General features: G+C 47.7%; 7 protein-coding genes and 2 long non-coding RNA genes across 10 annotated transcripts; 3 read left to right on the forward strand and 6 right to left on the reverse strand.

Moving 5' to 3' along the window:
• Nucleotides 1-3,295: 3,295 nt before the first annotated feature.
• On the reverse strand, nt 3,296-5,061 carry LOC117200100 (uncharacterized). Its single transcript, XR_004481530.2, has 3 exons — nt 4,817-5,061; nt 4,210-4,242; nt 3,296-3,670 (listed from the first exon to the last, which is right to left on the reverse strand). It is a non-coding gene; the product is annotated as an uncharacterized LOC117200100 (long non-coding RNA).
• Nucleotides 5,062-19,084: 14,023 nt separating this feature from the next.
• Nucleotides 19,085-34,778, reverse strand: CATSPER4 (cation channel sperm associated 4). Its single transcript, XM_004266649.3, has 11 exons — nt 34,083-34,778; nt 33,881-33,955; nt 33,259-33,402; nt 29,980-30,081; nt 23,925-24,022; nt 23,635-23,755; nt 23,308-23,441; nt 21,852-22,026; nt 20,881-21,092; nt 20,170-20,335; nt 19,085-19,548 (listed from the first exon to the last, which is right to left on the reverse strand). The coding sequence occupies exons 1-11, from the start codon at nt 34,152-34,154 to the stop codon at nt 19,495-19,497; spliced, it is 1,353 nt and encodes a 450-aa protein (XP_004266697.2). The 5' UTR covers nt 34,155-34,778; the 3' UTR covers nt 19,085-19,494.
• A 116-nt stretch (nt 34,779-34,894) lies between these two features.
• On the reverse strand, nt 34,895-45,331 carry CNKSR1 (connector enhancer of kinase suppressor of Ras 1). Its single transcript, XM_004266742.4, has 21 exons — nt 45,173-45,331; nt 42,219-42,376; nt 41,934-42,115; nt 41,271-41,355; nt 40,806-40,847; nt 40,622-40,726; nt 39,832-39,891; nt 39,651-39,719; nt 39,267-39,368; nt 39,110-39,180; nt 38,942-39,018; nt 38,692-38,798; nt 38,583-38,613; nt 37,998-38,170; nt 37,070-37,143; nt 36,835-36,906; nt 36,494-36,567; nt 36,284-36,345; nt 36,103-36,202; nt 35,830-36,011; nt 34,895-35,543 (listed from the first exon to the last, which is right to left on the reverse strand). The coding sequence occupies exons 1-21, from the start codon at nt 45,222-45,224 to the stop codon at nt 35,289-35,291; spliced, it is 2,133 nt and encodes a 710-aa protein (XP_004266790.2). The 5' UTR covers nt 45,225-45,331; the 3' UTR covers nt 34,895-35,288.
• Nucleotides 45,332-49,573: 4,242 nt separating this feature from the next.
• Nucleotides 49,574-50,050, forward strand: ZNF593OS (ZNF593 opposite strand). The gene is made up of 2 exons (XM_049696884.1): nt 49,574-49,618; nt 49,904-50,050. Exons 1-2 carry the CDS (start codon nt 49,574-49,576, stop codon nt 50,048-50,050), a joined length of 192 nt encoding a protein of 63 aa, XP_049552841.1.
• Nucleotides 50,051-50,391: 341 nt separating this feature from the next.
• Nucleotides 50,392-51,457, reverse strand: ZNF593 (zinc finger protein 593). Its single transcript, XM_004266650.3, has 3 exons — nt 51,071-51,457; nt 50,773-50,835; nt 50,392-50,681 (listed from the first exon to the last, which is right to left on the reverse strand). The coding sequence occupies exons 1-3, from the start codon at nt 51,268-51,270 to the stop codon at nt 50,540-50,542; spliced, it is 405 nt and encodes a 134-aa protein (XP_004266698.1). The 5' UTR covers nt 51,271-51,457; the 3' UTR covers nt 50,392-50,539.
• Nucleotides 51,458-52,663: 1,206 nt separating this feature from the next.
• C1H1orf232 (chromosome 1 C1orf232 homolog) lies at nt 52,664-56,204 on the forward strand. The gene is made up of 4 exons (XM_033421742.2): nt 52,664-52,747; nt 54,070-54,153; nt 54,265-54,362; nt 55,784-56,204. Exons 1-4 carry the CDS (start codon nt 52,664-52,666, stop codon nt 56,079-56,081), a joined length of 564 nt encoding a protein of 187 aa, XP_033277633.1. The 3' UTR covers nt 56,082-56,204.
• A 779-nt stretch (nt 56,205-56,983) lies between these two features.
• On the reverse strand, nt 56,984-60,330 carry FAM110D (family with sequence similarity 110 member D). Its single transcript, XM_004266652.3, has 2 exons — nt 60,224-60,330; nt 56,984-58,429 (listed from the first exon to the last, which is right to left on the reverse strand). The coding sequence occupies exons 1-2, from the start codon at nt 60,229-60,231 to the stop codon at nt 57,523-57,525; spliced, it is 915 nt and encodes a 304-aa protein (XP_004266700.1). The 5' UTR covers nt 60,232-60,330; the 3' UTR covers nt 56,984-57,522.
• Nucleotides 60,331-84,845: 24,515 nt separating this feature from the next.
• PDIK1L (PDLIM1 interacting kinase 1 like) lies at nt 84,846-96,011 on the reverse strand. 2 transcript variants are annotated; one of them, XM_004266653.3, is made up of 3 exons: nt 95,381-96,011; nt 92,561-92,862; nt 84,846-88,597 (listed from the first exon to the last, which is right to left on the reverse strand). In XM_004266653.3, exons 1-3 carry the CDS (start codon nt 95,634-95,636, stop codon nt 87,857-87,859), a joined length of 1,299 nt encoding a protein of 432 aa, XP_004266701.2. In that variant the 5' UTR covers nt 95,637-96,011; the 3' UTR covers nt 84,846-87,856. The 2 variants fall into 2 exon arrangements, with proteins under 2 accessions (XP_004266701.2, XP_004266702.1); XM_004266654.3 differs by lacking the exon at nt 95,381-96,011 and adding an exon at nt 94,850-95,009.
• A 23,735-nt stretch (nt 96,012-119,746) lies between these two features.
• Nucleotides 119,747-124,900, forward strand: LOC125962743 (uncharacterized). Its single transcript, XR_007474413.1, has 2 exons — nt 119,747-124,480; nt 124,574-124,900. It is a non-coding gene; the product is annotated as an uncharacterized LOC125962743 (long non-coding RNA).
• Nucleotides 124,901-131,111: the final 6,211 nt, after the last annotated feature.

Genomic DNA, 131,111 nt, shown 5'->3' on the forward strand with positions numbered 1-131,111 from the left:
CGGGATCCCTCCTAACCTGCCCACCCTCCTCCCATTCCTCACCATCTATAGTACTCCCACTTGAAGCAGGGGGTGACGTTGTGACCAGGAGTTAGGGTGTGGCCAGAGTCACTGTCTTATCAGGGTCAGGGCTTGGTCTGGATTAGAGTCAGTGGTCAATCTGTGATCAGGACACAGGTTGAAGGGTAAGGGATCAATCTTGCCTCCCTACTCAAACTCGCTCCCTAGGAAAAGGAACTAAGTTTATTTGCATTAATACATACTTGAAAAATCAGACTGAAATTATTTAAAAGGAGGAACAAAGCCATCAGCCAAAGTACAGTAAAATTCCAGGTATCTGGAAACTCGACTTGGGAGGGAGAGAGGCATTAAAAAGTTGTGTGATACAACATGATAAATATAATTAACGGTGCTGTATTTTATATATGAAAGAGTAAATTCTGAGTTATCACAAGGAAAATATATTCTTTTTTATTTCTTTACTTTTGCATCTGTATGAGATGATGGATGTTCACTAAACTTAATGTGATAATCATTTCATGATGTATAAGTCGTCATTATGCTGTACACTTTAAGCTTATACAGTGCTGTATGCCAATTATAACTCAACAAAAGAAAAATAAAAGTTGTGTGATTTCTTAACTTTGAAGAACCAGACATAAAGAGTTAATTACCGGACCAAATTCACTCTAAAGGAAGGGCTCTGGGGTTCTATCACTTGCCCTCTCTTATAGTGTTTTAAGGTAAGAATACAGATGGCAGAAAATAAGATTTAATTGATAATGAATCTGGGTATGATATGATAGATGAATTTAGGGAGTATTCTCTGAAATTAAGACCAGAAGTCTTTTATTAAAATATAAATGGTAAGGATAGGTATGTAAATGAGTAAATTTGTGGGCTGGTGGGTGGTGGGAACACCCACTTGATGGCTTCTATTTCTTTGGTGAAAAGCAACTGTAAGGAGGGAGGGAACAGAGGCATGTAGAGGGCTGAGAAGAATGGGGAAGATTTGAAAAGCTGATGTGGAGAATGGAAGAGAAACCAGACTGGGAAGAGTGGAACTGCTGAGATTTAAATTTACAATTGCCAAACAGTACATTTGTACAGTTTTCTCCAATGGGTATCTATATTTTAAAAGTAACTCCAGGGCTTCCCTGGTGGCGCAGTGGTGGAGAGTCTGCCTGCCGATACAGGGGACACAGGTTCGTGCCCCGGTCCGGGAAGATCCCACATGCCACGGAGTGGCTAGGCCCGTGAGCCATGGCCGCTGAGCCTGTGCGTCCGGAGCCTGTGCGTCCGGAGCCTGTGCTCCCCAACGGGAGGCCTCAACGGTGAGAGGCCCACGTACCACAAAAAAAAAAAAAAAAGTAACTCCATTATTATAATACCAATTTTCAAATGTGAATGACTCCTCATTTATATTTTAACGAAAAATTTTGGCACTAATTTCAGAGAACATTCACAATTTTTAGTTATGACATAGTAAATCTTCAGTTATTTTATTATTTTAAAACACTTGCTGCACACTATTTACAGTAGCCAGGTCATGAAAGCAACCTAAATGCCCATCGACAGACGAATGGATAAAGAAGATGTGGTACATATATACAATGGAATATTAGCCATAAAAAGGAACGAAAATGGGTCATTTGTAGAGACATGCATGGATCTAGAGACTGTCATACAGAGTGAAGTAAGTCAGAAAGAGAAAAACAAATATCGTATATTAAAACATATATGTGGAACCTAGAAAAATGGTACAGATGAACCAGTTTGCAGGGCAGAAATAGAGACACAGATGTAGAGAACAAACATATGGACACCAAGGGGGGAAAGTGGCAGCAGGGGGTGGGGGGTGATGAATTGGGAGATTGGGATTGACATATACACACTAATATGTATAAAATGGATAACTAATAAGAACCTGCTGTATAAAAAATAAATAAAATAAAATTCAAAAAAGAAAAAACACTTGCATATTTCAGTAAGATATATGAATGGAACTATCACCTGACATAACTGAAAAAAGACTAGAGTTGGCCAGTTATGTCCCACCCTAATTTAACCAAGAAAAGTGAGAAAATTAACTGCATCTTCGTAATCATGTAATTAGAGCTACTTTCACATGCATTAAGTGTTGTCTGGTGGATTATTTTATAAGCATCTATTGTTACACAGCACAGAGGCTTCTTTAACATGATCAACTAAATATAATTTAAGTTCAATAGCTTCCTTGTTAACTTCATTTTGTTTCATTCTATTTTCTTTTTGAGATATTTAAGCATAATATAGTAAATGATATTTTTCCCTTATCCTTTAGGATCTATTTTAAATACAGGCAAGGGTTAATGCCTTTGTCAAGAGGGATATTTAAACAGTTTCTACTCCAGACTTATAAAGTGAATATGAATTCCCAATGAAATGTAATTAATTGTACTGATTTAATAAGTGTGTGATTTTTATGTACATGAAAAAATAATATGGATTAATCATTTGACTTAATTTTTTCTGGAGCTATTAAACCATTAAATGACAAGAAGAGATTTTGTAAATTAAATGTTGAGACTGTTGAATTTAATATTTATTTTGTTGCTTGGAACAACATATTTTCCCAAGAAATTAATTTCTAAATGATCATAGATATCAATAAAAGTAGTATTTCAAAAATGAAACAACAAAAAGAGGCACAGGGCCTTCTTGTGATTTTGTGAAAGTCCCACCTCTGTCAACTTCTAAAGCCCGTCCTGCTTCCCAATCCACACCACCTGCTTCCTGAACTCAACTGTCCTCTCTGTAAGGTCCAAGCCTGTGTCTTGTGTAATATTGAATCTCCAGGGCCTAACATAGTAGATTCCAACCTGTTTCTGAATGAATAAATGATAGCATACTGTTGCCTGTATCCACCCTTTATTAGGAAACAGGAGTTAATGAAGTTGGAAACAATTAATGGTCAGAACAATATTATATGGACACATTTAATCCTAATTCTGAAATTAAATAGCTCTTGCCCATTCTGCAGAAGAAAGGAGATTTGGAACCAGTTGGCCAAGGCCCAACAACTTACCCTAAAATGAGAGTCATGGAGTCCCCATGTTGAAGCAGAGATCATCTGGTCAAATTATTTTGTTTTACAAATGGGGGAACTGAGACCCATAGAGAAGAAAGCAACTTCTCACATGCACACATGCACACACACACACACACACACACACACACACACACACACACCATTTCTCATAAAGCCTTGAAGCTTTGTGGTCTGATAACACAGAAAAGGAGTCAGACAAAGTAGGAAAGTTCCCTGCTGTTTATTGGCCATACCCTCTGCCCTGCCCCTTATCATATTGAGCTGCCCAATCCCACCATTGGAAGAGTTCCAGAGATGGGAAGGGAAGGTGGGATGAGGAAGCACTGCCCAAGGCTCAGTGGTCCCACTCCTAACCAGACAGTAGTTGGGTCACACATGGATTCCATCTTCACCCTCAACCTCTCTGGTCCCTAACAAGAGGACAGACTACTTGTCTCTCCCTAAATCTTCCTCCACCCTACCTTTGCCTCAGGCAACTAAACTAAAGGCTAAGGACTAGAGTTGGGGGAGGTATCTGGGCAGGATTTTATCCTAGCATCCAGCCTATTGCCATCAGAAGAAAGATGGGCATCCAGGATCCTGCAGGAAAGAAAGAAATGATTATAAAGCAGAATTAGGTGGCTTTGAGAGCCTGGGAAACTTTTTAGGCTTAGATACTCCACTTCGGGGATTGTTTTGTAAGTCATTCATGCATTTTTTCAACAAAGCCTTCCTGGGACTCACCATGTGCCAGTTCCTCTGTCAGACTGGGGGGGAGGTGGTTGGAGACACAGAGATGAACTCTCTATCTCGGTGTGGACCCCACTCAACCCCTCTCACTTGTTGTTATCTTCATGGCCCTCTATCTTGAAATTTCAACCCCTACCCTAAATCATTTCTGGAAAGCCTCAGGTTCTGATGAGGGATAAAAGTCTAACTATGACTACCAACAACCTCACAATGACAACTCTACCATGTACAGCTGAGGAAGCTGAGACTTAGGGTAACTGACCTCTCCCAAGTCACATACTGTTAAGCAGGGACGAGATCCAAGACCAGCACCCTCCAGAAGCCAGTGTGCACCCCCAGACCCTGGCGCAGTCATCAGAACTTTATCACAGCAATCGCTGTGTACCAACCTGCCAAACTCCTGCTACTGGAGGCACTGGGCTCTGAAACCACAAAGGAAGAAAGATTAAGCTTAAGGAGGCATCCTGATAGTACCAGGTCAGCACACTCCCATCATTGAAAGATTGGGCAAAAAGAACCCTTTGTTGAAGCAGGGACTCAGAAAGGTGTGATGATGAACCTTCTGCCTCTAAAGAATGGAATTACTAAGAAGATAGGCTTTCCCACAAGGGTCAGAGCTTTAGAAGGTTGTCAGGGAATAGAGAGAAAGGAGAGATGGTTTCAGACCAGCAAGGAGGATTTACAAGGAGCATACTGGCACAAGGGACAAACAGACTGGTAGAAGATTGGTCTGGTGTGGCAGGAAAGATGAGAATGGGAGGAGAGAAGCTTAATGAGTGAGAATGGAACCGGGACCGGGTGAGGGGAGGAGACCTCTCCAGAGCAAAGGAGGAGCCGAGGAGGATATGGGCTTGGGGAGGACATGGACTAGAATTGAGGGAGGAGTCTGAGGACACACAGGTAGAAGGAGGCTCAGTGAAGGGTCGGGGTCTCAGAGCAGTTCAGTGGGAAAATCTGGAAGAGGAGTCAAGGAGGTCCCCCATATGATCCAGTTACCACTTGATCTAATGGGTCCGAACACCATCCAGCCAGCGCCGCTCTCCAGACCCTCCCGAGCTGAGATCTCCCAGGCTCGATTCCTCCCAGGCGGACTCTTCTGACTACAGGTCTGCAGGGACACAACAGAAGGGTAGCGAGGTCTCTTCCCGCCCCAGCCTGGTCGGGCCTTTGTCCGAGACCCCCAGGTAGCCCCAGTGAGGTCTCCAAAATCTTGCCCTTTATGTCAATCCACAGGCCCCTCGCCCTCGGCCCCGCCTTCAGCCCCGCCTCCGGAGGGATAGGCCAATCCCCAGCACCGCCGCCCTACAGGCCCCTCCTTAGTCAGGCCCTTATTGGTCCCCCTCTCCTTAGTCCCTGCAGGCCCCTCCTTAGTCCCTACCCGACTGCATTGCTTGCAGTCCGGCTCCTCAGCTAGCCACCCGGAGCTGCGGCCGGCGGAGGCTGCAGCGACTGCCCGGAGCCTCTAGGGCTGCCTGTCTGCTCACCGGCGGACACGGGCGTCCCGCCCGCTTGTCACACAGGGTCACTTGGCTCTGCAGGTAGAGCGTATCGCTAGTCGAGAAGCGGAACAGGTTGAAGGCCAGCGTCACCTCCAGGGAGGCCCCGTTGGCCCGCAGGCCCCATGAGCAGCCTGTTGCTGACTGGGCAGCTGTGGGGAGAGGCAGCGTCACCCACTGCTAGGAGCCCCGGCAAACACTGATTTCCCATTTTTTGCTTGTCCTGTGGGTGTAGATGCTGGGTCTCATAATGAAAATTTGCATGCATTATTTCATTTCATCCTCACATCGGTGCTAGCAGGAAGACAGTTTTGCCCCCGTCCTCTTTCTTCCTTTCTTCCTCCCTCCCTCCCTCTCTCTCCCTTCCTTCCTTCCTTCCTTTCTTTCTCTCCCTTCTTTCCCTCTTTCCCTCTTTCCTTCCCTCTCTCTCCCTCCCTCCCTTTTTTCTTTCTTTCTCTTTCCTTCCTTCCTTTTCTTTTCCCTAACACATTTTCTCTCCCTCTGTCTTTTCCTTTCTTCTCCTTCCCCTCTTCTATTATTATTTTGATGGTGTGGTGGTAGTAAATCATGACAAGATGACCTTTAATTTTCTTGTTTGTTTGTTTTTCTAAGGCTCTCCCCTTCGATAAAGTTTGCTTCTTGACTGGGCATAGCTTATCAGTGATCACTTATTAGCAGTAACTTCTCCACATTAGAAAAGGAAACTTTAGTTACTGGTGGCAAACTCTGGTAGACATAGAAAATTCTGAGCTAAGAGATTCGGAGGTAGGCTTGAACTGTTCACGTTATTGTCATGGTGACTTTTTTTGAGGTAACAATAACCTAGATGTAACCCTTTCACTATAACTGGTAGTATTTGGATAGACCTGTGGTGTAGAGTCCATGGGCAGAAAGAAAGTCTTATTATACATAGGCCCTGTTCTAGGTGCTTGGGAGAATTAGAAAACTGAGTGAACAAAACAGACCAAACCTCCTATTCTCTTGTGGGTGAGGGGAGACAGACAATAAATAACTTAATAAAAAAAATAAATGATCTCATGTAATGTAGTATGAAAGAAGGTGATAAGTAGATAGAAGAAAGAAATAGGGATCTAGACTGGATGAGTGCAGGGTAGTTGCAATTTTACATAGCATGGACAGGGTAGGTTTCATTGAAATGGTACCATTTTAGCAAAGACTAAGAAGATGAGAATTTGCCATATGGGTATCAGGGAGTTGAGGGTTCCAGGAAGAGAAAACATCCAATGCAAAAGCCTAAGGGACAGCAAATTATCTTCCCACTGAGTTACCAGCCACACAGACGCTACCTCCTGGGGGCATTAGGGAGTCACGTCTGAACTCTGTCTCTTGTGCTTCCTGAAGCCCATTTAGTCTTTTTTACCCTGTGATCTTTATTCCAGGAATCAAACTCACCATCAATAAGTCCATTCTAGTTTCCCCCCTTGATGGTCTTTTTATTTTTTAAAGATGAGGAAACTGAGGCTCAGAGAAGTTAAGTAGGTTGTCCAAGTTTCTTCAGGTAGCAACCTGGCTGCAGTGCCCTCCCATACCCTTAATCACTAGGTTCTCTTTCCTCCTGACAAAGGAAGAATTGCACGCTAGGACTGTTTTTGAGGTATTTCGGAACCAGGACTCTGGAGCATGAGTAGACCAGCATTATGTCCTTGGTCTAGTCATTAAACTCTGTACCCTCTCTAATCCCCTCATCGTTAAAGTGGGGGAAATAATACTTCACAGTGTTGTTTTCAGGTATAAATGAGGTAATGAATGATTCACTGTGTTCTGTGAAGACTTGTTAATATTAATGAAATACAACCAGAAGACAGGAGGCACAGCTCCTTCCCTAGACCATGAGCTGTTGAGGGTAAGGACTTGGCCCAGAACTTAGCAAGATCTCCTACTTCGAGTTGTGTGAACTGAGCCTAAGTTTCTCTATCTATAAAATGGGAACAAAAATATACCTATCTCGTAGAGTGTGTTGTGAGGCTTAAGTGGGTTAATATATGTGAAGTGATTTGAACAGGGTCAGGCATGGAGTAAATGTCAAATATATTACATAGTGTATAGCACCCTGAAATGTTAGTTTTGTTTTTGTTTTTTTACTTTTATCACTGTAGGTCCTCAGTAATTGTTTGAGGAAAGAATACAAGGAATGAGTGTCATTAATTGGCTGTAATGTTGGACAGACCTTAATCTCCCAACGCCTTAATTTACTCATCTGAAAAATGGGAATGGTAATAATACTTGAATATTTTTCAACAAACATTCACCCAGCACTTACTTTCTCCCACTGTCTATGTACCAGTGATACAGAGAAGAGTGACAGGATCTGTGCTCATAGGTACAAAACCATCCAGCACAAGCTACAGTCCAAGAGCTAGTGTGGCACTGAAAAGAGGTTACCAGAGTCCAACAGGTACTTACCTCTCCTTCACAAAGTAGTAGGTGGCCTTAACAGCACCTGTCCTGGAGATGCTGGTGCTGGTAAAGACCTCATTGGCCACCAGGGCAAATCTGTCTGGGCCACTACTTGTGGCTCTGAGGACCATGTAGAGAGGCTTGCCAAGGGAAACTGGTCTGTTCTCAAGTGGAGATGAGAGCTGAGGGTCTGTGAAGATGCCCAGGATGACAATGGTGTTCCCAGTGCCCATAATACGGATAGTGATATATCTGGAGAGGGACGGGAATGAGACCCTCACCACAAAACCCTAGAGGTAGGGGCATCACTCGCATTCTGCCTTGCACCCTAGGTCACTGAGCACTGGTAGCCATAGAGAACTAGGGGAGGGAAGGAGCAAAACTTCTAACTTTCCTCCTGGACCTCCTAAAAAGTGAGGGGCCACATCACAGATCCCCAGACCCCAGGACCCTTGAAGCCATCTGAGCCATCCTACCTCAAGGTAATTTACATAAACAACCCATAATGCATTACTTCACAGAACATCTTTTTCTTCCAGTAATACTCCGAGTCTCAATCTAAGAGGTACCTATGATGGGTGGGCATGGCGGGGCAACATCCTGAGGGTGTTGACTCCTTTTGCCTGGATTATAGGTAGCAGTGGGAACTCGAGAGCCTCCACAGGGCCCAGCCCAAGAGGCAGCTGACAGAAAAGAACTCACAGGAAAAAGACCACCGGGTAGGGGTGGGTCTGGCTGACATTTACCACCAGAGGGTACGTGCAGCTGAAGTTGAGCATTGTGGAACCAGTATTGGTATAGTCAGGGTGAACCTGCAGAAGCTGCGCCTCCAGAGAATAAAGGGCATGGCTGTTGTTGGTCTAGAAGACACAGGGAGGTAGCCATTACTCTCAGATCTCCAGGGGAAGCACTTTCTTCCATCATCATTTGCTTCAAGTTGTTGATTTAAATAAGAGTAATGACTAAAGTTTACTGAGCGTGGGTTGTATTCCAGGCACTGTGGCCTGACCACTACTCTCTGAGGAGGGTTCTGTTATTAGTCCCATTTTACAGAAGAGTAAACTAAGTTTGTTTGTTTTTTTTTGGCCGTGCCATGCGGCTTGCGGGATCTTAGTTCCCCGACCAGGGATTGAACCCGGGCCCTCAGCAGTGAAAGCGCAGAGTCCTAACCACTGGACCGCCATGGAATTCCCCGAACAGTAAACTGAGGCTTAGAAAGTTAAAAGATTTGCCCAAAGCAACTAACAAAGCCAGAATTCAACATCTCTCTGATCCCAGAGCCCATGTTCTTAAACTCCATGCCAGTGGTTCTCAAATTTCAATGTGCATTTTAGAATCTCTTGGAAAAAAATAAAAGAATCACTGTGGGGCTTGTTAAAATTGCCAAGTCCTGGTCCTTATCCCAAGTTTCAGATATCTTTTTGGTATTTCATTGTTTCCATAGGATTTTAAAAAAGGAATCAAAATGATTTGTTTTATTGCTATAAATCAAGCAGTTTATTAAAAAAAGAACACTGATAGAGAATTCTAGGGGCAGAGCCAAAGACTTAGCTATTACATGTTGAAACTACCGATTCTGTTCTATGACTTAGGCAAGAGAAACCATGACTCTGTGGGTGGCAGAACAAGACACTGGAGGAACTAAATCACCCACCCCACCCTGCCGTTAGAATGAACTCTAGTTTTCAAAGTGAGCCTGGGGAGCTCCAGAGCCTCTTTGAAGGGGCATTAAAGCCCACCTATGTGCTAGGGGGAAGCTGACCCAGCAGGGCACTCTTCCTCCCACTCCATTCAATCAGACCTGCCCTGCTTTTATATATTTATTTTTATATTTGGCTTTTATGTAAGATCCCTTCCAAGGAAAGGAAGTGACAGCACAGTGAGCAGTTAGGAGCACAAACCTGCTCTGTTAATAACTAGCTGTGCGACTTGGGAAAATCCTTCAACTTCTCTGAGCCTTAGATTGCTCATCTGTAAAATGGGAACCTCACAGGATTATTGTGAAGATTTAGTGAGATAGTGCACGTAAAAAAGAATTTGACCCACAGCACATGGTACACGGTAAGAAATTTATAAATATTGGTTGTGGTTGCGGTAGTTATTATTTTAAAGGATTCTGTGGCTGACAAGTTTGGAAACCGATTTCCCAGTCCATCAATCATGGCACCATTTATAAAGGCATTCCCAATCTGATGGGGGACAACGTGGTCTCTTCCCCAAAAAGACTGGTCTGACTGCCAAGACTGGACTCCATTCCAGATAATTATTCTTCGGTTAAATGGAAATAAAGTCACAACTGGTGCCCAATCATTCATTTCCCAGTCCCTCCCCCAAAACACACATACAGCCCAACTTCCTATCAGAGGGCCCCTCCCAGATTGCTCACAGAAAGGCGGAGTCCACAGGTACCCTCCTTCTTCTCCATTGTGAAGACCTGGACACTAAGACCCTCCTCTGTCTTACTGACACTGGAGCATCCTGAAAAGGCACCTTCTTCCAGGATCCAGTGGCGAGTCTTCAGGAAGCAGCTGCTCAGGACCACCTCAATTTCCTGCAGCTGGCAGCGCAGGGCCACCAACACCCTGGATAGTTCTGCAGGAGGACAAGAGCCAGGGCAGAGGCCTCCTGAGGCTCCTGGGATGACGCCATGGGCAAGGGTACGCATTCTAATCTGGGTGGAGGAAACACTGTGGGGATATTAGCCCAACCCATAACAACTTGCTTAAACGAAGACTCTCCCCAGCGGGAGGTGAGACCCCTCTGCCATGACTGCACTGGGGGACCCTGATTCCTGGACTTAGCTGATCCACTCAGAACCACTTTCCCAGGAACTGAGCCTGAAAGGAGGCGGTATAAAGCTTGAGAGTTGTGAGGCAGCCCTTTTCTGCCACGTGGGCTGAGAGGCAGGACAAGCCAGTGTGTGGAGAAGGGAACAAAGCAGGTACAGGTGCAGAAGGGGAGAAGCAAGATTGAGAGAAGAGAGAGGCAACGCCCTGGGTTCCACCACATGCATGGTTCCAAGTCCCTGGAGACCCTGGTTGGAGGCTACCCTTGGGCTCCATGAGATGCCCTTGTAATAAGTTCTCCTGTTTCCCCTTCTCCAGCCCCGCTGGTTTCTGTTACTTGCCTGGCAGATTATTTTTGGAGATATTAATTTGTTTTGTTCTTTGATTTCCTTCTCATTCCAGCAGGTAACCTGGGCCTTAGGGGTTTTTGAGGGACCTAAACTGTCTGAAATCAATGGCTCTTTCTGTCTTATAAAAGCCTGAACTCCCAAAGAGACATTACTGAGGGAGGAGAGAGAGGGAGTGCCTTTGAGAGCCATGAGGGAGAGTCTTCAAGTCCTTTTTAGGATTTCTTAGTTTCATGAGGCAACAAATTTTGTTTTATTTTGTTTAATGTTTTCAATTTTTATAATTAATTAATTTTCCTCAGGCCAGTTAGTGTTGATTTTCTGCCCCTGGCACCACATGGTGCCCTGATACATGTCAGGCACCAGTGGTTTCGGGTGATGAAGGAGAAGCTAATATCAATATTTAACCCTTCCCTCTTTCTATGTCTGCTCTTTCCACACTTGCTGTTGAATTTGGGATGAACTGCTTATAGTTAGTCATTAAAAAGTAAAATGTTATGGAAATACTAAATATTTCTGGACTTGTTTTATTACTTTGAATTTAAAGATTTTGTTTTCCTTTCCTTTTTTTTAAAAGCTCACTGATTCTATCTTGGAAGGCATGTTTGGTCAGAGGGATGGGCTGCAATATAAGAGCAGGTGCTTTGGGAGTTCCCTGGTGGCCTAGTGGTTAGGATTCCAGGCTTTCACTGCTGTGGCCCGGGTTCAATCCCTGGTGGGGGAAGTTTCCCCACCCAAAAAAAAAAGAGCCGATGTTTTGTACCAACCTGAGTTGGTGGAAGGGGAGCAGTATAAGTCAGTCACATAACTTTCTGCTATTGCAATCAATAGTATATTATGATATGGAATGCCAAATAATAATATCAGTAATAGCTAACACTCAAAAACTGATGCCCGGAAGTTAATGTGATCATATTATCTCCAGCAGAAGAAAATGAGTCATGATTCAAACCCAGACAGTGTATCTTGCAGAGTCCATGTTCTTACTCACAGGGAAGAAAGTTAACACGAAAAGAAAAGGTGTCTCATTCTCAATGTGTGAAAACACAATGATATACTTCCTATATTCTGTGGAGGGACACATGTTGCATTGTACAAGTGGGTACATAACCCTGGTCTCCCCAGGAGAGTTTGTTGAGATGGGGACAAACCTCTAATGAGCCAGAGTTTGACTAAAGCCCCCCTGGGTCAGACTTGTCATCCTGGTCACTTCTACCTTGCCCAGCCTGCTCAACTTCATCTGAACTCCCTCGTTGGCAACAGGGTATATTCCAAGGTACTGCTTAAATGTTCCTAAGAATGAGGTTTCTGGGGACACTCTTGGAAAATGCATGCCATAATCTGTTTTAAAAATCTGACTTTGAAAGGAGTCACAGTGAACAGTGGAATACTAAATATTAAAGGCTCTGAAAAGTCCTGCAGTCAAAAAACAGTTTTGTTTAATCCAGTATTTCCAAAATATAGTTGACAATACAACCCTTTTATTTTAGTGTAATGTCTATTGAAATCCCATAGCATTGGTGTCCCACAAAATACATTTTGGAAAATACTGGCCCATAAGTTAAGCACTGCCTTGTTTTAAATGTAATAGGAGCTTCATCCTAAGGCTGGATTATCCAATAGACCAAAGCAGGAATGCCAAGGAAATATTTTTTGAAGAAATTTGATATTTTAAAAAGCAGGGTAGGACTTCCCTAGTGGTGCAGTGGTTAAGAATCCGCCTGCCAACGCGGGGGAGACAGGTTCGATCCCTGGTCCAGGAAGATCCCACATGCCACAGAGCAACTAAGCCCATGCGCCGCAACTACTGAGCCTGTGCTCTAGAGCCCACCAGCCACAAGTAGTGAAGCCTGTGCTCCGCAACAAGAGAAGCTACTGCATTGAGAAGCCTGCACACAGCAACGAAGAGTAGCCCCCGCTTGCTGCAACTAGAGAAAGCCCATGCAGCAACAAAGACCCAACACAGCCAAAGGAAGAAAAAAAAAAAAAAACAGGCTAGTCATTTTAGGAAAATCAGAATTTTGCTAACTTGAAATTTTTGGGGAGTTAGATTTATTTCAACTGTAGGAGGCATATGTTTGGGGGACACCATCATCTTTTTTGGTTCCCAGGACCCAGCTTCTGCCCTGCCAGAGGGTGAGCCTGGGAGTTAGTTGTACTGCTACTAACACAGGGAGACCCTGTGAACCCAGCCACACTGGTCTTGCCTCAGCAAGATTTTTGCCTCCGTTTCCCTGTCTAGCCCTCCAGGCCTGTGTTGGGGCTACAGCCTTTTTCTTTGGTGGATCATCATCTACTCCCCCCAGGAAGGCTTAATCTCTAGTCAGTAATTAGAATCCTGGGGGCTGGGGGTTGATGAATTGTCCATTCTACCTCTGCTATATACTGAATATTTGCGCACACCCCCACCCCAAATCCATATGTTAAATCCTAATGTCCAATGTGACAGTATTAGGAGGTGGGGCCTTTGGGAGGTGATTAGGTCATGAGGGTGGAGCCCTTATGAATGGGATTAGTGCCCTTATAAAAGAGACCCCAGAGAGCTCCCTTGGCCCTTCCATCATGTGAGGACACAGCAAGAGGACAGCTCTCTATGAACCAGGACGTGGGCCCTCACCTAATAGCAAACCTACCGGTGCCTTGATCTTGAACTTCCAGCCTCCAGAAATGTGAGAAATGTTTCTGCTGTTCATAAGCCACCCAGTGCATGGTATTTTGTTATAGCAGCCTGAATTGACTAAGACAAATTCACATGCTCAGCTACCTTTCCTCTCACTAGAAATCACCTCTGCCCAGATGGACTCTTTAGATGTCAATGTCTGACCAAACCTCACTGGCCCTCACACACCCTTTGGACATGTGTTCATCTGGGCCTTCAGATGTGAAGAGAGTTGTGAAGAGTTCTTCGCCGTACTGACATGAGTTCCTCAGACTTAACTGAGTGGGCATAGTAGCTGTTATTGCACATACAAACTCTCCTGTCCGCCGGGTATTCATCTGAAGTACAGACTCCTGCTCCAGGACTACTGTTCTTGGTGTGTTTAGGGGAGGCTTGACTGGCTCCAGTGCTGGCAGCAGATTTTGTCATCCCCGAGGAGCTGGGAATAAGGGTTGTTGAATGAGCAGCTGTTGTCTCAGGTGACTGGGCCATTGCAGTGCCAGCACTGGGGGCTGATTCCACTGGATGGGAAGGTGCTTGTGTGATGGTGTTGTGATGTCTTCTGGACAGCATGCTCATCGTGGGGGCTGTTATTGGGGTTGGGGGTGCAGCGGTAGTTACCCCTGCCTGAGTGCCAGGCATGTCTGTCCCCAGGTGGTCATGGTTAGCGAAGCAGTATAACTGCACTGCTTGTCACAGGTAAAGATTCTTTCACATCAGGGATTTCGTCCAATGTTGCGGGGGATAGCGTTGTAGCTGACTTCTCAGAGACAGTGGTTCTCATGGACCCCGATGATGTGACGTCATTGCCTGGTGTGCTTAAGGCCGTTGGAGCTGTGATCGTGGCTGACCTTTGGAGAGTCAGCGACCACTGGTGACTCCAATCCATTGGCTCCAGAGCTTGATGCGAATGGGGATGCAGCTGGAGCAACTGGTTCTGTTTTGAGGGGTTTGCTGAGGTGGCCATGCTGGATGAGGCTGTGCTTCTGGTTGTCCCTCCCTGGTCCTTCAATGTAGAAGTCACCATGGAATTTGGCAGCATTGTGCCCTCAGAGGTTGTGGTGATAACTGTATTTAATCTCTCCTCTTGAGTCTCATGTGCTGGGGTTGTCTGCTCAGTGGACTCAGCAGAGCTGCTGGCTGGTAGTGAAACTGGAGGAGCAGCTGATGTGTATGCTGCTGGGACTCAGACGGTTCTGTCCTGCCAGTTGTTGGTGAGGTGTTAGGTGGAACTGCAGGGCCATTGTCTCTCCCATTGTTGGATGGAGATGAAATTGTGGAGGAACACTCTATAGTTCCCACAGTTCCAGAGTCTTTAGTGGAAGATGTTGTAGCTGACCCCAGGTTGTCATAATGCCTGTAAAACAAACAAAAAGAAACCTATATACCCATTCCCTCCACCAATCCAGAGTTCTTCTCAGATGTTCTCACTTTATCAAATATCCTTATTGGAAGATTAAAAAAAAATGATATCAACACCAACTACATGGGACTTCCCTGGTGACGCAGAGGTTAAGAAACCACCTGCCAATGCAGGGGATACGGGTTTGAGCCCTGGTCTGGGAAGATCCCACATGATGTGGAGCAACTAAGCCTGTGAGCCACAACTACTGAGCCTGCGCTCTAGAGCCTGCGAGCCACAACTACTGAACCCACGTGCCACAACTGCTGAAGCCTGTGCGTCTAGAGCCCGTGCTCCACAAGAGAAGCCACTGCAATGAGAAGCCCGTGTGCCGCAATGAAGAGTAGCCCCCATTCACTGCAATTAGAGACAGCCTGCGTACAGCAACAAAGACCCAACGCAGCCAAAAACAAAAACAAAAAACAAAACACCAACTACATTATTACTGGCGCGCATTCACTTATGTGCCAGCTCTGTGCTAATAGATCTCAGCTGATGCATGCCAGGGAGAGCGAGTTTAACTAATTCAGGCAACTATGTCTCATTCCACTCAAGAATTATTACAGAGACAGAGTCAGAAAAAGATGGAAATCTATTATCACATTTGATCTTTGATTTCTCGATGGCTTTTTTGATGTGTTTCCTACTGCATTGAATATGATTCTAATATTTAAAGATACACAATTTTTTTTTTACAACGTGACCCCTCATCAAAAGCCAAGTGCTTCATTTAGTGCAATAGCAGTCAAAGATAATTTTGACAACCTTTGGTTTTTCACCTTGTCTGAGTAAGGTGCTGTTCCAATGTGCAAGTGTTGGTGCACTGAATCCTCACATCCACCCTGAAGTAAGGAAAATTATTTCTATTTATCAGATGAAGAAACTGAGGCTCAGACAGGTGAAGGCATCTGTTCAAGGTCACACAGCCAGGAAGTGGTGGCACTGGATTTGAAATCAGATCCATCAGATCCCAGAGCCCAATGTCTTCCCTACCACGCTGCACTGCCTCACAAAGACATTGCTTCATTCTCATGTCCAAGCCAGCCACTCTCTCTAGAGAAAAAGGCCCAAATCAGCTACACTGAGCTGGATCCCTTGAAAACCTTCCTCTTCCTCCTGGGCAATGGGCAGAAATAGGCGCATCACCTGATGCCCTGTCATTGCAACCTTGGTCTTTGTAAAAGGACTAATTCAGAAAACTGGAGGTGATGGGCTTGTCCTTCCTACAACCTAGCTCCAAAGAGGCACTGATCCTTCTCCCTGACCCCGCCCCCATCTGGCATCTGCTCCTTCCGCCTCCCACTTTCTTCTAGCCCTGAATAGAGCTAAGGGGTCACAATAGAGCAGGAGTGCTGGCCAGGATGCACGGAAAGAGTGGGGGATCTAGGCTCTAGACCTGGCTCTATTACTGACTTGCTGTGTAGTCTTGGGGAAGACCCCCACCACTCTCAGTGCTTCTACATCCCCCTCAGCGCAGTGAGGGACTTGGGCTTAATATCGCAAGAGTCCTCTAAACTCTAGTGATCCGTGGGTCTGTTTGCAACAAAATTCCAGGCTGAAATGAACAGATGTCTTGCTACGGGAGTCTCGAGTTTTTATGTGCGGGAAGAGATGTTTCCACTGGACCTGATTTTATGTTTTTTCCATGTGGTTAACCAGTTGTCCCTGCCCCCTTATGGAAAAATCCATCCTTTTCCCACTGATCAATTTGTGATGCTACCTGTTATTACGCATCCAGACTGATTTCCCTGCTCTTTTATTCCATTGGTTTGCTTGTCTATTGTTGCAACACCACCACATGATCTTACTTTAATGTAAGTCTTAGTATCTGGTAGAGTGAGTCTCCCATCTTGCTCTTCAAAGTTATCTTGGCTATTGCTGGTCTTTTGTTCTCCCTTATGTGTATTAGAATCCGCGTATCAACTTCTACAAAAAACCCTGTTAGGATTTTGTTTGGAAGTGTGTCACAATTAAAGATTTGGTAAGAACTGACATTTATATGATATTGAAGTTTCCTACCGACAGCAGCTCCTTTGAGAAGCAATGGAATGTGGCCTGAACTCTAAAGTCAGACCTGGGACAGACTCCCAGCTCTGATGAGGGGACAAATCACTTTATGTCTCTGAGTCTCGGTTTCCTTAACTGTAAGACAGCAGTGAAAACAATACCTACCTCACTGGTGGTCATGAGGATTAAATGAGATAATGCATGGGAAGCACTTAGCACAGTGCTTAGCATACAGTAGGTGCTCAATAAGTAGAAACTGCTATTGATAATAATTATCCCCTTCTGTGCCTCTCACCAAAACTGCTATCTGCTTCCTGGGTGTTTTGCCAAGGATACTCCTGGCCTTGGAAAAAGTCATGACTCACGGGATTGCTAAGACATGCAATTTCCTGCCACCTCCCAATATCTTCCCTATATTGTCCTAGGAGCTCAGGATCCAGGGCTGCACTCCTCCATCGGGCTCAGTGAGGCATTGGGGGTGGCGGCTGACCTTTGATGGAGTAGGGCAGGGGAGGGCAGCAGGGGTCCAAGCCCCTGGGCCCTCAGTTCTGGGCCAGATTGAGAGGGAACTAGCCTACTGAAACCCCAAGCTATTGGCCCAGCCCAATGGAAAGGACAGACAGAAAAGGGGAGACAGCTGAGATGACAGACAGAATGGAGGGAATAGACAGACAAATACAGCATCCTGGATGAGGATGGATGGGCAAAGCCAGAAGCTCTTTGGAGGTCATCCCATCATGTTCCTTCCCCCGAGCTCATTGGTGCCCCAAGCCTTTCAGACAATTTAGGGGTGGGCTGGGGAATGGCTGTGCTCACATGAGATCTTCCTGGGGATACTACTTGATCTTCCACCACCTTCTTCCCCTCCCTGGTGAGCCAGAAGAAGGCTTTGAGAGCCCCCAGAGGAGGATGGATGGAAAGGGTGTATGTGGCTACTCACCAGGCAGATTGAGGGCTCCATTCCCAATGAATAGCAGCAGAAGCAGCAAAAGCCACTGGCTGCCCATCGTTCTGCTGGTTGATGGTCCTGGAGTCTTGGCCCAAACAGGGGAACAGAAAGCACTCCAAGACAGTGAAGCACTGCTGGGGTGCCACCTCTCACCTGCCTGCTGAGTGCACCACCCCTGCCCCAGTTGTCCAGACTTCTTCCCAGCAGGCCCCAGGGGGCTCTTCAGGGCTGGAAGCAATGCCAGTGGGAGGGGATGAAGGGTGGAGTTTCCCGTCACCTGCAATCAGTGGGCCTCTGGGGATTCCCATTCCAACTGGTGAATATCCCCAAGGCCCCTAGTTGTCAGTCTTTGCTGAACAGCTGGGCAGAACTCTCACACAACATCTCTTCCAGCCTTCCCTTCGCACAACATCAGGGAACCTGAGTCTCAGCCGTACAGCTGATCTCATCAGTCTCCCAGCTCTGGGGCTGAGTGCTGGCCGTTTGATTTTAGAGCTGGTGCTCAATCTTATCCTCTCCCGATTGCACAGATGGGGAAAATGAGGCCCAGTGATTTGCCCAAGGATGAGAATCCACCGAGGCAGCTCTTCATAGTGCCCACGACTGCCACAGCTTTCTCAGACTCTGCATTGCCTAGCTCAGGACCTGCTGTGGCTCTCCATGGTCTTTGTATGAAGCTCCCAAAGAGGTCTCACAGGTCCCAAGTTCTCCACTGGACTTCATCCACCTGACCCTCAAATTCCTCCTGATGCCTTCCCGGAAGCTTCAGTGCTCTCCTTCCCCAGAGAGCCTGCCAGGACCCACACTTCGCCCAGCCATTCTCCATTGATCCAGGATAGAGCTTCCTGTACCTGCATGACTTGGTCGATGGTGACCCCATCAGACTAGAACTCCCCAGAATGAGGACCAGTCTCCTACACCTTCAGACACAGAGAGAGGGTAGGGCGTCTCCTTCATAAGAGAGGCACTCCCAACTGTGAGGAACTGTGAGGACCAGATTTTCACCCCCAGAATTTAGGACCCTAAGGGCAGGGATTACATCTCTACCATTAAATCAAAAATTTTCAGGGTGTGGATTTTCTCTCCCATTAGACTGGAAGCTCTGGAGGACAGCCAGTGACTCTCCCATTGGACAAACAGGCTTTTGAGGGGCAAGGCTGCCTCAAGGGTTTGGAGATCCACCAGTCAGACACACTGGTCCCAACACAAAAGTTTATTGCTGATACAGATACCTGGCCCCACTGGCCTCACCTTTCTTCTCTTGGTGCTTGGGCCCACTTAGACCCCATCTAGTTCTGGTCTAGCAGGATACCAGGGATGCCCATCCTTAGGGCAAATCCTGGCTGCCTTGGCCAGCACCCCCTTCTGTGCTCATCCTTGTGGTAGGGCTCCCACTCTCATCCAGCATCCTTCTCCATCCCGGCTCCTCTGGACCTGGGGCTCACAGGCACAAGCCCTAGAGATGCTGCCCCCTTCCATCCCCAGGCATCTGCCCGGGGGGTAAGGGAGAGGATGGGTTCAGGCCAGGATGTGCCAAGTCATGCTAGTGATGCAGAAGATGCAGTGGCTGGGTGTGTGTGCTCATGCCCGTTGGCTCCCGTCCTGCCCTCTCAGCGGCTCAATTTGTGTTTGTTAAGGAGTACATTTGTGTTGGATTCCTGAACCTGCAAACCAAGAGGTCTTCTTGTCAATGCCCCCACCCTGACATGGCAGATGCCCCCTTACTCCCCTCCTTCAGCTCAACAGCTGTTCATCCAGGCCTGGCAGGAAGTCCTTCACGTCTAACTCTAGCCTGCGGAGTCTGCTCTCCGACTGTGGGAGCTCAGGCCGTGGACATTCACAAGGTTCCCAGTCTGATGGTGTGGGAAGCAGAAAGAAACTAAATAATGTGGGAGTGTGACTTTTTCTCCATAGAATCTTCCTCCCTCAGGAGGCTGCTCCTCTTATGCACCCTAGACAGGACCTGGGGGTCCTATGCCCCCAGTGGGCCTGAGTATCTGCCACTAAGCAGGGACTGAACCGCTCAAGTCTCACTAAGAAAGGGTAGGTTTGACGGTGCTGAAGACCAAGATGGCTCAGTGGTTGGAGCCCTATGGGAGGGGCGGGGCCTCCCGAAGAAGGAAAAGTTGGAACCTAACCAGATTGGCGGTGACTGCTGGGGTGCTTGGGAGTCTAGGGGGCGGACCAGATCTTGGAATAGACAGAGGCCTTGACTAATGGGGTTGAGGCTGAGCTGGGTGGCGTGGCGAGCTGAGTACCCATTGGGTAGGGGAAGGAAGCTGCACCTTTTCCCTGTTGACGAGCGCAGTGATCAAGTCTTGCTGGCAAGTCATCTCACGGGTGGCTATGGAGGACCCGCTTGCCCTCGACGGGCTCCACGATAAGTGCCTGTGCATCAGCTCCTCCTCCTGTTCCTGGTTGAAGCGGATGGAGCGTACTTCGTCCACTATCCTGAGGGCGGAGAGGTGAGTGCGTTCCGAGGGTGAGGGTTGGAAGGCTGCCCTCCCATCTTTTCCCTGGTGTCCAGCCCCCTTCGCCCTCTCCCTTTACTCTGAGAGAGACCCAGGCCGAGGCTTAAGGCTCTTGTGAGATGCGAGGAACCGGGAGGTCTGGATTCCAGTTCCCTCACCGACAGGCTGGGGAAACCTGGACAATTCACTTAACCTCTCTGGGCCCCAGGGTCCGCATGATAAAATGGTGAGGGCGTGGGCTTCCCTGGTGGCGCAGTGATTGAGAGTCCGCCTGCCGATGCAGGGGACGCGGGTTCGTGCCCCGGTCCGGGAAGATCCCACATGCCGCGGAGCGGCTAGGCCTGTGAGCCATGGCCGCTGAACCTGCGCGTCCGGAGCCTGTGCTCCGCAACGGGAGGCCGCAACAGTGAGAGGCCCGCGTACCGCAAAAGAAAAAAAATGGTGAGGGCGTGAGGCCAGAAGAATCTGAGGCTCCACTCAGCCCTGACTCACGAGACTCGAGGGTACCCCCAGTACCCGCCCTACGTGTTGAGCTCATCTCGGATCTCCTTGTACTGCATCAGGTTCTCCTGTATTGCCTCGAGCACCAAGCAGAAGTTGTCGAATGTGTTTTCTGAGAGGTTCGTCGGGAGGCCCCCCATAAACGGCTCCTGGGGGACGCCAGATGTCTCCAAACGGGCGACCACACAGTGCACCAGCGGCAGCTCGTTATTCCCATTTCCCTCCTCGCTGCCTGTCTGGGGAGGGGGAAATGGAGAGGGAAGGACAGCTCAGCCGGCACCCCCTCCCCTTGCCCCTTCCTGCTTGGCTTCAGGGAGGATGAGTCTCAGGTCACCAGGGTTCTAACGCCCCTTGTTTCAGCTCTAACCAATCTTAGGCTCTCTCCTTTGCTGTGGGAGCTTAACTTGAAATGCGCGAGCCCATCCCTCACCTTTTTGGAAATTCTCACCCCTTTTCAAAACCTAGTGCTTCCCCCACCATTTCACTCCTGATAAATCCTACCCAGCAAACTTCTGAAACCCTATCTACTCTCAAGTCACAGCCCACAGCCCTCAACACTTTAGGCAATACTCCACCCTACACTCTCCAGCCTTTCGGAAGCTCTACCCCTGAATGAATAACACTATAGCTAATATTTATTGAGTTCTTAGTATGTGCCAAGTACTGTTCGTTTACCATGAAATTATCATAATAGCCCTATGAAATACTATAATTATTTTCATTTTACAGGAGAAGAAATTGAGGCTTAGATTGGTTAAATGCCCTAAGGTCACTCAGCTGCTTAGATTTTAGTTGCCATAGAACAAGACACCTAGGAACTCCACACTCCTCAGAAGCCCCCGTTGGTGAGTTGGCCGTGGGCAATGCTGCCTCCGTATCTCAGGCTTGGCTTTCTTCAGGCCCTCGAGTGTGCGTGCGCGCACAAACACACATGCTCAATTCAGCACTCATATACACTCTGCCTCACCCCCCTCTGCCCTCCCCATCTCACTCACCTCACTGAAGACTATTTGATGCTGTTGCCCCTGTTCGCCTGGCTTTATCATTTGCTCCAGATTGGTGGTGACCACGACGACCAACAGGTTGATGCCAATGAAGGCACTGATGGTGATGAAGATGGCAAAGTAGATGGCGCCCCCAATCTCCACTGCGTACTCCCTTGTCTCCATCCTGGAGATGGCAGTCAGGGGCCCTATCACCTCCCTGGCCCTTTGGGCCTCAGTTTCCTCATCTATGAGATGGGGAAATTATCTCAAGGCCCGCTGGGACTTCTGCTGCCTCACTGCTGTTGTGGAGCTCTAATGCCTTACTCCTAATTGTTCCCGCAGCTGCTCTTTACTGAGCGCCAGCTGTACTGCCAGACAGTGGGCGGTCCTCAAGCCAGCCCTGCAAGGTGGGGATTTGTACGTCAGCATTACCGAGTTTAATCTATTGGTTATATTCTTTAGTCGTGTCGTTCTTATTATAAAAAGTAAAAAGTAATTCAAGCTCATTGTAGAAAGATCAGAAGGAAAATATACAGGAAAAAAATCCCACCCACTGTTAATACCTATTATAAATCTCCCATAAAATATTTTCCCAAATAATAGTTTTCTCTCTCTTGCTATGCGTGTGTGTGCATGTGCGTGCACACAGTGCCAGTCTCTACTAATTCTCACAGCAATCCATGACATGGTTAATAATGTATTTTAATCTCCAGTTGACAGATGAGGAAACGGAGGCTCAGACGGCTGCACGGCTAGTGCAGTGGAGCAGACTCAGAACCCCAGGCCACCTTTATTGCACACTCCATGATTTTTCTACTGCCTACATCATAATGGGTAATGAGTGCAGAAGCCCCTTTACCAACTGGGCTTCTACTCTCACACGAAGGAGATAAAAAGAAAATCAGTCAGGGGGACCCACTCCCTGGAGGGGACTGGAAACAAATAGAGTTTAGGCTTAATGGGAAAGAGGTAAAGAACAGAACCCAGGCAGCCATCTGTGGCCAATAATGACCCTGGGCAGTGGGTCTCAGAATGAATAAATGAGACCCTAAGTTCTCAGGAGTGCAGGCAGTTTGGTGGGCTCCAGTGGGGGCTGGGAGGCTGCCTTGGAGCGCTAGATGCAACCACAGACCTGCTCCCTTGCCCAAGGCCTAGCTGCCCAGCTGCTGAGCATAATGGGAGAAATCTCCCTGAATAGCCTGCAGTGGGACCTTGAATGGGTGGAGTTTCATTGGGATGACTCTTCAAGTAGACTGCAAACCCAGAGCCCTCAGCTCCAGGGAGTCTGCTTTTCTCCAGTTTAAAGCCCCAGGCATCCCCCTCCTGCTGTGCCATCCTCATCCCAAGCCCTGGAGCAGCACATCTCCCTCCCCAGTTTTTTGCCCCTGGGAGCCCAGCCCCTCCCTGGCTAGCTTGCCTGGACTGGGCCCCACCCCCCTCCCCTGGAAGCCCCATGGGCACTCACTGAAAGTTACTGTAGATGTCCACCCAGCCATCCTGGGTGATGCAGATGAAGAGGGTATACAGGGCAACCTGCATGTTCTGGAAATGCATGGGCACGAATGCACCAAAGAGAGTGACCCCGAATACTGAGAACACCTGCCAGAGAGACCAGAGACCCGCCCGGACTTCACCAGAGGGCCTTAGGGACAGGCCATGCAAATGAGCTGCCAGGGGAGTCACAGGGCTTCAGGCCCATAGCCTCTCCTCTTCTCCAGACACCCTGCATCCCCAGGGACCTAGGGGCCTGTTCAGGGAAGGGGAGTAGCCGGGGGCAGGGGAGGGCACTGACCAGCATGAAGAAGAGGATGAGCGCCATGATGTAGGCCATGTCGGGCACTGACTGCAGGATGACACGGATGATCCGGGCCAGGGGCTCCACTGCCATGCACACGTGCACCAGACGAAGTGCCCTGTGGCAGAGCCTCTCAGGGGTGCCCCTCGGCCCTTCCCAGACCCCTCCTCCTCACCATCCCCCCACCTGCCCAGAAAGGCAGAGCTGATCCCCACCTGGTAAAAACCCCTTCCTCTCTTTCCCAGGGTCCAGACAGGTGCCTCCTTTTCTCAGAGTTCCCAGCTTACCTGAGGGTGTAGGTGATAGAGATGGCACTGAGTTCATTAACGAAGAACCCCAGGAGCAAGATAAAGATGATAAGGAAGTTGAGGATGTTCCAGCCGTCCTGGGGGGTGGGCCAGCCCCAGCAGGGTCTGTCAGGCCCAGCCCATGGGTTCATCCTGGGTCTGCCCTCCGTACACCCCAAGGATGGGGGACTCAGTGGTCCTCTCGAAGCAGGGCCAGTCATCTGCCATCCACTGCTGTTACTCATCCTGCTGTCGCCCCAAACACGCCACAAAACATGCATGCGCTCGCTGTCTCATACATGTGTCAATAGCCAAGTGCAGTGTCTGAAGCACACAGTGGAGTCTCTCATATATACACAGCCAGTTCCTAAGCTGAGCGCCCACCTTGGCTACTGCGCTGCTGACAATGGCCTTGCCCTGCAGTTAGGTGACCTGAGAGTGTTTGGATGCTCCAGCTTTGTGTGACACACACTACAATTAACAATAAAATGAAAATAAATACTGATTAAAACATTAAGGAACAGTGCTTCAATAGCCAGGTCAGAGGTGAACTAACTCTCACTGCAGAAGAAAGGCACATTTTGCAAGCCCTTTGTCCAATATGGCACAAACTCTTTTAGAATGGGGATGGAGGAAGGAAGCTCATGTGTATGACAAATTTGAGCACAACCACTACAGAGGAGAATTTGCTCTAATAAACAATCCGCATTTACCTTTGACCAGTGATCCCCGTTCTCAAAATCCGACCCACACAAACTCTAGTACACGTACAAAATGGCATTTGTAGAAGGCTGAAAATAACCAAAGTGTTCAGCAATTGGGACACTGGTTGAATAAACTACTGCACATTCAGTGGAGTATAGGATAATAAGAAAGGTCTCCATGTACTGATACAGAAAGATCCATTAAGTGACAAAAAGGAAAGTGCAGAACAGTGTTTACAGTATGCTACTGTTAGGAAAGGGAAGACTAAAAATATGTACATATTTGCTTATGATTGCAAAATAAACACTAGGAGGATAAACAAGAGATTATAAATAACGAAGATTATCTGAAGAGGGTGGGGGTGAGGGAAAGGGAAGAAAGGTCAGGAGTGGGAATAAGAATTCTGTGTGTGCCTTTCAGTACAGTCTTTTTTTTTTTTTAATTGTAGTATAGTCGCTTTACAGTATTGTGTTGGTTTCTGCTGTACAGCAAAGTGAATCAGCCACACGTACACATATATCCCCTCTTCCTTGGATTTCCTTCACATTTAGGTCACCACAGAGCACCGAGTAGAGTTCCCTGTGCCATACAGTCTGTTCTCATTAGTTATCTGTTTTATACATAGTAGTGTATATATGTCAATCCCAATCTCCCAATCCATCCCACCCCCGCTTCCCCCCTTGGTATCCATTCGTTTGTTCTCTACGTCCGTGACTCTATTTCTGCTTTGCAAATAAGTTCATTTATACCATTTTTCTAGATTCCACATATATGTGTTAATATATGATATTTGTTTTTTTCTTTCTGACTTACTTCATTCTATATGACAGTCTCTCAATACAGTTTTGACCAATATGTAGCTGCATTAAGAGAACTTTTTTTTGTTTTTAATTTTATTTATTTATTTATTTATGGCTGTGTTGGGTCTTTGTTTCTGTGTGAGGGATTTCTCTAGTTGTGGCAAGCCAGGGCCACTCTTCATCGCGGTGCGCGGGCCTCTCACTATCACGGGCTCTCTTGTTGCGGAGCACAAGCTCCAGACGCGCAGGCTCAGTAGTTGTGGCTCACGGGCCTAGTTGCTCCGCGGCATGTGGGATCTTCCCAGACCAGGGCTCGAACCCATGTCCCCTGTATTGGCAGGCAGATTCTCAACCACTGCGCCACCAGGGAAGCCCTATGTAGCTGCATTAAATATTCAAAAAGAAAATGATTTTTAATGGAGAAAAAGTTCTTAAATTTATTAGGCAGTCCAATAAACACAAGCCCTCCTTGTGTTTCACATTCAAAGTGTTGGTGCCTAAACATACACAAGGAGACACAAGTCTGCCTGTCTACAGATCCATCCCTCTATCCATTCAGTATTAAGCTCCTACTATATGCCACACCTCTTATCAGATCCTGAAGATATAGGATTTCGCCCTGCTTGGCTCACAGACTATTTTGAGGGAGGTGGATAGACAGTAATTTTTTTTTTTTTTTTTTTTTTTGCGGTACGCGGGCCTCTCACTGTTGTGCCCCTCCCGTTGCGGAGCACAGGCTCTGGACACGCAGGCCCAGCGGCCATGGCTCACGGGCTCAGCCGCTCCGCGGCATGTGGGATCTTCCCAGACTGGGGCACGAACCCCTGTCCCCTGCATCGGCAGGTGGACTCTCAACCACTGCGCCACCAGGGAAGCCCCAGACAGTAAGTTTTAACTCCAGGTGAGAGGTGAGTACAAAGCATTAGGGAGACAGAGCAACAACTAACCTAGCCTGGGAGAGACAGGAAGACTTCCTGGAAGAGAAAACATCTGCAAGAGTCTTAAGCTGTAAGTAGGAGGAAAGCAAGTGAGTAAGTGGCAAAGAGATTTTATAGACTAGGGGTCAGCATGGGCATGAGGTGAGAAACAGCAGTGTGTATGTGTGTGTGTGTGCATGCACTTGAAAGTGTGTGTTGGGGAATGCCACTACAAGCAGCTTGATGTAGCTGGAATACCCAAGGGTAAAGCCAGGAGTGATGAGGCTGCAAAAGCAAGCAAGAGCCACATCATGGAAGGCCTTAAGCACAGTGAGGCATTTAGCCCTGATCCTAGAAACAATAGGGAGCCACTGGAGTAGTTTAAGTTACTTTGTTTTGGGCCTTCAGAAAATTACTTTGATGGCAGGTGGGGTACACAGGAAGCCATAGCAACATCCTGGTGAGAGAAGACAAGGTAAGAGCTAGAACAGGGATAGCAGAGATGCAGAGGCAGCAAGAAATCTGAGAAATATTTAGGTGGTGAAATAGTAATTAATAGGCTATGGAGGTAAGGAGAGGGAGGAGCCACACAAGGGCCACGGAAAAGGGGGCACTAGGGGCAAAACTCTGGGGAGCCCCACGTGCCTGGGTAATATTTGAGATATTAACTTGCAGACTTTCCTCCCTCCCCTGCATTCTCCCTTTCCATCTACCCATTCAACAGGGAGCAGTCCTTGTACACTGGGACCAGGGGAGGGGTTGGGGGTGGGGAAGGAGACAGCAGAGGGCCTCTAACAAGCCCTGGCTTTTGGCCCTGGGAGACTATAGCCCCAGAGGAAGGTTAGGGTTTGGGACATTAGTTCTCAGCCATTAGTTCTGGAGGGTGGTTTTGCCTTCCAGAGGACATCTGGCAATGTCTGGGGACATCCTTGATTGTCACAGGTAGGAGGGTGCTAATGGCATCTAATGGGTAGAGGCCAGGAATGCTGCTAAACAATGCACAGGACAGTCCCCCGACAACAAAGAATTATCCAGGCCAACATGTCAACTGTGCCGAGGCTGAGAAATCTTGCCCTTGAGAGGACAAGCAGAGTGGCTTGGAAGAACAGAAGATTCTCAGGCTTGCTCCAGTTCTCTTGTGTTAATGAAACGGAGCTTAGCTTTGAAAGTGCAGGCCCCTTGAAAGTGCAGGCCTTCCTAACTGCTGCTAAAAGTGAGACAGGCTGGGGCCTGGGACCCTTGGCTGCAGTGCCTGCACCTGATACAAGACTCCTGGAGCAACAAAATACAAAGAAACTATAAGGGACTAAAAATAACTGCATGCATGAGCAGCTGGGGCAAATTATGGACAAAAAGATACAAAAGGTCCAAATGCCACTTCTGAAGAGCAGGGAGCAAAGGCAGGGGGTTGGGATCAAAAGCAGGGTACTGTGCATGCCCCTTGCACACATCACCAAAGGGGTGGGCAAACCACCCAAGCCACAAGCTCATCCCCCCTCTGAAGAGAGTGGGCAAGGGAACTTGTTAATTGTTCTCTCTCCCCCCTGCTGCAGCAGGGGCCCCAATAAAGCCTTCCCTGAATTTCTTGTCTGGCCTCTGATCAGTTTCTATTAATTAAGGAGGCCAAGAACCCTGGCCGGTAGCAAAAGAAATCTCACGTCTACAGGAAGGAAGAAATGTTCTCTCTCATGCAACAGATGTCTGCCTGTAACCTAGAGCTAGTTCTGAAAAAGTGGTGCATTGAAATGTTCACAAAAAGCATGGTACCTATTCTCCTCTCCAGTGTGGAGACATGTAAATATGAGACATGTAAATATGCACCATCCTATTCTATTTTCTGTTAATAAACATCCTCCCAAGTGTTGTTTTCACAAAGCATTCTTTAAGACATCTGGGGCTTCCCTGGTGGCACAGTAGTTAAGAATCCACCTGCCAATGCAGGGGACACGGGTTCGAGCCCTGGTCCGGGAAGATCCCACATGCTGCGGAGCAACGAAGCCTGTTCACCACAACTACTGAGCCTGTGCTCTAGAGCCCGTGCTCTGCAACAAGAGGAGCCACCGCAATGAGAAGCCTGTGCACCGCAACGAAGAGTAGGCCCTGCTCGCCGCAACTAGAGAAAGCCCGTGTGCAGCAACGAAGACCCAACACAGCCAATAAATAAATAAATAAATGTATTAAAAAATATATATCTGGACTTCAGAAATATTGTTCTAGGTTCTACATTCTGTGTTCTATGAAGTGACACCTCTAACCCCTGGAAAGCTTGTAATTCTAATTGGTTTTCCTGGTAAAGGTATTTAAATGATGATTCCTTTTTATGAAAGGTATAAAAATCTGATAGGTGTTTCTTTTCAAAGCCTCTTCTTGCACATGCCCAAAGGCAAGATAAATCCCTTGACTCCAGAAATCCCTTAACTCTATAAGTCCTATTGAAACAAAGAATTTGAGTCTTTGTCTCATTTTATGTAATGTTAAGATCTGTTCCCACCCAGACAGCTTTTTGATACCCTCCAGAAGAGGGGTAGGCAAACTATAGCCCAAGGGCCAAATTGACCAGCAGCCCCTCTTTTTAAAGACCCTTAGGTTTAGAATGGTTTATATATATATATATTTTTTTGGTTTTATGTTTTGTGACATGTGAAAATTACATAAAGTTCAAATTTTAGTATTCACAAATAAAACTGATTTGGAACCTAGCCATGCTCATTTGTCTATGTACTGTCTATGGCTGCTTTTGTGCTCTCACAGCAGAAGTGAGTGTTTGCAACAGAGACTGTATGGTCCACAAAGCTTAAAATATTTATCTGGCCCTTGTGAAAATTAATAAAGGGAAACCTCACTACAATGGAATTGGGAGGCCAAAAGGGGGAGCTCTCACGCAGTATCACTAGATGTCAATTACAGGAAGAATTGTCAATTACAGACGTGAACAGAAAAATCCCAAAGGGGAAAGAATCATCAATTACAGGCCCCAACAGGAAAAGATGTACATTGCATCTCCTGCAAGAAATCAACTATTCCAGCAACTCAGCCAGTGAGAGACCATCATCACCCTGAACTCTCACTTTTCGCCAGTAGATTTTGGTTCAAAACAACCCTTCCCAACTTCCTCCTTTTTCTCTATAAAATAACGTTCCTCTCAATGGTTTGTTGGACTAGTCTATGGCTTATGCTGTCGTTTGCTAGTCCTGATTTGCGATTCCTCTGCTATTCCCAGGTAAACCCTTTTTTGCTGGTAAAATAACTGTTTTATTCTTAAGGTCAACACCCTTTACAGAAAATCTTTACTGACCCCTGTTCTTGAACCCTGTAAATTAAGGTGGATACTCTCAACTGTATTTCTCTGATAAGGAAATCAAGGTTTGCCCAGGATTGCAGAACTAGGGAAGGCTGGGTCAGGAACTGGAACCCCGGGAGGCTGCACTTCTAGTACAAATTACTTTCTGCCACATCACAGACATCTCAGAAGTAGTTAGTTTCTCCTTCTGCATGAGCACACATGCACACACATGCACACACACCCCTCCCCCTGTGCACCTTGCAGGGCCAGGTGGATGGGGATGGGGATGGGGTGGGGTGCTGTCCCTAAGGAGGAATAGATGTGATGGCAGGGAGGGCCCAGGATCTCACCTTCCAGAAAATCCAGAAGCCATTTAACCAGCCGAGGAGAAGTTCACAGATAAGGATAGTCAGCACAATGTCATCTATGGTAGAGAACAACTCATAGTGTTTCTACATGGAAGATAGAGAAAAGGAAGGGCAGAGAGGTGAGTAGGGGGTGGCAAGACCAGGGAGAGAGCATGTCTTCAGGGGAGGGGAAGCCCAGATTCTTACTGCTCTTCATCAGCATCTTTGTAGCTCCCTTTAGAGCACCCCTTCCATGTATGTGCTAGGCACCGTGCTAAGACCACAAATGTATTATTTCATGTTACCATCACCATCGTCCTATGAAGTAGGTTTAATTTCCATCTTGCACTTGATGGGAACCTCAGAGAGGTGCCCAAGGTCAGACAGTTAATGATAAAGACTGTTGTCTGACTACAAACCCTTGTTCTTAACCTCTAGAGTAGGAAAAGGGAGGTGGAGAAAGGCAGAACAGACTCCAGGATTGGGAGGAAAAGACCTGGCCCTTGAGATGGAGGACACCAAGCCCCATCCTTGCTTCTCTGATTGTCCCAACCACTCCTGCTGCTCCAGCTCCCAAATCCCCCCAGCCAGGCCTGACCAAGCTCCTGGGTATCCCCCTACTCACGGGTCCAAGACATGTTCCTGGGTGGACGGATTGATGGATGGATCCATGACTTTGAGTTCTGTTTAAAACCCAACTCATGTTCACGCAATCTCCTGTTAAGCTGTGACTCTGATATAGTTTGGGACATGAACAGCTCCCAGCCCCCAACTCCACCCTGGCAGTTACCAAAGTCACCTGGACTCCTCCCTTTCCTCACCTCCATGACCCACAGACTCAGTGCTTCAAGCCTCTTGCTCCCCACACCTTGCCACCAACCCCATCCACCAGCCAGTGCGAGGCTGGGCAGAGTTTCTTTTTTTTTTGGCCACACCACGCAGCATGCGGGATCTTAGTTCCCTGACCAGGGATCGAACCCAGGCCCCCTGCAGTGGAAGCACGGAGTCCTAACCACTGGACCACCAGGAAATTCTCTGGGCAGAGCTTCTGAAACTCAGATGGGAGCTAAAGTTTATGGGCTTCCAGCCTGTTCCAAATTCCCAAAGGGCATCATGGGCCAGGGACATCTGCCTACAAAAAGGAAGGGCTTTCTTTCCCTTCATCTTTCCCTTCAGCTCTACCCCACTGGCCACTGGTGGCAATAGGCTCTCCTTACTATTTATTCAAAGAGCTTCCTCAACAGTCCCCCTGCCTTCTCCAAGTCATGCACATCTGTGGCTAAATCAGAGTTGCCTTCTCCACCCACAAAGCTTCCATGGCCCCCTATGGCCTGCAGGGTGAGGTTCAAAACCAGTCTGGCATTCACAAGTCTCTAGGATTTGACCTTCATGGGCACATATCCTATATCAGGGATTTTAGCATTTTTGACTGGGACTCAAAGAAATATATTTTACATTTTACACCATGATGCTTTCTCTCCCTCTCCCCTCCTCCCCTCCCTCCCTCTCCCCTCCTCCCCTCCCTCCCTCTCCCCCACTACAATTTCTACTTCATTCTTTTTCATTTTATTTCATTCTACTTCAAAATGCTGCTATCTACACTCTGAACTCGTTTCATGAGCCATTGATGGGTTTTGATCTGCCCTGTAGTCTACACATTCTACAAACCTTGGCAATTGGGTTTCTGCCTCCACCACATCACAGGCAGCTTGTGTCAAGGTCACAAGAGCTAAACAAGGGATGCTTCATAGTCCTTTCCTTGCCTTGTCTCCTAGCCACATCTGACCCTGTGCCTGCTCCCTTGGTAATGCGCTCTCCTGGGGTTCCTCCCACTCCTCTGGCCACTCCCCCTCAGCATCCTTTGGCATCTCCTCCTCTATTTTCTGCCCTCTACTTGGAGGCTCTCCTCAGAGCTCTGTCTTGGTCCTCTTCTCACTCAAAACTCTCTCCAGGCAACCTCATCCATTCCTTGAGCTTCGGCAACCATCCACCTAGATGCCAGTCACTCTCATGTTGCCATACTTTAAACCCTGGCTTTCCTGGATAAACAACAAGTCCTACTGTATAGCACAGGGAACTATACAATATCCTATGATAAACCACAGTCAATATCCTATGATAAACCACAATGGAAAAGAATATAAAAAAAGAATGTATAGGGCTTCCCTGGTGGCGCAGTGGTTGGGAGTCCGCCTGCCGATGCAGGGGACGTGGGTTCGTGCCCCAGTCCGGGAAGATCCCACATGCCGCGGAGTGGCTGGGTCCGTGAGCCATGGCCGCTGGGCCTGCGCGTCCGAAGCCTGTGCTCCGCAGCGGGAAAGGCCACAGCAGTGAGACGCCCGCGTACCGCAAAAAAAAATGTATATATATACATATATATATATATATATATAACTGAATCACTTTGCTGTACAGCAGAAATTAACTCAACATTGTTAATCAACTATACTTCAATTAAAAAAATAAAAGTAAAGTAAAATAAAATAAACTTTGGCTTTCCAATGACATAGGATAAAACCCATCCTCTTTAACGAGACCCTGTGTGATCTGGCTGCTGACCACCCCTCTGAACTCATCAGTCACCACACTGGACATTTTAAAGATATTGATTTTCAATAGCACAATCCACGTATGTGGTAGACTCCTTGTAAGAAATTAAAACATCAAGGGTAAGACCCAAGCCATAGCAGACTTCAAGCTGGACACACAGAACTCACTTCCATGCTGTTTGTTCTGCCCAAGACACTCTTCTCCACCTCTCTCTGCCTGGCCAACTCCTATTCATTCTTTGCTCTCTGCTTAAATGTCCTTTTCTCCAGGAAGCCTTCCCTGACCCCCAGATTAGGGTCAATGCCTCCTCTGAGCTTCCACATACTCTGTGACACCCAGGCATCTGGAATGATATGTCTGTCTATCTGAGACAGAACTGGGTCTGTTGTGTCCGTACCTGGCACTGAGTGCAGTATCCGGTACAGAGTGATTCTCACTTAGTGGCTATTGATTAAAATGGGATACCCTTCCCCACAAGGCACCCATTTGCCTGCCTCTGCTCACACCATTTTTCTGTTGTCCTTCCTCTGTAAATCCAATGCCTTTCTCAAAGCTGGGTCCCCCCTACCACGAAGTCTTCCTTGATCTTTAAGAAAGTCAGCACTGACAGGCCCTTGAAGAGCATTCAATCCAACCATCATGAACAGATGAGGAGCCTGAGGCCCCGAGAGGGAAGTGACTTGCCCAGGCCCCTGTTAGATCAGTGGGTCAGAGGTCAGGCTGGAGTCCCACCTGGTCAAGAACGGAGTTGGTGCGGAGAGCAATGGTGATGGCATTGACCACCAGCAGCACGGCCAGCAGCAGGTGGAAGGCCGGGTGTCGGAGCAGCTCCTTGACATACATGCGAGTGATGAACTCCTGCATGTCCCAGGCATCCTGGGAGAGGGTGGGGGACCTTCCTTCAGGCAGGTGTCACCGTAGGAGGCCTCTGCCTGGAAGTTTGCTCTCAGTGAATAGGGACCCTTGGGGGCCACTCTTGGGAAAGAAGTTGCCTGAGAAGGGATCATGGAACGGGGGCCTCAATGTAGAGGTCACTACCTAAATGGCCACTAAAAGCGGGTCACTGCTGGCTGGTCTTTGTAGGGGTCATTGTAAGGGAGACTCTTTTGGGGTCTCTGCTGGGGAGTGGCTGTCATTATATAGGGGCTCCTGTAGGGGCACTGCCGGGTGGTTACTAACATACCATGGCAGGGGCGGTCACTGCAGGGATCACAGCTGGGACATTTAGAAGGCAGAAGGGGCAGAGGTATTCTGAGGGCCGGTTGCCCCATAGACACAGCTGCACAAGGGTCACTGTGGGGGTGAGGATTGCTGCAGACCCCCCAACAGGCTGCAGGCCCGGCCTCGGCCTTACCTTACTGCTAGTGATATCTCGGCGGTTGACGAGCACTTGCTCCTCTGGCCGGAGGTAGGGCTCGTGAGCGGCCCTCTGCAAGGGCGAGGAGAGGGCCCATCAGTGCAGCCACTGCCCCTCCGGACTCAGTATGGTCCTCCAGTGCCCCGTCCCACCCCAGGATGCCCAGCTTGGGCAGTGCAGCCAGGCAGGTACCACCTACCATGCGGTTCAAAGGATTGATATAGGTGGTGTCAGTCCAGTGCTGCCACCAGGTCCTCTGGTTATGCGCCATAGTTGCTCAGTGTCCCTCCCACTCCTCAAAGAAACTTCATTCCAAGCTGTCCTGCCCCCCTTCGGTGATATCATAGAGGCTTCTGTGACCTCCACCTGTCCGCATTCCACCAAGGAATTCTCACACCAAGAGAAGCTCTTCCCACTGACTCCCCTCAGTATGCCACAGAGGAGGCCACGGACACCAAGGGGCTGGGTGGGGTCAGAGGTCAGAGGCTGATAAGAGCAGGTCAGGTCTCCTGTGCAGCCTGGATGGAGACACAGGGGCGGGTCCCTGCTCTGTATCTAGGAGCTAGAGGTGGGACTGGGCTAAGGAGAGAAGAGGAGAAAGGTGTTTCGTTCTGTGGTCCTCCTCCTAGCAGACCTCCGCCTGCAACCCTGCCCACCAGCTACCCCATCCCACCACTCCAGTCTCCAGGGCTGCAGCCCTGGCTGCCTTTCCAGGGAAGGTACGTTTCCCCAGCTGTAGAGTGAAAGGCTGGTCTCTTATTTTTCACCTTTCGCCCCTGGAGATGGGGCAGGAGAGCACTCCGGCCTCTGAAGGGCTGGGGAGAGATGGGCATGGGTAGAAGTCCCCACCACCCTGGAAGGCATGGGGCTTCAGGTACAGAGCCCAGGCTGGTGGGCCACACAGTGGGCTAGTTACCAAAAGCACTCACCCCCCCTCTGACAGCTTTCATCCCAGTCCCCTCCGGGAAACAGATTCCAGATTCTAATACAGAAGTCAAAGGCACATGTAGATTTCTGTTAAAGAAACTGACTTTATTTAGTTGAAAAGCATCTCCTGGGTAAAGTGAAGAACGCCCATACAGAATGGCGTGGCAAACGAAGTGCTGCGGGGCGGAGGGGGCAGGTCTGTGACCCCACAGAGCACAGGGTAGGAGAGAGTTCTTTCGGCCCGCCTCTTGCTCCTTCCTTGGCACAAAGCTCACTTCACTTCACCCCACTCCAGGGGAGGGAGGAGCAGAAATGGCAGCAGCTCAGGCAGAGGCAGTCAGCTTGGGACAGAACCATGGACAAGCACTACTTCCAAACTGGAACAGAATGCAGGGATGCTCTGTCCTAGATGTGTCAGAGGTGGTCCTCAAGGCCAGAGGTCAGAAACTAGGGTACTGGCCAGTTAGAAGTCAGGAGGTCAGAGGTCACTCTCTGGGGTCAGGGGGCAGAGGCAGGAGTGCTCCTCAGGCTGAGAGGGTGGGGGGTGGGAAGACGGTTCCCTGGAGTCAGAGTTCGGGACTTGGGAGCTGCCCTCAGCCCGCTCCACTCCGCAGGCCCCCAGGCCCTCTGAGTAGAGCTCCTGGTTCTGCTCCTTCCACCTGCGGAATTTCTCCCCAGTGAGCTCGGGGTCGCCTAGCACCTCCTCCAGGGCCTGCAGCTCCTGCAGCTTTGCCTGGAAGAGGTGTAGGGGTTAGGGCCATGATCACCCGGGGAGCGAGCAGAGCCCGAGTCCAGAGCTAGCTCTGGAGTCCAGTGGCCTAGAACCCAGCACCTGGCCCGGTCCGGCCCCCATCCTCAAATCGAGAGCCTGGTTCCAGGAACCTAGAACTCAGCCCAGTCCACAGCAGAGCCCAGGGCTGAGGGCCAGGAACCGAGCCGAAAGCCCCGAGCCCAGCCCTTAATGGTGCCCTGTGCCCGCCCCCGAGCCCAGCCCCTAATGGTGCCCTGCGCCCGCCGACCTTGAGCGTGCTCTGCAGCGCCCGCACGCGGTGCGCTCGCTCATTCAGCTGGGGGTCTCGGTTGCGCCGCATGAAAGAGCTCCGCCATTGCTCGTGAGTGAGGGGCTGCGGCCTGCCCAGGAAGGACACGCCACCCAGCCTCAGCCCCCGTACCATTCCTTCCAGGGCCCCTTCGCTGCTGTCTGTGGGAGGGGAAGCAGGGTGAGCGTGTGCCTGCCCCCAGCCCTCCATCTCGGCTCCCAGCACCCGCGCCCCCCCGGCTTGGCTTGGCACCTGTCGGAGAGCCGAAGGAGGTCCGTGGGCTGCCCTGCGTGAGGGCGGCCACAGGTGATGTGTCTCCGTGGAGGGAACTCCCAGCTTGGGCCGGGCTGGGCTGGGGGCAGGGTGGAAGGAGAGAAGGGTATCAGTCTGAGTTCCACGCCCTGCTCTTCACCCCGCGCCAGCTCCCACTCACCGAGGCTGAGCAGGATCCAGCCTCATCGTCGGGGTCTTCTGCTTCCGTCTCACTGTAGCAGTCTGGGGTGGACAAGGGTGGCTGGGGAACCCACTCAGCTTCACAGGGTTTGGGCAGGCCAGGAGGTGGGCTCGGGGGAATTGAGCTCCCAGCCCCCATCCCAGGGAAGGCAGAGGCTCAGGGAGAGACCCAGCCCTGTGAGGCACCCACCTTCCTCTCGGGGCAAGGGGGCACGGCCTGGAGACCGGTACTTGGAAATGCAGGTTATGAGATGGCGCACCCACCTGTGGAGGGGCAAATGGGTCTCAGGGAGTTTCCACTTACTGTACGCCCGAGGCTTTCGCCTGTATCATCTTCTAATTTAATCCTCAGAGCAACTCTGAGAGATAGGAATTCTTACTAGTCCATTTTAGAGAAGATGAAACTGTGGCTTAGAGGAGTGAGTGTCTTGATGAGCCCTGTCAGAGAGCTGGGCTCTGAATCCAGGCTCCTGAGCCCAGACCCCCGGGCACGCCCATGCAAGCTGTGGAGGTGAAGGGGGTGGCACTCACATGCTCAGGTCCGTCAGGGTATCAGCAGCGAAGATGAAGGGTTTGTACACGTTATGGGTGAGCTGGAACACACTGCCAGGGAGCAGAGGGGCCTCACTCACCTGGGGGTGCCCATCCAGAACACACAGAGGCTGGACGGGGCATCCCAGCTACCTGCCGCCCCCACCCACCCCTCCTGTCACCTACCTCTCCCTTTCTCTCCCCACCCCCAGCCTGTCACACCTCAGGACTTAACTATTTTTTCTTCTGATCTTGTCCACTTTCCAGACTGTAGTTGGAGACATTGATGAGGCCCTCAGCCTTCTCATCCTGGGGAGATCACAGTGTGAGGGTCAGCTTGAAGCCCCAATACCCTCAAGGCCCAGTCAGGCTCCTGAGGGTGGGGGAGGGGAGAGGGCATTTCCTGGGCTCTCTAACCGCTCATCTCTCAGTGCCCAGAGCTCAGGGCAGGAAGCTGGGCTGGCGTCAGGAGGTGTGACCAAGGGGTGCCTCTGAGCCTGGCAAGGGGAGCCAAAGATATCCAGAGAAACAGTCAAGGAAGAGGAGCCCCTCCTGCATTTGCTCCATCACAGGCACAGACAAAGCTGCTTTGCTCCTTTCCCTGCCTGGCCTTCTTTCTCCTTTCCATCCGACTAACCCTCAGGCATTGATTTTTCAGGAAGCCCTCACCACTCTTCAGGTGGACTAGCCACCTTTGCTGGGTTCCCACCCACCCCTGGCTCTTCTGCCATCATAGTATGTGTTCCCATATTGTCCCTGAGTGTGTATTCATCCCTCTCCCCACCGGCCTGAGTAACGGAAACGGTCCAATTCTTCCCTGTGTCCCAGGGCCCAGCCCAGAGCTGGGTGTACAGTAGGCACCTTGAATGTTGGTTGAATGAATAAACAATTGCTTGAACGGCCCATAGCTAGGATGAACAGATTAACAGAAGAGGAAGGAAAGGCGGGTGGAATCAAAGAGATTCTACCCAGCCTGTGATACCTTTTCCAGACCGCTTTTATACACACATCGGCTCAGTTCTCTCTGAAGACTGTCCCCGTTTTACACGTAGGAACACTGGGGCACACCTGCGACCACAGATGGGAGTGGACCGTGGAGGAGGGACAAGAGCCGAGGCCCTGAGGTGACTCACTTGCTTACCTGTGTGTGTATGGGGTCTCACCTGGGGCTGGCGGTACCAGTAGAGCGTGTGTCCCTTGAGCACAAACCAGCAGCGGCGCCAGCGCGGGCCCATGAAGCCCCCGGGCACCTTGCGCAGCAGGAGCCAGCCGTCACAGTCAGGCCAGCCCAGCTCCCGGCAGGACACCCGCCGGCGGCTCAGCTGCGTCGCCACGCCTGCAGCAGCACAGCGCGGCTGGTCAGTGAGGGGCTGGCGGGGTGTCCCGGACCCCCAACCTGCTCCCTTGCCCCCCACGAGCACCCCCAGCTGATATTTCTGAACCCGTGCTCTGGGCTCAGAATGTGACACGTGTCACTTCTGAGGTGGGGATGACTCTTCCCATTTTAGAGACAGGGAAGCTGAAGATCAGAGGACAAGCTGTTTGTCCAAAGTCACAGAGCTGGCGAGAGGCCCAGGCTGGGAGCATAGGTCTGTCTGACCCCAGAAACAGAGCTGTTTCTAGGAGAGGCTGTGTGTGAAGTGTGTGTTGGTAGCGGGGGCGGGTCTTGCCCAGCACTGTAAAGACTTGTAAGAGCTTGCCCAGCACTGTAAAGACTTGAAGGGCACCCCGTCAGGTGCATTTCATACCTTTTGATTTCTTGCGGCCAGGGACAGGACTCTGAAAGGACCACAGGAGGTTAGAGAAGCATATGGGTACAAAGCCACAGACCCCTCCTTGCTAAGCCCCAGAGCTTACCTTGTCAGGGTGTTCTGGGGGCTCTGGAGCATCTGCTACCCCAGCTAGGAGTGTGGCTGAGGGTGCATGGGGGCTAGGCAGGGGCTCCGGGTCAAGGGAGGTCGAGGCTGTCAGGGAGGGAGGAGAGAGAGGGAGTGTCCCTGAGCTCAGAACCGGGCCCAGTGGTAGGGTGGGGGTGTAAGAGTCCAGGGTCAGGCAGCCCACATGCCTTCTCCAGGGCATCTGCTGACTGGTGGGGCTTTGAAATTACCTGTCCAGGCAGCAGGGCTGGGTCCTGGACTTGGGTTTGAAGTCAGGTCGGAGGTGAAGACATCTTCCGATGGGGCCCTGGAGAGATCAGGGAGAGATGAGGTGAGCCATGGCCCACCTGCCAAGACCTACCTGGGGCCAAGACCTACCTGGGGCCCGAGCCTGTCACCTGGGAGACGGCAGGGCCGAAGCCAGCGATGGGCTCACTGGGCGTGGGGGGCCTGGGGCCTGAGGAGGGGTCTGAGGAATAATCAGAAACAGGTGATGGAGCTGGCGACAGACAGGGGTCTGAAAGCAGACTGGGGGCAGGGGTGGGCAGCAGGTACCTGTGAGGGTGTCTCCGGCACTGGGACCTTCTTCAGCACTAAGCTGACCCCGTCTGGCTCCCGGAGCAGCTCCCTCACCACGTTTTTATGGGGCCAGCCCACCTGGGGGACAGGGCAGAGGGCAGGGCAGGGATGCTGGGCGGGACTGAACTGGGCAGGAGGCTCTGAGGCAACCCGACAGCCCTCGGCCTCGGAGCACTCCCTCAGCCTCACCTTGTCCTCCTCCAGGAAGCCTCCACGAGCCCCTCTGACCTGTGTGAGCTGGTTGGCTTCACGGAAGGCAGCTCCCACAGCCCTGGTCTCCCCAAGGGAACCTCTCCACCCACTAACCTGAGTTCTACTCAGGACCCCCTTCCTCCCACCACGCTCCTCCCCTCCCCTCACCACCACTTGCTCATTGATCTGGACAATCTCGTCTCCAGGCAGGATCTGCAGCCGGGAATCAGTGGGGACCTGGTGGGGGGTGGGATTCAGAGAGTGCACCCTCATGGGGCTGGAAGCAGGCTTGGCTGGCAGGTTGGAGGGCCACGGGGGTGGGCGCCTGAGAAGGGTATAGGAGCCTCACCTGGGTGCCCACTCGAGACACAAAGTGCAGGCAGTTGCTGGTGGTGTAGATCTCCAGGCCCTGCAGGGCAGAGGCTGCAGTCACTAAGGGTGTGGGGACTGCCGGACCAGGACGCCTGCTAGGCACCAGGACTCACAGGTGAGTGGAATGGGGGAGAGAGCTGGCCTCAGCTTGGCACCGCTCGACTTGTCATGTGACTTTGGGCTCACCACTGCACCTCTCTGGGCTCTGCCTCTTCCTCCCCTAAGGGCTGAGGGGAGCAGGTTGCAGACGTCTGAGGTATGAGATTCTCAGCAACTTTCCTGAAGAATCTCATACCTCAGGGACAGGAGCGGGACAGGGCAGGGCTGGGGCCTCTGGTTTTCCCAACTGGTCAAAGATTAAAGCAAAAAAGTTCATGTCCTCTCCCCTCTCCCCTAGGTCCATGTCCCAGGGCTGGGATGTGTCACCTGAGACCACACCAGCTGCAGCCCCTCAGGACCGGAGAAGGGGCTGAATGACGGTGAGACCCCAGGGAAGTCCCCTGTGCCTTTAACATCTGTACAAAAATTCCCTGGAAGTCCAGTGGTTAAGATTCCACGCTTGCACTGCAGGGGGCGCAAGTTTGATCCCTGGTGGGGGAACTAAGATCCCACATGCCACGCGGTTTGGCCAAAAAAAGAAAAAAACAGGGCTTTCCAGCTGTGACAGTATAGGATTCTGGTTCAGTATAGGATCCTAGAACCAGAGTTCAGGGCCCAGACAAGGCTGCTGAGGGGTCAGGGGTGAGAGTTGAGGGGTCAGGGCTCACCGAAGGATCGTCCAGCGGCACGTGCTGTAGCACGGCCTTCTGCTCCAGCAGCTCCTCTGGGCTGCAGCTCAGGATGTTGTGGCAGATCCTGGCCACGTGGCTGCTCTGGCGGATGGAGAGCAGGATGTCTAGCCTGAGCCCCGTCCCACCCCATCCCCACACCCCACTCACCCCCCAGACTCACAATCCTCAAGACTTTGCTCTCCTTCTCAGCCGCTGGACAGTCCTGGAAGCAGAGTGAGAGAGCAGGGGCCTGCCCTGAGCAGGGCGCACTGCCTTCGCCTGAGGGCAGGGGGATTTCCTGCAGTCCCTCCCGGCGTCCCGTACCCTGGCCCCCTTCCCAGAACTACATGGCCTTAGAGCTTTCGCCCCAAGGTCTCATCCCCCTGACGCCAGGCCCCCAGAAGTCACCACACATGCCCTCCCCTGCTTCACCCCCTCCTGAGAATCAGACTTCCTGTGCTGCCCTCGCCAGCTAGGAGCTCCCACGCCCCCATCACCCCCTACCCAGTGGCCGGGCCTCCTCTCTTTCTGCCCTCGCCTCTTCCGGCTCTCACACCTGATCCTGTGCTGATTCACAAGTTATAAAAAGCTCTAGCCTGACTTGGTCTCTACAGCCTGGGCCAAGCCTGGCCTCTGGTTCTCCTACCTCCTGCAAGGCCTGGCCCAGCTCCCCGCACAATTCCCCAATCTCCTGGCAGGATGAGAAGTCATTTAAGTGGGAGAAGAGGTACCTGGCAGAGGGAAGGATGGAGCAGTGGTTAGGGAACTGAGCTTAACAGTCAAGCCACTGAACCACCCTGCACCGGCTACACATCTGAGACTCTGATGGGTTTTGATTTGGGGTAAAGGAGATGACTGATACATCTAAAGGCCTTAGTCAAGTGCCTAATAAATGCCAGGCCCTGTTCTAGGCACTGGGGAGACAGACATTAAACATATAATTACATCAATAATGATTTAACTTCTACTGCTGTGAAGTGTAGGGAGCTCTGAGAGTGTGTAACAGGAAAGGCTTCCCTGAGGAGGTGACATTAGAGCTGGGACCTATGGGACAAGCAGCGGCCAGTGAAGGGGGTAGAGAGCTCTTTATATAATGCTGTTGATGTGACTGTCATGATTACAAGCAGGAGGTGGGGTGGGAACCCAGGCAACCCAGGGCCCCTACACAGACCAATTAACCTCTTTGCCCAGTTCCACTATATCTGAACAAGAGCAAAGCTCTATTTTTCTCTCCCAGGTCCCAGAGGAAGCCAAGGATGAGAAGGGTCCCCTCACCAGTTACTCAGACCCTAGGAGGAGACCGAAGTACCTGTTGAGCCAGAAGAGGAGGGAACGGGCCTCATGCACCAGCTCCATGGCCGCGCTGAGGACATCTGCAGGAGGCTCAGCACAGCCCCCCAGGCGACCTTGGACTAAGCTCTGGAATACCCGGATCCCCTCCAGCAGCCCCTCTGTCAGGCTCTGCAGGTTCTCTGACTGTAGCCCGGAGCTCTGTACCGCAGAAGGGCAGGTTAATTCCTGGCAGCGGCCAGCCCCCCCATCAGCACCCCAAGGTGGGTGGAAGCTGCAGCCAGTGTGGCCGCCGTTCACTCACCAGGGCCCGGAGCTGTTCCACCCCTTCCAGGATGAGCTCCTGGTGGCCCAGAGGCCACACAGTTAGCGCTTCCAGGCTTCGGGGGCAGAGCTGGAGCAGGTACTTGCCAGGCAGCTCCCAGTCCTCAAAGTGATAGTCCTCCAGGGAATCATCGAGGCCTGGTGGAAGAACGAGGGTCAGCATGGGGGAGCCAGGGGGTGTCAAGGCCTTTCTGGTCAGTGCAAAAGTCCTTCTCCTAATGACCCTGAGACCCAGGCAGTGTTCTGCCCTGCCCATTTCACAAATAAGCCTACTGAGTTGAGAAGTAGGGTCACATAGGGCAGTGGTTCTCAAAGGATGGTCCCCAGACCAGCAGCCGCAGCCTCACTGGAAAACTTGTTAGAAATACAAATTCTGGGAAATCCCTGGTGGTCCAGTGGTTAGGACTCAGTGTTTTCACAGCTGTGGCCCGGGTTCAATTCCTGGTCGGGGAACTAAGATCCCACAAGCTGTGTGGCATGGCCAAAAAGAAAAAAAAAGAGAAATAGCCAAAACATGGAAACAACCTAAGTGCCCACTGACAGGTGAATGGATAAAGAAAATGCCACACACACACACACAGGCATAAAGAAGGAAATCTTGCCATTTGCAGCAACATGGATGGACCTTGAGGGCATTATGCTAAGAGAAATAAATCAGAGAAAGACAAATACTGTATTATCTCACTTACATGTGGAATCCCAAACACCCAAATTCATAGACACAGAGAACAGATTGATGATTGCCAGAGGCAGGGTAGGAGGGAGTAGGGGAAATGGGTGAAGGTGGTCCAAAGGTACAAACTTCTATTTATAAGTCAGTTTGGGGGATGTAATGTACAGCATGGTGACTACGGTTAGGATTCTGGGCTTTCACTGCCATGGCCCCGGCTCAAGCCTCAATCCCTGGTCGGGGAACGAAGATCCCGCAAGCCACACGGCATGGCCAAAAAAAACAAAAACAAATGAATTCTCACATCTGCTGAATCAGAACTCAGGGGCAGGGCCCAGCAATTTGCATTCTAACAAATCCTCCCGGTGTTCTGATGCTGCTGAAGTCAAGCTTGATGGGGCTTTGGAGGCAGGGAGACCTGAGTGACAGCGACTGAGCTTAATTACTTAATTACTCCGTGCCTCAGTTTCCTCACCTATAAAATGGGGAAAATAAAAACGCCTACCTTCTAATCATGTGTATTAAATGACACGACACATGTCAAGCACTTGGCCAGCTGCCTTGGTTCATGGTAGACAGTAACAGCCCCCGTATTATTATCGCCAGACTCTTTACCGTGATCCCCAAGGCCCTGTACGATCCGGCCACCACCTGCCTCTACAGTCATCTCTTGGCGCACAGCCCCTCAAACTCAACACTTCAGATCCAGAGCACTAACTCCCTGCAGCTCTTGGAATGCTGTCTTGCCTCAGGGTCCTCAGATGTGCTCTTCCTTCTGCCTGGAGTGCTCTTCCAGCTCCTTCACGTCCTTTTTCATCTTACTCCTTCCAGGACGCCTTCCACAACTCCCCAGGCTGGGTTGGGGTCCTCTGCTGCTCTCACTGCCCCTTGCACCTCCACAAACCCCTGCATCAAAGCACTAAGCTCTCCTACTTGATCACGAGCTCTGCAAGGACTGGACCTTAAACAAGTGTTCATCTCTAATTCCAGCTCAGGCCTCTTACAAGGTAGACACTCACAAGTAAGAAAAATATCTAGTGAATGCTTACTATGTGTTAGGAAAAATTTAAGGGCTTTATACATATTAACACATTTAATCCTCACCGAATCTAGAAAGCAGAGATACTGTTACCCTCATTTTACAGGTGGGAAAACATACAAATAGAGGTTAACAGTTAGCTTTCTCACTCTTTGAAGGAACCCCTGCCATTCCAAGCCAGGGTCTTTTGTGATCAATAGCTCTCCCTCATTCCCTGTGTGACATTAAGAGCACTTGACTAGGAGTTCGTGAACCTGTGGCTCCGTGGCTCTGGGCCCTCGAGCACCTCCCTGTGCACACAGCAAATGTGCTGTGCTGCCTCCCTCCCAACAGACCCTGATGTGGAACTGCACGTGCCAGGCCCTCAACCTGGTTGTCTTATTTGGTTCACTTCATGAGATCAGAGTTGCCTTTCCCATTTGATGGATAGGGAAACTGAGACTTGTGGTCACAGAACTGGTGAGTGGAGGGGCTGGGCCTGGAACTCAGTCTGGGAGTCTGATGCCAGCCCTGCATCCCTGCTTTCACCGGGGCTGGTCACCCTGAGCCTGCCCTCAGTGGACTCCGGCAGCCCCCTCCACTCTGGCTCCTCCCTGTAGGAGGAGTGTCCTGACTCACCTCCCGGCTCCCAGCTGCAGGTCAGAAGGTCTTCGCTTCTCTGAGTTGGCTGACAGTCTGGGACCTTTCCCACCCAACTGGGCTCATCCCCCCTGGAGGCCTAGGGAGGGGCTGTGCTGACCCCTCCAGTCAGGCCGGGGCTTCCGCTCTCACTGGGAGCTTCGGGGTGGGGGGGAAGGGAAAAGACACCCCACCGGCCCTATTCCAAAGCCTCCGCAAATCACTTCCTGGCTCAGTGTGTAGTTTTCGGCTTCTGAAAAATACGTTTAATAAGAGCCCACTGCGCCCTGGGGCAGAGGGAAGATGAAGGAGATACGGTGGGGGCGGGCAGCTGGGGAGACACCGTCTGTGTTCCTTACACAACCACTGCCTCCCCATTGCCACCCTGGAGGCTTCTTGGGCTTCTGGGGGGATGGGAGACCTCCTCTGGGTCCTCGGGGGGGCCCCCCCCGGGTCACGTCCATTATCCTTCTGCCAGGTTCACGGCAGACACTCTGTAAATACTTGTTGACTGACTAACCAACTGACAAACTCGGCACGTCCTTTGTCCTTTTCCTCTCCCCGTCCCAGTGCCCCTCAAGCCCGACACTGCCCCAGCCCCACCCACCTCTCAGCCAAGCCGCCACCTTCCCGGGGGTCCAGGTCGCTACTGGCTCCATGGCCAAGCTCGGCTTCTCGGATCCGCACCCGCTCCGTGCTCCGTCTCGCCCGCGCAGGAATTTCCGCTCCCAGAGCTCTGACCTGGGGAGAGGCTGGGCTGGGCTGGGGGCGGAGCTACTAGCATACCTGGGCCCACAAAGCTGGCTAGGTGAGGTGCTGTGACAGCCATTGGCCTACTGCCTGTCCCCCTCCTGCCCTGCCCTTGAGGCATCCTAGGGCAGCTGGGCTGCCAGACATGGGGGTGGTGCCACTGATGTGTGACCCAGGGGACCTCAGAGCTGGCCTGGGATCCCCGCCCAAAACTGACCTCAAATGGCAGGGTGCGACCCTGACCTTCAAGGCTCCTCAAAAAGGGGCCAAAAAGTGAGCAGTGAGCACGGCAGCAAAGCGCAGAGGTTAGGAAGCCAGAGCCTGGGTGCAAATCTTGACCTGGCAGCTTGTTAGCTGTGTGACCAAGGGCTAAGCTTACCCACCAGGCATCACTTTCCCTGTCTGTAAAATGGGTATAATAGTTCCTACTTCAGAGGGTTGCTATGCAGAGTACCTGTGTTAATAGCTCTACAACCTTCAGAACTGGTTTTTAGCCCCCTCTTGTTTTGCACCGTGGACCCTTTTGGCAATCTGGTGGAAACCCTGGACAGTTTCTTAGAATGAGGCTTTTAAAAGCATAAAGCAAAATGCTGAAGATTACAAGGAGGACAGTTATTATCAAAATATATTAAAACCCACAAATTTATGATATAGTAATATGCATTTATCAGCATTAAATAACAAGACTGGCAAATTAAATTCCTTTTCTAACGATCAGCATGTTGTTACTCAGCATGAATAACACCGAACTGTGGAGGTGGTCTCTGACTCACCTCCTTGCACTTATTGATCAGCAAACACCTACAGATAGGGGATGCAAGAGAGTCACAGATAAGCTGGGTGACCAATGTGAGAGCAGATGCATTCACCATTTGGTCACTGACCCTCTACTGGGCACCATCAATGGCAGCTATGCTGCAGGAATGTCTGAAACAGTGTGATTTAGCAGTGGGTTAATAACTGTCACCATTTTGAGATCGTTATGAGCGTAAGTGATATTTTGGGATACTTGTGATAACTACAATTTGATATGAAAATATCTGTGATTTCTACTGGTGACAAAGCCACAGATACTGCTAATATTTCAATCCATTAAGAAGGAAATGGTAAATTTTAGTTAGAGGTTAGTGAAAATAAATATATAATTTTTTTGCCATGCAAGTTTATAGGCCCCCTGAGTTGGGAAGCCCAGGTTAAGAGCCTTCCTCTAGAGCGATGTCTGACACAGACTAAGTGTCTGCAGTTATCATCATCATTATCATTGTCATCATCCCAGGCCAGGGGACCCCCAGGACTTTGGAATCAGGCAGAATCAGTTCCACTTGTTTGAGATGAACATACACACTGTTATGTATAAAATAGATAACCAGCGAGGACCTACTATATAGCACAGGGAACTATACTCAATATTTTGTGCTAATCTATAAGGGAAAAGAATTTGAATATATATGCGAGAATATATATATATTCTTGGACTTCCCTGGTGGTGGTGGTTAAGACGCTGCGCTTACACTGCAGGGGGCACGGGTTTGATCCCTGCTCAGGGAAGTTTCGCATGCCATGTGGTGCAGCCAAAAAAAGAAAAAATTAAAAAATATATAATATGTATTCATATATATATATATATATATATATATATATATATATATATATCACTGAATCACTTTGCTGTACACCTGAAACTAAGACATTGTAAATTAACTACATCTCAATTTTAAAAAAAATCAGTTCCGGGACTTCCCTGGTGGTCCAGTGGTTAAGACTCCATGCTCCCAATTCAGGGGGCCTGGGTTGGATCCCTGCCGGGAACTAGATTCCACACGCCGCAACTAAGAGTCCACGTGCTGCAACTATAAAAGATCCCGTGTGCCTCAACTAAGACGCAGGGCAGCCAAAAAAAAAAAAAAATCAGTTCCACTTGCTATGTGACTGAGCCCACCCCTTACACCTCTCTGAACCTGTTTCTTCCTCTCTAAAACCCAGGGGCTGGGGGGTGTGTGACTAGACCTTAGCTCTGTGAGGATGTCTTTTAAATATTTTGAAATCTGTAATATGAGGTAGATATGAGTTATTATTGCTTTAATTCCGTGGGGAGGGGCCTGGGAGGCCTGCCCCCTTTGTGTCACCTAACTTGGAATCTCTACCAGCGCCCCAATACCTGGCCTCCAAAGCCTGTCATGATCTTGATTGGCACCCAGAGACCTGAAGTCTGAATTTGGCCCACAGACGTCCATGTGGTGTGTGTGTTTTGTCATCATTTAACAATTTCACATACAAATTGAGTCCTCTGAAACTTGGCCAGCTCTGTTCACCCCATCCCACCTTCACATGTGGCATCAAACACGAGTGCACGTCGTCGGCTGCTTCCTTTCAAGGGGACTCCAGTTCACCAGGTCCCCATAGGACTTGCTCCCTCATTTGTGAACCAGTAGGCTCCCAATTTGCAATTTGGCCCTCGCCTCTCTGGCTTTGTCCTTGGCCTCACGTCCTCATATGCTGCACTGTGTGTATCCCTTTAACACTCCTCGGTGCTTTCCCCTTTAATGTTTTTGCCTCTTCTTACACTGGCCTCCCTGTGGCACTCTGGGGAAATCCAATAAACACAGACCTATCTCCACCATCCTGATTTCATCAAACACCTACCCTGAGCTGGCATAAGATAGAGGGGAGAAGCCAGCCAGCCTCTGCCCTCCCTGAACTCACAATCCTGTAGGGGAGAAACCAACAAGAACTCGCCACGTGTACTCAGATACTCCCTGTAAAGGACTGGGGTCCTAACAACCACACCAGTGCCTTTACTCTGGGTCCCCAACACGTGGCAGGGCTATAGGCAGTGAGGGGCACAGTAAACGGCAGCTTCTATTCTGAAGGGAGTTTTGTGAGTTTATGAAAGGTCTTTGGATCTATTTGCTGTAAAAATTTCAGCGATAACTGTAGGTCATTAAGTGGAAGGAGGACATGCCCTTTCCCCAGCATGTCCCCATCCTGTTGCCCAGGTTGGGCCACTGTTAAGTTTTCTGGGTGTTCTTCCATTCTCTCTATATGCAGATACTCTACCTGCTATTCTGGAAATATGCTTGTCCCCCCATTTTTATGAGTTAATCAATACCAAATGAAATCATACAAATAATGCCCAGCACAGTCAACTACTATTTTTTTTTGGCCACACCACGTGGCTTGCAGGATCCAGGTATTGAACCCAAGCCATGGCAGTGAAAGCCTGGAATCCTAACCACTAGGCCACCAGGGAACTCCCAGTCAGCTACTATTTTTTAGCACACCTCAGACAGCTTTCTTTTTTTTTAATGTTATTATTATTTATTTTTATTTATTTATTTTTGGCTGCATTGGGTCTTTGCTGCTGTGCACAGGCTTTCTCTAGTTGCGGCGATCGGGGGCTACTCTTCGTTGCGGTTCGCAGGCATCTCATTGTGGTGGCTTCTCTTGTTGCGGAGCACAGGTTCTAGGCATGTGGGCTTCAGTAGTTGTGTCACACGGGCTCAGTAGTTGTGGCTCGCGGGCTCTAGAGCGCAGGCTCAGTAGACGTGGTGCACAAGCTTAGCTGCTCTGCGGCATGTGGGATCTTCCCGGACCAGGGCTCAAACACGTGTCCCCTGCATTGGCAGGCAGATCCCTGCACCACCAGGGAAGCCCTCAGACAGCTTTCTTAAGATGCAGATCTTTTATTATTGTCCCCAAGCTGAGGTAAGGAAGTCCCTACAGGAACTCCATCTTGGGGAAAGGGGTGGAATGTGCCTTCCCCCAAGGTAGGTGTGGTTGATCCAACAGAAACCAAGTGAAAAAGGCCTATTCCTGTTCGGAGGGGGTGCTAATAAGGCACCCAACCCCTCCTTTGCTGAGAGGTGACTGATGACATCCAATCGTCTGAGGTAGGGTTAGGGCCACGACCAGGGCTGGGAGGCCCTCCCATACCTGGTCCAGGCCTGAGACTTCTCAACACTGCCAGGCAAGGCCTCTCCTGCCTACCCGGCCTGGACTCCCTGGTGGGTGGGGGAGGTGCTGCTCAGGCCTGATGCTGATCTCTCCTGACAGCTGCTCCTAAGGCTGGCAGGGCGGGCAGGAGGGGGAAGGGACAGATTTAAAGGTCTAGCTGCCCCGCCCCCTGCCAGACCTGGGAAGGCAGACGCTGGTGAGCATCCTCTCTGTCCTGATTTCCGCTTCTTGGTACCATGAACGCCACTGGTCCTCATTCCCGCTTCCATCCCACAGGACATCAGGAAGACTAGCGGCACCCACCATGCGATTTCGACGCCTGACACCTGGCTACTTCCGAGTGCTACAGGTAAGCACCCCAAATGGTGGCTTCTGGGACTGACCCCTTCCTCCCCCTACCATGGCTGGGATGATACCCAGCAGCCAGGCTGTCACGTTCCCTGCCGCCTGAGCAGCCAGGGCCCACATAGCCCACATAGGCAGTGAAGCGAGAGAGATTGGGGTGGAATCTCCCTGGGGCAGCAATGGTATCCATATCTCCTTGCCGCAGCTGTAGCTTCTCAGCCCCTTTCCACCCCCCACCTTCCCAGAAGTCTCAGCTGACCCCTCAGGTGGACCCTCTGTGCACCTCCAGATGCAGATAGCCGGGGACCTGAACGCAGAGCCCCGGAGTCCGCTGGTGGGGATCGTGGCTGCACTGCTGGCTATCCTCGGGCTGGGCGGCTCCTGCTATGCTGTCTGGAAGATGGTGGGGCAGCGGCGGCCGCCACAGGCTCCATGATGAAGTAGGCAGCCTCTCACCTGGGCCCTGGGGGGTAGGTGACTCGCGGGGGCTACAATCTCAGAAGCCTACTTCTTTTCTGAGGGGGGGTCACTCCCTGCCCTCATTGGAAGCAAGGTAGTATAAACCTGATCCTACCCATCCCCCACACAACCTGGGCTGCAATGGGGGGCTTCAGCTCAGATGCTAGGACCCCTGAGGGAAGGAAAGGATGCAGGTTCTAAAGCTGAATCAAGTAGGGGGCAAACACCCTGGGCCCTGTACACAGGAGTAGAGAGAAACCCTTACAGGGCTTGAATTTGGAGGAGTGGCCTGGAGGTTAGTGAGTCAGAGGCAAGCTCTCTTTATCCAGTTCTTTTATTGGGAGGGAGGGCACCCGGCAGAGGCCATCTACTTCCCAAACCAAAAGAGACTGGCATAGTCTCTCCCAGCCTGGCCCTTGCATCACTGTCCATGGGCAGCTCCTCTGCCTTGCATCCTCAGGCCATGTCAGGTAGACGTGTCCATCTCAGGGACCGCGGTGGATACTTCTGTGGGCACTGCCAGCCTTTGGGGAGGAACATAGGAACCCATACCCGCTGCCCTCTCTGCTTCTTCCTGACTGTAGGGCTCCACACTCAGCTGCTTCAGCCTGGGAAAAAGAATAGGAGTTGAGAGCTGACCAGATGCAAGCCCTGTCTGCCCGGGACACATCCATCAATCCTCTCCTTACTACTTCATACCTTTTCTTGTGGTCTTTGGATCGGAAGTGGGTCTTCAGGTTGGCAGAATCGATGAAGTACCTCCTGTAGGGATGGGGGGTAAGGAGGATAGTTAGAAGGTGATGCCTCTCAGGTACGCCTATTTCCCTGACCCTAGCTCATTCCCTGATGCTAGGCTCCGGGCTTGAAGGGATGGGAGGCCGGCAGACCCACTGGTCCCAGGAGAAGAGACCCTGCGCGTCCCGGGACCCGGATCTCACACCCCCGGCCCGTCCCGCGGACCCTTCTCCTCCTCAGGCTGGGCCCGGCCGTAACTCACGCGCAGGCCAGACAGCGATGCAGGCCGCCCCCTGGCAGGTCGGGATCGGGTTCCGCGCTTGGGTCTGGCTGGGGCCGTGCGGCAACCTGGAGCCGCAAATCGCGGTGAATCTCATCCAGGTCCGGCCGCCGCCGCTTCGCCTTCATCTGGCGGGCCAGGGAGTGCGCTCGGTGCGCGCCCGTCCGGCGGGAGCGACCCATGGCGGGTGACAGCAGGACTAGGGGTTCCAGAGCCGAGCTGGGAGAACACGTGTGGGCGCTTCCGGACTGCTCAATGACGCCTTGTGACGCCCTGGGAATGATCAGGCTCAGCCAGACCGCCTCTGATGACGTCACTTGCGCGGGCCGCGCCTCGAGCGGCCCCAGGCGGCCGTCGATGTCAGTGACGGAGCTCGGGGCCGGGCCCCACGAAGCGTCCTCTTCCGTCGCTGGAAGGGCAGGGTGGTGCGTGCCCTGGGGGGATGCCGGCCCGTCCGCTGCCCTGCCCGCCCCGCCTGGCCCACAGCACCGTCCTCTGGCCTTATCACCCCTTCCTGGTTCCCAGATCTTAGACTCCACGTTGCGCGTGTGGGGGAGGATGCTGCACCTTTGGGAGGCACTGAAAAATGTCTGTGATGTTAATAAATTAATAAATGAACGAGAGTGAATAAGTTTGGGATCCCAGCCCCCACAGAAATACCTCTAGTCCCTGAGAAAGCCCTCGCCACTTCTCACCCCTCCCCAGTTATTCCTCCCCAGAGATCACAGTGCTTAGGCGTACTGTCAGAATCAAGAGGGGTCGGCTCCTCTCACAAGAAAAGGAGATGCTCACAGAAGGACCTCCCATCTTTGAGCCCCTTCTCTGAGCCCTGGACTCCCAGGCGTGGGCTGGCATCAAAGGGAGAGATACAGCCCAGGTGTTGTGTGCTCAGAGTGGGGAGAGGGCCAGAGAGCCTTTTCCCATGCACCAGAGCCTGGTGCCTTCCAGGCTGACCAGAGGAACTCAGCAATAATTCAGGGGCTCCGGTTCTTTGGAACCTGTTGCCAGGAAACAGGGAGACCAGCACGTGCATCCCTGGGGAGAGGAATCAGTTTCCAGCCCAGACAAAGCAGTGAAATGTAAGCCCAGGGCACCGACTGGGAGCCTTTGGGACCTTCCCACTCCAGTTCACAGAGGCTGAGTGCAGACATAGGGCAGAGCCCTGTTGAGGGCACAGCTGGTATGGCTACAGTCACAGGGGGAACCACTGTGGGTCCTGAGCCCAAGGACTTTGTAAATGGAATTCGTGAATGGAAGAGAATATTTCTGGAGCCATTCCAAATGATCAAATTCAAGAGCGCCTAGGCCCAGGAAGGAGGCTTCTGTGGAGGGAGTCTTCATTATTCTTGGCGAATATGGGTCAAGACGAGGGGCTGAAGTGGCAGAAGCTGGCTCTCACCGCAGACTCCTTTGGATCGGGTTCACTGCTGGGCACTGTGCCATCTGGGGAGGCTGGTGCATCTTTAATGAGGTCACCTGATCCCTGGGACAGGCTCTCAGCCTCACCAAGTTCCTGGAGCCAGACACACTGGGTGCTTCCCGTGCCTGGGTGCCAGGCCCATTTCCCCTGCAGCCATGAACCAAACCTTCTGGAAAACCTACAAGTCCAAAGTGCTACAGACCCTGAGTGGGGAATCTGAGGAGGACCTGGCAGAGGAGGTGGGTAGTATCCTGCTTGCTGGGTGGGGCATGGGCAGAGGGGCAGCAGGAGTGAAAGATACTAAGGGCAAGGGACTGGCTATGAGAGAGAGAGAAAGAGAGATTTGTGCAGAAGCAACTGTCAATTCATGGATGACCAATGGCACGGTGCAGTGTCAGAAAGTCAGGACGTTCCAGAAAACCAAGGAAGAAAAGACTTGGGGGGCACTGGAAGAGTGGCCACTGTCTCAAAAGATCTCAAGGGCTGCCACACGGAAGGGATCCTTTTAGGACCAATGCGCAGTACCCACACAGATACACTCAGCTTGACACAACTTTCTAATGGGCAGAGCTGAGCAAAAGCAGGATGACTCACCTTGAGAGGAAGCAAGCCCCCGGGAAGTAGGGGAAGTGGCACTTGTACACTGAGGGTTACTGTAGCAGCAACAGAACAGAGCCATACTTGGACCATGTTTATTCTGACATTTAAAAAGAAAAACTGAAAAGGCTCCAAAACAGCCTTACCTCTGGAGGCTGCGATAAATGGCAATTGCACAAACAGACATGGCAGAGGCAGGAACTAGTGCTGGGGTGTGTGTATGTCAGTGTGAACACGTGTCTGTCTACACAGGTTGGTGTCTAGGGCTGGCCCTGTGTAGAAGTATCTGTGGGTCAGTATTGGGATTGGCGTCCATGTGGAATCCCCATTTAAGGTGTGTGTGCAGGTGTGAACTGGTTACAGGTGTTTTCAGGTGTGTTTTTGGGGGCAGAAGTCTACAGAGGCATGCAGGCATTCGCAGGTACTATGTTTGTATGGCGTGTGTGTTTGGGTGTGTGTGAACATCTGTGTCTTGGTGTCTGTGGATGAGTGGAGAGGTTTTGTGTGCTGTGAGTGGGCCTCCGTGCAGCTGTCTTCACTTGTGGAAGTGCACAGGTGTGAATGGTATAACTGTGTAAGTGTCCTTGTGTAGGTGCCTCACAGCACATATATCTGTGTACATACAGGGGAAGAGTTGTAGCCATGCGGAGGCACGCTCCTGTACAGGTGTGTGTCTACACTGGCGTGCAAGCCCTTGTCCACATGTTTTGCATGTGTCTGTGGGTGGGCAGTATGTGAGCTCAAAGGTGTCTGCGGGGATTGACTGTACAGGAAATGTGTGACAGGTAGATTTGTGTAGAGGTACAGCTGCGTGTATTTTTGGAGGGTGTCAGGGGCCTAGGTGTGCGTCTTGTTCCATGGGGTTTGGAGGTGCCAGGTCTATGTGTACCAGGCTAGCAGTGGGGGAGGGAGGTCATATTCCTCTGGGGCCTCTCTCATGCTGGGTAGGGGTCTTGTGTCCCAGAAGGAGAACCCAGCGTTAGTGGAGTCTGAAGCAGCAGAACCAGCTGAAGAGGCCTTCAATCCCATGTCACAGCTGGCCCGCCGGGTGAGTTCTCCCTTCTTCCACCCCAACCCTGGGGAGCCTGGCAGAAGCTGCTGTGGAGTCCTGGGAGGTGGTGCTGGGGGCCCTCCTTGACTCCGAGCCCCTCTCTCCCAGGTTCAGGGGGTTGGGGTGAGAGGCTGGCTGACAATGTCGTCTCTGTTTAACAAAGAAGACGAGGACAAGCTGCTGCCACCAGAGCCCTGTGCTGACCAGTACGTGTGTGTGTTGAGGGGGTCTGGGATGGGCCTGGGGATCCCCTTCTCCCATGTCCTTTCCTCTGGTTTGTTTGTCTTTCTGACTACGGAGGACTGGGGAGGGCCAGCCCCTGGCTGTTTCTGTTTCTCTCAGCAGGAAAGAGGCCCAATCAGCATATCTGGGAGATTAGGTTAGATCTCAGGAGGAATTTACCAGCTGTTGGGATTGAGATGCTAAAAGGTATTACGGGCTCTCTCTCCCCATCCATGTGGGAGGGGTCATCTCCCTAGAAGAAGGGAACCCAGGAGAGAAGTTTTAGATGTTTGGAACAGCGAGTGGTTCAGATCAGTGGTTCCCAAGTATTGGTCTAACCCTCATCCTCCCAGGGAACTTGAGACAAACACAAATTCCCAGACCCTCCCTCAAAGATTTTGATTCAGCCGGTGTTGACTGAGGCCTGGTATCTATATTTTCAGCGAGCTCCCTGAAGACTTGAGGACAATAGTTTAGGAACCACTGTCTTAGCAGGTCTTTGATGCTGGGGGCGTAGAGGGTCAGACCCGGGGCCTTGTCTTCCTCCTAGCTCCATTTTGGCACACACTTCATCTCTGCCCTTTCCTCCAGCCCAGTCACACTTCCCTTTTGGCATTCCCCTATTCCTTTCTTCCCTAGGTTCCCCCTGACCCACCCATCTCTCCTGCCCCAGGGTTCCTTTTCTCCCTCCCGCTCACCCCCTCTCCCTACCTCAAGCCTCATCACTGCTCCTTGATTGCCCTTTCCCCCACATCTACTTGCTACCTCCCTAGTTCCCCTCTCCCGTAAGCCTTTGATCTAGGCCTTTCTCCTTCCCTCGGGGTCGCTCCACCCATCCTTCTACCCAGCGACCCTCATTTTTCTGGACCCTCTTTTCCTCCATCCCGGAGCCAGAACGCTGTCCCCGCCCCGTCTCCTTCCCCAGGGCTCTGCCCTCGGGTTCCGGAACGACCGCCCCCAGAGTCTGACCCCGCCCCCTCCCCGGATCTAACTTTCCCATTCGGGTCCCACAGCCTCTTCGCATCCTTCCGCCCGCCCCTCTTTCAGGGCTCCTCCTCCTCCACCTTCCCAGACCCTGCGCCTCTGGCTCGCCTCCTTTGGCCTCGCCCTTCTCCTCTACCCTAAACCCCTGACCCCAGCTCTCTCCCCAGGGATCCTGATCCCGGTTCCCTCTTCCCAGACCCCTCACCTAATCCCCTGACCCTGTCCCACCCCAGCCCCCTTTCCCAATGCCTCTGAGCCCTCCCCTTGCCTCCAGGCCCTGCCGCCAGTCTCCCGGGCCCCTCCAGCCCTTGACCTCACCCGGGCCCCACTGGCCCCACTACTGGTCTCGTGACCCCGCCTCCTGTCCTTTGTCCTCTCCGGGGCCTCTCGGCCAGCCCCTGACCCCGCCTCTCTCCTGCAGCCCGCTGGCGGCGCAGCCCTCCTCTCAGGAGGCGGCGGAGACGCGCGGGACCGGGTTCTGGGACGTGTTCGCCAGCAGGTGGCAGCAGCAGCAGCAGCAGCAGCAGCAGCAGCAGGCGGCGGCAGCGTCCATGCTGAGCGGCGCGGAACCCACTCCGGATCGGGACCCTGAAGCCGGGGACGAGGCCGCCGAGCGCCCCGAGCCGCGGGAAGCCGATCCCGCAGCCGGCTTCAAGTGGGGCTTTCTCACCCACAAACTGGCCGAGATGAGGGTGAAAGCTGCGCCCAAGGGCGACTAGTCTGCCGGCCTAACTGGGCGACCGCTCCTCCCCTCCCACGATAAAAAAAAAACCCTGGCCCGACACTCCGTGTGACCGCGTGCTTTTTTCCATACGGCGGGGAAGGCTGCTTTTGGGTGGGCAACCTCAGGGCAGGGTCCAGCTGGAGTGGTCCTCGCCTTCTCCCCCCACAAACGTACAAGGAGAAAATGACCAGAGACCTCTTAGGTATCAGGGTAGATTGTGTTCGATTTAGGGTACAACTTTCCAGGAATCTGGAGAACCCTAAAGGACAAGTCCCGCCGCCCTGTCCAGCCCCTTTTAATTCGACAAACGTTTCTTGTGGCCTTGCTACGTGGGCTGTCCCTGTACTAGGGGAAGGTCAGTGACTAACAAGAGAACCCAGACTACCAGCGGGTCAAGTTGAGGCACAAAAATAAGGCTGTAGTTGGGAGCTCAGAGGAGATGACCCCGGCTGGGAAATTCAGGAGTTCCTGAGAGAGAATGCGTATATGTAATCTTAGAAGGATGAGTGGAGAGAAAGGGGAAGGTAACCCAGGCAAAGGGAGAAGGCCGTGAACAAAGACTTACAGGTGTGAACGTGTGAGGAAACAGGTGACCTTGTTTGTCTTTGAGGGAAAGGAAGACGGTGACAAGATGTGAGGCTGCGGGTTGCAAAGGCCTGGTTTGAAGAGTCCTTTATTGTCCTCGATCCTGGATCCTCCACATCTCAGCCCTTCATATCTAGTAACCAAAATGGGTAGCAAAGCTCCAGGAATGGGAGCCTTCAGGGGCTGGTGAACCCCAGATTTCTGGAGCAGACCCCTCCCCAAAACTCCCCAAACGCGCGATTCCTGGCTCCCAGCTCTAATTTGGACCCTCCTGGAGGGAGTCGGTGGCGGAGACGATCATAATAGTGTTAGTGCTAATTCGGTGGTGGTCATAGCGGCTTCGTTTATTGAGCACTTCCTATATGCCAGGAACTTTGCCAAGCGCTTTGTGACCATTTCAAATATACTTTGATCACCGAGGGGTGTGTCTGCGGTCCCGAGAGGCACAGTCTGCCTGGAACCCACACTCCAAAACCCTCGCGCGTCTGCTCTGTAATCCAGCCTCTCGACTCCTTTAAATAACTTTTTGACTTTATTCAGCAGGTTCTCTGATCTCCCACCCGAGTCTTCACTCGCCCAGTCTTCACTAGCCTCCCGGCCTCCACAGGGGCCACGAGGCCGCCCCCTCCCCGTCCGCCGCCTGCGCTGGGAAGGGCCTTCGGGATCTTTTTGTCCCATCCTCCCAAGGTTCACGAGGGGAAACCGAGATCCAAAGGGAAGGGTTTGCCCAAAAGCACCCGGCGCGTGAGAGGCAGGGTGTCCCCGCCCGTGCCTGGGTCCAGCCCCGCGCTCACCCCTTGCCCTTCCCCGGACCCCGGACTCCACCAGAGCCTGCTCACGAGCGGCGGCGGTCACACCTCGGACTCGCGCGGCGGGCCGCGGGCGCGCTGGCAGCCGTACAGCCACTGGATGACGCGCGCGTTGCGCTCCACCACCGACACCTGGGGGCGCCCGTCCCGCGCCGAGCCCGCCGCTTCCGAGCCACCGCACTCCGCACGGTCCCGGCGTTCTGCGCCGCCGTCGCTGGACGTCCAGTCGCTGGCGTCCCCAGAGCCGGGCGGCGGCGACGTTCCGGGCTGGGGGCTGGCGTCGGCGCCCCAGCTCTGCGGAGAGAAGCGCTCGGCGCCCAGCACCTCCACCAGCGCGCGCTCCAGACCGCAGTAGTTGAAGAAGCGCTCCTTCTCCGACAGGGGCAGCGAGCACGTGGGGCACAATGCCCGCTTTCCCGCTGCGTCTGGGGCATCTTGGGGCGCGGCCCAACCCCCAGGAGCCGCGGGTCGCTCCGTTGAGCCTGGGCTGCTTGAAGCAACGTCTCGGGGGGCGCCCAGGAAGAGGCGACGCACGAGCCCCTGGCCCTTGGCGTTCTCTTTGTTCACTGAAGCCTTGCATTCGCGCTTCTGGCGGTAGAATATGAGGGAATCAGGCCTTGGCAGCCGCCTGCCACTGCCCCGGCGGGCAGGTCTGGGCGTCCTGGGCGACGGAGGGGGCCCCAGCTCGTTGCAGGGGTGCGGGGTGAGCGGCCCGGGACCCCCACGCAGAGCTGGCTCCTGGCGTCGCGCTATCACTTGGTGCGTCTTGACATACTTGGCTTTGTCGGCCTCCAGCCTCTCCACAGCGCTGGGGGTCCGTCCCCTGGATGGGGTGGAGGGAGAGGCCAGGAGCATCTTAGCAGAACTGGGCAGGACGGTGCCCCATAAGCCACTGGAGGTAGGCAGATAGTTGAGGAGCTGAGAGCAATTGGCTGGGGCCTCCTGGGACCTGTGGAGAAAGAGGAATGGTCAGGGGGAGAGTAGGAAATGTCCCTGCCCCTCTCCTGCAGGCATTCCTGGGAATAGGCTCAGCCAGCCACCCCTCCCCCATCCAAGTCAGCCAGGTGCCATGCCCAGGGGGCAGAGGCTCAGGTATCCCTCCCACGCCTATCCCTCAGAGACAATGGGCAGGGGCTCCCTGGCCACCCAGAAGCATATGCCCCTTTGAGGGTGCCCCATTCTGGCCACAGGGCCATGCCAAGCAGGCATCCGGCAAGCAGGACACTTGGAAAAGGAAATGGGGCTGGTCCCTGCCCAATTCCCGACAGTAGCCTCAACCGGAAAAAATACCTCTTCCCAACCTAGCAACTTTGAGTCCAAGACAAGGAGGCTTCCCAGCCACATGCTGGCTCCAGCAGGACCCACCCATCCCGCCCCCAAACACAGAGGTCAGGGATATAACCACAGGGTAGGAGCCTCCAGTAATTGCAGCCAACTGCCCTGCTCAGGCCCAGCAGGGCCATCAGGGAAAGAGAGGGAGGTGGTCACCAGGTCACTTCAGCCAGCTACCTGCCACCTGCTCTGTGCCCCTGCGAAGGGAATTCCACAATGCCCAACTGTATACCTTGTTTACCTCTGCATTTCCATTTCATAGAAGAGAAAACTGGCCCAGGGAGGAGGAGGCTTGTTCAGGCCTTACTGAGAGTTTGGGCCCAGGACGGGAACCCAGATCTCTTTGCTTTACAGTCCAGAACTAGTTCCAAATGAGTATCTCACTTGCCTGTCAAAACTTTCCTCTATGTTTTGCTTCTATTCCTGCTGCTGTAAAACCAAGCACTTTCTGCTAGAGATTGGCCCCTTATCTCACTAAAAATTTCCTTCCACTAATTCTTCCCAATAACCTGCGCTCCCAGAAATCTGCCCTCAGGGTCCCTCGTCCTAAAACCCCGTGACCCTTCTCATCCAGCTCCCTTCTGCTGGGGAAGGGGGGCCGGAGGGGTTGTAAATCAACAGCTGACAGTTCCCCGGCAGAATGGGCCACCCACAAGGCTCAGTGCACTCTACGCCATCCCTGTTTCCCTGCTCCCCCGTCCTCCATTCAGCTGAGAGGGACACATCAGTTCTGGGGGCTGAGGAGACCTCGGGTCTGCAGGCAACAAAGGAACAGAACTTGCCAGGGATGGGGGAAGGGGCCTTGGGGCAGAGACTGCCAACCCTACCCACCCCAGGGCAGCCTGTGTGTATACACACACACACACACACACACACACACACACACACACACCCATCTAGGGTCTAGCAAGTCAGTCCATAGGTAGTTGGTGACTGGGAAACCAGGCAACAAGGAAAGCCTGGCAGTGCCCTCCTTCCTGCCTCCCAAGGACTAAACTTGGCAATAGGTCAGATTCCAAGGTCCCAGGAGGGCACTGTGCTTGTCTGACCTCAAGGGTACCCTCCCGTCCCCTCCTTCTCTTCCAAGCCCTGAGCAGGCGGCTATAAAAAGTTCCTAAACACAGGGACCAAAATAGTTTGCTGTCCACTGCCTCTTCCCTGCCTTCTGGGCTGCCTTGGTGCCCAACCACAGACATTCCACCCTAGAAGGCTGGCAGACATCTTTGCGCCCGCCATCCCTTTGCCCACCCTCTCCCGGTACTGGGGTTAGTGGTCCGAACTTTGCCCAAGCATTTGGCTTTGGATGCAGATGCAGGCTAGGGGACTGTGCTCACTGGCTTGGTGCCAGCCTCCTTGCCCTTGGGTCCCTGGGTGCCCTCCCACCCCAGCCCTGGGCTCAGGATGCACTCACCTCTGCATGGTGAGGCTGAATGCCAGGGTCCCCAGGCAGGTCCAGACTGAAGGCAGGAGGGACAGCAGGGACTGGAAGTAACTTTGGTGGCAGCCAAACCTCACTCTACACAGGAAAAGCCAAGAGAGCCTCCACCCCCCCAGGTTAACCCTTGCCTTCCTGACCTGGAGCCTGGCCTCTGTTAACTCCTTCCTGGTCACAGTCTCAGTGCTGGAGAGGACCTTTGGACCACGTCCAGCTCCTTTACTTTATAGATGGTCATACGGTCCCTGACAGGTTAAGTGATTTGCACAGAGGCACAGTGAGCTTGGGGCACAGCCAGCACCCCAAACAAGGTCTCCTGATTCCCAAGCTTCCTCCAGAGCCTGGGGTGGGGACATGCGATTCACGTGGGGTCAGCCCCCTCTGCTGGGCCTTGGCAGATCATCCTCATTCAGGTGAGAAGGCGCAGGGTTCTAGTTAACCAGCTTTTTCCCTCTGTAGCAGGTTTAGACCTGTCCTGGTCCAGGTGTGTGGATAGTGTCAAGCTTGCTCTCCCGAGGGGTGAGGCCAGGAATCTGCAACCTAAAGGCGGGGGGCCGTGGTGCTGCAGATGTGCCGGGTGAGCCCCTCCCAGCAAGTCTTGTCATGAAGGTCACAAGGGAGCCCATTGGAGCTGCCTCTGCTCAAGGTCCTCTGATGGCAAATGGGATTGTCTGGGAAGAGGGTGATGAAGGGATGATTCTGGGGCCAAGCCTGGGTAAAGGACCCCCTTTCTTCTCTGCCCCCATTGGGAAATTCTAGAGCTAGCACAGCTTCTTATTTGACACCTCATGTCTTCAGGGGGAGCCCTGGCTCCACAATGCTGGTTCCAAGAGAGCCTCTCTTCTCTCCCCAGTGGGTAAACTCTGCAGTACCCAGAGCTCAACGACCAATGTCCTTGCCAAGCGGTTCTTGCACCACCACCCCATGGCCACTTTTCACAAATCCCTTTCCCTCCCTTCTAGCACTTTTTAATATTTGCAAAGCACATTCACACCTGTGCTCTCTGATCTCCTTTGTCCCTCCCAAGGACCCTAAACAGAGGACCCAGCAGGAGTGACCACCCCACTTTATGGGTAAGGAAACAGGATTAAAGGGGGGTACTTAATTCCAACCCCAAATCCACTCTTTCCAATGCACCCTCTGCCTGTCAAGTAAGGTAATAAGTCTGAAAACCAGAAGGCCCATCTCCTGGTAAGAGATTTTTATTACCTAGTTAGAGGGAGTATTTTTTTGTTGTTCATGATAGATAGTTCCATATTGTGTTGTTACAGCACTCTACAAAATGCTCCCGTATACGTGATCACAATTCATCCCCAGGACTATGTTTCGGAAGTAGGTTTGTTATTTTCTCCATTTGACTGCTAAAGAGACTGAGGCTCAGATACGTGAAATGACTCACCCAAGCTCACACAGTTAGGAAGAACAATTAATTTTTATTGAGAGACTAATATATCCTAGGGCACTGTTCTGAGTACTTCACACAATGATTAACACATTTAATCCTCAAAACAACCCAATTATTTTCCTAATTTTATAGATGAAGGTTGCAGGTGCAGGCCAGTAGCCCTGAGATCTGGTCATGAAGGGGTTAAGCATGAGGCCGGGCAGGGCCCAGCTGGGATGCTGTCAATGGCAGGAAACCTGGCCTGTGAAGGAGGGGGAGGATGGGGCTGTTGTGTCTGACTCTTATACAACCCCCATCCCTTTGGTCTTAAAGGAGCATCCGGGTTGGGTGGCAGGGCAGGCCGGGGCCTCCTTCTCAGCTCCAGACAGATACTGGGCTACAGAAAGAGGGGGATTCAGAGTGCAACGCAGGTGCTGCCCTGGGGTAGCCCCCAGTCCGATGAGGGTGACTAAAAGTGAGCCCACCTCCCCTCAGGAGTGCTCAGAGTAGGGAGACACAGCCCCAGCCCTGGGAAGTCTCCAGTCAGAAAGGCCAGACACAGCCCTGCCCTCAGGAGTCTGGGGGTGGGGACTGGTCAAAGAGCCCTGCTTTCAGGAGCTCCCAGTCTGAGGGGTGACGGTACCCTATCCCAGGATGTCAATAGACACATACTACCGTCCTGGAGAGCAGAGTCGTGGGGGCGAGGTTTGAATGGATTGGCTCTCGGCTGAGAGAGCCCTGAAGGAGTCAGCCCTGAAAGAGGTGGGAGGTGGAGGAGATCATGAGAGATCCAGCTGCCTGCCCTGCCTGTCGCTTGGTCACACTTGACTTGAATCGGATCATCTGTCTTTCTGGTCATGGGTCCCCAGGGAGAGCCTTAAAGTGACTCCTTCTGGCCCTAGAGCCAGGACCTTTGTTGAGGGGGGAGGCCAAATCCGAGGGATGTTTCCTTCCTATTTCCGAGCTCATTCCCGGATCACCTTGAGGATGAGGGTAGATGGGAATGGCTGAGTCAGAACTGGCTCCTTCCAGGAGAGGGTGGTGGGAGGATGGGGACACATCTCTGGTCAGTGTCAGGAGTGATGAGGACAGGTCGGGAGACCCTTCAGCTCCAGCCTCAGGCCCCAGATCCACACTGTCGCAGAGGAGAAATGTGTCACTTCCCTCACCAGCCAGCTACTGCCCCCTCACCACAGGCAACCACACCTCGGTGCCTCTGATTCTAATCCTGGTCAGTCAGTCACTGGCTCTGTGGCCTCAGGCAAGAACTTAACCTCTCTGAGTTTCCTTCTGTGTAAAATGAGAGCAAGACCAGCTTTTGTGTGGCACAAAGAAGTGGTGCCTGAGAAAGCACCTGGTGCGTCAGGTGCTTGTAAATTTCAGGAGTCTTGGCTTCTCAGGTCCCGCCCTCCAGCGCCTTCCCCGACACTGACGGCCTAAGTCTTTTTTTCTAATCCCACAGTCTCACTCTCAGCCACATCACCAAGTCGTTTTGAACACTGCCCTGTGCAAGCAGATGGGTCAGACCTGGCTTTTGCTCTCAGGGAGCTCACCCTGCTGCGGGGGTGGGGGGAACAAAAGTGTGAAGGACTGATCACAGCTCAAGTGTGAGCAGCGCTGCTGTTACAAAGCTGAACAAAGCAGGGCACATGGGGGGCATCTGTTCTGCCCGGGCTGGGGTGGGAAGCTTTCAAAGAGGAGGGGGCATCAGATCTGGGTCTGGAGGGGATTTCTGATGGGGGTGGGATGGGAGGGAGGGGAGGCTGTAGAGGGCAGGGTCGGGGGGGGGCCGTGTCGTTGAGGGAGGGATGGTGAGAGCAATAGGCTAAGGGGACGGCAGGAGCCCGGGTCTCAGTGAGGGCAAGAGGCTAGGGAAGGCGGCTGCTGAGAGAGAAGGGGGGGCGGTGCTCAAGAGGGCTTAGAGAGAAGAGGGGGTGCAGGGAAGAGAGGGGTTTCTGTGAGGAGATGGGTGCAGGGAGGCGATGGGGACACCGAGCAAAGGCAGGCTCAATGAGAGAAGGGGGCTTAGAGGAGAGGTGGGGCCTCAGGGCAGGGGACGGGGGTTCAGTGGGAGGTGGAGAGTTCAGAGAGAGGGAGGGGCTCAGGCTGGGGTCTGTAACGCCCGGCACCACAGGAGGAGCCCCCCTCCGCCGGCCGTGGGTGAGCCCCGCACAGATTAGAGCCGCTATCCCCTAATTCCGGGCTTTCCGTTTCGGAAGGAATCTCGACCACAACAATAGCCTGGCTCCCGCGCCCTCTCCCTCCGAGGGGTGTGGCTTCTGGGCAGAGCCGGCGCCGCCTGCTGCCCGCTACTCGCCGCGGGGGCGGCCGAAGAGGGGAGAAGGGTGTCATTAAACATTTTTCCCCCGGAACACCTACAAGATGCTAACGAACAACGGAAATAAAACAGATAGGATTTCTGCTCTCAGGAGCTTACAACCTAGAGTTAGAACAAAACCAACTGCGTTTCCTGAGGGTTTACTCTGTGCTAGGCGCTCTGCTAGTGCTTGACTCTCAGTACCTCTCTTACTCCTCACAAAACCCCATGTGACGTGGTGAGTAAACAGAGGCAGAGAGAGGCAAAGTAACTCACCTAGGGTCACACAGCTTGCAGATGGTAGAGCTGGGACTCCAGAGCCGGCTCCTACCCACTGAGCAGCACAGCCTGCCTCGATTCTACCCCTCAGGCGGGGCTCAAGCAAGTCTGCTCTCCCTGCCCGCTGGCCCTCCTGCCTTGCTTTTCTGTTGGCTGGGCAGGACTTCAAGTCTTCTGGACCCAAGCAAGGATTGGAAGGAGGTCAGCCCCAACTGCATTGTGCTCCAGGCCTTATCACCTACACTTGCATCATCCCATCTTTATCAACAACATCTCCAGCATTCCACCTTCCACCACTGTCTTCACCAAGTGGCCTTTAGATAGAGCACAAGGAACAAAAAGCATCCAGTCTACACTAAGGAAAGTAGAGGAACACGTGGAAGGGAATCAGGGGCTTCTCATAGAAAGCAATGGCAAGAAATCTATCCTCCTACCTTGACAAATACACTTTCATAATGACACACTGAAAAATATGTTTTGATTCTTTTATACAGAGAAAGTCATCAAAGTACCAAAGATGATTGAATTTAATTATCATTGAGCATACAGGGGTGTTTTGTTAGATGAGGGTCAGCAATGTTAGATGAGTGAAAAAACAAAGATGTGAATAATTAATAAATTATTTTATCTTCATTCCATAAAACCTAGTTTTCTTGCTTTGATTTCAGCAAAATTACCAATTGTGTTGCTATAATTAAATTTTCACATAATTTGTATTCTGCTGATAGTAATGTCTAATTAGACCACCTTTCTTTAGTCTGGTTATTTTTTTTTCAGGTTTTTAAACTTTCAATTTGAGGAAACTTTGTTCTGCTGAGGTAGTAGCAGTTAGAATTGAAAATAAATTTTCAATACTTAATACTTAAATTTAGAGATGAATTATAAGTGTTACATAACATGTTCAAATATTTAAATGGTGTGTATATGATAAATCATCATCAGCACAGAACATATTACAATGTATCTTAATGACATCATATAAATCCCTATATCTTACATCACGACTTTTACCATCTCATTAAGCAATGTCTAGATTCATAACAGTAGAGAATTGGCAAGAATATATCTTCCATATTATGCTTCACCTTCATTTACAAATTTAAGTGTAAAATGCATTGTTTAATGCTGCAGAACGTTCCTCAGCCATCATACGCCACTATTGCAAATACCACGCTACCCACTGGAACACGAAGTGAAGCAAGAAAATGGATGCTAGCATTTTCTGGGAAACAATACTTCCTTATGAAGGAATCTACACATTCATGCTCCCTGAGAGGAAAGATTTGACCAGTTAATTAATCTGCATTTTCTCTTACCTAAGGGCTTTCCCCAGTCTCCCCCACACTCCAAACAGTGGCTGTCTGCAATTTCAGCAGCAGTGGAAACCTTCCGGCAGAGCGATGCAATCGTCTTTTGTTTGGAGGACGAGGCAAGAGGTGTGGAGAAACGTCTGTTTCCCTGGGGCTGAATGGTGTTAGGGCTGAGTAGATGCTGAGGGTTTGAGTTTACACTGTGCAGCTCTGAGCACTGTGTCCTGAGTGGCAGATGCCCATGTGGTCCTTAATAAATGACTTTTGGGGAACTTTTTATATCAAGGGCCCTTTATGGGTGGGAGCCTCTCTGGTCACTTGTAAATGTACCACTGAGCTATGGCCACGGAGGTGTTGTGTCACACTGAACATACCCGAAGGTGAGGACCTACCCTTTTATACGTGAAGAGGGCAATTCCCAGAGAAAGTGGAGGTTGAGGACTAGGCGGACACCCCAAGAGGTGGGCATTATAACCACCGTCTCTCACACCACCATTGCATTATAACCAACACCTTAACATAACCACCGGATTATAACCACCACCTTCTCCAGGGCCGTTGTCAGGTTCCCCATCGTTCCTAGGACTGGGAACATCTGCAGTTTTGACCTTTCAGCAATTACTCATCTTTCTCCTGGCACTCTTACCCTGATCTTGGCCACTTTTCTCCCACTCTCAGTCCCTGTGCTCCCAGAGTGGGGTAACATGACTCAGTGGGGCACTTGACCTAAGTGTGGGTCAAAAAGCCTATCACATTTCTCTGGCTACAGTACGTCATTTAAAGCTGGACATGTAACTTGATTACAGCCGATGAGGCTTTTGCTGAGACGACTGAGACAAAACTTCCCTCTGTTCTCTGCTATGCAAGAAACTGGGAAGACAGAGCCCTGAGAGGACAGCCTGCCCGAGGACAGAGTCAGCAGAGAACAGACAGTGAAAACCAACCTGGATGAGCGGAGCCTCCGTATCTCATCACGTGTGAAGCAAACCTACACGTGGTCTTGACACCGGGTGAGCCAGTACGTTTCTTTTTGGCTTAACCCTGTTGGGTTGATTTTATAGTCCCTTACAACCAAGATCAACCAGAAGGAAACACATCATTCTCTCCCAAACTAGGTCACCTTCATCCCAGTGCCTGTAGCATTGAACATGTGCAGCCTTGGTTTGCCCACCAGTCCAACCCATCTCCACACGAATTTCTCAGGTATGCTGACCAGATATTTCCAGGTTTGTGGTAAAGCTGGCCTGGAAGAGCAGCAGAATTTCCCATAAGGAGTCAAGAGACCAAAGTTATGGTCCTGACTTGGACATGAACTCACTTTTGGTCTGGAGCACGTCACTTTCTCTCTCCACCCTCAGATTCTGATCTGTTAAGAGGAGGAAAGTGGATCAGACCAGTGGTTCCCCAAAGCTGGTCCTTGGGTGGATTCCAGTTGGCTACATGAAGTTTACCTGGGATGGTTTTTTTCTGGCTGTGCTGGGCGACTTGCGGAACCTTAGCAGTGAAAGCTCTGAGTCCTAACCATTGGACCATCAGGGAATTCCCTGGGATGCTTGTTAACAAGACAGATGCCAGGCCTCCATCCTTGGAGAATCTAATTGAGTAGAGTTGGGGTGGAGTCAAGGAGGAAAGACTACAACACTGGATCAGACTGATTTTATTGTTATGAGCGCCCTTACTAGAGATTCTAGATTTAATATGTTATCTTTTGCAGCTGAAAGTAGCTCTCATAGTTGGCTTGTTCGATTGACTGAACCTAGTACTCAACGTGACCTGTATTCTGTGAGGTGGAGATACCAGCATTCTCCTGGTGAATGTATCTGACGTCTAAAAAGATAGGAATGTTGGAGAAGATTTAGCACATGAAATTGCATATACTCCCTATTCCCAACAAGTACATTCCCAAGAGGGCTCAGAGAATAATTCTCCACCTAGGTGTTGAGATAAGCATTAGTGACAGCACCATCAGTATCCTTGAAAAATTTTACGGTGGGTGTCCTCTGTAGTTTGGATATTGAAGGAGGCACTGTTGAGATGGGCTCCCTGACTTCACTGGGGATGATGGGGTCCTAGAGGAGAAGAGGCCAAGCGGCTGAACTGCCTGAGGCAAGGCGGGGGCCTTTACCGTAACATGAGGCAGGATGAAGTAAGAATCAGGATGTCGGCTTGCAGGGAATTTTTTTTTTTTTTGGCAGCACCGCAGAGCTTGCAGGATCTTTGTTCTCCGACCAGGGATCGAACCCGGGTCCCCAGCAGTGGAAGCATGGAGTCCTAGCCACTGGACCGCCAGGAAATTCCCTTGGCTTGCAGGGATCTTTGATCAGTGTCTCTAGGAATGAAATAGATGAGCAACTTACTAAATATGATTGAGCTATGTAACAGAAAAACCTCCATGTCTTATGGGCAGAAGGCTAACTTAAATTGTTGTCACAAGGGAGCATCTCAACCTTTCATCTCAACCTTTCCACATCGAAGCCAGTTCACAGACCTGAAGTCCTGATTGAATAGGAGGCCAGGTCCCTTCAGGGAGGACCTTGTAGCAATGCCACAAGCATATGCTGTAAATCTTCCTCCAAGGAAGGGGGAAGGGGAAATTTAGACCTTTTAGGAAATACTAGACATTAGCTTTGAATTGATGCTAATCGCTGGGAACCCAAGAATCAACGTGTCCAAAGCTCAACGACTGATCTATCTCCTGTTCCCCCAAATCTCTCCCACTCCTGCCTTCCTCATCTCAGTTGATCCCTCTCTATCTCAGCATCCTTCCAATTGGAGTAATCTTGGACACATCTCTCTCACGTTCCACGTCTCATCCATCAGCAGCATCTGTTGGCTCCATCTCCAGAAGACATCCAGACTTAATCACTTCTATCCTCCTCCACTCCTACCACCCTGGTCCAAGCCATCACCATCTCTTGCCTGGATTACTGCAATAGTCTCTAAGTCTCCCTTCTTCTAACCTCATCCCTAATAGTCTACTCTCAGCATAACAGCTCGATCAATCCTTTAAAAATATAAGTCAGGGCTTCCCTGGTGGCGCAGTGGTTGAGAGTCCGCCTGCCGATGCAGGGGACACGGGTTCGTGCCCCGGTCCGGGAGGATCCCACATGCCGCGGAGCGGCTGGGTCCGTGAGCCATGGCCTCTGAGCCTGCGCGTCCGGAGCCTGTGCTCCGCAACGGGAGAGGCCACAGCAGTGAGAGGCCTGCGTACCAAAAAAAAAAAAAAAAAAAAAAGTCAATCATGTCACTTCTCTGCTCAAATCCCAGAAAAGGCTCCTCGTTTCGCTTGAGGGAAAGCTAAAGACTTCACTGGCTTGCAAGGCTTTACACGACCCGGCCCTGCTAGCTCTCTGACCCGATCTCCTACTATCCTCCCTCTCACCCACTTTACCCCAGGTACCTTTCGCCTCCTGTCCTGTTCCTTGAACACGCCGACTATGTCCACCTTACGGTCTTTGACCCTCCACCTGGAATGCCTTTCCTCTAGTTCTCCGCTTTGATACCTCTTTTACTTCCTTAGGACTTTGTTACTATCTCACCCAGTGAGACCTACCCTTACCTTGTTTATTAAGTCAGCCAGCCCCTTTCTGCAGCATTCCCAATCCTTTTTACTCTGTTCTACTTTTTCTTTGCTTCTTCTTTATTTGTTTCAACTTATCACATTGTAACATACTAATTTACTTGTTTGTGCTCATAAATATCTCCCCGCCCCCAACTAGAATGTAAGTTCAATGAAGGCAAGGATCTCTGTTTCGTTCACTGATATATCCCAAGTGCCTAGAACAGTGCCTGGTGCCCAGTGGATGCTCAATACATTTGTTTCATGAATGAATTTTTTTTTAATTTAATTTAATTTTTTTTTATACAGCAGGTCCTTATTAGTCATCAATTTTATACACATCAGTATATACATGTCAATCCCAATTGCCCAATTCAGCACACCACCCCCCCCACTGCTCTCCCGCCTTGGTGTCCATACGTTTGTTCTCTGCATCTGTGTCTCAATTTCTGCCCTGCAAACTGGTTCATCTGTACCATTTTTCTAGGTTCCACATATACGCGTTAATATATGATATTTGTTTTTCTCTTTCTGACTTACTTCACTCTGTATGACAGTCTCTAGATTCCTCCACGTCTCTACAAATGACCCAATTTCATTCCTTTTTATGGCTGAGTAATATTCCATTGTATTCATGAATGAATTTTGAAGAGACCCTGGAGGGACTGTGGACGGGTCCAGAGGGAGTCTCTTGAGAGGGTGGGTCTTGGGACCAGGTGATAAAAATTTGGGGCCCCAGAAGGCCTTCCAAAACCATGCAGTTTCCCTTTCTGGCCAGTGGAACAAGAGAGGAAGTCTGCTGCAGTGTCCTAGGAAAGGGTTCCTTGCTCTCAAGGGGACACTGGAGGAAATAGCCCCTTTCTTTCTCTAGATGTGATTCTTAGAACCATGTTATCATCTTGGGACCATGAGGACAGCAAGTTTAAGGAAAAAGGTGTGTGCGTTGGTGGGGGAGGGGGAAGGAGGGGCACGAGGTTAATCTGGGTCCTTTCACTCATAATGCACCCTCACGGAAGGGCTCACTGCCCCCCTCTGTGGGCAGTACGGTTAGCTGACTGCCTGTGGCTGTCACCTCTGCCTCAGCTGCTGAGAGTCCCTTTCCCCAAGGTCACATCCTCTTTGAGGCGGCCCACATCTAGTGATTGAAGAAGGTGAGAGTATAAAGTTCTGGCCCAAATGGGACACTGATGGGCAGTACTTGCTACAGAGCATTGGTTGAATCAAAGAACTTTACGGTGCTACGTCTCCATGAGGAAGAATGTAGGAATACAGTAGCCAAGGGGCGAAGCAGGAGTGACCCCACTTACCCTTACTCTAATAAGCCCTTGGAGACCTCGTACTTCCTGGCCTGGCCACTCTGAGGCAAAGAGGGCACACTTTTGCCCAGAAATTTACACTGAATCATAAGCCAAGTCTGGCTCCTGGGTGCTTTGAACTCCTTGTATCCAGGGACCCGCAGTCAAGAAGTGACGTCACTGTCATGGCAAGAGTGTTTAACCTGATTATAAACAGGCTGCTGTTCCACCATGGGGACACCGAGGAATACGTGTGGATCCCAGGTGTTCTACTTGGCTGCTTCTTGGTATTCCCCAGCCCAGGTGTAACTGTAAATGGCCAGGTAAGGTAACCCTGGCTTGAGAAAGGCATGGTGACCAGGGGCTCTGGCACCCTGAGGATGAGGGTCTGAATCATGCCACCAAGTGAGCCACTGAGTGATAGCTGAGGGTGAGGGGAACGTGGAAGGGGTGGAGGAGGAGGGAGATAACCAGACCAGCCGCAGTGGTGGCGGCTGTGGTTCATCCCAGTAACATTCCTTCCCAAGTTCCCTCGGGAAAAGGGCCAGTGGACACCTGAAGGAGCTGCTCCTTGAATGTGTATGGGAAAGTGGATTTGAGCGCTCCAGGTGGTTTGTGGTAGACACCAACTTTCAAGGAAGGACTTGGTGCCCACCTGTGGTGAGTGCAGTCAGCCCACGACTTGCAGCTGAGCCCCTCACCCAAGGTCGCGCACCCTTCCCAGGGCAGCATGTATCTAGCAATGGGAGGAGGTGGGGTATAGTGGTCTGACCCTTCCAGCCTGATGCAGGGGCTCCATGCCAAGTTGATGGAGCAAGGCTTTGCCAGGCCTGCATTGTAAATTACTTTTTTTTAAACATCTTTATTGGAGTATAATTGCTTTACAATGTTGTGTTAGTTTCTGCTTTATAACAAAGTGAATCAGCTATAGGTATACATATATCCCCATATCTCCTCCCTCTTGTGTCTCCCTCCCACCCTCCCTATCCCACCCCTCTAGGTGGTCACAAAGCACTGAGCTCATCTCCCTGTGCTATGTGGCTGCTTCCCACTAGCTATCTATTTTACATTTGGTAGTGTATATATGTCCATGCCACTCTCTCACTTTGTCCCAGCTTACCCCTCCCCCTCCCCGTGTCCTCAAGTCCATTCTCTACATCTGTGTCTCTATTCCTGCCCTGCCCCTAGGTTCTGCATAACCATTTTTTTTTTTTAGATTCCGTATATATGTGTTAGCATACAGTATTTGTTTTTCTCTTTCTGACTTACTTCACTCTGTATGACAGTCTCTAGGTCCATCCACCTCACTACAAATAACTCAATTTCGTTTCTTTTTATGGCTGAGTAATATTCCATTGTATATATGTGCCACATCTTCTTTATCCATTCATCTGTTGATGGACACTTAGGTTGCTTCCATGACCTGGCTATTGTAAATAGAGCTGCAATGAGCATTGTGGTACATGACTCTTTTTGAATTATGGTTTTCTCTGGGTATATGCCCAGTAGTGGGATTGCTGGGTCATATGGTAGTTCTATTTTTAGTTTGTTAAGGAACCTCCATACTGTTCTCCATAGTGGCTGTATCAATTTACATTCCTACCAACAGTGCAAGAGGGTTTCCTTTTCTCCACACCCTCTCCAGCATTTGTTGTTTGTAGATTTTTTGATGATGCCCATTCTGACTCGTGTGAGGTGACACCTCATTGTAATTTTGATTTGCATTTCTCTAATGATTAGCGATGCTGAGCATTCTTTCATGTGTTTGTTGGCACTCTATATCTTTGGAGAAATGTCTATTTAGGTCTTCTGCCCATTTTTGGACTGGGCTACATGAGCTGCTTGTAAATTTTGGAGATTAATCCTTTGTCAGTTGCTTCATTTGTAAATATTTTCTCCCATTCTGAGGGTTGTCTTTTTGTCTTGTTTATGGTTTCCTTTGCTGTGCAAAAGCTTTTAAGTTTCATTAGGTCCCATTTGTTTATTTTTGTTTTTATTTCCATTTCTCTAGGAGGTGGGTCAGAAAGGATCTTGCTGTGATTTATGTCATAGAGAGTTCTGCCTATGTTTTCCTCTAAGAGGTTTATAGTGTCTGGTCTTACATTTAGGTCTTTAATCCATTTGGAGTTTATTTTTGTGTATGGTGTTAGGGAGTGTTCTAATTTCATTCTTTTACATGTAGCTGTCCAGTTTTCCCAGCACCACTTATTGAAGAGGCTGTCTTTTCTCCATTGCATATTCTTGCCTCCTTTATCAAAAATAAGGTGACCATATGTGCGTGTGTTTATCTCTGGGCTTTCTATCCTGTTCCATTGATCTATATTTCTGTTTTTGTGCCAGTACCATACTGTCTTGATTACTGTAGCTTTGTAGTATAGTCTGAAGTCAGGGAGTCTCATTCCTCCAGCTCCGTTTTTCTTTCTCAATATTGCTTTGGCTATTCGGGGTCTTTTGTGTTTCCATACAAATCATGCAATTTTTTGTTCTAGTTCTGTGAAAAATGCCATTGGTAGTTTGATAGGGATTGCACTGAATCTGTAGATTGCTTTGGGTAGTGTAGTCATTTTCACAATGTTGATTCTTCCAGTCCAAGAACATGGTATATCTCTCCATCTGTTTGTATCATCTCTAATTTCTTTCATCAGTGTCTTATAGTTTTCTGCATACAGGTCTTTTGTCTCCTTAGGTAGGTTTATTCCTAGGTATTTTATTCTTTTTGTTGCAGTGGTAAATGGGAGTGTTTCCTTAATTTCTCTTTCAGATTTTTCATTAGTGTATAGGAATGCAAGAGATTTCTGTGCATTAATTTTGTACTACTTTACCAAATTCATTGGTTAGCTCTAGTAGTTTTCTGGTAGTCTTTAGGATTCTCAATGTATAATATCATGTCATCTGCAAACCTGCATTGTAATTTAACTTCTTTCTCTGCCTAAGCCTCATTCCTGCTCCTTTTCTTCATAGGTGTTTTTCTGCAATAAACACCTTGCACCCCAAATTCTATCTCAGTGTCTGTTTTCAGAAAATCCAGCCATGACACCAGCAGTGTATTACCCTTGGGACATACTCTTGTTCCAGCCTCCAGGAATAGTTCAGCCTCTCTCCAGCTTCCCTTCAGAGATCCCCAGGCCATCTGAAGGGGGCTTCTGAGCAGCTCCTCCCAAACATCTCTTTCTACTTTATTAGAAATTCGGACACCCTTTCCCACTTCCTCCCTTCAACGTTTGTTCTACAAACAAATGTTAAGCACCCACTAGTTCCAGAGCCTTGATAATGTTTCAATGCCTTCAGGTGAGAACTGAGAATAAGTCTTTGTGCCATAAAGGTCCTAGATCCTGAGTCATCTGCTCCCCTTTGGCTTCCTGAGGTTCCAACCATAGTCAGAGAGGTTGCCCTTGCCATCCTCTGGTCTAAAAGAGGTTGGTCATCAAGAGGTGGGAGCCCAGGCCGTCTTCTTTACTGATGTACTGTGGGATCTACGGTCAATCACTTACCCTTTAGAGACTGCCCCTAGCAAGGCTCTGAGATGAGGTGAGCTCTTGCCACTGTAAGGCACAGGCCACAATGAAAATTTTGTTTCCAAATTACCCCACCCTACAGTACATCGTATATAGGAAGCAAGTCTGTGGAACTGAGGGGATGTAGAGGTGCCGACTAGGGAGTGCTTTACCTAAGGACACCCAGAAAGTGCGAGTCTGTGTTTGAGCAAGGTATTCCAGGCTCATCCACCAGAGGGCAGCCTTCACCCCTCTAGCTTTCCTGATCTGCCTTCACCTGCGGGCTCTCTTCCCAGCTCCCATAGCCCAGGGGTCCACACCACGGCTGGCATAATGTGCCCTCCTTGGACACCCTTAGTGCTGCTGCTCCACCAGGTGACCACTCTGACAGTTATTTACCTTGACCCTTGGTGCTTTGTAATACCAGTTAACTGGTAAAAGCAATGATCCTTCATTTATGTTTTTCCCCATAGTTTATGAAATATCTTCACAAACATACTCTTCTGGTTTGCAAAGCAGCTTGGAAAAATAATTTATTATTATGGCCACTTTCAGAAGCGGTAACTGAGGCTCACAGGTTGAGTGGCTCGACCAAAGTCACATAGTAAGTTACTGCTGCTGCTGCACTAACATCTAGTGAGCACTTGCTGTGTGACAAGCATGAGGTTAAAGGTTGATTTATTTAATTCTACAGTAATTAAGACAGTGAAGTAGGGATAGACAAAGAGATGACTGGAACATATAGAGCTTATTAACTGTACAGTTTAAATCTCCCATGTCCTTACTGAATTTTTGTTTACTTGACTTATCAATTACTGTTACAAATTTAACAATTTGTGTTAAAATTTTCCACTGTGGGATGGTGGATTTGTCCATTTCTCTCTGTAGTATTTCGAGGCTAAGGTATTAGTGCATTAGGCACCTTAGAAATGTGCCTTCTCTCTGTGGTGAATTGAACTTTATCATCATGTAGTGACCTTCTTTATCTCTAGTGATGCTTTTTGCCTTACTATAGTTATTTTGTCCTCTTTATTTTTATTTTTTGCCTAGTATTTCTTTGTCCAAACTTTGTCATTCTGTGTTCTTATGTTTTAGATCTGTCTTTTGTAAACAGAACATTGCTGGATTTTGTTTTATTTGGTCTGATATCCTTTATCTCTGAACTGGAGAATTTAGCTCATCCAATGAGATTGATATATTTTTATTTCTTTCTCTCATCTTGTAATGTGCATTATATTTGTTGTACTTTCCCTCTCTCTTTTTTTTTTTAAACATTTTTTTTTGGATTGATCTCCCCACTCCTCACCTCTGTTTATTTGGAGGTTGTAGGCTCTTGTAATGGTTACCTCAGCAATTCTAACCTAATATCTGCTGAGTTTTCTATTTCCATTAACATATTTTTGCATTTTCAGAAATTGTATTTGGTTCTTTTTCCAAATGTACTAGTTCCCACGTAGTATCAAGTTTCTCTTTTATTTCTTTAAATACATTAAACAAATTTATTTTATATTGTGTGTCTGGTAATTCCAATATCTTTGAAGGTCTGTTTCACCATCTCTCAGTTCTACTTGTTCTCCCTTATGGTGCCTTGTTACCTTGTGTGTTTGGTGACTTTTTTCTTTTTTTTACCATGAGCTGCTCATATTTCCTAGCAATTTGTGAGAGGCCTGTGTTGAAACTGAGTTCCTTCAGAGACAATATGCATTTATTGCTGTCAGTAATGGTGGCGCCATCAGCCCACACCACTTTAAATTCTCTGTTTGAGGATTTGGGGATTATATAAGTAATGTGATTTGACTTCAGATTTTATGAGGGAACTGACTTGTAAATTATGAATTCTTAAAGGAGAATTTTATTTTCCCCTCTTCCCAGGGCCAGAGTTGATACAGGAAATTTTCATATCTTCTCCTTTCTGAGTGTGAGGGTTTACTTGACATTGGCTCTTGCATTGTACTTATAATCCTTTGGGATATCCTATTAGAGTTCTATCTGGGAGGGGCCCTGGGATTTATCTCCTGTCTCCCATATATCCTTTGCAGATACGAAAGGAGGACATTACGGTCTCCAGGCCTTGACAGGCATCCTGTGAGGGTTAAGGACAATTTGGTCATTTACTTTCCCCTCTCCACGGTTCCTGGTTTCACTTCATTTGGGGGCTTGGCATATTCCTTACTTTCACAGCAGCTCAGCAACATCGTAAAAAGTAATTTTTAAAAAGCCCCTCTATGCAATATTTTAATTTTTTTCATCAGGAGGGTTACTCAGGTACCCAATTCACTGTATTGTTGGGAAAAAATGTTAAAATGAAATGTTTCATTATAACTCACATTTATTTGTTTTATGACATTTTAGAGTTTTTTATACATTTAATGTTATGAGTTTCATATAGTATGACTTGTATATATTATGATTTATAATGATAATAAATCATTTAATTTGCACAGCTAACCTAGAGAGGTAGATATTATTATCCCTATTTTACAGATGAAGAAACATAGGCACTGAGTTTTACCCAAGGTTACACCAACTCTAGGGCTGAACAAGGACTTGGTATAACCCTTGGTATTCACCCTCTAAAGGTTAAGAACTTCTGCTAAGAATCTTTGGAAGACATGGACCTCTTTAAGAATCCAATGAAAGCTCTAGACCCTCTTCCCAGAAATGTGTACGTTGATACAAATACACTAAAATTTCAGGGGGGTCAAGATTCTCCAAGATCCATCCATGGATTCTACATTAAGAACCCCTGCATGTTACAGTGCAGTGAGGTGGAACGGAAAGGCATTAGTCTTTTAGCTTTGATCACAAGTTCATATTCTTCTGCCTGTCTTCAAAGACCCTTCATAAATTGATCTCATTATATTCATCCAACATTTTTTTCCTGACATACATTCCCAGCAGTGGTCCATCTCAGCATCTCCATGATTTCTACTCAAGTCTGGGCTCCCTCTGTTTGTACAGTGCAGAGTAGTGATTTAGATCATGGGCTCTCAGGTCAAGATAGCCTGGGTCTGAACTAACTGTATTCATCAGTTAGTTGATTGGCATCAGATCCTGAACTAACTGTGGACCTTGGGCAGGTGATCTACCCTCTCTGTGTCTCTGTTTCTTTACCTGTAAAATGGTAAGAATAGTACTTATGTTGCAGGGTTGCGGGGATCATATGAGTCAATGCATGTGAAGCACTTAAAGCAGTGCCTGGCACATTGTAACTGCTTGATACATTTTTAGGGGTTATTACTATTCTTTCTTATATAGTGTGTCACTATTAGTTTCCTACATCTCATCTGTAAACTGAGAGACGATTTCTGTAAATAAAATAGTTTTTTAAATTATCTAACAAAGTGCTCAGCACACAGTAGGGCTAATTTTCTCAAGAGGCAATTTTCCTTTTGCCCTTTCAAGGGGTCAATAGAGCTTTCTGTCCTGGAGGCCTATAGCTTCACTTGTCCCAGTAGGGAGACAAGTGCTTTGCTTTTTTTTTTGAATATTTATTTATTTGGTTGAGCCAGGTCTTAGTTGTGGTAGTGAGCTCCTTAGTTGTGGCATGCATATGGGATCTAGTTCCCTGGCCAGGGATCGAACCCGGGCCCCCTGCATTGGGAGCTCAGAGTCTTACCCGCTGCGCCACCAGGGAAGTCCCCAGGTGCTTTCCTTTTCAAGTCTCAAGGGCAATGAAATGGCTCAAAGTGTTGAAAGACAGGGAAGTGAGCAACCTTAAAGAATAATTCTTCTCCACAGCCCACTGTAGCTCACACGTACAGACATTCCTTTGGGAAGGACTGGAAGTACTAAGGGTCCTCCTCCAGCCACTGGTATTGATATGATTAGAGCGGAGGGGCTGAGGGCCCACCAGATCTCTCATCAGCTTCAGGAATCCTGTCTGCTAAAATGGAAAAGGCAGGGCCCAAGTCAAGTCTCTGGAGCAGGCTGGTTAATTTGTGAGCCAGCTGGAAAAGGACCAGAGCCCCTGCAGATACAAGTAGTTGTATTCTGACATACAGACCTACATAGGAATGGCTGCCTCTCAGGAGACAACCAGGCAACTCCAGGCTGCATTAGGCTAGTCTCTGACTCAGTTTTCCAAACCCTTTGGTGTTCATTCTTTTCCTTTTAATATCCACCCGATTTACCCTGCACCCTGAGTTCTCCTTATGTGACTAGAATAGTGGTTCTTAGTCTTTTGGACCTCTTTAAGAATCTGCTAAAATTTATGGAACATCTCCATGGAAAAATGCATGTATACATAAAGTTTTGCTTACAATTCTAGGGAGTCTGCTGACAATCCTGGAGTCCTCTGTTGGATTCCTGCTTAAGAAGCCCTTCCCTAGCGCAAAATACCTGATAATGATTTATCTCTTCTGTTTCTCAGAAACATAGTTAAGTTCTAACATGAGGTAGAAGGAACCTGAGGGTGAAGACAGGGGTGGGGTGCTGAAATGGGGCCTGTGCTGCTGGTTGGTAGAAGGTAAGTGAATCTGAAAGACTATACTTTGACCTTATCTACCTATCCCAAAGTCTGACCAATGCTCTTTCAGTTGCAACATTTAATCCTATTTTCACATTAGCATCACTAATATTTTAAAAATATTAGTGTGAGGGCTCTACCTACTGAAATTCTCACTTAATTAATATGAGATGGACCCTGGGCATCAGTTTTTTAAACATTCAAACGACTTTATTAATGCAAAATAAAATATATTTAAGTATATAGATTGGCAAATTCTGATATATATATGAAACCCATGAACATACGCATTATCCCCCAGATTTCCTCCTTATGCACCTCTGTGGTCCATGCTCATACCACCTACCCCACTTCATCCCCAGGCAACCACTGAGCTGCTTTCTATTATATTTGTTCTAGATTTTATTAACGTGAAATGTAGCCATACAGTATGTACCTCCCCAGGGGAGGGGCCTGGCTGCTTTTACAATATCATTAAAGATGCATTTGTTCCTTTTTATTGCTGAATAGTTATAAGGAAGTTTGGGCATACTGCACAGACAGAGGGCATACTCCCCATAGGACTGACCTCACTGTAGACATCAAAAGCAACTTCTGAGATTCCCAGGGTCACCCTCACTTCTCAGGTGCTAACTACAAATTCAGGAGTTCCCAGGACCACCCCTAGGTTCAATAATTTGCTGGAAGGACACGCAGAACTCAGGAAAGTGTTATACTTATGACTGCAGTTTTATTATAGCAATTAGACCATTAGAACCAGACCCACTAGAATTGTAAGCAAAGGCAGAGATACACAAGGGCATAGTCTGGGAAGGTTCCAAAAGTGAAACTTCTATCATCCTCAACACGTTACTCTCCCGGTGTTAAAATGTGACAATACTCAGAGTACTGCCAACCAGAGAAGCTCATCTGAGCCTTTGGGCCCCAGAGTTTGAATGGGGCTCTGTCACACAGTGCCTGAATGGCTGACCTTTAGTCTCCAGCCCCTCCCAGAGGTTCAGTTCAATTCCTTCAGTCTCCAGTTCCTCTGGAGGTTGGAACTGATGTGATGTGTTCCAAAGCCTTCAGTGTAAATCACATTGTTAAATCTACCATGTTGCTATTTGTCTCATCTGTTCTTTGTTCCCTTTACCTCTTTAATGGGAGCACAGGCTCCGGACGCGCAGGCTCAGCGGCCACGGCTCACGGGCCCAGCCGCTCCACGGCATGTGGGATCCTCCCGGACCGGGGCACGAACCCGTGTGCCCTGCATCGGCAGGCGGACTCTCAACCACTGCGCCACCAGGGAAGCCCCTGCCTTCTTTTGCAGTGAGTAGTTTTGATGATTCCGTTTTACCTCCTTTATTGGCTTATTAGCTATATCTCTTTGGTTTTTTGTTTTGTTTAGCTTTTGGTAATTGTTTTAAGGTTTATAGTATATACCTTTAACTTATTACAGTCTATTTCAAATAATATTATACCACTTCACGTATAGTTTAAGAACATAATGACAGTATACTTCCTTTATCCCTCTGCTGGCCTTTGTGACATTGTTGTCCTACATTTAATTCTACATATATTATAAATCCCACAATACATTGTTATTATTTTTCCTCTTTTAAAGAGATTTTTAAAGAAAAGTGTTTTATATTTTCACACATATTTACCATTTCTTTGCTCTTCATTCCTTTGTATAGGCCCAGATCCATCTGCTATCATTTCCTTCTCCCTGAAAGCCTTCTTTTATTTATTTTATTTTTTATTTTTTAATATTTATTCATTTTTATTGGGTTGCACCGAGTCTTAGTTGCAGCAGGCAGGCTCCTTAGTTGCAGCTCACTGGCTCCTTAGTTGTGGCATGTGGGCTCCTTAGTTGCAGCTCACAGTCTTCTTAGTTGCAGCATGCGGGCTCCTTAGCTGTGGCATGTGAGATCTAGTTCCCTGGCCAGGGATCGAACCCAGGCCCCCTGCATTGGGAGCGCTGAGTCTTAACCACTGTGCCACCAGGAAAGTCCCTGAAAGCCATCTTTTAATATTTCTTATAGTGCTCATCTACTGGTGATGAGTTCTTCCAGCTTCTGTACTTCGGAAAGAAGTCTTTTTTTTAACCTTCGTTTTTTGAAAGGTATTTTTTTTCTGGGTGTAAAATTCTAGATTTTTTTTTCTCTAAGTATTTAGAAGTTGTCATCCCACTGTCTTCTGGTCTGCATTATTTCCAACAAATCTGTCATCAAATTGTTTTTTTTCTTCTGTATGTAAGGTATGTTTTTCCTCTGGCTCCATTTAAGATTTTCTTTTATCATTGATTTTAAGTAATTGATATATCTTGGCATAGTTTTCTTGTTCCTGGGCTTATTGAGCTTCTTGGATCTCTGAGTTTCTAATTTTCATCAAATTTAGGAAAAAATTTTGACCATTATTACTTCAAATATTTTCTCCAACTCTCGTCTCTTCTTCTGCGACCCCAGTTATACACGGGCCACTTGATGTCTCACAGCTCACTAATGCTGTGCTCATTTTTTTTTTCTTTCAGTCTTCTTTTCTCTCTGTTTCATTTTGTATAGCTTATATTGAATTGCCTTCAAGGTTGCTAATCTTCTATAGTGTCTAATTTCCGTGTATTTCTCACCTCAGTAATTATATTTTTCATTTCTCAAATTTCATTTTGGAATATATATATTCCATACCTTCTCTCCTTAACGTGCTCATGCTTCCCTCTGCCTCCAAATATACACACGAAGTATATCTAACACCTTTGTATAGTACTTTACCTGTGTTATTTCTGAGGCCTGTTTCTGCTGGTTGTTCTCTTCAACGTGGGCTGTATTTTCCTGCTTTCTTTGCATGCCTAATACTTTTTAATTTTACGGCAGACATGGTGAATTTTACATTATTGAGGACTGGAATTTTTTGTACTCCTTTAAGTAATTTTGAGCTTTGTCCTGACACGTGAAGTTTCTTAGGGAAAAATATTTATTCTTACAAGACTGACTTTTAAGCTTTGTTAGACAGATCCAGAACACCCTTTAGCCTAGGACTAATTTGGCCTCACTCTTGATGGATGTACTTCTGTGATGTATTAGGAGATCTCTCCATTCTGGCTGGTGGGAACAGCAATTATCCTAGATCCAGTGTGAGCTGGGAGGGTTGTTCTGCCTGATCCTTTCAGACAGTCTTTCCTGCTCACAGGTAGTTTCCTCACAAGCACATACTCATCAGTGCTCAGCCAATGTCTTGAAAAAGCTCTCCGCAAGCGGCTGGAGTTCTTTGTTCAGCTCTCTCCTGTGAATTCTAGTTCACCTGGCCTCCCTGAACTCTGAATGCTGTGTCCTCAACTCAGCGAGATTGCTGGACTTGGTTTAGATGCCCCTCCCCTGTATGGCAGCCTGAAGGTTCTCTACAGGAAGCGAGCTGGGGCAATCGCAGTGCTCCTCATTTGATTTCCTTCTCCCAGGGATCACTATCCCGCACTGCCAGGTGTCCAATGTCTGACGTTTTAGCTGTATAAAGCCGGAAGTGAAATCTAGGCCCTGTCACCCGCTAATGGCCACAAGCAGAAGTTATCAGTTTGTTTTTTTTTCAGTCTCCCTAGGTTAAAATTCTAATGTATGGCCGAAGTTGGGAACCACTGTAGTCTAATTCTATTCTTGTTATTGGAGTTTTAGCCACTATTGCCATGCTCTTCTCTGGCCCCCTTGCAGCCGTGCTTCTACTGTCACCTCTCAATTCATGTGGGTTAACTCACATTCTCCTTGCCTTATACGCAAAGCTAGGAGAAATGGCATGACATTCTAGGATTTGGTGCTTATGAGTACTCTCCAAATTTCTAGGCATGGTTCTCTACGTCTGAGAGACAGAAATCATGTTATCAGCAAACAGAGGAAAGAAAACTGGGCTAAGGAGATTGTTAGTTAAGAACTATACCTGTGGAGGGTATAAGGCAAAGAGTCAGGCAGGACAGGACATTATAGTCATGGAATACAAGATATTTTTCAAATATTGTAAAAATATAAGCTAATTTAAATAAAAAACAAACAAAACTTGCTCTCTATCAGGGGTGTAAATTAACAGTAAAAGTAGCTCAGAGTCATTCCCTGAGTCCTCCAAAGAGAATGGGAAGCAATCATTTGTTGATTGTGCCGTGCCTTTCTACATGCAGCATCTCATTTCATCTTTGCAGTTCTCTGAGTCAGGTATTATCTCTATTTTATACATGTGGGAAGCTATAGATTTGAGAGGTTAGGGAATTCATGCAAGTCACATAGCTAGTAACAGAAAAGTAGTGTCTGATTTCTAAGTCTGTGTCCTTTCCCTCTCTGTCTCTGACAACAGCTGGCACAATAGTTTCCAGCCCCAATGCATATTTGTTTAAATAACATTTTTACTTTAGTATAAATCACTAGAGAAAAGTGTAAAACTTGTAAGTCCAGCTTGATGAATTTTCACAAAGTAAACACACCCCATCTAACCAGCACTCAGGTCAAGAAACAAAGTGGTACAAGTACCCTAGAAGTCTCCTCACATATGGCCCACTTTCAGCCCAGGAGCTATAGCACAGAGGTACTCAGTAGAGCCTATAGCTCAGGGTCCCTTAACTTGGGGTCGATGTGGGCATCTATAAATCTCCTGAAATTATAGGCAAACATTTTCCTGAGGAGAGGATGTAGAGCCTTCATCAGATTCTCCCCAAAGGGACAAGAATAAAAGCTACAACTGAAGACTGGTTCATGGGGAATCTATTCATTCATTCAACGTATCATCAAAATCAGAACATAGTAACAGCAATGGCTACCAGTGGAGAATTTAATGTGCCAGGTACTTTATGTGTATTATCTCTGACTCTGACAAAAACCCTGAAATGTAAATATTATCACCTCCATTTTACACATAGGGGAACTGAGTCTCAGAATGAAGTGACTTGCCCAAGGCCACACATTAATTACGTATTTGTGAAAGCTAGTATTCAGTATGAGACCTGCTACCTGCCTGTGCTTCTGCAGCGAAACCACAATGCCTTTGGTAACATTAAGTTGCCTAACCTCTGCTCAGAACAAGCCAAGCTTGAAATACCAGGGCTGAACTGGAAATGAAAGAGTGAAGTTCCAAGCTCAGGCAATTTTTTTTTTTTTTAAAACAATTCCCTTCTAACCAATGACAACTGCAAAAGGGAAAGTGCTGCCTTTAAAAGAGGCACTTGCCGGGCTTCCCCGGTGGCGTAGTGGTTGGGAGTCCGCCTGCCAATGCAGGGGACACGGGTTCGTGCCCCGGTCCGGGAGGATCCCACATGCCGCGGAGCGGCTGGGTCCGTGAGCCGTGGTCGCTGGGCCTGCGCGTCCGGAGCCTGTGCTCCGCGACGGGAGAGGCCACAGCAGTGAGAGGCTCGCGTACCGCAAAAAAAAAAAAAAAAAGTTTAAAAAAAAAAAAGAGGCACTTGCCCTCAAGAGGTGTGGCTTCCAAGAAGTGTGGCTGGTAGGTTTCTCAAGTGGGAGTTATTATCTAATCAGAACCAACTGTCTATCATTACACTGCACTTTGAGAGGACATCTATGATTGGTCGACCAAGAGAGCAACATTTGAATTTAAAGAAAAGACCAGAACAACCTTAGGGTCATTACTTCAGTGAGAAAGATAAAGCTTTGTCAGAGTAAACTCCACCTGGAGTCAGAGATTAGGCACTAAAACCCTGTGTTAAGGTAAAACCTTTACCTCATTAACTGGTGTTAAGTTGCTATTAATTTCTTCATCAAGAAATCAGCCCCTATTTTAAGTAAAACTCACTGAAAAGATATGTAAAAACTATGTGAAAACGCTTTGTAAACTGCAAAGGAAAAGGCTAGTAAATACAAGTATTTATAGCTTCAAGATTCAAAAACAAAACAAAACAAAACCCTCTAAATATAAAGCAAAATTTACCTGTCTGCAAAGGCTGTACCAGGAGGTAGCAGAGTCAGAAGCAGCCACAATTCTGACACCTACTTTCCTACTCATCATTAGATCACATGTAGAGTTAAAGTTTTCTCTCATTTTCCCTCTGCTATTCCATTGGACCACTAAGTAACTACATCCTCGGTACTTTGTTTATTCTGGAAAAGACATACATAATAAAACCTATAAAAGAAGAGAAAAAAGTGGCTCAGATGACTTTTTTATAGAAAAGAAACCATGGTCTCAAGTTAAAGACTGAAAAATTGCATCCTCTTAGTACTTTTACTACACTTCATTCTGAGTCTGGGATGCATCCTCAGCTTAATGAGATAGAAAGAAAAATGAAAGAAGATCATTTATTTCAGGCAATACAAGTTCTTCTAATACAGCAAACATTAAAATTTTAGAGAACTTGAAATGCTGAAACTCCTATAATTCAATCATCTTTTCCTCTGCAATAGCTTCTATTATAGTTTCATTTAATAGATAAGGCTGAAAAAGACATTGTTTCAAATTTTATATGCTCTATTTTATGTCTATGAAGTAAAGCATTACAGAACTACTCACAGAGCCACCAAAGCAGCAACGTAGCATTTCCAGGGTTTTTTTGTTGAAATTCACTTTATTTAAAAAAAAAAAAGTCATGAACAATAAATTACAATCATTTCCCCCTTTTATAAATTCTTCATAAAATATATTTGACAATTTAAAAAGAAAATTTCAAAAGTTACTTTCATTTTTGAAGTGCTGATGACTTATTTTTTGACCATTTTGTCATGCTGGTGAATTATCTGTAGCTGCTACAATAGTTTGATTGATAAACATTTTACAGTTAAAAACAACAACAACAAAGAGGAAAAAACAGACCAGCAGAAAGAACTATTCAGTGTGCTATTTATCTGACACTTAACATTTACTTCATCATAATGACAAAGTATCCCTTAGCACCAAAAAACTACAGGAACCCCATCTTTCTAAGTGACAACTAGTGCAAAATAACATTCTAGGAACTAACTGTACAACCCCGTTATTTTAACTGGCCACAGCTGCCTATAAGCTTATTTGAAATATTTGGTCTTTTTTCAATTAAGACAAATTTCATAAAACACTATAAACCATGGCAAGAGACTCTATGAGGAATAATTGTTTATTGAGTACCTATTATGCGCAAGGCACTGTGCACAAATTCTTGCTTTCATTTTTCCCCTAGCAATATACAGGAATTTCCCAGCTTCACTAATCATCTTTTATTTCTTACTCCTGGCTGGAAAAGGCCCATGGCTATATACCATTTTTTAATTCTTATTTTATCAACTGATCTTTAGTGCTGAGCACACAGTAGGTACTTAATAAATACCTCCTGACTGAAAGAATAAAGACAAAGAATTTACTATAATTTTTCTTGGTATCATGGGTTATTTTAGAATACAAGGACTTGAGAAAATTTCAGAAGAAACTTCCTGATCGCCTTACATCGTTACCGCCAATGAAAGAAATAATTCCACTTCATAGGTAACATAGAATATTTTTCAAAATAAATTATAATTGTTAACTATTTTAAATGAGGTGGGGCCAAAACCATGACATGTAGGTATCTGAAGAGCAAATGAAGCATTGGCATACCATCACCTAAGTCATCATGAATCTCTTGCTGAAGTGCCATGTTATTGATTAGACATTATAATGTTTTTTTTACTTCCAGTAACTCAATCCCCTTGGCCAGATCTGTGTTATACTAATTTGGCTATCCAGAGGGTTAATTATCATGAAGTTCCAGTGTATTTCCACCTCTAATTTCCAAAAGAATTCTTATATTTATCAGCTTGAGAGTAATATTAAAAGTATATGATTTTTTTTACTTAAAAGGTTTTATTTTTAATAAAACCTTTCAGTTATTATTCAAACTTCATACCAAGTAATGCATAGTTCAGAAATTTTATGTACTCCAATTTTTTGTGCTTTTTCACCTTTTATAGTCCCCCGAACACATTTTAAATAAGGAAAAAATTACGATAGGAATATCCCAAAAGTTGTGGAAGTTCAAAAAACTGAGGAGACTTAATTATCAATGATTTCAATATTCTAATACCTTTTAAAATTTTTTTTTAACTTTTGACCAAAGAGTCTAGTGCTTTATAAAGATTAATCTATATACAATGGTCTTAAAGTATTAACAACCTTAAAGGTTGTTAATGTTCTGTTTTAGGAAAACTTTTCTTCCCTTACATTTGAACTATCTGCATTTACAGGAAAAAAAATTGGAGACAACCATATGGGGTTAAAATCAAACTGACTTCAAGAAGAATAATGGTCTGTTGGTTCTTGACACAGACCATACCAAGTGATTGTATAAAATTGATAACCTCTCTATTTGAAAGATATAACTTATGCCACAGTATTTTACCCATTTGCCAAACTGTATCATTTCCCACTTTAGAAAAAGGTGATCAACATTGAATACAACCATATCACTACCATTACTGTGTCAAATTAGACAAAACAGCATTAGTGCCAAAATGAAAGAAATTCCAGTGATTAAATGAGAGACCATATTAGGGCAGGCAACGTGAGGGTAGAACTCATTTGGTTTCTTCGACTTGATGCTGAGGCTTTGACAAAGTCTTGAAATAAAAAATTAATGTATCAATTACTATAGTTCATATACAGCCAAGTTTTCAGATACAGAAGAATCCTGTGTTCAAATTTGTATCAGATTGCAGATGCTCAAGTGCAGACATGTCCCAATGCAGTGGTTTAATTAGTTAATTGAATGCGTGGTTATCTAAAGAAGGTATGACTGAATCATCAATGTCCTTGCCAACCTGTACCACATGATTGCATGGCTAATTCAACTCCTGCAGCTTTAGGGCACTGGAGAGCTCAAACATACTTCAGCAGCTTTGGATCACTTAATTTCACTTACGTTTAATCAGATAATTTTAGACTCTCCAAAATGATGCCTTAAAAAAAAAGCTGTATAATATTATAAAAATAAAAAACTTAGTATGATTTCATTAGAGGGAGGGACAGGGTAGGAGATGAGGGAAGGTTCTTTTATTTTTCATCACTGATTTCACCAGCAAATCTCAAAAACCCAAACCTACATCAAATAATTTAAACAGAAGTGGCATTTTTTCATATGGAATGCAAAATGCACACATTCACATACTTACATATACATAAATATATACATTTATGTTTCCTTTACAAAGCTTCAAAGGTTGCATTACCAGCATGCAAACCCCTTCTTCCATGGAAATTCCTAATACTGACAAGGAATGTCTAAAATACTTAGAGACATATTTCCAGAAAACTGGACTTTCTTCTTTTCTTGGCTCTTAGAAAATTTTCCTGCCAAACTTCTACCAATGATCATTTAAAAAAATTTACACTCACATTGGTAATACACACTTAAAACATATTAACAAAATGGCCAGCTTGGACTTAAGAAAAATGAGGAAAAAAAAATCCCACAATAAAATCTAAACCCTTAAAAGGTGGAGTTTAGCTTTTTATATTCTTTTTCAGCCACATTATGTTGCATCACTGTTAAAACAGAAGCAGCATATTATCCAAGATATTTGCAAATAATATATGTGTCACGTTTCCCAGCTGCTATCTTTAAATGCAATTTGTACTAATCTGAGTTCTAGTTCAAAAGCATCTGGACGATCCTGAGGGTTTGCAGCCAGCATTTCCTTAATCAGTTGTTTCATTCGCCCATTCATAGACTTTTTCTTCACAGGAATGAGAAGTTCCATTTTGGGATTTTCCAGAAGTGCCTCCCCAACAGGCACGATCTCAGTTCCTTGTTTTACATAACTCCCCAAGAGTTCCTTCTTTGTCTCTGTGTCTATGAATGTGATCCTTTCCAGCATTGCCCAGATGATAATCCCCAGAGCAAAGATGTCAGCTTTTGCTGTGTAATGTCCCTCCCACACTTCAGGAGCCATGTAGAAATCTGTTCCACACGCTGTGGAAAGGAAACACTTGTTTACACTGACAGGTTCTTCTGGATTCTGCCCAAATGCTGAACAAACTTTACTTAGACCAAAATCAGCCACTTTCAGTGTGGGTTCCAAGTCACTGGTATCCAACCGGCTCTGAGAAATCAGGATGTTATCAGGCTTTAGATCTCGATGGATGATCTGGTTTTTATGCAAGAAAGCCAGGGCACTGCTCAGCTGAAGCATGAAGCTGGTGTTAGTTTTACGATTGGGTTTCCTGGACAACAGATACTCATTCATATCTCCTCCGTCACAAAAATCCATCACAAACCACAAGTAATAGGCGCTTCTGGGATCAAAGGCAATTTCTCCCTTTAGTGAAGTCTCTACAAGCTATAAGAAATAAAAAAACAGATTACAATCATCTGCACAGTTTATACAATTCAGCTATAGAGAAAGAGTTACTGATTAAGTTAGTCTCCAATGTTAAGTGGGAATTCCATGAATATTTTATTTGGTCAGTGCTTTCATATGTGCGTTTTATTTTAGACTTTAGTACTTCAAACTGTCACTTTGTCCCTAACAAATACACATCAAATCTCCAAGTCAAGAGGTAAAAACTTATTTAAAAATAGCTTTATTCTGAAAAGTATCCAACTGGCTATACATTTTCTACATGTGTCAATGGAGATGAACTCTAACCCTCTAGTTAATAGCTTCCTGAAAAGATCAAAGTTTCAGCAGGTAGATTTGCCAGCTGGGGAATAAACATCAATTAGGAAATTCTATTCCATGAAACTGCCTGAAATCTACTTCTTGCGTATTGCACTTACACTATCAACATAATCTGTGAAACTGAGAGAAAATTATGAAGGAACAAGAAATAAAGTGCTCCTGTAGTCACTGATAAAACTAAAGACATCATTACTTCATAAACTTCTACAAGCAGAATGCAAATATGTTGGCTATCTCTATCAACAGATGGCTTCTAAAAACCAATTTATAAAAATCATACATGCATTTTGATATAAAAATTCAAATCTGAGTTTGTGTATTTGTTTGATACAAGCTGAAAATCTAGAATAAACCACTGTTTTACTTATATCATTATCTAATTATAACTCTCCTACTACCTGAAATTCAAGATTAATTACTTCACTGAACAGGAACTATCTTCTAAAATACAGTGCTTTGAAAGCATTTGTCCTATGGTGTCCTTTTCAGGCCTATGGGTTGAATAGAAACTCAGGAGGGAAGGTGAGGAGTTGCTGAAGATTGAGTGAACCGCTAATTTTATGTTTAAATCTACTAGTACTTCCTTTTGTCTTTTTGGTGGGCAGAGGCAAAGAACGCCTCTCCATGCCATCTCCCCCAATGGCAAACAGCCATAACTGCAACGGTCTGCAGATGTCTTCTTTGCATACATTTTCCTTGTTGCATGTGTTTGCCACTGAGACAGAAAATGAAAAAAGAGAAAGGTCCAGATTATACAGTTATTTACCAGGTGCACTGTTACTAAATATGCTGAGATTAAAGATGAGCACCATCACTCTTCCTTCATTTCTTCTCTTCTTCTGTCTTCGTTCTCAAAAGAAAACTTCCTAAATAGCTTTGAGCAATGCAGACTTCCAGAATTCAAATAACAGTTTAGAGTAAAGCCAGATAGTAGATATTTTAGGCTTGACAAACCACATAAGGTCTGTGTTCCATATTCTTTTTCCTTTTCTTTCTTTCTTCTTCTTTTTTTTTAAACAACTTCTAAAAAATGTAAAAACTATTTTTAGTATCCAGGCCATACAAAAACAGGCTGAGGGCTATAGTGTGAGGGCCCCTGGTTGAGAGCTACAGAAATACAGATCCCAGTCTGCTTACTGTCACGTGTAGAGGATGTTAGCCATTGGTTCTCTTGCCTGAAGTCCTTTAATAGCTTCCCTGTTCTCTTAGGATATAGTCTAAGCTCTTTAACATGGGCTATGGGATCCTGTGTGCTCTGACCCTGGCTGATCTTTCTAGCCTCATCTAAAACAACTCTCCCTGTATAGTGCAGTCTTAGTATTTTCTTTCAATTTTTAGAACGCTTCATGCTTTTTGCTTCTAGACATTTGTATGTATAGTTATTTCTGCCTGGGAAGTTTTCTCAGTCACTCACCTGGCTAACTCCCATTCACCCTGCAAGTTTCAGTTGAAACAGTTCTTAATTCCTGAACCCCAGGATTATGTCAGGTTCCCTACTCTATGTGCCTATACCATCTTGTACTTTTCATTCATGACACTCATCACAAGTATACATATTGGCCACTAAGTTCCTATGCATAAGATGTATCCTCTGTTAATTATTTGTTTTACATTTCTTCTAGGTGAGGTTTTCAGCTCTCAGGAACTGACTGAAATGATTCCAAATGAGAACAAGGAAGATATCTAGAAAAACATGGAGAAAAAAAAATTTATGTACAGAATGGTAAGACCATGTATAGAGACTCTGTGGTCACACTATAGATTTGTTTGTCTTTACTAGTGTAAATTTAGAGTAGGCACTTGCTAAAGCGTGGATGAACGTCTGGTTAATAAAATAAATCCACAGAAAAGACAATTTTAATAGAGCTGCTTATTACTGAATACCTCCTATGTGCCAAGTATTGTATCTACATCACCTCTAATTTTGATAACTCCCATGGAAGGTAGAAATTATTATTCCTTACATATGAAGATACAGATGCTGGGAAAAGGTGGGTTATGTATCCAAGGTCATACAGCTAGCAAAAAGTGCCACAAGTCAAACACAGGTCTATTAGGCTTTAAAAAGATGAAATAAATTATTAAACAAGAAGGTACTTCAGATTAAAAAAAAATCACTGAATCAAGTCTGGAAGTACTTTATATCTTAAAGCCTTGAAAGATTAGCTGGTTAATGCCTAGTTACTATAACAGTTGCTTGATCTGGACTCAAGGATACCATCAATACTTGCAAAGACATCATATTTTTAAATGTCTTTGCACTTGTAGTCTGATTATGCACTTTAGTCTCCAAAATTCAATGCAAAGTCCAGCAAGGTTCTATCCACTTTTAGGAGGGAATGTGGTAAGAATGTTTCTGATAGTTTCTATCATTGCAACGTACATAATAAGCACTTTTAGAAAAAAATACAATAAAACAAACAGGCTAAACAGTTGTGTTTTATATCCCTTATCTTACGAGAGAAAACTTCAGGGCACAGCACGCTAAACTTGCAGTATAAATTAGCTTCTCAAGACTGATATTTGTTTACCATACAATGAAACTTGCAAGTTTCTAATTACACAGAATAATGCGTTCGTTTTCTTTGTTGTTCCTAGTCCAAAAGCTTTTGTTGTTTTAAAACAGACTTTTGTACCCTGATGGCAAATTCTGAATTTAGACACACTCATGGCAAGTTGTTTCCTATTCCAGGAATAACTGGACTTAAGAAATTTTGCTCTGGCCTTTAACTAGCTATGTCTTAAGTATCTTTTCTCTTCATCAAGTGTAGAGCTACTAGAGATTTTGACCTATGGCAGAAGCCAATCTTAAAAAAAAAAAAAAAAATTTGTTTTCCTATATTAATGCTTTCCCCAGGTCTACAGAAGAGTAATTTGGAGGCAAAACAGTAATCTGGAGGTTAAAAGAGCACAAGTTTTAGCTGCTGGATACTTCTATGTTTAGCTCCCAATTCTGCCACTTGCTATGTGATTCTGGATAAATTCATTATCTATTCTAAGCCTCAGTTTCTTCATTTGTAATGATGGTAATAATAGTACTTTCCTCATAGGACTGCTCTGAGCACAGAGCATGGAATGAGTAGGAACCCAAATGTTAGCTATCAGCACTGTTAATAACATTCAGGTGCTACACCACATACTCCATGAAAATTCAATGGAATTGCATGGTTAAGACATTAAATAACCTTCTATAACAGCAGAGGCTTATGTTCAAGCCAGTGATATATAAAGAAATGCCCAATTACCTATGGGTACTACTAGTTGTACAGTTTTTCCTTCTCTTCTGTATTCAGTTCCAAAAAAACCTGATTTCAAATAAGTGAACTAATTAGACTCTAGTCTCGATCACTTCTCTAGTTCCTATGTTGCCCCATTCCTACGCAGATTGGCAAGTATCATGGCATAACAGGTGGCATATGTTATTTTTAGGTATTTGCAACACAGGTTTAAATAAAACCTTGCTTTAAAGCAAACGTTTACTCAGTTCTTGGCAGACCCCTATCTACTTCTAACTATATAACCTGCATTTAAAAGTAGAAGTTCGTCTGACTCTTTCAATCCTCTTATTGCTGACCAATGCTACTTTCAAATCATTTCTATTTCCCATTCAACCACACATACCTGTAAATAAAGGGAAGAATTAGAGCCGTGGGACATCTTTTGCACCATCCCATCCTTTTGTAGGATGCATTCCTCCAAGTGAATCACATTTGGATGTTGGCTCTTGATACTGCTTAGTGCCCAGAACTCACGCAGGGCTAGTTCAACATTTTCAGGTGCATGGCATCGAATTTTCTTCACTGCCACCCGTGCAGAGGTCTTTCTGATGACTGCTTCATATACAACACCGTAACTACCTCGGCCTACCTCCCGTATTAGATCGTACTTTGGCTGGCTACTCACCATCTTCAAGGTCAAGGTTTCTGGAAAAATCAACAAAGTGATCTGTTGACATTAGGTCTGCCTACTGGCTTGTATTTCTTCTTATGCACGATTTAGTTATCATCTGTCTCACTGTTTGCAGTGCTTGAACGATATTTGCTATACATTGGGTAAATCTAAATATCTTAATAATAGTAAACCACGTAACACTAATGTAGTACTTACCATGCATCAGGAACTGTTCCAAGCAGTTTATAACATTAAATTCATTTCATCCTCACAGCAGCATTATGAGGTAGATACTATTATGGTCATTTTATAGATGAGGAAACTAAAGCACAGAGTTTAAGCAACATGCCCAAGGTCAAACAGCTAGTAACTGGTGGACCTGGGATTTGAAACCAGGCCATCTGGCTCTGACAGCCTTCATTTTAACCACTACACTATACTGCTTCTTACATGAACTGCTTCAAAACATCACTGCTAAAAATAAACCAAAAAATTCAGTATTTATTTACTGATTGTGAAAAAACGAACAAAACTCCAGCTTCTCCTGAAAACTGACACACACATGAAAGGTCATAAAAATGGCAAAACCAAAAACCAACCCTCACAGTTAGAAATACAAAAACCTGGCTTATACTTAGGGACTGAAAGTGAACAAGATCACATAGAGAAGTGAAAATGTGCAGTTGTTTTTATTATTTAAAAGTAAATGGTCAAACTGTGTATGTTCTTATTTTAATTTTGTTTATGTTATTTCCTTATTTCTTGCAACAAAATAAATGAAAATACAGTTTGTGGAGAAAAATGTTTCTTTAAAGATAAAGTAAGTTACTTAGAATACGGTTAAATTTTGCTGTGGTTTTAGCCATAGTTATTTAGATCTAGGTCTTTTTTGCCAACGAAAACTGTCCTGCATCTTAAGGGGTTCTCTGAGGGAGTTCTTTGGAATTCAATTTGATAAATCATTTAAAGGCAGGAGCAAAGGCCCTACGTGGAAACGCTCACGTGTTGAATCAAGAAAGTCTAAAGTGTGCCTCCTCACTCTCCGAAGAATGTCAAGACTCTGAAGAGCTTCAGGAACAAATTCTCATTTGTAGAATGCCAGCATGGGCAAGAAAAGTAACCTGAGATTGAACAATTTTTATATTGTACAGTTTAGGGCAACAAAAAGCTATCGACACTAGAGCCTGTGAAATTGGGACCGGCTATTTTAAGTCCATAGTATAGATTTAATAAAGAAAATGAAAGCTCCTGAGATTGTTTCTTAATCCCACTTCCTCTAACTGGACACCCACTCTTCAAATTCCTGCAGTATTTCCTAGGGTCTGATTTCCTGCCACAGAATCCTCTGCCCCAGCTGCACAGTGGACACTCCTGTTCTCCGTGGGTCGCCAACTCCTATCCATCTCAAAGTGGCTCCTGCCTTTGAAGCCGTCCCATATCCCCATACGAGAGAGCCCCTGAATAAGGGGGAGGGAGGGCGTTTCTGCAATCCTTGAGATCCTGGGTCAAGACACAGCACGGTGATGCATCCCGCGCGAACCTCGGGCACTTGGGACGGCATCCCCCGGGCCCCCGCGCCTGCCGGGCGCACCCAGCGCTCGGACTCGGGCCGGCCAGGCCGTACACCTGCCGGCGCCCGGCAAGGGCCAGTCCTAGGCAGAGGTGTTGCCCGACGCGGCGGCTCAGGGCCCCGCTCATTGGCCAAGTATCAGGCCCTCCCCCTCCCCGGCTACTTCCAGATGAAACCCGGAGGGGATCCTGCCGGGGCCCTTTACCCCGAGGAGACAGTCCTGCAGCTGCCCGACTCCTCGGGGCCAGCAACTGAGGCCTGGGGCCTGGGGAGGAGGCCACGGGCAGAAGAGGAGGCCGCTGCTGGGGCCGGAGGCCTGAGGCGCGCGGGGCCTTCCCCGGGATGCCTCCGCTGACAGCTCTGTGACAGGCCTCCTGGGGCGGGAGGCACGTGCAGGGCCCTCGGCTCTGCAGCAAAGCCTCTCTGCCACGCCGAGGGGCCAGATTTACCTCAGGGTAGCCGCCGCCGCTTCTCCCTCTCACGGGCCCTGCAGGCCGCCATTATCAGGCTGCTCGCGCCTCAGCCGCCGCGGCCTCCAGTCAGAGGCCGGCGCGCGCCCCCGTGGTGCGCGCGGACACACCCCCTTACGCCGCGAGACCCCGCCCCCCTCCGGCTCTCCGTAGCGTGAGCCGGGACGCCTAGCGCCGGTCCTACTGGGCGCGTGCCCGGCGCTCCGCTGGCCTGCTCGCGGCCCCCGTGGCCTGCTCCCGGCTCCCGTGGCTTTCCCGAGCCGGGAGTCGCGGAAGGGGTGCGCGCTCCGGAACGCACCACTCGTGCCCCTCCCCGCAGGGGTGGCTGGGATCGGGGAAGCCCACTCCGCACCCGGGGCTTGGTCGTCTTCCAGCCTCAGCGGGCGTCCACGGCCCGCGGCCCCGGAGTGGTGGCCCGCGGCCCCAGAGTGGTCCCCCGCAGCAGGCCGGGGGCGGTGCGCGCGCCTGGTGCGCCTCCCCTCCCCCGCTCCGCCCCCATTTCCGACCTACCTAGCTGCGGGCAGGTGTGCGGGGTCGCTGGGGTGGAACGCCTGGTGCATCTTCCTCCGCGCGGGCCTGGGATGCCTGCGGTAAGCGGACCTTTTCCGCGGACCCGCGGGGAGGCGCAGCCCGAGCTGGGAGGCCTGGCGCCCGCCCCGCCTGGAGGGAGGCTGCACCTTTTGTCAGAGTTACTGAGCCATGTTTGCGGGCGGTGCAGTTGCTGAGGCGGCAGCGGCGGCGGCGGCGCGGGGCTGGCTGCGATCATCTGGGAAGACGCCCCTGCTCCGTTGGCGCGGTGGTATCTCCCTTAAAGAAGCCGGCGCCTCGTTGTTCCGGGGCTCTGCAGCCGCGAGTCGGAGGCGCCCTGCCCCCGGCGGGGAGGAAGGGGCCGCGGCGCCGGAGCTTGGCTCCTGCAGCGCGCGCACGCCCTGCCTGGCGGCGACACCCTCGAGCTCCTCGTGGAGAGTTGGGATGCCCCCCGCTTCTGCAGCTAGCGACGGAGGTCCGGGCCGGCCGGGGCCGGGATTGACAGCGAGGACAGCCCGACGGTCAGTCTGAGGCACTGGGGCACCCCACAGCCGTCAGCCAGATCCAAGCCCGCGTTCGCCTGACAGCAGCCCGGGACTGTCAGTTGCTCAGAGACCCGGACCAATCGGTCATTCAGTTCGTTTCACAGATCAGTAAGCAACCGCCAGAAACGTCCCTTCTTTCTTCGCCGATTTAATCTGCATCTACTTTTTGTCAATAAGGGGGTTGTTCCTCTTTCCAGTGCTGTATAAGGCACAATGTGCAAAGAATTTCTTGTTACAGCTCTCAAGGATCAACCAATTACCCGTTCTATTTTCTGTTCTCCATTTATGGACCTTCTCCCGAGAGTCTGGGACTGGGTTAAGTCTTTAAGTGATCTCTCCTAATCCTAACCAAACCCTACGAGGGCAGGGTTTATTACTAACCCTGTTTTTACAGGTAAGGAAGCAGACCTCTGCCTTATTTGACAGGTGTCTGTTTTGGGGTGGGGGGCACCTGCCTTGAATACCCACTCCCCTGGTGTAAACCCTCCTACCCACCTCCAAAAACAAATAACAAAAAACCCTGCTCGGTAATCTGTTCAGACTAGTCCTGAGTGCAGTGTACCAGTCTTCAGCTGTCAGCTGGGAATACTGATGTATTCTGAGTTTTGGTTTCTGCCCTTGAGAACAGAGGGAAAGTAGAGGGCTCTGTGTAGACAGCTACTTACCTGTGTGTAACTGATCAGAATCTGGGGAGGGGTATTTCTTTGGTCAAAGGAGCCTTTTCTTTTTGTCTCTTTGTCTCAGTCATTAAATACAGGAATCCCTCCTCTCAAGATGGTTGCAGAACTTGAAATCCACTCCCATAACTCCAAAGTTATGGAACTGGCTCTAAAGTCTGTGAAGTAGATGTTTAAATAATTTGGGGTGTCCTCTTTAGGAAAAAGATTACAAAGTGGACCTGTGAATACATTGCTGGGGCCTTGGAAAGGGTCTCTGTGAGGGACTCTGAAGCTTAAGCTTCCGAATAAATCTGCCCTGAAGATTACATTATATCATTATATTTGCCCATAAGCCTTTTACTAGGCTGAGAGTTCCTGGGGACAGGAACCTTGTCTGTGATTCATTTCTGCATCCTCCTTTATCTGATATCATACCAAAATACTCCTGAGGATAGCATTGTCATACGTTGCTGATGGGAAGGCAAAATGATGTAACTCTAACTAAGGTAATTTGGCAATCTATAGCCACATTACATATGTATTTACTCTTTCACCCAGTAAACCTAGGTCAGGGCTAAACTTGCAGGAATCTGTCCTAGTGATATATTGGCAAAATACAAAAAGCTCTGTGCACAAGGCTATTCATTATGGCATTATTTTTATAGCAAAAGATTGGAAACTGCTTGTGTCAGTTAAGAACTAGCTGAATAAATTATAGTACAGACACAGGATGGAGTGCTATGCAGCTGTAAAAAGATATGTGGAAGAGTTCTTATATATACTGATAAACAGAAACTATTATGTAGTGATGCCCATATACGTTAAGGGAAATAAGATACATAGCGTTTATAGTATGCTATCTTCTGTGTAAGTGGGAAGATATAAATATACATTAATTGCTTATATTTAAAAGTTAATAGAAAACTCAATCTTCTAAAAATTGTTTGCTATGTGGGATGGAGTGGGTAGGGATGGAAATGAGACTTCTGTGAATATACATTATTATATAGTTACTATTTTGGAAACTTGCAAATGTTGCATATTTATAAAACAGTTCAATAAAAAGAATAAAGCACTCCATAAAAATTAAAAACAAATGGAGGGACTTCCCTCATGGTGCAGTGGTTAAGAATCCACCTAACCAATGCAGGGGACATGGGTTCGATCCCTGGTCTGGGAGGATCCCACATGCTGCGGAGCAACTAACCCCGTGTGCACAGCTACTGAGCCTATGCTCTAGAGCCCACGAGCCACAACTGCTGAGTCCTGCGCGTCTGGAGCCGGTGCTCTGCGAAGGGAGAAGCCACCACAATGACAGAGGCCCGCACACCGCAGTGAAGAGTGGCTCCTGCTCGCTGCGGCTTGAGTGGCTCCTGCTCGCTGCGGCTTGAGAGGGCCTGCATGCAGCAACGAAGACCCAAATGCAGCCAAAGATAGATAGATAAATAAATTTTAAAAACAAAAAACAAATGGGAACAAATGAAGTGGTATAACTACACAGGGAAAATAATTTTAAGTGGCTTTATAAGTATTTTGACTGTACCTCCCTAATAGGATATAATCTAAGGATGAACTAGAACTGCATAGAAATATTAAATTGCATTTGTTAGCCTTATTATTAGTAATAATATTGCTATTCTGAAGCTGTGCTAGTTATATTTTTGGATAAAACAAAGTAGTTGTGTCAGTGGCAGTAGGAATCAAGATTTTCAGCATATGAGAAAAAGAGTTGCAAGTATTAAAGAAGGCTAGGATGAACTTAGATCTGAGTTACATAGCAGAATGAATGAAATATGTATTTTTTTCTCTCAAAAATGTATGTTCTAGCTCTGCTGAAAAGGCCTAGAAGCAAAGACCAACCCAGTAGTAATGAACACCCCTAGTGCACAGATTTGGTTTCTAAATACCATTTTCCAGTTTAAAAATCAATTAAGAATTAAACAAAGAAAGTCAAGGCTCCTTTGATAACTGGCTGGTTCTAGATCTGGAGCAGGAAAGATGAGGTTGTGTTGTCTTATGCCTGAAGGCCAGGAAGCTATCAAAGACTATTAGGATCATGTAAAAATGACTGAGGAACCAATACAAAGGGGCCCCACTGGCCAAAGATGGAACAATTTGAGCATTAAAAGAAAAATAATGACATCAATAGATTGCAACACATAAGATACATAAAAATAATTAATGATATATAAGGAAAACACATTTTTATCAATGGAGTTTTACAGGAAATCAACTAATTACTACAAACATTGATAAATAAAAGAAAATTAAAAATTTTTTGCTCTTTCCTTGATGAGTTATATTGCAGGTGACCAAATAGTAGATAAGAAAGTTATTTTTTATAGAAGGATCCAATTAATAAATGCAGGAGAAATGATAGATTTAGAAAGGCACGATTTTGCAAAACCTAATGAAATAATGAGTCCTGGCAACAATCGTGAAATGATGCTGAAACAACTGGATGAAAAATTGTTGGGAAAATTTGTAATGGAGACCTTAGGCTGACACTGCCTGAACCCACTGACCAACCTTAAAATCATTAAGAGGGGGATACAATGCTCTCCATGGAATATTGGAATATTCTTGCCTGGAAAAAAAAAAAACCCTAATCAATCCAAGATCTAATTACGAGTTTACCAGAAATATGGGGCATAGACAAACACCACAGGCAGCCAAACTCACAATGTGGGACATTCTACAGGACAAGTGACCTGGTTTCTGCAACAAATTCATGGCATGAAAATTAAAAAGGAAGGTAGAATGTTAAATCATAAAACTCAACACACTTACCAAACGCAAAAACATTACTTGGATACTCATTCAAGTGAACTTGCCAAAAGACATCTTTGGTACAATCAGGGAAATTTGAATGTGAACTAATTGATTAAGGAATTATTTGTTCTTTTTTGTTAGGTGTGATAATGACATAGTGCCTGTGGTAATAAAAGCCTTTTTCAGTTAGAAATGCATAGTAATGTATTCTGGATAAAATGAAATGAGGTTAAGGGTATGTTTTAAAATACTCTGCAAGCAGCATAGCAAACAAAAAGAGGGAGGAAGACTGGAAAAATATTGTTAGTTGTTGAAACTGGGGTACATGGGGTTCATTATGCTATTCTACTTTTTGTGTATGTTTGAATTTTTCCATAATATAAAGTTAGACAACCATGCTCAAAAAATTGAAATGTCTCGGATAGGTGGGAACTTGGCTGTAGCAATCCTGACCCCTGGTGGCAGGTTCTATTGGTGCAGCTGCTGCCCCCACCTTAGGGCAGGTCTGAATTCCCAGACCTGCCTAGAGCCCTACGAAGTGGGTAATATTAGTATACTATTTTACAACTGAGGAAACTGAGACTCAGAGGGACTAATAAGTCACTGGTGGAGCCAAGGGTCCAAAGTCCCATAAATTTCTGTGTTTCCGGACCTTACTTTTCCTATCTTAACCAAGGGATCACATGGGAAGAGGCAAGCAGAGATACCCCTGATTAGAACAGGTCCACAGGAAGCAGATCATCAGGGAGCAATTTCACCTGTAAACTACAGATAAATATAAGTAAGTAATATAAATGTAAATACATAATAGGTAATATTCATATTACCTCCAGTGCCACGCATTGTACAAAGTGCTGTTTATACAGTATCTCATTTACTCTGCACAGTTATCCTGTGAGGCATACGATTACTACTCCCCTTTTACAACTGAGGAAACAGAGGTTCTAAGAGGTGAGAGGAGGGAATTCTCTGGTGGTCCAGTGGTTAGGACTTGGCACTCTTACTGCTGGGACTGTGGTTCAATCCCTGTTCAGGGAACTAAGATCCCACAAACCACACAGAGTGGCCAAAAAGAAAGAAAGAAAGAAAGAGGTGAGAGGACTTGTCCTAAGTCACACAGCTAGGAAATGTCTGAATTGGGACTTGAACCCAGGTCTGACTATAATTCCTATGTGTTTTTTAAATTATTTTTTTGACATATAGTTTACATACACTGAAATTCTCACAGTTTAAGTGTATAATGCTTGCATTTATAACCTCTAGTAACTATTGTACACTGCTTGTCTCACTTTAGCATGAATGCACATATTAATTTTTTCCTGAATATTTTATTAATTTTTTCTAAGTAGGAATGGGAGCCAAGAAAGAGAAGAAAACGGTCAAAAAAGGGAAGGGGGGCAAGTAAGGTCAAAGTTCACAGTTCTGCCTAGAGCTGACCATCCCTCTGGCGATTTTCTTTTCTTATACAAAGGGGTGGCTCCTTATATTTTTATCCTCTCTCTTCTTTTAGAAGAATCTCCATCATTCCCTCTCAGCCACTTAAACGTAATGTCATTGCTTCTCAGATGGGGTGATTTGCCCTTTGGGGGACATTTGGTGGTGTCTGGAGATATTTTTGGTTATCACAGCTGGGAGGGTAGGTGCTGCAGGCATCCAGTAGGAGAGACCAAGAATGCTGCTAAACATGCTACAATGCATAGAACAGTCCCCAGCAGCAAAGAATTATCCTGCTCAAAATGTCAATAGTGCGGAAACTGAGAAACCCTCGTCTACAACAGTAGACTTGCTATGCACGCACCTCCAAGGCAAGTCTCTTGGTCCCCTTTCCCATCAGATTGCTGGCCCTAAATTCCACCCCTGTAGAAATTCTGGAGGCATCATTGATGATTTTCCAGAGACTTAGTACCCTTTAAAGTCATCTCACCCTAGGCCAACCACAAGGTGTTATCAAAATGCTACCAAAATTTTTAAAAATTATTTATTTATTTATTTGACTGTGCCAGGTCTTAGTTGCAGCACTCGGAATCTTTTAGTTGCAGCATTTGGGACCTCTTAGCTGTGGCATGCAGGCTTTTAGTTGTGGCATGTGGGATCTAGTTCCCTGACCAGGAATTGAACCTGGGCACCCTGCCCTGGGAGTGTGGAGTCTCAACCGCTGGACCACCAGGGAAGTCCTGCTATCAAATTATTAAGGATGACTAACTAACCAGGCCTACCAGTGACTGTTTGGGGGAGAGGCTCCTATCTTGCCATAGCAGGGAGAATCCCCATCAGTATTCCTTCCTCTCTCCTTCCCCAGCTGGGGGAGCCCCAGCCCCATCTCTGCAGGGGGAGGCTGATGCAGAAACTCCTTTGGCACTAACGTGCTGTGTAACCTTGAACAAGTCTCCTCCCTGCTCTGGGCCTGAGTTTCCCCATTTGCAAGATGAAGGGTCTGACCAGCTCATCGCTAAGGATCCCTCTAGCTCTGACACTGATTCTTCAATCCTCCACCTCCACTATGCTTGTACCAAGAAGACTGAAATGGTCATTTCTTTTTTTGTTTTTTTTGGCCATGCTGTGTGGCTTGGGGGATCTTAGTTCCTCGACCAGGGATCGAACCTGGGCCCTTGGCAGTAAAAGCTCGGAGTCCTAACAACTGGGAATTCCAGGACTGCCAGGGAATTCCCTGAAATGGTCATTTCTGATCCAGCCCCCGGACAAGTGATTTAGGGCCCCAAGAAGGTCATGTGCCAGATACAAGCTGTTTTGTCTTTGGATGGGTCCTAGTTGTCTCCTTGGTGAGGACTGAGAATAGCTGGAGCATCTGGTAATTAAGACCAAACTCCATATGCCCTGCCCTTGGTGCCAAGAGCTGCTGTTGGGGTTGTCCCTATCTGAGAATCACAGTGGATGAGGAGTTGAGGGCTGCAAGATAAGGTCCCAAGAGCATCCCAAACTGTGGATTCATTCAGCTTCTCAGCAGGTACTGAGATGATGAAACTTGGGCTGCCTCTGACCTTTCTGGATGCTTCATGTTATAAGGGCAGAAACCCAACTCAAACTGACTTAAAAGGAATGATTGGCACGCTTGCCCAAGAAGAATGGAGGTGGGAGGGCTAGCTTCAGGGAAGGTTTGACTTAGCTGCTCACATATCACCAAAGATCCTTCAGTGATGCTGACTTCATCTTAATGCTGGCTCTTCTCATGGGCCCAGGTGGTCAGCAGTGCTCCTAGGGATTCAGCCATAGGAGTTCACATCCCACAGGAACAAGAAAGTCAATTCCAATCTCTGTTCCACAGACCACAGTGCAAGAACTGATTGGCTCATCTAGGGTTGTGGGCTCTTCTTGGACCACACTCTGTGCCTTGGAGGATGGGACTTAACTGGCTTAAGTCCAGAGGCTAGAGGGGCAGCCAGCAAATGTCACTACACATACCCTTACCGAGGAGTCAGCTAGTACCTGGCACATGGTGGGCACTTTATTCATTAAGTCAACAGCTATTTAGTGAGCATCTACTATGTGCAAGAAATTATGCTAGGTGCTGGTAAAAAGCAGTGAACAAGAAGGCAAGGCCCCTGTCCTCATGGTCCTCAAAGTCTAGTAGGGTAGATGGAAACACCTAAATGAGCAAAAACAGTACAGTGTGATTAGTTCCAGAAGGGGGTTACATGAGCCCAGAGGAGGGGACCCTAAGCTGTTCTGATATGAAGGGGCCTGGGGGATCAGGGAAGCCTTTTGACAGGAGGTAGCAATGAAATTGAGACTTGAGGGTCCAAGTGAGACACTTTGACACTCCTACGAGCTGACATTCTTTAAATATTTGGTCAACAGTTATTTGGAGCAGGGGCTGTGCAGTGTTTGGGGAAAAGGGAGAGAAGGAAGCCACAGGTAACCGCACTTAGCTTCTTGATGGTCCTGAGCCATTGTGCCCTGGACAAAACTGTAGACCCCACGTAGCAAAACAAAGAAGGCCTGCTGCTCAGTGTAGCACCAAACGCTGCTTAGGTTCTCCCCTCACCTCCCAACCCCAAAGCCTTACCCACATCCTCCTTGCAACAGTATACAGAGCTCTCCCTGAGACGAGTGCTAGTAAATATAATGTTCTCCAGCATGTATGGAGCCTAAGAGCGAGGCCCTGTTCCAGGCACTGGGCACGTGGCCAGTAACAAACGCACACAGGGCCTGCTCTCCCAGAGCACACCTACCTTTTTTTAAAAAAGTTAATTAGTTAATTAGGTTGTGCCCAGTCTTAGTTGCGGCAGGTGGTCTCCTTAGTTGCGGCACACGGGCTCCTTAGTTGCAGCATGCATGTGAGATCTAGTTCCCTGACCAGGGATGGAACCTAGGCCCCCTGCACTGGGAGCTCAGAGTCTTAATCACTGCACCACCAGGGAAGTCCCTCACCTACCTTTTTATTTACTTCCATGAGGGATGGTGGAAAGAGACACATAAATACAGCTATGAAAAGTGCTATGAAGGAGAAAATCTAAAGGCCACAAGATTAGTTAAGGGCATGAAGTGGTGGTAGGATGGGTTGTTTGAGTCATGGAAGACCTCTCCGCGTGAGACATTTATGCTAAGAAGTGACTGATGAGTAGCAATTGGCTAAGTGAGCAGTGGAGGGAAGAGCACCGTGGGCAGAGGGAATATATGTGTCTGGCAGCTCTACCAAGAACTGAGGTGGAAGATTAAATCAGGATTTGGGGGAAGCAATGGAGGGAGGAAGATATAAAGAAGCTCCATTGTGCCTATAGTTACAAGCCTTGTCTCCAGTCCAACTTTATCAGTAATAAAACCCATATCTTTTTTTTTTGGTCACGCTGCATGGCATGCAGGATCCAAGTTCCCTGACCAGGGATTGAACCCGTGCCCCCTGCAGTGGAAGTGTGGAGTTCTAACCACTGGACCACCTGGGGAGTCCCAAGCCCATATCTTTATCTCTCCATCTTCCTGATTTCCTTTCCCATTTCCTAACAGGTCCAGATCCCAGTTGAAAGGGGAAAAGGTGTGATGATCAGCCCCCAAACACCAATACAAGACAGGGGCCACATCCTGTAGTGTCTTGTAGACCATGTGATTGATTTTGAGATAAAAGTAATGGGTCATTGAAGTTTTTTTTAAATTGTGGTAAAATACGCATAACATAAAATTAATCATTTTCAGGGTACAGTTCAGTGACATTAAGTACATTCACACTGTTGTGTAACCATCACCACCATCCATCTCCAGAACTTCTTCATTTTCCCAAACTGTAACTCTACCCATTAAACACCAACTCTCCATTCCCTCTTCCCCTCAGCCCCTGGCAATCACTATTTTACTGCCTCTAAGAATTTTACTACTACAGGTAACTCATATAAACATTATATATATAATATATAACAATATTTGTCCTTTTTGTCTGTCATTTCACTTAGCATAATGTGTTCAATTCATGTAGCATGTCAGAATTTCATTTTTAAAGCTGAATAATCTTCCATTGTATGTATATATTACATTTTTTTATCCACTCATCCAATGATTTTTGTTTATTCATCCTTCCATCACCAAAGTGTTTTAAGTACACTTTGATCAGATTTCCAGTTTAAAAGATCACTTAGCTGTCAGGTGGAGATGAGATCAAGGGTGAGTGAGACTGATGTGAAGGAGGTCAGTTGCAAAGGTCTCGGCTGCTGTGGGCTAGGCTGTGATCAGGGAGATGGGGAGAAGTAGACTTAAGGGCAAGTGGGAGACTGCACAGGATCTGGGCTTTTCGTTTAGGGTGGGAAGGACAAATTGTCAAGGAATGCTAGATTGAACTCAGTTTTCCTTAAGGACTCAGAGCTGAGGGGGTCCACTGGGCTGAAGATAAGGTACCCTCTCTTGACATCTCAAGCTTCCTCTCACCATCTCTGCTTTCTGGGGAACCCAGATTGAACCACCAAGAAACGTTCTCATTATAATTTGGCTTTCCCTGTGGCCTTCTAACAGAGAAAGGACACACCAGTCTTCTGGTATGTACATTCTTGTTAAATTTATCTTTGTAAATTCTTAGATTGATACCTGCTTTAATGATTGATTCAGACTCTGTTGCTTGGTTATTGTCAATCCATTGATGAAAGAGGAATCGCCTCTTGGAGGGCTGCAGGAAGGCAGTTTTGACATTGTAAAGCTGAGTCCCAAACTCAGGAGCAAGGGAGATCCTGCCTTGTGAGTCCTTCTCCTGCCAGTCAGATTTCTCATGGAGACCCCCTTCTGTACCACTGTATTATATGCTGAGGTTCTAGCTAAATTCTAGGTGAGTCTAGCTAAGAAGGCAGGTGATCAAGAGGGACTGTAGTTATGCTGTGTGCCCACAGCTTGCCCCTTCCACTGCTGGTGGAGCTGTAAACTTTTTATTTTTTAGTTGAAACATATGTACAACCTTTTAAGAAAACAATCTGTCAATATTTACCAAGAACCCTTTCAAAAATCAATCCCACTTCTGAGAGTTGAGCCTAAAGGGATAATTAAAAACGTGGCATTCACTGTAGCACTATTGACAACAATGAGAAACTGAAAGCAAAAGATGTGTCCAACAACATATCCACAGGACAGAATATTCTGCAGCCACTAAAAAATAGGCATTCTCAAAGAGGCAGATCCTGTTCTTAAACAGGTGAAACTAATCTATGTGGAGGAGGGGTGGTAACTGATGGGGAAGGTGAAGGAATCTTCTGGGGTGATGGAAATGTTCTGTGTCTTGATCTGGGTAGCAGTTACATGGGTGAATATATGTGTAAAAATTACCTGAACTCCACACTTCATATTTGTGCTCTCTGCTGTTATGTAGATGAGACCGCAATGTAAAAGAATGCATTCTGAAGGCAACATAGCAATGCCCACTAAAATACAAGCTCCTGGAGAGAAGGGGCTTGTCTGTTTTGCCGGCAGCTGTTTGCCCAGAGCCTAGAATAAGGCTTGATACATTATAGGCCCTCAATAAGAGCCTATTGAATGATTATAGGAAAGGCTTAGAATAAAATGTTAAATGAAAAAAAAGTCCCAAAGTTGCACAACTTGTAAGTACTCTGTGATTGCAGTGTTGTAAAAATGATGGACAGGAAAAAGATTAGAAGGAAATGGAGTGAAATGGTGTCGGTGGTTGTGTTGAATAGTGGGATTATAGGAGATAATTTATTTTTTATTTTTATTGAGGTGACTGATTTAAAACATTATGTAAGTTTCAAGCGTACAACATTATATTTCTACTGCTGCATACCCTGCAACGTGCTCACTACCACAAATTTAGTTTCTATCCATCACCATACAGTTGATCCCCTTTAAACACTTTACCTCCCCTCTGCCCCTTTCCCTCTGGTAACGGCTACTCTGTTCTCTGTATCTACATGTTTGTTTTTGTTTAGTTTGGTTTGTTCATTTATTTTGTTTTTGTTCATTTGTTTATTAGTTTCTTATATTCCACATATGAGTGAAATCCATACAGAATTTGCCTTTCTCTGTCTGACTTATTTCAGTTCGCATGATATCCTTGAGGTCCATCCATGTTGTTGCAAATGGCAAGATTTCATCTTTTTTAAATGGTTGATTAGTATTCCATTGTGTGTGTGTGTACCGCATCTTTTTTTTAAAGAACGTATATATATATATATTTTAAATTTATCATTTTTGGCTGCATTGGATCTTCATTGCTGCATGCGGGCTTTCTCTAGTGGCGAGCAGGGGCTTTTCGTCGTGGTGCGTGGGCTTCTCATTGCGGTGGCTTCTCTTGTTGCGGAGCACGGGTTCTAGGCACACGGGCTTAGTTGCTCCGCGGCACGTGGGATCTTCCCAGGCCAGGGCTCGAACCTGTGTCCCCTGCATTGGCAGGCGGATTCTTAACCACTGTGCCACCAGGGACGTCCCATCACATCTTCTTTATCTATTCTTCTGTTGATGGGCGCTTGCATTGTTCCCATATCTCGGCTATTGTAAATAGGGCTGCTATGAATATGGGGGTGAAGATAAGGAGATATTTTTTCCTCGATGAACGTCTTCCCCTTTCTGTTCTGTTTGTGATTCTTTTTTTTAATAAATTTATTTATTTTATTTATTTATTTTTGACTGCGTTGGGTCTTTGTTGCTGCGTGTGGGCTTTCTCTAGTTGTGGCGAGCGGGGGCTACTCTTCATTGCGGTGCACAGGCTTCTCGTGGTGGTGGCTTCTCTTGTTGCGGAGCACGGGCTCTAGGTGTACGGGCTTCAGTAGTTGCAGCACGCGGGCTGAGTAGTTGTGGCTCGCGGGCTCTAGAGCGCAGGCTCAGTAGTTGTGGTGCATGGGTTTAGTTGCTCCGCGGCATGTGGGATCTTCCCGAACCAGGGCTCGAACCCGTGTCCCCTGCGTTAGCAGGCGGATTCTTAACCACTGCTCCACCAGGCAAGCCCCGTTTGTGATTCTTTATGTGACATCATTTGGAAATAGAAGCTAACACTGAGTGAGTGCTTATTCTGTGCCAGGCTTTACACTTTACATTAAATGTACACTTTACATTTTTTAGCTCATTTAATTTTCACAACAACCTTATGAGGTAGGTATTTCTCCCCATTTTACAGATAGGGAAACTGAGGCACATTGAGGTTAAGGAGTCTGACCAAAGCTACACAGCCCTAAGTAGCAGATCTGGAAGGGAGGCCCAGCGGTAGTCTGGCTCCAGAGGCTACAGGCTTAAGCATTATGCTGCACTGCTCCTCAAAAACTAATGTCAAAACTCTAACTTTGAGGCCTTTGTGACTGTGAGCCCCTGGACAATGAGCCCCTCTGCTCTCCTCTCCCTGGGATTGACCCTGTCTTCTGGGAGGCCCCAAAGAGTTGAGCACCTCAAAGGAGTGAAGAGGGGAGTGAGGTGTGGAGAACAAGCACCAGAAGAAAACAGGGGAGCAGGAGCGTCGAGGCCTGCCCTAAGCAGAACCGCAATCCCCCCACTACTCAACCTGGGCTGTCTCAGGCCTGGGGCCAGGGCCAGGTCCTGCCATCCACTTCCTGGAAGCCGCCCCTCCCCCACACCCTACACCCTCCCAGTCACTGTTCCTGGAAGTTAAAGGAACTGGGCCGCATGTTTATGTGGCCAGAGCAGATGCCTGTCTTTGGCTCTCACCACCCACAGGAGGACTCGGTGCTGCTGGCAGATAGGATTTGAGCTCCTGCCCAGCTACTCACCTGCTGTGTGGCCTGCGGCGTGTTCCTTGACCTCTCACGAGCCTCAGTTTCCCCATATACATAACAGAGATACTAAAAGCACCTGAAGGGATTGAAGGCAACTGTGTGGATGACTCATTTGGCACTGCTGTCTGGCAAAGTAGAGCACCCACACAGGGTAGCTATTGTTACTATTATTATCCTGCCACCCTCATTCTCTTCAGGGCCACAGAAGGCCTGGAGAGATAAGCTGAAAAGGCAATCAAATGTCTTGGCTACCAAGAGGGAATGCCTTTCTAATCAGCATAAACGTCAGCGTCCAGTTATTAATACCCAACCAGCCCCATCAGCTCTTGGATTTAGCATTCCAACGACGAGGTGGAGGGTGGGAGGGCGGGGCTGGGGAACCTGTGGCTGAGGGCTGGAGAAGGAGCCCACACTCTCTGTGGGAGCGGCCCTTCCAGGCCTCACAGGCAGCACCTAGCCCCTTCTCCTGCCAGACACCCTCTGCCTGCAGTCTAGGGTCTGGGAAGGTGCGAAATTCCTGCATGAAGTCAAGCTCCAGGCAGTCAAATTCTCAGTCCCCTAAGGACACAGCACTGTCCTTCCAGGGATCCAATGCCCAAGTGAGCAAGGCCCCCCAGTGGTGCCCCCAGAAGAGACAAATCAACTCATGGAATGGTGGAATGTTGAAGGTGGAAGGGGGCTCAGAGAACCCCCAACCCGCCCTAGTGGCTTAGAACTCAGTCTCCGGACTCAGACAGACCAGGGTGACTAGAAAAAATCTATATCTCTTAGTTTCCTCCACTGTTAACTGGGAACAATATTTTCAAGTCTTTCATGTAATATAAACATTTTCATTTGGCTTTTGAAAGAACAAATGAAATAACTCATATAAGCACAGGGCTTAGTGTGCAGTGTGTCTGGTAAAGAGTAGGTGTTGGTAAGTATAACCTCTTCTTTCACACATTACTTCCTTCTTGCTCCTTCCCGTGTGAGTGGCAGACCTCAAGGAAGAAAGCTCTTCCAGGAATTTCCCATTCCCCCACCCTAGCTAAAAATTTTACCAGACAGTGCTTCTTTGTTTTCTTAAATGACTTTAAAAAATTAAAACTTTAATTTTTTTTTTTTTTTTTTTGCGGTACGCGGGCCTCTCACCATTGTGGCCTCTCCCGTTGTGGAGCACAGGCTCCGGACGCGCAGGCTCAGCGACCATGGCTTACAGGCCCAGCCACTCCGCGGCATGTGGGATCTTCCCGGACCGGGGCACGAACCCGTGTCCCCTGCATCGGCAGGCGGACTCTCAACCACTGCGCCACCAGTGGTGCTCCATACTTTTGCCTTTTTCAGAATGTCGTATTTTTGGAATCATACAATATGTAGCCTTTTCAGATTGACCTTTGTGACTTACTAATATGCCTTTAAATTTCCTCCATGTTTTTATGTGGCTCGATAGCTCTTTTTCGGTGTGTGTGCTGAATAATATTCTATTGTATAATGGGTTGTCTCACAGTTTATTTATCCATTCACCTACTGAAGGACATCTCGGTTGCTTCCAAGTTTTGGCAATTGTGAATAAAACTGCTATAAACATTCACATGCAGGTTTTTGTGTGGATATAAATTTTCAACTCATTTAGGTAAATGTCAAAGAGTATGATTGCTAGATCATATGGTAAGAGTATGTTTAGTTTTGTAAGAAATTGTCAAACTGTCTTCCAGAGTGGCTATACCATTTTGCATTCCAAATAGTAATGAATGAGAGCTCCTGTTGCTTCACATCCTCACAAGCATTTGGTGTGGTCAGTGTTTTGGATCTGGCCATTCTAATGGGTGTGTAATGGTATCTTGTTGTTTTAATTGGCAATTCCTTAATGACATATTATGTTGTATGTCTTTTCATATGCTTATTGGCCATCTATATATCTTCTTTAGTGAGCTGTTCAGATCTTTTGCCCATGTTTTAATAGGGTTGTTAATTTTCTTATTGTTGAGTTTTAAGAATTCTTTGTATATGTTAACTTCTTTTTTCTTTTAATATTTATTTATTTTTTTATGTGGCTGTGTCGGGTCTTAGTTGCGGTATGGGGGATGAATAGTTGTGGTGCGCGGGCTCTCTAGTTGTGGTGCACAGGTTTAGTTGCTCCGCGGCATGTGGGATCTTAGTTTCCTGACCAGGGATCGAACCTGTGTCCCCTGCATTGGAAGGCAGATTCTTAACCGCTGGCCCACCAGGCAAGTCCCCTGGATAACAGTTCTTTGTCAAATGTCTTTTGCAAATATTTTCTCCCAGTCTGTGGCTTGTTGTCTCATTCTTCTGACTGATTTTTATTAATGATTCAATGTGGTTTTTTCCTGTTATTAAAAAATGTATTCTTTTAATTATGTGTCATATGAATAGCAGAAAGGCTTGACTTTGCCAGTGCCTTCTCTATGAGGGACCTCACTTTTGGCAGGTGCACCAGGCAATGTGGCATCCTGCATGTTCTGTATTGTGGCCCAGAGAGGGAGTGTGACTGGTGGAGATTGCACAGCTTGTTCTCGAAGATGATACGTCCAACTCACTTGCATAACCTTCACAGGTAACCGGAGAACTATCTTATTCGGTCTGTATGAGATTCTTGGAATTCTCCTTTTTTTCTTGACTTTAACAAAATTGTAGAAACCATAATATGACAACAGCAGATATTTTCTGAAAAGGAAAAAATTTAAAAACCGTCCAATTCATCACACCATTTCACTTTTCTGAGAATTTTGTCTATCTAGCAGATGTTGGGACAAGATAGCATCTTAGGGTATCTTGTACTTTTTTATTTTACTTGTTTCCAGGTTTTAGTTTTCAAAATGATATTTTAGAATGGTTGCATCATATTGTATCTGTTTCTCAAGCATGCCAAGTTCATGGCTACTCTGGAGTGGGCTTCCCCCAGGTTGCCGTGAGGCTGGCTCCTCCATACCATTCAGATTCCCTCCTTGGGGGGCCTTGCTTGAACATCTTATCTAAAGCAGTCCCCCCAATTGCAAGTCTCTCTCCATCCCATTATCCTGTTTTATCTTCTTGATAGTATTTATTTTTATTGTTTTATTTTTATAAATTTAATTAATTAATTAATTAAATTTTGGCTGCATTGGGTCTTCGTTGCTACGCACTGTCTTTCTCTAGTTGCACCGCAACGAGGGCTACTCCTCATTGCGGTGCGCAGGCTTCTCTCACTGCGCTGCTTCTCTTGTCGCGGAGCACCAGCTCTAGGTGCATGGGCTTCAGTAGTTGTGGCGCATGGGCTTAGTTGCTCCGCAGCATGTAGGATCTTCCCGGACCAGGGCTCGAACCCATGTCCCCTGCATTGGCAGGAGGATTCTTAACCACTGCATCACCAGGGAAGCCCGATAACATTTATTACTATCAGAAATTCTTTATTTATTTCTGTGTCTGTCTTCTCCCAGCAGAATATAAATTCCACGAGGACAGGGAACTTTTCTATCTTGTTTGCTCTGTATCTCCAGTGCCTACAACAGTGCCTGGCACATAGTAGCTATTCAATAAATATTTATTTAATTGACTCAAGAATTCAGAAAATCAGTTTTTCTAGTTGGTCATTGATTTCCCTTTTTTTTTTTTTTTTTACTTATTAGTTGATGCTGTAATCAATGTCTTGGGGAATCAGTGTATCAAGGGGTTTGGGAGGAAGGTTTTGGCAAAAGACTTGGGTTCCTCTCTTACCTCTGTCATTTACTAACTTTGTGACATTGGCCAGTATATTTAACTTCTCTGAATCTAGGTTTCCTTATTTGAAATGAGGATAATATTAGTGCCTACCTCATAGAGTTACAGTGAGGACTGAATAAAATAATGCACATAAAGCACTTAGCACTATGCCCATGAAATACAGAGCAAGTAACATTAGCCAACCATTACCAGTGCTCTAAGTATTTTCCAGGTGTTGGCTCATGTAATCCTCAAAGCCGCCTTATTTGCTGGTTACACACCCGTGATTATTTTGTGAAAATTCACTGAGCTGCACATTTATTTGTATATTTTTCTGTATTTGGATTATAGTCAATAAAATTTTGCTTAACAACAAAAGCCCTAGGAGTAGGAATCTTTATCACCTCCATTTTACAGATGAGGAAACTGAGGCTCAAAGAGATAAAGTCACTGGTTCAAGATCACAGAGAGTAAGTGGTGAGGTTGAGGCTCTGGAACCTGCACTCTCAACTGCAGCTCTTAATGCCCTTCTCAATGCCTGGTCTGTTCAAACACTCACTAAACAGTAGCTTTTATTACTATAACATTTAACATTATTGTTGTTTAAATTTTTTATTCTATTTTAAATAATGCTTCAAAGTATATACCTTTGGGCATTTATGGCTTTTCTCTGCTTTTAAATTATTTCCCTTAGATACAATCCCAAGGATAGACTTAAGTGGGGCAAATGGGGCCCAGAGTCGCCCGAAAGTGACTTTCTCAAGATCACATACAAGTAGCGGAGCGTGGAGTAGGGTCATCATGCACAGGTGTATGTGTTGTTTACTTCATAGGGGCACTGGATCCAGGGGTGAGTGGACTTCCCAGAGGAGGTCCCGTAGGAGCCAAGCCTTGGGCAGGGTTTGAATGGGCAGAGGAGTGAGGGCACTCCAAGTGAAGGCACATAGGAGGGGAGAATGAGGAAGATATGATGGTGAAATATGGAAAAGCAGTCTCAAAGGAGTGGAGAATCAGAAGAAGGGGTATATTAAGAGATAAGTGGGGCTGGATCTTTCACTCATTCCACAAATGTTTGCTAGGCTCCTACTATATGCCAGGGATTGTGAATATATCAGTGAACAAGCCCATGCAATCCCTGTACTCATGCAACAGATACTTCATTGGATGGAGGTGGTGACATAAATCGACAAGGAAATTGAGTGAAACAATTACAGATTGTGATAAATTTAAGGAAAGAACAGGTGCTAAATCCAGGAGTAATGGGATGGGGACCTATTTAAATAGAGTGGCTAATGAAGGCCTCTTTGGAAAGGTAACATCTCAGTTGAGAAAGGGAAGAGACTATGTTAGGCAGAGCACACCACACGTGCAAAGGCCCTGAGATGGGTGCTTCAGAGAGGGCATTCAAAGCCAGGTAGAAGAAGGTCTTGTGGGGGTTGTAAGTTCAGAAGTCACTTCAGACAGTCTTGAGCAAAGGACATTTCCTTCCTTCCCAGGCTGATCTTTCTTCTGAGTTCAGCTGTATTTTTCCTTCTGTCCACTGGTTGACCTCACAGAGCAGTCACCCCAAAGTCATGTGTCTTCCCCAACCAGCTCCCTATCTCCAACTGTGCTTCCAGTTCTCTATACTCTCCCAGACTGTTGCCAAGCTCTTGATTCTTCCTTCCTCATTCTCTCACTTCTATCCCTTCTTTGGCCTCCTTTCTAGACCAGGGAGGCAACAAGGTACTGTGGTGCAGTGGGCCACACACAACAAGCACTTTGGCAGCACACAGACCAGGGTTCAAATGCCAACTCTGCCATTCAGTGAACTTCACCAGGTCTTGGTTTTCCGGGAGTTATACCTTGCTGGTGTTTAGGGAGTCAGACGAAATGATGATGTTTGTGGCAGCAGGTGACACACAGTAGGTGTTTGATGAATGACAGTACCTTGCACTTTCCCTACCAATCTTGGGAACAGTCTTGTTTTCTTCATACCTTGGCTCTTCATAACTGCAAAGAAGAGAGATGGTAAAGATCTGGGGCAACCATTGACTCCCTAAGTCTCTCTCTGGACGAACCAAATCCCGAAGTACTCCTTTATCAAAATATTTTAAACTGCTTAATTTGTAATCTTAATACCTATCATTAACTGGAGGTTTACTACATGCTGGTTACTGTGCTAAGTGCCTTATATACTCTCTTCTCATCCTCATGACAATCCTGCAAAAGATTTTCCATTATTATCCCCATTTTATAGTTCAGGAAACTGAGATTCAGAAAAGTGAAGTGACTGGTTTAAAATCACATCGCTAATTAAGGCGTGAAATTGGACCTTGAGCCCATGTTTTTCCAGCACCAAAAACCCCAAAAGAAAACAATCCTGTGTGCCCAACCATTAGGCCATCCTGCCTCATAGCCTATCTGCAAAAGCAGGGGGAGCCAACATGTTTCATTTCCTGGATAACAGGAAACCTGGTGAGATGAGAAGTTTTCCCAGAGTCTCATAATGGACTGGATACTAAGCCAGGCATTGGTGGGCCTGGCCCCAGACCTCAAACTTGCCCCAGCAGAGCGAACTGGGTGCTCTGAGACCTCGGGGTGGCCCAGACCTTCCTCCCTGAACTGGAATGTCTCCACAGAGCAACAGAACCATAAACACAAGCGGCCCTTTCAACAGGACACTGGACCTGAGTCATGGAGTATTTATAGATGGGCCTCTTCTCAGCTTTGCCAGGATTTATCAAGTTCACTTGGGGTTCGAAGGGTGACAACCTGTTTGTTATCCAAGGTGTCATAGCAGGCTGTTGAGACATCCTCTAAGAACAAGGCCTGGAGTCCTGCCCATGTTTAGACTTGACCTGACCCCTCCACAGCAGACTGAGGCAACGATCCCTACCCCAGCTGTGCCACCTTCTCCCAAATAACCCCTGCGCCCGCCCCAGCACAACCACACACACACGTGCACGTGCGCGCGCATGCACACGCACACACAGTGAACTCATGGTCTCAAATTAAAAATGGGACAGGAATGCTGCTTCTCTCAGGAAGACCTCTTGGAGTGATCTGGGAAGTTTAAAAACCTTCCCTAGCCCCACTGCTCCTAGGGAGTGAACCTTCTCATTGGTCAGATGTCATAATAACATTGACTGAGGACCTTCTCTGTACCAGATATCATGCTAAGAGTTTTAATATTACCTTTTTTAATCCTCAAATAATTTAATAAGTTGGATATTAATTTAATATCATCTTTATAGATGAGGGAACTGAGGCTCAGAGAGGTAAAGTAACTTGCCCAAGACCACACAGCCAGTAAGTAGCAGGGCCAGGCTCAAAATCTAGGTCTTCCTTGGTTCCAGTCCAAGCTATGGGTGACCTTGGGCAAGTTACCTCCCTTCTGAGCCTCAGTTTCTTTATCTGTAAATTGGAGGCACTAAATACCTACTTCTTACAGTTGTAAGGACTGAATAAAAGTGGTACATAGTAGGCTCTCAACCGCTTATGACTACCCCCACCTTGTACCCAACAATGAGAAAATTAGCTTGTCTTAAGCTGTTTACGACCATCAGCCAGGTCACATCTGGCTCAAACTTTAGGGACTTGAATCCAGGACCCAGGCTATTCTCGTCCCCATGGCCCAACACTTTGTTTCTTTCTGAGAGCCTGAGTGACTCAGAACCCAGGGCTGGGGCAGGGGCAGCAGAAGAGGAAGTGAGGGGGTGGAGAGGGAGTTGGGGGGTTGGGGGTGGCTGTGTGCAGAGGTGAAGTGGACTGACTAGGCTCTCCCTCCTGGGATCTATGTTGGATGGTACTAACCTCGGGGCTGCCAGCAGAGGTATCAGTGCTGAGTTAACAGAGTGGCCCCTGGGGCCAGATTTAGTGGTTGAGCCCTGACCTCAGAGGGGTGGCATGGCTGCAGACACTGGGCAGAACCTACTTTTGTGGTTCCTGGTAAGCTGGGGCTCCCAAGGCTCTGAGCTCTGCAAAGAACTACAGGGTGGGTTTTTGAGTCTTTGCCAAGGGCAGCCAGCTCCTCCCTGCTGCCCTCCTTCCCCCGTCTAGTGCAGAGCCCCTTCTTGAGGTTCAGACTGATTTGGGTTCAAGGCCCAGCTGTTCTATTTACTACCTGTGTGACCTTGGGCAAGATACTTAACCTTGGCATCCTGATCTAGAAATGAAGACAGTCATACATATCTCACAGGGCTGTGTTGATTAAGTGGAATCCCCGGGTAGGGCTGTGACCCCTTCCATTTCCCCCCTTTCCTACCACCACTGGGGCCCATGTGGGCAGAGCTAGTTCTCCTGCCCTCCTTCTGCCCAGAGGGGCCTTAAAATGCACTCCTCAGGCCTTGACCTGGTTGTTCTGGGGTCTCACAGTGCTTCCAGAAACCCTGATCCTAAGTCCCCTCTGGCCTCCTGACCAGGGCTGAGCTCCGACAGAGGGGGAGCCCAGCTCACTCAGCTGTAGCTCAGATTTCCTGCTGGACCCCGTTAGAGGCCTCAGTAAGGAGCCCCAGCTCCTTGAGTTTTAATCCATAGGAACAGCAACTTTTTAACAGTAGGGATTTCTGTTCAGCCATTTTCTATGCCTGTACAACATTTTTGATATATAAGTTTATTTACGCATACATACATATTATTTTTAATAGAAAAAATCAGATTACATATATTTAGCATGTATTTTTCTGTTTGTGCCTAATAATATATCACTGACATCTTTTCATATTGGTATTCCATATAGAAAGGTCAATGTCATTTTTTTAATTGGATGAATATTTACGTATATATGTATTTTTATTCCATAGACAGTTGGAATGCTTATTGGGGTATGCTTTTGCTTTATTTTTTAGGAAACTTTTTCTTTAAGTAAATATACATTCTGAAAAGGGCACAATCCGTAAGTGTACAGTTCAAGGCATTTTCATAAAATAGTGTACCTGCGTAACCTACACTCAGGTCAGAGACAAGATCACTACCAGTATTCCTGGAGCCTGGTTTCTGTCCCCTTCCAGCCCCCCCACTGAGGATAACACTATCTTGACTTTTTTTTTTAAATTTAATTTATTTATTTTTGGCTGTGTTGGGTTTTCGTTGCTGCGTGCAGACTTTCTCTAGTTGCAGTGAGCAGGGGCTACCCTTCGTCGCGGTGCGAGGGCTTCTCATTGCGGTGGCTTCTCTTGTTGCAGAGCATGGGCTATAGGTGTGCGGGCTTCAGTAGTTGTGGTGCATGGGCTCAGTAGTTGTGGCTCATGGGCTCTAGAGCACAGGCTCAGTAATTGTGGCACATGGGCTTAGTTGCTCCGCGGCATGTGTGATTTTCCCGGGCCAGGTCTCGAACCCGTGTCCCCTGCGTTGGCAGGCGGATCCTTAACCACTGCACCACCAAGGAAGCCCCTATCCTGACTTTTAAAAGCTGAGATTAGTTTGGGCTGTTTTGAACCTTGTGAAGATGGAATCAGACAGTATGTATTCTTTTGTTCACCATTCTTAATGAGATTCATCTATGTCTTTACATGTGGTAATATTTGTTCATTCTCATTGCTGTATACTATTCACTATGCGACCACACAGCCATTTATTTGTTCTGTTGGTGGACATTGGGGTTGTTTCCAAGGTTTTGCTACTACAAACAATACTGCAGAAAACAACTTTGTATGTAAATAGATCTATAGATCTGAATATCTATCTATACCTATCTAGCTAACTATGTATATCTTTCTGTCATCATCTTTCTAGTTTTTTGATAAAATAGATTCCTCAGAATACAACTGCTGAGTCACATGTATAAATATATCACATTTTGATTTTGTCAAATTGCACCCCCTCCGCCAAGGTCAAGAGTAGTGGCAGGGTCCATTGCTCTACACCTTCACCAACCCTGGATACTATTAATCTTTAATTTTTGTCAACCTGATAGAGGAAAAATCAGGTTTTATTGTGGTTTTAATGAGATTTTTAAAATTAGTGAGGACCAGTGCCTTGTTTTGTTTGGTTTTGGTTTTGGGGAAGGGGCATTGGCATTTATTCTTTTGTAAGTTGCCTTTTTATAGCCTTTGCTTGTTTTTAGAACGTTAATATATTATGGCTATTGACACGTGGGTTTCTTCTGTTTTCTCCCAACCGTCACTTGTCTCTTAATCTTTGTTTATGGAGCAACTGCAGGTTTAAATATAGTTTGTTTTCTGCCTGCTTACTGTTTACGACCTGGATCATCTGAGGGTGTGTGTGGCAAACCCAGGTTCAAGCTGGTGGGGGTGGAGAGCAGCAGGCTGGGTGGGTGGGGAGCTGGCCCCCAAGACTCTCTGGGGTACAAGCACCAGAACGTCAGTGTCAGCACTGAGCCCTGGGCCTTGAGTTTGCCGTGAGCTTCCTCCAGCCCCTTTCTGGGCCTTCCCAGTGCCGCCCTGGCCTCTCTATCAGTGAAGAGAATCTCTCGCATAGCCCAGGGGCCAGGTGGGGGTCAGGGTGGGCAGTAGAGGGAGAGAAATTTTAAAAACAAGGGCTAAGCAGCCCCAGCCCTCTGAGTTCAAATCCTGAACTCTGTGAGTTCAAGTCCTATCTTGGTCTGCTCGAGGTGCCATGACAAAATACCACAGGCTGGGGGGCTTAAAACAGTAGAAATTTATATCTCACAGTTCTGGAGGCTGGGAAGTCCAAGATCAAGGTGCTGGCAAGGGAGGTTTCATTCCGAGGCCTCTTTCCTTGGCTTGTAGATGGCTGCCACCTTGCTGTGTGCTCACCTGGCCCTTCCTCATGTGTGTGCATGAAGGGGGAGGGGAAACAGGCTCTCCTGTCTCTGAGGGCACTAGTCCCATTGGACTAGGACCCCAACTCATGACCTTATCTAACCCTAATTACCTTCCAAAGGCCTCATCTCCAAATACCATCACATTGGGGGTTAGAGCTTCAACATATGAATTTCAGGGAGACACAAACATTAAGTTCATAGCAATTGCCCCAGACTATTTCCTAGATGTGTAACCTTAGGCCTAATCGCTCTGTGACTCAATTTCCTTATCTGTAAAATGGGGATGATAACAGTATCGACCTCATGAATTAATAGATTAATTAATAGCTATAAAACACTTAGAACAGACTGTGATAACCAGCCTCCAAGATGGTCCTCGATGATTCTTGCCTCCTGGTACTCATATCCTTGTGTGGTCCCCCCACCACTGTGCTGGGTTGATCTGTGTGACCAATAGAATACAGCGGAAATGATAGTGTGAGATGTGTGAATCTAGGTCATCAAAGACATTGCTACTTTTTATGGACCCTCCCGAGTTGGTCCCCAACATGGGTCCTTCTGTCTGGTGTTGTTCAAGCCAATAGAATGAGACTGAGTTCAGTTCGGAAGCAATGGAAAGCTTTACTCTTTTTTTTTTTTTAAATAAATTTATTTATTTAATTTATTTATTTTTGGCTGCATTGGGTCTTCATTGCTGCACGCGGGCTTTCTCTAGTTGTGGTGAGCGGGGGCTAGTCTTCGTTGCAGTGCGCAGGCTTGTCATTGCGGTGGCTTCTCTTGTTGCCGAGCACGGGCTCGCGCAGGCTCAGTAGTTGTGATGCACAGGCTTTGTTGCTCTGCAGCATGTGGGATCTTCCCGGACCAGGGCTCGAACCCGTGCCCCTTGCATTGGCAGGTGGATTCTCAACCACTGCGCCACCAGGGAAGCTCAAGCTTTACATTTTGATCAAAGAATGGAGAGGTGCGAGCTCCCGCAAAGGCTGTAGGCTGGGCTGCTCTATAGGGTTCTTGTCAGCAGGGGTCGGGGTGGAGTTCTTGTGGTCCGGGGCAGCTGTGCTGCTCAGGCTTCAGATCGCAGTGCCGGGCACAGTGTCTCTGCACACAGCCTGCCGCCACCATCTTGAATTGTGGTGTCGTGCGCAGCACTTCTGCACATGGCCCTGCAGAGCTGATGTGTCAGCACAGCCATTTCCCACTAGGAACTCTGGTCTGAAATGTCGAGTGCAAGGCCTCTGCACGTGGCACCCTGTGAGCAAGTGAAACTACACTAAGCACAAAGGAAAAAACCAGACTTTTATTACCCAGATTCTACTTTTATTCCGAAGGAAATGTTCATGGGCTTTGCTGGTAACAAATCCCTCCTCTGTCTTCTGTCCTGCTCTTCTTTCTTGAGGGGCGCTGAGGGGCAAAGAGGTTCGTCTTCTGCAACTGCTTCCCGCTGAGTTTGGGCGTCATCATAACCCTGGGAGAGGAGCAGAATTTCTCCTCAGCTGCCTTTAGATTGTCACCAGGGCTTAGCCCGGCTGTTCATGTCCCTGAGCGACCACCATTGGAAGTTTTATAGATTCTGACCTTTTGGAGACAAAGGACACCAGACAATTTGAGATGCATGGTTCAAGTATCAGCAAGAGGACAAAGGTTATTATTAAGGGGCCCAGGAAAGGTAGAAACCAAGTGACACTAGGGAGGGCCTGTTTCACCCGCTGCATATTTGTTGGGCCAGATGAGGCTGCCTGGCCTGTCTGCCAAGTTGCTTTTTCTAGTAGCCTGTGTGCACTTTCTTCAATCAGGCCACTTGCATTAACATGAAAGCAACTTGACCTATTGGCCAGTGCACAGACCCCTCCCTGGTCAGCTAACAGATAATCTAGGGCAATTCGGTTATCTAGGACCATAACAGCCAGTGAGCCAACAGATTTTTGTATGGGGTTTAAGGGTTTGTCCTGCTTCACATGTCAAATTTTTTCTAATAAGTTGAAGTCGAGTCCAGTCTTGTTGGCCACTGTTGTACTGTGGCTGTTATGTTTGTTTTTTTTTTTTGCGGTGTGTGGGTCTCTCACTGTTGTGGCCTCTCCTGTTGCAGAGCACAGGCTCCGGACGCGCAGGCTCAGCGTCCATGACTCACGGGCCCAGCCGCTCCGCGGCACATGGGATTTTCCCGGACCGGGACATGAACCCGTGTCTCCTGCATCAGCAGGTGGACTCTCAACCACTGCGCCACCAGGGAAGCCCTGCTTCTGTTTTTTTATGTTTTGTTTTTTTGGCCACGAGGCATGTGGGATCTTAGCTCCTCGATCAGGGATTGAACCCACCCCCCCCCCCTGCATTGGAACGCAAAGTCTTAACCACCAGACCGCCAGGGAAGTCCCCCGACTGTAAACTTAATTAAAGTTTGGATCTGGTCCCACAGTTCTTAGGGTGACATACCCCCTCTAAGCATTGAGATGCCCAGCCCCACGTTGAGTTGGGGGGCTTACCCAAGAACATGTATCCTTTTCGTAAGTGCACCAGCCCTGTGTCATTGGTTTGGATCTTTGAAGGGTCAGTGCTCTGGTTTTTCATCCATGTAAGTATATCCAGGGTCCTATTAGGGCACCCAGGTACCAAACTCGACAGTTTTCCCTCGTTGGACTGCCTGAGTCACGTAATTGTTGGTGCTATTGACCCCTAAGTGTCACAGCTGGGACCAGCTGCGACTTCAACTTGTTAACAGTTTACCGCCTGCTGGGAAGAGGGTGCTATTTAATGCTTCCTCCTTGGTTATTGGGGTTCCTCTTAAATATGTCTGACGGTCCTTTCCTGTTTCAGGTTGGGCGTGACAGATCCAACAATCAGTGAAGTTCCATCCTTCCTGAATATCTCTGATCATGTTATAGAAGAAAGTTTTTTGCCATGGAGCGACAGTGGGGAGGACGTTTTAATTCCCAAAATGGGAAGTATAAATTGGAAGTATAGGGCCCTCATTTTGCAAGCACTGGGGTAAATGTGTCTGCGGAGGGAGGGGCAAAGAAGACTCAGCGCGATGGCAGCAATCACCAGGGTATCTTGTGTGCTGCCGCTTTTCCAGGTTTTTAGGTTCACCCAGTCTCCTGGCTGGAAGGAGTGTAGGGCCAGGTCAGTAGATGCAGGAAGCACCTGGTTACCTTATTCGTTGACAACTTTCATGGTTTCTCCTACCTGGAGGGCATACTTGAGTTGTTCCATTTCATGGGGGCTAAGGTGTCCCTTCTCTCGGGCTAGGGAATGGGTCTACCAGACATGAATTCAAATGCACTTAACTTTAAACTTATCTCTTGGAGCAAACTGAATGCAGAGCAGGGCGATCAATAGAAACTTAACCCAATTTTCTTAGGTTTCCTGACATAGCTTGACTAGGGCCCATTTCAAGCTTTGACTGGATCTCTCTACTTTCCCTAGTGATTAGGGCCTCCAGGCTGAGTGCAAGGTCCATTTTATGCCCAAGTCACCCATTATCCCCTTCATCACTTGAGGCGCGAATGCTGGACCATTATTGTTTTGTCCAGGGACGTTTGTCCTCAGCCATTAACATTATCATCTTGTGCCCTTTGTCTAAGGGAATACCAGTCTCCAATTTGCCTCCCATTAGGTGGATAGTAGCCCATGATTTGTGTAAAATATCTCTTCCTAGCAAGGGTATAGGGCATTTGGGGACATACAGGAAAGAATGGTGGGTGAGCATGTGTTCATCCAATTTACATTCTAATGGCTTTATGAATGCCCATTCTTGGGGCTTCCCTGAACCATTTTACATTTTACCCCCATCATTTTACAAGTCTTGTGACCAGTTTTGCCTGATCTGGGGTTCAGAACCGAGTTAAGTGTCAACTAAGACTTCAATAGGCTTTCCCTGCTATGTGCAGTGTCAGCGGGGCTCCTCGGGGGTCAATTGGAACGCCAGCTTAGGAGCCCCCTGGCCTGTCTTTCTTCATCTATTTGGACCATCTGCCTTTGAGGGTAGTGGCCAGAATCTGCCATTTCTGCCCCCTATCAGGGGTGGCAAGGACATTCTCTCTTCCAGGGTCCCTCTTTTTTACATATGGCGTGCCGATTGGGTCCTAGTTTCCTTGGCTTGAGATAGCCCCCTTGGTAGGGGCCAGGGGTCACTTACTGGAGTTGAGAGTTTCTGTGGGCAGTTAGTCCAGATTCCTGTACTGACCAGTTGACATTGGAGGGTAATAACCAGTAGGTGGGCTTGACTCTGGGCCTTTTTATCCTCTGACTTTTCTTCCTCTATAGCTCTGCTATCTTTGGCGAGTGGTTCATAGGGCTCCCCAGCCCACTTCAGAGAAAATAGCACTGACCAGAAGAGGCCAAGTTACCGCTCACGTACCTACTTTGGGATCCTTTTGCACTCAGGTGTCCCTGGAGCCTTTTCCTGAACTTGGATTGAGTGTCCTTGTTCCATTTTGTCAGGCATCCTCATTACCTGGGCCTTTTCCCAGTCTCACCTCTTGGCTCACAGGGCTGGCCACTTTCCTTTACCAAACTGAAATGACTATGGACAATGCTACTGTTGACCCCTGGAGGCCGACGAGGAGAACAAAAAGCCCTGGTGCGGCCACACTGCCTTGTACAGGGGCCAAGAGGAGCACTACTGGCGAGACAGTGGGAAGACTGCTGTAGCTCCCCCTGGTCCACAGGTCCCCAACATTCCCCGGGTGTCTGGTATGGAGAAAAAACCAGTCAGAGGCAGTGGGCAGACATGCATGAGTTTCAGTCTCCAATCCCCAGTGATGCCACAGTGTGATCCCCTCAAGGGGGCACAGTCCAGATGACTCAGTGCTGTGCTGTGTGTGCAGCACACCCGGTATCAGTGTGCTGGGCAGAGTTAAACCGAATTTGACTGAAGCCTTCTGCAGTTCTACCCTGTCAGAGTGAACTCAAAGATCAGAGTCAATCATTCTCAGGTGAACCTCCCAAAGCCTCCGCCATCCTCTTGCTGGAGCCAGGGCAAGTTCAGAGCCTTGTGGATAGGTGCAGGTTAAAAGGGCATGGAGTGCCCCATCCTGGATGCCAAAATTTTGTTACTGACCCTCCCAAGTTGGTCCCTAACAAAGTTCGTTCAGCCCCAATGTAGTTCAAGCCAATAGAACGAGACCGAGTTCTAAGACTGAGTTTGTTTCAGAAGCAAATGAAAGCTTTATTCTTTAATCGAGGAATAGAGAGGTGTGAGCTCATGTTCTAGAGCACACGCTCTCCTCAAAAGGCCATTAGCAGGGCTGCTTTACAGGGTTCTTGTCCGCAGGGAGTAGGGGCAGAGCTCTTGTGGAAGAGGTGCAGCTGTGCTGCTCACAGGTCCAGATCACAGTGCTGGGCGCAGCACCCCTGCACATGGCCCACCACTACCATCTTGAATTGCAGTGTCGTGTGCAGTGCCTCGAGCCCATCGAGCTGAAGTGTTGAGCGCAGCCATTTTGCACTAGGAGCTTTGGTCTGAAGTGCCAGGTGCAAGGCCTCTGCATGCGGTGCCGTATGAGCAAGTGAAACTAGACTAAACACAAAGGGGGAAGAAAAAGGTCAGACACTATTTTATTACCCAGATTCAATTTGTATTTCCTGGGAATTGTTAATGGGCTTTGCTGGGGACAACTTCTGTCTTGCTCTTTTAGGTCAATCTCTCTGCGGGGGAAGCCAGACACCATGCTACGAGGATGCTCAAGCAGCCCTGGGGAGAGATACAATTGCTGGGGAGCTGACACCTCCCACAAACTTGCCAACCGTGTGAATAAGCCATCTTGGAAGTGGATCCTCCAGCTCCAGTCAAGCCTTAAGATAAACTGAACTGTACCCCCAGCCAACATCTTCACTACAACCTCATTAGAGACAATGAGCTGGAACCACATGACGATAGTACTGACCTCATAAGTTAATAAAGAGCTGCTCTGGAATTCCTGACCCACAGAAACTGTATGAGATAATAAATGTTTATTATTGTTTTAAGTTGCTAAGTTTTGTGAAAATAAGTTGTGCAGCAACAGGTAACACACAGACCATGCATGGGGTCATCTGTAGTAACTGTTCAGTGAGTGCCAACCAGTATCAGTCTCCTGACAGAAAATATTGGCAACAACGTTTGCTGAGTGTCTGTCGCTTGCCAGATATGTGCCATGTGCCTGGGCAAATTGAGTCCCTCCTCTGCACCATGAATTTTCAGCAAGGGGTAGAGTGTTGGCAGCAGTCACCCAGAACCCTAGACTTTCCAGGCTGGAAAGACCCAGAGATATCTTTACTCTACCTAGCTCTCATTTTACAGATGAGAAAACTGAGGCACAGAGGTTAAATAATCCGCTCAGAGTAACAGAACTGAAACGTAGAGGAGCCTAAACTTGAACCCAGATCCATTAGTGCCTGGCAGCCTCTTCCTTGTTGCTCTGTACTCTCGGGGCCTTATAGTAAGGGTTTATTGCATCTCATTGTTTATAAAGCACTTTTGATACTTTAGTTCAGGATCATTTATGTAGAGCCCCCTCCAGACCTTATTCGCAACTCATGTTCCCTGTCGCTGGGGCAGTCCCTTTCTCTAAATGCCATCCACTCCCCAGAGCCCTTGTAGCTGCCCCCAGTGGTCATCTGGATCTGGGCATAGGGGGAAGAGGCCTATAGGGCTTCCAGCCCTGAGTGGTGAGATCCTGAGATGCTCTGCTGCCCTTCCAGGCCCAGTGGGCTTTGCCCTGGCACCCGGGGCACTGCATCATGAGCTAGACCCCATGGACCTGCCTCTGGCAACTGCTCTGGCTTTAGTCTTTGTATCCAGTGACCTATCTGTTTGATCCTGTGATTTGGGATGATTCTTCAGTGAGGATGACATCAAAGCATGTGACAGGGATCTCAAACCATAAGAAAAACAGTGCCCATCCCACACCCTTTCTGAGGGTACTCCAGGAACGAAGGAGGCTCAAGGGGAAATCCAGAGGAACAGGCGGGGCAGGCCCAGCCCTCCAGGGAAGGTCATGGGGGCTGCAGAGAGAACAGCACACACCACACCCATGGAAAGGATCTGCTCTATGACGCACCAAGAAAACATCTAAGCAAGCCGGAGCTATGTGGAAATGAAAGGGGAGTTGCAGGGTTGTTCCTTCCCAGCATCACTGCCCCCAGGCCTTCCATCCTGGGAAGAGTTCCTCTGAGAACCGTGCCACTGGGGAGGGGCAAAGACCTTCAGGGATCATCTCTTATGCTCGCTCCACTTGGCAGATGAAGACACTGGAGGTGGGTGTGGCTTACTGGGCATCACATTGCTTGTCTCTGACAAAGCTGGACATGGAGCCCAGGTGTCTGGGCCCCAGGCCAGGGTTCTCTGCCCCAACCAAGAGGCCTCAAAATCTCAGGTTTCTGAAAAGTCCCCTCTCTAGTGACAATCAAAAGAGCACAGACTTTGGGGTTAAATTGGCCTATTCCAGATCTGCCAACACTAGCTATGGGATTTGGGGCAACTCCATATGCCAAGCTGTGCCTCAGTTTCCTCATCTGTAAAATGGGGATAAGAATGACCTACTCATGGTTGTGACTAGGACTGAATGAAATAGTGTCGTGGAGCTCTGAGTAGATGCCCAGCCCCTTGGGAGAACTGAATCAGTCAAAAATAGTGTTAGTATTGCTATCACCTTCCATCTTTACCTTCTCCTTGTCAGGCCCAAACCATTCTCCCTGCTGCTTTGCCTGATGGCTACTCAGCTGGGACCCCCCTCTGGTGCTAAATCTCCTCCTACTAGTAACAGACTTTGGGGGCAGTCCCAAATGAGAAGTCTGTCTCTTAGCTGGGTGACTTTCCATAAATCACTTAACCTCTCTGAACTTCAGTTCCTGATATGTCAAAAAGAGAATCATAATAGCCATGATCATTCTCGGACAAATCAGTGGCATAAAGAATGGTAGGGAAGGGGATTGTTATAGATTAAAAGAGATTAATGAGAAAAAAAACAACAAAATGCTACGTGTAAGACCTTATTTGGATCTGATTTGACAAATTAACTAAAAAGACACTTGAGGGCTTCCCTCGTGGCCCAGTGGTTAAGAATCTGCCGGCCAGTGCAGGGGACACAGGTTTGAGCCCTCGTCCGGGAAGATCCCAAATGCCGCGGAGCAACTAAGCCCGTGCGCCACAACTATTGAGCCTGCTCTCTAGAAACTGTGAGCCACAACTACTGAGCCCGCGTACTACAACTGCTGAAGCCTGTGAGCCTAGAGCCCGTGCTCCGCAACAAGACACTGCAATAAGAAGGCCACACACTGCAACGAAGAGTAGCCTCCGCTCGCTGCAACTAGAGAAAGCCCGTGTGCAGCAGCGAAGACCCAATGCAGCCAAAAATAAATAAAATTTATTTTAAAGAAAGACATTCGAGACAATCAGCAGCCTCTGAGAATGGTCTGGGATTTAGATAATATTAAGACGTTTTTGTTATTTTTGCTATGATAATGGCATGTGATTATGTAAAAAAAATCCTTATCAGTTAGAAATGCTTACCAAAGTACTTATGGATGAAATGACTCGATGACTAAGATTGGCTTTAAAATATTCTAGAAAATAGAAGTTTGTTGGGGTATAGATGAAGTAAGACTGGGGACATGTTGAAAAGAATTGAATCTGGGTTTGATCCCATGAGTTCATTATAGCATTCTCTCTACTTTTCTGTGTTTGGGATTCTCATTAATAAACAGTAAAAATGAAGATGCATGGAGACTGGCAAAGAGCGAAGCAGTAAAATGTGGTCGTTAAGCGCTCTGGGCTCAGATGCGCCACTGATAGTCCACATTTGTCTTCGTCTGTCAGTCCATAGCTTCACAGCATGTTCTAAGAACTGGTAAGGATACCGTTTTATAACTTCCTGCTTCTGATGCTGGCTCTGCCACTCACTGGCTGGGGGACTTTGGCCAAGTGACTTAACTGCCCTGAGCCTCTATAACTCAGCTGCAAAACAGGGAAAATCATGATCCCTGCCTTACTGAGTTATTTTGAAGACTGAACAAGAGGGAAGGATGGAGGGACTTCCCAGGCAGTGCAGCGGTTAAGACTGGACACTTTCACTGCAGGGGGCATGGGTTCGATCCCTGGTCGGGGAACTAAGATCCCTGCATGCCGAATGGTCTGGCCAAAAAGTAAAAAAAAAAAAAAAAAAAAAAAGAGAGCGGGATGGATGGAAAGGGCTTAGCACAGTGCCTGGCGTGCAATAAGCACTAAATAAATGTTTCAGTGTGAGGAGCACAGGTTTAGGAGTCAGGCTACCTTGGATGTGAACCCCAGCTCAGCTCTCCTACTTGCGGCTGTGTGACTCTGGCCAAGCCAATTAACTCTCTGAATCTCATTTCTTCCTGGGAAAAACAAAGATCAAAATATCTCTCTTGCAGGGCTGTTGTGAAGATTAAATGACAAGACATGTTTTGCTGCCCAGCATGGCCTATGTGAGAATTTCCTTTTCTCACCCCTTGACTTTCAACAGTGCTGGCCTTGCCAGCTCCCAGGCTGGAGTCGATCCCACTGTCTATTTGCGTGGCTTTTGCACCTGAACTGCCAAGTGTGGCTAGAGAAAGTCAACAGAGCCACGTGAATGGCTCCTCTGAAATGGCAAATCCGTGTTGACAGACATCAGTGAGGCTCTTCTGCCCACAGACAGTTCTTCCACCCCTCTCTAGGGCACTTCCTCCTATGCTTCACACACTCAGGCTCCTCTTCTCCCAGCCTCAGCCTCAGAAGGTGACCTCAACTCTCTCTTGACTGACGGAGGTTATCAACATGAGCACATTTCTCTCCATCTCCCAACACCGCTAATTCTAACCTCCATCCTTTCCTCTCTCTCATCCTCCCAACTCAAAGGTAGGAGTGTCCCTCTCCTTCCCAAGGCTTTAGGATTTATGCCATCAACCCCAACACGCAGCTGCACTGTCTGTACCATCTCAGCTAAGAAAAAAACTCGCTCAACTACCTCAATCTCCCCCAAGTCTGACAGTAACCCTGCTGCTTCTATGTTTAATTTGCTCATTCACTCATCCACCCATTTAAGAAACATTTCTTTGTGCCTACTACGTGCCAGGTGCTGGAGGTACAGAGACAAATAGAGACGGTCTTTGCCCTCAGTCTTCTAAGCCCAGAGGGAGAGCCAGACTCACAGCTGGCAAGATGACAAGTGAGATGTAAAGGTGGACCCAAGTTTGATGCAGAGATTGACTGGATGTGCAGGAAGGAGGAAGGAGGAGCCCCAGGATGGCTCTCAGCTTTCTGGTCTGTGCAAATGGCTGGATGGGAGTGCTGTCCACCGAGACATGAGACAAGGAAAACGGAAGCAGGAGCTTGGTTGGGGGGGAGGCGGGGAGGAGATGGTGTGTTCTGTTTGGGGTATGATGAGTTTGAGGTGTTATGGGGACATCCCAGTGGAGATCTCCAACACGTCTTCAGCTTAAGGAAGAGAGGGGTCTGAACTGGAATTAGAGACTTGAGAATCATTGGCATAGAAGAGTTGGAATCATGAATGGATATAGAGTGCTCTCTGCTGCAAGTAACAGATTTAATTACACTGTCCTGACATTTGTTATCTCACATTTTAGAGGGCACTTCTGGGGGTGGGTAGACTGGCAGCACAATGACGGCATCAATGACCCCAGTGCTTTCTGTAGTTCGTCTTTGCCATTCTAGGGAGTTGATTTCCTTTTCAGACTTGCCCCTTCTTGATTGCAAGATCGCTGCCTCACCCTCTCATAACCTCATTCAAAGGCAAGAACGAAGCTTTCTTCTTGCGCTTTACTTTTTATCAGGGAGGAAATCCTTTATCTTTAGCCCACCTACACTAGCCCTTGGATCTCCTTGACCATAACTATGCCACTTAGGCAAAAGAGAATGGGATTCCACGATAGGCTGAAGCCTTCGTCTCCTGTGGCAGTGAAAAGGCCCTCCTTCCTGGAGAACGGTGCTACCTTACGCCTGAACAAAACTGAGCAAGGAGGAAAAGATGGCCTCTTTTCAACTCTCATCCTCCTCCAGCCCCTGGCTGGCCTGGCAGTGTTGACCTACAGCTCAGTAGAGACTTGAAGAGCTTGGACTCCTGAGTCAAGCATATCTGGGTTTTGTCCTAGGGCCCCTTCTTACAACCTGCGTGACTTCATACAAGTTATTTTACTTACGTTGCTGGCTATTGAGATGATGAAATGAAATAATGTGTATGAATTGCTTAGCCCAGTGCCCAGCATATAGTAGGTGCTCAGCTAAGACCAGCCATTGACATTTTGGGAGGACTACCCTCTCCTTGAAATTGCCCACTCCTTGTCCTCTAGGCCCCCTCCTCTTTCTGTGACTGATTGCCCTTCTTCTTCTCCTCCCCGTTCCCCTTCCTAAGTTTGGCTCTTACGCCTTCACTACTCACTAGCTCTCGTCTCAGGGCTCCAACCATCAACTCCTCTCCAGGCTGAGGCCATCAAACCCACTCTCCTGCTGCCCCTCTTTCGTGAGATCATGGACACTCCTCCTGTAGGTTCTACAGCCTGTTAGGCTCATCCTGAGGCCTGATGTTACTGCTCCCACTCTTGCCCCAGCACCTTATACCAATGTCCCTTTGCATGACATTCTACCTTAAAGACAGCCGTTGGAACTGCTCTAATGACTTCTACCTGCTGACATGGACGACGGTCAAGAAGGACGTGGAGAAAAATTTAAATTTGTGCAGAGAGCAGACAGGAACATCTGGATAATGTCTAAGTGGTTAGGTAGGGCTTCGTGGCACTACGTGATATTTATTTCTGTCTGTCTCCCTCCCTAGGCTGTGAGTATCTCAGGGCAGGGAAAAGGATTACTCATTTATCTATCACCTTGGTACCTGATGTATAGTTAGTACTCAGAAAATGTCTGATGAATGAATAAGATTCCTGGCTTTGCCACTTACTTTCCAAATGACTTTGAATAAGGTCCTTTCTTTCTTAGACCTCAGTGTCAAAATCTATAAAATGAGGGAACTAGGCTCTGTCTCAAGGGAGCCCTTTCAGTATTAAAGTGGAATTAGGGACTTTCCTGGCGGTCCAGTGGTTAAGACTTCATGCTTCCACTGCAGGGGGTACGGGTTCAATCCCTGGTTTGGGAACTAAGATCTTGCATGCGGTATGGCCAAAAAGAAAAAAGTGGAATTAGTGGTGGAAGGATGGAGGGATGGGCTAGCCTGAGTGTGT

This window comes from Orcinus orca, chromosome 1, assembly GCF_937001465.1.
Source record: "Orcinus orca chromosome 1, mOrcOrc1.1, whole genome shotgun sequence".
Taxonomy (NCBI): domain Eukaryota; kingdom Metazoa; phylum Chordata; class Mammalia; order Artiodactyla; family Delphinidae; genus Orcinus; species Orcinus orca.

What these genes read in the sequence shown, in the direction of transcription:
- CATSPER4 (XM_004266649.3), bottom strand. Translation starts at nt 34,154, where the DNA reads ATGGCGCATAACCAGAGGACCTGGTGGCAGCACTGGACTGACACCACC. An exon ending in TCAATCCTTTGAACCGCATG is followed by an intron (nt 33,956 to 34,082) that starts GTAGGTGGTACC and finishes TCGCCCTTGCAG; the next exon opens with AGGGCCGCTCACGAGCCCTA. An exon ending in TCATCCTCTTCTTCATGCTG is followed by an intron (nt 23,442 to 23,634) that starts GTCAGTGCCCTC and finishes TCTCTCTGGCAG; the next exon opens with GTGTTCTCAGTATTCGGGGT.
- CNKSR1 (XM_004266742.4), bottom strand. Translation starts at nt 45,224, where the DNA reads ATGGAGCCAGTAGCGACCTGGACCCCCGGGAAGGTGGCGGCTTGGCTG. An exon ending in CTCCTCTTCTGGCTCAACAG is followed by an intron (nt 41,356 to 41,933) that starts GTACTTCGGTCT and finishes TCCCTCTGCCAG; the next exon opens with GTACCTCTTCTCCCACTTAA. An exon ending in CAAGATCAGAAGAAAAAATA is followed by an intron (nt 36,907 to 37,069) that starts GTTAAGTCCTGA and finishes GCTCCCTGGCAG; the next exon opens with TGTGTTCCAGCTCACCCATA.
- ZNF593OS (XM_049696884.1), top strand. Translation starts at nt 49,574, where the DNA reads ATGCGATTTCGACGCCTGACACCTGGCTACTTCCGAGTGCTACAG. An exon ending in GCTACTTCCGAGTGCTACAG is followed by an intron (nt 49,619 to 49,903) that starts GTAAGCACCCCA and finishes GTGCACCTCCAG; the next exon opens with ATGCAGATAGCCGGGGACCT.
- ZNF593 (XM_004266650.3), bottom strand. Translation starts at nt 51,270, where the DNA reads ATGGGTCGCTCCCGCCGGACGGGCGCGCACCGAGCGCACTCCCTGGCC. An exon ending in CATCGCTGTCTGGCCTGCGC is followed by an intron (nt 50,836 to 51,070) that starts GTGAGTTACGGC and finishes CCATCCCTACAG; the next exon opens with GAGGTACTTCATCGATTCTG. An exon ending in TCCAAAGACCACAAGAAAAG is followed by an intron (nt 50,682 to 50,772) that starts GTATGAAGTAGT and finishes TCTTTTTCCCAG; the next exon opens with GCTGAAGCAGCTGAGTGTGG.
- C1H1orf232 (XM_033421742.2), top strand. Translation starts at nt 52,664, where the DNA reads ATGAACCAAACCTTCTGGAAAACCTACAAGTCCAAAGTGCTACAGACC. An exon ending in AGGAGGACCTGGCAGAGGAG is followed by an intron (nt 52,748 to 54,069) that starts GTGGGTAGTATC and finishes CTTGTGTCCCAG; the next exon opens with AAGGAGAACCCAGCGTTAGT. An exon ending in CCAGAGCCCTGTGCTGACCA is followed by an intron (nt 54,363 to 55,783) that starts GTACGTGTGTGT and finishes TCTCTCCTGCAG; the next exon opens with CCCGCTGGCGGCGCAGCCCT.
- PDIK1L (XM_004266653.3), bottom strand. Translation starts at nt 95,636, where the DNA reads ATGATCGCAGCCAGCCCCGCGCCGCCGCCGCCGCTGCCGCCTCAGCAA. An exon ending in GCACACCTGCCCGCAGCTAG is followed by an intron (nt 92,863 to 95,380) that starts GTAGGTCGGAAA and finishes TGATTTTTCCAG; the next exon opens with AAACCTTGACCTTGAAGATG. An exon ending in ATTCTTCCCTTTATTTACAG is followed by an intron (nt 88,598 to 92,560) that starts GTATGTGTGGTT and finishes TATTTCTTATAG; the next exon opens with CTTGTAGAGACTTCACTAAA.